Source organism: Phallusia mammillata, chromosome 6 (genome assembly GCF_965637545.1).
Source record: "Phallusia mammillata chromosome 6, kaPhaMamm4.hap1.1, whole genome shotgun sequence".
In the NCBI taxonomy this organism is placed as follows: domain Eukaryota; kingdom Metazoa; phylum Chordata; class Ascidiacea; order Phlebobranchia; family Ascidiidae; genus Phallusia; species Phallusia mammillata.
In genome coordinates this window covers 14,016,394-14,150,909 of record NC_137257.1, presented here as the reverse complement: position 1 = coordinate 14,150,909, position 134,516 = coordinate 14,016,394, and the positions used below count along the sequence as shown (strand labels likewise).

The 134,516-nt window shown below is 38.2% G+C and overlaps 8 protein-coding genes, 4 long non-coding RNA genes and 2 pseudogenes across 13 annotated transcripts; 8 read left to right on the top strand and 6 right to left on the bottom strand.

Moving 5' to 3' along the window:
- Nucleotides 1-31,672: 31,672 nt before the first annotated feature.
- LOC145233142 (uncharacterized) lies at nt 31,673-32,973 on the bottom strand. The gene is made up of 5 exons (XM_080097801.1): nt 32,611-32,973; nt 32,372-32,534; nt 32,233-32,303; nt 32,049-32,167; nt 31,673-31,978 (listed from the first exon to the last, which is right to left on the bottom strand). Exons 1-5 carry the CDS (start codon nt 32,744-32,746, stop codon nt 31,769-31,771), a joined length of 699 nt encoding a protein of 232 aa, XP_079953927.1. The 5' UTR covers nt 32,747-32,973; the 3' UTR covers nt 31,673-31,768.
- A 5,269-nt stretch (nt 32,974-38,242) lies between these two features.
- LOC145235280 (U5 spliceosomal RNA) lies at nt 38,243-38,347 on the bottom strand (annotated as a pseudogene).
- Nucleotides 38,348-59,241: 20,894 nt separating this feature from the next.
- Nucleotides 59,242-61,023, bottom strand: LOC145234333 (general transcription factor II-I repeat domain-containing protein 2B-like). Its single transcript, XM_080099072.1, has one exon. It carries the CDS (start codon nt 61,021-61,023, stop codon nt 59,242-59,244), a length of 1,782 nt encoding a protein of 593 aa, XP_079955198.1.
- A 4,322-nt stretch (nt 61,024-65,345) lies between these two features.
- Nucleotides 65,346-67,444, top strand: LOC145234332 (uncharacterized). The gene is made up of 2 exons (XM_080099071.1): nt 65,346-65,559; nt 65,698-67,444. Exons 1-2 carry the CDS (start codon nt 65,346-65,348, stop codon nt 67,086-67,088), a joined length of 1,605 nt encoding a protein of 534 aa, XP_079955197.1. The 3' UTR covers nt 67,089-67,444.
- A 3,992-nt stretch (nt 67,445-71,436) lies between these two features.
- On the top strand, nt 71,437-75,204 carry LOC145233812 (uncharacterized; annotated as a pseudogene).
- Nucleotides 75,205-75,266: 62 nt separating this feature from the next.
- On the top strand, nt 75,267-76,404 carry LOC145233813 (uncharacterized). Its single transcript, XR_013861183.1, has 2 exons — nt 75,267-75,792; nt 76,002-76,404. It is a non-coding gene; the product is annotated as an uncharacterized LOC145233813 (long non-coding RNA).
- Nucleotides 76,405-86,001: 9,597 nt separating this feature from the next.
- Nucleotides 86,002-88,891, top strand: LOC145233912 (uncharacterized). Of its 2 annotated transcripts, XM_080098682.1 has the most exons (7): nt 86,002-86,097; nt 86,391-86,459; nt 86,606-86,659; nt 87,112-87,275; nt 87,438-87,503; nt 87,871-87,965; nt 88,482-88,891. In XM_080098682.1, exons 1-6 carry the CDS (start codon nt 86,025-86,027, stop codon nt 87,883-87,885), a joined length of 441 nt encoding a protein of 146 aa, XP_079954808.1. In that variant the 5' UTR covers nt 86,002-86,024; the 3' UTR covers nt 87,886-87,965; nt 88,482-88,891. The 2 variants fall into 2 exon arrangements, with proteins under 2 accessions (XP_079954808.1, XP_079954807.1); XM_080098681.1 differs by lacking the exons at nt 87,871-87,965; nt 88,482-88,891 and having other exon boundaries at nt 87,112-87,475.
- A 7,806-nt stretch (nt 88,892-96,697) lies between these two features.
- Nucleotides 96,698-97,136, bottom strand: LOC145234331 (uncharacterized). The gene is made up of 2 exons (XM_080099070.1): nt 96,989-97,136; nt 96,698-96,903 (listed from the first exon to the last, which is right to left on the bottom strand). Exons 1-2 carry the CDS (start codon nt 97,134-97,136, stop codon nt 96,698-96,700), a joined length of 354 nt encoding a protein of 117 aa, XP_079955196.1.
- Nucleotides 97,137-98,528: 1,392 nt separating this feature from the next.
- LOC145233936 (uncharacterized) lies at nt 98,529-99,534 on the top strand. The gene is made up of 2 exons (XR_013861219.1): nt 98,529-98,587; nt 98,675-99,534. It is a non-coding gene; the product is annotated as an uncharacterized LOC145233936 (long non-coding RNA).
- Nucleotides 99,535-114,029: 14,495 nt separating this feature from the next.
- LOC145233328 (uncharacterized) lies at nt 114,030-114,512 on the top strand. The gene is made up of 3 exons (XR_013861064.1): nt 114,030-114,198; nt 114,310-114,387; nt 114,456-114,512. It is a non-coding gene; the product is annotated as an uncharacterized LOC145233328 (long non-coding RNA).
- Nucleotides 114,513-114,773: 261 nt separating this feature from the next.
- LOC145234330 (uncharacterized) lies at nt 114,774-115,643 on the top strand. Its single transcript, XM_080099069.1, has 4 exons — nt 114,774-114,917; nt 114,988-115,082; nt 115,139-115,258; nt 115,338-115,643. The coding sequence occupies exons 1-4, from the start codon at nt 114,774-114,776 to the stop codon at nt 115,621-115,623; spliced, it is 645 nt and encodes a 214-aa protein (XP_079955195.1). The 3' UTR covers nt 115,624-115,643.
- An 82-nt stretch (nt 115,644-115,725) lies between these two features.
- LOC145234329 (G2/M phase-specific E3 ubiquitin-protein ligase-like) lies at nt 115,726-116,731 on the top strand. The gene is made up of 4 exons (XM_080099068.1): nt 115,726-115,908; nt 115,974-116,143; nt 116,200-116,420; nt 116,502-116,731. Exons 1-4 carry the CDS (start codon nt 115,735-115,737, stop codon nt 116,729-116,731), a joined length of 795 nt encoding a protein of 264 aa, XP_079955194.1. The 5' UTR covers nt 115,726-115,734.
- Nucleotides 116,732-117,195: 464 nt separating this feature from the next.
- On the bottom strand, nt 117,196-118,986 carry LOC145234328 (uncharacterized). The gene is made up of 3 exons (XM_080099067.1): nt 118,879-118,986; nt 118,318-118,469; nt 117,196-118,260 (listed from the first exon to the last, which is right to left on the bottom strand). The coding sequence occupies exons 1-3, from the start codon at nt 118,984-118,986 to the stop codon at nt 117,297-117,299; spliced, it is 1,224 nt and encodes a 407-aa protein (XP_079955193.1). The 3' UTR covers nt 117,196-117,296.
- A 5,182-nt stretch (nt 118,987-124,168) lies between these two features.
- LOC145234582 (uncharacterized) lies at nt 124,169-124,685 on the bottom strand. Its single transcript, XR_013861297.1, has 3 exons — nt 124,616-124,685; nt 124,440-124,543; nt 124,169-124,325 (listed from the first exon to the last, which is right to left on the bottom strand). It is a non-coding gene; the product is annotated as an uncharacterized LOC145234582 (long non-coding RNA).
- Between the last annotated feature and the right edge of the window lie 9,831 nt (nt 124,686-134,516).

The window sequence follows — 134,516 nt, the reverse complement described above, 5'->3', positions numbered from 1 at the left end:
AAGCTCTGGTGGCTTAAGGCACACTAAGCTATAGGTAATCACTTTGGAGCATGGAAAAGTAAATTCTAATTGTTAAACAGCAAATATGATTATGCATCCATGCAGGTTCGCGGATAGCAAACAGCCCAACCTACAATCCAATAAATTAATCAAAAGCCAATTGCCCCAATCTACAAAGTTACAAACCAAAGTAGGTAATAATAGTAAGCAATATGATATCTACCAGCAGTAACAATTTTATCCAAGACCATTTAACAATTTATACAAAAATGCATGGAAAAGCTGCAGGAAAAAAAGTAAAACACAAAAGGAAATGAATTTTTGTACCAACCATACCAAGAAAATATATAATTTTAATGTCAGTACCAAAAAAACAATGTATTTTGCTCCAAGAATTGCGGCTGCCAATTGAGTTTCTTCCAAATGAATGAAGTGCTGATCTTATTTGTGCAACGAAATGACCAGAAGAGATACAGTTCTTAAACCTTTCTAATGCTTTTTTAGTTTCCTTTTAATTAAAGTCACGAGAGTGCTTGGTCTTTATAAACTCAGAACACTATTAAATTTAAGAAAAGTTCTCTGCAGTGTAGTCCGGACATTCAGTCACTGGTTTATGAAATGGTCCAGCAATGCTATCAGACAATGAAGCGGTTGGATTGATTTTCATGGCATTTGAACAGCCATCATGATCTAATGTAGATGTGTAGTGGCCAAATCACTGAAGAATTCCACAGATGGTGCCTGCTCCTGACCCAATGCAACGCCCGCATACATTTGCTTCTGAGGTGCTGATCCCTGATACATCCCCAATTGGACTACCACATAACAGGACTGCAAGTGAGGCATTAGTCTGGTCCAGATTGGTTGTAGAAGCCACAAACACTATCTCAGAAGATTGTAACATCATTTTGTGGATTCTTTCCATGATCGGCCTTAGGCACAAACATAACAAAGCGGATCTTAGCCTCAGATTCTTCAGCAAACTTCTGTATGGCACAAAACAAATTTATACCACTTATGCCCCAAAGTTACATTTATGCCACTGATCTCAGAGATAGTACACAGAGCAGGGTTTTGGATTATGGCAGTTGTTAGTGACTGCACTTATTCCATCTGTAACAAGCAACTTTAATTGGTCTCATGGGTTTGTAATGCTTGAGACACTGACAATCATTGCCAAAAATACATGAAGAAAATCTTTTTAGTAGATTCACTGATGTTTAGCTAACCAAGGTTTCCGGCAGCTTTAAGCAAGTGATTGTGGTTAATTGTCACACTTACTATACATGGATGAGTAGAAACCAACTTATGTGATGTTTAGTTGACTTGGTGTAAAGTTTGATCATAACATCCATAGACACAGGACACAAAGTGTTGAATTTGATACACCAGCTTCCTGTTGGCAAAACTGATTAAGATGGCATTTTAAAGGTTTCCCCAAAATATTTTAGGGTTGGAAAAAATTCCAGCTAGTAATAGAAAATACACAAAAAGCCACTCGTCCCATTCTTTTACTGATTGTAAGGTCAATCTAAAAACCATTTCTTCATTTCCTTTTGTTACTAATTTTTCTCCAAGTTCCACCATTTGCTGCAGGGAATCCACTTAACAATATCAGATGATTATTTACAAAAAAAGCTTATAAGTAATTATCAAAAAGCCTTTTAAAATGCTTATATTTTAGTAATACAATAATAAAACTACGCACAACCTTAACTTTCAAATATTGTGAGTTGTGACTCAAGGCAGATTGACTGGTTACTACGCAAGCTGTCGTCTGATTAGTTCAATGGGTCGACTAGGCTGATTGGTTAAAAAGTCACATGACCCGGGAAAACCCGCCTTTGTGATTGGCCTAAAAAGCCCTGTGGTTCGAATTCGGAAACATTTTGGAAATATGCGATCTGTTGATAGTTATAAAAAGCAGTTTTGGAAATGGCATTAGAAGAGGGTACATTAGATTCTGTGGGTATAAAACAGGACAGTGTTTTTAATGGTTTGCGTTATTATCATGTATGTGCCCCTGGATTACCACCATGTCCAGCACATGATTTGTTTGAAAGAGTCATTCAATGGGACATGATGTTGTATGTTAATTATTTCATTTCTAAGAAATGGTTTTCATTACGATATGTAAATTGTGTTCTTCAAAAGTTTAAATTCTCTCCTACTGACAAGCCTTCCAGGCCTCCACTTATAGTAAAAGGTGCAAAACGACTTTCTGGTAATGCAAGTCAGAACTGGTGTTTTGTAGTTTGTACGACTTTTTCCATTGTTTGTTTGGGGCAAAATTGTTAATTCAGATAATGATGTATCGAAACTTGTTTTAAAACTTCACCTTATTACTGAAATTTGTGTAGCCCCAAATCTAACTAAAAATGCTATTTTGCATTTGCAGTATCTTATTTCTTCGTATTCGTCTTTGCGATTTTCAAAGTTTAGTGATGTGCCGTTGCGACCAAAACACCACTATTTGAGTCACTTCCCTTGGCTATTTTGCAGTTTGGTCCTTGCATTCATACATCCACATTGAGATTTGAAAGTAAACATTTATACTTCAAAAGCGTAATTAGGAATTCAAAATTATGGGTCCCCTTCCCTGAAGGGGACACATCTTGTTTTCACTCTGTTTTTTTTCTGCCAAAGAGTTTCCATGCACTTTTGGCATGAAATCTTTGGTGGATTGGGATGAAACTTTCACAGATGGTAGATATAGTTATGTAGATGTGCCATCCGCTTCGTTTAAGTTAATAACCCCAGTATTTACCCCGCTAGCCCCCCAAAATGTAAAACGTTTTTGCATGTTGCTGCGCACCACAAACGAAAAAATTCTGTGGAGTAACAGTATAGTAAAGGTACCAGAGAATATGCTACTTGTGTTTGTGCATTACTTGGAGGGCGTTTTTGCACATGCCAGTCAGAGGGATGTTACCAGCCTTATGACGTCAGATGTGTTAACAAATGTTACTAAAACACCTCTAGTGGCCAGAAATTTAAACATTGGCCGATTTGAATAAAAATTTGCACGATTGTTGATTGGGTCATTGCAATTTCAGATTTTTTACTTTTGGGTGTAGAACCCCATCAGTTGCCCTACTAATCCCCTAAAATGGGTGAGTTTTTTAAATCATGTCGGAATTAGATGAAATTTGGACAGCTTGTAGAATTTGTCATTTATAGGTGTCAATTGTTGTGTTTAACCCCGTAGCCCCAATATTACCTCTCTAGCCCCCAAAAATGGGTGAATGTTTTAAACAATATCCGAATTGGATAAAATTTCAACAGTTTATAGAGTGTGCTATTTATAGTTGTCTATTGTTTTGTTCAACCCTTTGACCCCAACATTTACCCCACTAGCCTCCAAAATGGGTCAATTTTTCAAACAATGTCTGAATTGAATAAAATTTAGACAGCTTCTGGAGTGTGCCACTTATAGGTGTCGATTGTTGTTTTACCCTGTAGCACTATCATTTACCCCACTACCCCCTACAATCAGGTGCAATTCGCAATTAAAAGGAGCTGATTGTTGTGTTTAGCCTTTTTTTCTCAGACAGAGAAAAACTTGTATGAATGGAATGAATATTCATAACTGTGAGAAAGTTTGTTGTTGTCAGATAAAACAAAGTGGCCGGTACCGAGCGTAAATAAATATGCTATTTGGATGAATGGAATGAAATTTGAATAGTTTGTAGTCCATACAGCATATTTATTTATGCTCAGTACCAGTCACTGTGTTTTACCTTACAACAACAAACTTTCTCATAGTTATCTCTTGAAATGCATTATTTACAACTTTGCATGTGTGGGGACCCATGAGTTTCTGCCTGCAGAAACAACCGATGTTATAAAGACAGTAGATAATATGGGACCCATTATGAAATAAGTGTAGAAAATATAGTAATGTTTTAAAGTAGGTTATGGTGAATATGCAATGGCAATATGTGCTAAGCCACCCTTCTAGTTTTTTATTAATGTTGCATTAGTATTTGTTGTACCGCAGGGTCTTCAAGAAGAACATTTCAAAGGCGTCTTCGATCTGCAAGAAATACAGGTTTGTATGTGTTGTTGTATTAGCTGTTTGCTGTCAATTGTAAAATCGGACATATGAAGGCAAAAGTGTGTTTAAGCATTAAATATTTTGTAAATAGATTCAATTATATTGCTCCATATCTGTTGGTTTTAGATGTTAGAAATCAAGCAATGTTGGAGCACTTTCAAGCTGTAGAAGCTCGTTCTTCAGCACAAATGCAGCAGATGTTAGGAATTTTGGAAAGATTTGCAGATGCCATTTTTTCACAAAGATAATTGCTGTACTATGTCTGTGATATATTTTCAGTCCATTCTATACAAAGTTTGTAGTCATGAATTATTTTTTTATTACACATATAAAGAAACGAAAAAGTACAATGAAAAATTTAGTTTTCAAATAGATAGTCAGCAATTGCTGATCTCACAGTAGAATCAATGGCAGCATCAGTTAAATGAGCAGAAGGTACAGATAGCTGTTCTCCTGTATCCCTCTGAACTGGAGTTTGTGCATTTTCACATATATTATGTAAACTACAACAGGCCCCAACAACTAATGGTACTTTATCCATTTTAATGTATAAAGGTCGTTTCAAAATTCTCCATCGTGCTTTCAACCTTCCAAATGTGTGTTCAATCACAATGCGGGTGCTGCTGTGTTGGTGATTAAAAACTTCCTGCTTGTTGCTTAAGGTTGAGCCTGTATATGGCCTCATTAGCCAAGGAAGCATTGGGTAGGCAGCATCACCCAAAATCATCAGAGGAATAGCTGTCCCACCAATAATAATGTTACCCTAAAAACAAACAAAACTAAAATGTTGAAATTTGTATACTGCCAGTTTGCATACCATGCTGGATGATTTTTCACATTTGCTAATTACAATAACTGCAATATAGTTCTGTTGATTTGAATTGGTTCATACATACGCTTTTAATGTACATGTTTTATGCATTACCTTTGGCAAACTAGCAGGACGATGGTATAAGTTTGATTTTTTCAAAACGGATGCATCATGCTCACTTCCAGGACATTTTATTGAAACATCCCTAAAACTAAAGCACAAAAGTTGTGGTATAAATTCATAAAACGAGTTTTGAAAAATGCAATCAAGGCCAATACGGTACTTACCGGTATTGGTTGTCAGCCACAGCTTTAAGAACCATTGAATGAAAACTTTTTCTGTTCAAGAAGCCTCTTGAACCTTGACTTGGTGCTCTCACTGCAATATGACATCCGTCTATGGCACCATAGACTTGTGAAAATCCAGTCTTTTGGAAATTGCTTTCAGCAATGTTTTTAGCCTCTTCTTGTTTGGCATTTGTATGTATATATTTTTCATCTTTGCCAGATCTAGAGCTTGGCAGAACGTGTAGTTTTTTAGCATTACTGGAGGTTTCATTAATTTTTCTCTAACATTTGTTGCTTTACCTGTCTACAAATCTGTGGACAGAAGTTTTGTGCACTCCAAACAGAGATCCTATAACTCTGAATTCATATGCAGATGCCAATTTGTAAATAGCGATTGCCAATCTCATGTCCACAGGGATAGAGGTTTTCTTACCCAATTTTCATCTGCAGTGTTAAGAGGTATCACATAAAAGAAAACAACACAAGTTCGATTAAAACTTACCTGGTTCCAAATCATCCTTTACCAAGTTCACAATATTATCAAAGGTTGATTTTCTCATTCTGAAGTTTTCAATCCACTCATTATCTGACACACTTGTCAAAAAATGTGGTCACTATTCTGATGATCTGATGTTTTTAAATCATTACAAATATATTCCTGTAAAGCCTAAATAACATTTTAACACACCTGTTTCTCATCCAAAAACGACGTTGACTAGTCTGATCAACTTTTTCTAAAATGGCCAACATGTGCATTTTTCGTTGCTGAATTAAGTCCTTGTATACAGTATTAGCAATACTCCGACAACCACGACGTATACAATTAATTCTATCTCGTTTTCATCCATTGCGCTAGTAGAGTAAATGCTGCATGTGCAAAACCAGGCTACTGTTCACTGAAAATCTATGTAACGAAGAAAGGCAGTAAACAGGTCGTCGGTAGTAAAACAGCCTCTGTTGAAAACAAAATTTTCCACTTCAGCTCAAGGTACCGCGTACATAGTTCGGAAAAACAACTCACTACAAATACATGACCCAAAACATACATGGCCTAAACTGAGTTTGAACCACCCGAATTAGATGGCCCAAATTTTGGGCCAAGTAATTTTGCTGCTTCATTTTTTTCACTTCCAAATATGGTCACATGGCCCAAACTCGCGACATGAAAACGTAGTATAAGTTTATTGGACATCCCGACTAGTGGTGTCAACCGCGCCACGTGAGCGGTAAAGCTACTGACGGAGTGCCTCCTAGGAGATCCAAAAGTGCTTAATTTTCGATAGGTGGCGCAATGGAGCATTCGCGCCAAAATGATGCGAGTGATGAAAAGGAAGAAGTAAAGCTTCATTTTATGTTAAGATATATTTTGGGATGTTCGGTTTTTCAACCTAGATGATTGAAGATATTTTTTGAGGTTGCAGTCAATGGGTGTAGTGGAAAAAATGTTTAAAGTGCTAAAATAAGTTGTATAAAGGATACAAAATAAGTTGTATAAGAATTAATATCATAAGTAAAAGTTGTAAATTTGAAAAATAGAAGTTAAAAATGTATGCAACGAAACCACGTACGTTTCAGTGAAGGTGGAGGATGTAATCCAACCAGTTATGACTCCATGCAACGAAACTGCGTATGTTTTTGTTATTTTTTTGCTTTTCTAAGATCTAACTTTAAAATAACTTACATTGGTTGCAGAGAAAAGCATGAATTTGATTTTGCAACAACAAGTCAAATTGAAAAGGTATGTGATATTTTACTTTAAAAATGATTACGGTTTGACTTCGGCTTCTTTAATCGATTTTGTTGTTCACAATGGTTTCAATGTAAAAAAGATGCAGAGAAATCAATTTTGCAATTCCAAACTGTGTTTGCTTTAAAATTGGTTTTGTCACAAACAATGACATACGCATTTTTGTTGGCATAAGTCAGCAATAGTCCCATAAATGTTTTATATAATACAGAGATGTATAAAAATACATTTATATATAATTGCAGATAAAACAAAAGCAAAAGTGTGCTGGAACAATGACACTCCGTACATTGTTATTCACAGTGAACGCCGGAATAATTTCCGGCAGATGAAAGAGGTGGCCTCTCAGCATTCGTACATGCTAACCATGTTTGAAGTAATTATGTTTCCAGCCCACAAGGTATTAAACTTGAAATATAAATCTTCATAAAGTCAACAGAGCGCTCCTTTTTTAAACTGTCCAAACTATATAATATTAAAAACTACATGATATTTGTAACCCAATAAATTTGTAGTTATTAAAAAATGTTACTTTATTGACTTACATTCAACAATTTGACCAAGAGTGATTCTTTCTTGATGTAGAACAATTCACAATTCAGACGTAAGATAGCAAGCAAACATATTAAAGAAGCAATTTAAACCGGAAAGCTGTCCCAAAAGATTGCTTTTTTTATAAATTTTGAAAAAAGTCCAAGTGAAATGGTTTGACATATGTCCTTTGTATACTGTGAATAATTTTTAATTACCCTAAAATCCTTTAAATTTTGTGCCAGGTTAATCTGCCTGCAGAACAAGTATGCAAGCATACAAATTTGGAGGTTCATGTTTAATTTATTTTCAGGAAGTTTCATAAATTAATCATTACATTACTTACAGTGGGTTTCTACGTATGAAGAAGATGAAAAGACAGTTAAACAGTTTGAAATGTCAACAGTAACCAAATTTAATGTGTTGTGGTGACGACACGCATTACGTTTGCAAGAAACGCCTTTTTTCTCGTTTTGACTTTTTTCCTGCGTTGTGTTTACCTGTCTCGTTTGGGCGTGTCACGGCTCATTCTTAACCGGACACGCTTAATAAAAACAACTTCGCTACATATTGGTGACCGCCGACTACAAGTTAAGCCCAATGCACACCGCCGTCGTTATCGTGTCGTTAGCGCCTTCTGATCCGACGCCGACGGGTTGTTACGTATGCCAATGCACACCGCGTCGGAGCATACGTAGAGAAGCGATTTTTAGAGCCCGTCCCGACGGGAGAAGTACTTGCTACGACGGCCCGATCGAGTAGAAATCAATCCTACTTCGTCGGGACGTCGTAACCGCATCGGGACCTCGTGGTGAAATAAAACTTTGTTAAATTTATAATTTTTAGACTGTTGTCGAGTTTGTTTGTTTCAATTTAAGTTTTTTTCAATTGTGTACGCAAAATGTCGCTATATAACCAATGGCAGTTTAGACTGATATGTGAAAAACTGGTTTTATTGCAACAACAAGTGATGGTGTTATCATTCATGCACGAGAATAACTCAAGGTAATTATTACAAACACCTCAATGGTAAAATAATTTTTAGATAATAATTAAAACCACTGGCAGACGTGTATGGGTTGATGAGATGCTCAAAGAAAGAGACACAAAGTCTGAATTTATTTTGGTTGGTGAACTACTTGCCCGAAGTGATGAAGAAAAATTTCGACAATATGCTAGGATGACAGCAAAACAATTTTATGACATATTGCAGCAAGTAACGCCAGCTATAGAAAAACAGCATACAAATTTTCGGAAACCAATAAGTCCAAAGCAGAGATTGATTTTAACACTGAGGTAATTTTTGCTTTCTGCATGGTTTTTCATTACAATAATAATTGTTTGGTTTATTATCAGGTTTTTGGCAACTGGTTCATCACAAAAGCAGCTTTCATACTCATTTCGAGTTGGACATACAACTGTGGGAGTCATATTGCAAGAAACCTGTCAAGCTCTTTGGAATGTGCTGGGTCCAAAATACCTTGCTCCCCCAAGCACAGAAGACTGGCTAAAAATTGCCCAAGATTTGGAAACACTTTGGCACTTTCCTAATTGTCTTGGGTCATTGGATGGCAAATACATCAGAATCAAGTGCGCTCCAAACAGTGGCTATGAGTTTTACAATTACAAAGGATATTTTTCACTAGTTCTTTTGGCTTTGTGTGATATAGGTAACTCCGGACGCCACAGTGATGGAGGTGTATTTTTAAACTCTGAGATGGGAAAACAATTTGATAAAAATATGCTTGGTGTTCCTTTGCCCAGGAAGCTATCAAATTCATCTTTTATTAGTCCATTTGTAATTGTAGGGGATGATGCCTTCCCCCTGAAAAAATACCTGATGAAACCATACCCTGGAAAGTTTTTGTCAACAACCAAAAACATATATAATTATAGATTAAGTCGGGCTCGCAGGGTAGTTGAAAATGCCTTTGGCATCTTAGCTGTGCGTTGGCAAATTTTTTACAACATGATTAATTGCAACCCTAATCTAGCTGAAAAGGTTGTTCAAGCAATTGTTGTTCTGCATAACTATTTACAGAGTTCAACAACTGCAGCACATAGCTATGGGGATGTAAGCCTTAATTCTGGTGACTGCGTCCCCGGTTCTTGGAGGCAATCCATTCCAAACTCAGTAATTTTTTTAAGAATTAGGGATATGGGTTCAAATTTTTATGGCAATGATGCTAGATTTGTTAGAGATGAACTGTGTAAATATTTTAATACATCTGGTGCTGTTTCATGGCAATGGACAATTGGTCAACATAATTAAATGTTTTTATTCACAGAACAAATGTGAAGGTAATTTAAAATACAATTAGGAAAAATGGAAGATGAAAATTGGAATAGGCAATTAATTCATATCATTTCCAGCTTGCCACTGCTGTATAATCAGTATCATCCAGACAAAAAGAACAAGCACAAAACTGAAAGTGCATGGAAGGAAGTTGCAACAAAACTGAGTTCCACAGGTTATATAGCTAAAGAAAACTAATCTTTTCACTAAATTCACTAGTTTTATCCTTGTTTAGTTCAACACTGCCAAATGAAATGGAACAACCTGAGGAGTACCTATGCCCGAAAACACAAAAAAAGCACAGAAGTTCCCAGTGGGTCAGGTTCTCAACCACCAGAAACATGGCCTTATTTTCAGCAACTTAAATTTCTGGAGAGCTACATCAAGCACAGAAGGTATTATATCTTTTGTTCTAATTTGCAATAATAACAATGTTTTAATTACTAGCACCAAAGACAATTTTTCAATCAATAAAGAACCCCGTGGCAATAGACCTGATGTTTCTCAAGGTGAAAATTCCAGCACTACAATCGACAGTGCATTAAATTCTTCACTTGAATGTGAGCCACCTGCCAGTCCTGAATCTGTAGCTTCATCTGCAACAGAACCACATGCAAAAAGGGCCAAGAAATCATTAGCTAGTGGTGTGGAAATTCAGGTGGAGTAAATCAATTGCAAAGAAAACTGATAATGGTACTAAACCTGTTCTATTGCAGGGCCAAATGCTGAGTGTGATCCAGAGATCTAATGAAAGGTTGAACACTTTAAGTGCTCCATCATCATCAGATAAGTTTGACCATTATGCCGCATTTGTGGCAGCTGAATTAAGATCAAAATCACCAGATGTAGTTGGCTTGTACATACAACAAATTACAAATACATTGTATTCAGACATTTTAGTGCATTCCGAAAACTTGTAAATACCATGTGTTATGCACATTTTTTTCATTGTTATTCAGGGTTTCATTGCTGCCAAACACTTGTCATGTTTTAGCACTGTTCTGTAGTGTTTGTTCTTAAGTGTTAAGTTTTCTTCATGTTCCTTTCAGTGTTTCTACTTCTTTGATACTGCCCATTTACCTAATCATTGTCATATTTTGTAAGAAGCAATTGTAAATACAAGAGCAGTATTTTTCACTTGAATGTTTTCATTTTATTTTTTATTGAAAGAAGTTATTGGTTTAAGGTATGCTTGGAAAAAAGTCATGGATTAGTTTCAATTTATTACCTACAATTAAACAATTTAAGCCATGAGTGGTGTATTGATTGTAAACCGACAATCGTAACCAATGTGCATTGGGCATCGGTAGCAATCGTCGGTGTCGATTCAGATCATCAGGAGGCCGTCGTGCGACAGCTGGGTATTTCCCTATCGTTGTCGTGTCGTTTGGCAGTGTGCATAACACTATACGTTTTATCTTGCTTCAAAGATGACAAACCAAGAAAACGCTGTGTCTATTAAACTGCCCACTTTTTGGGTAGAACAGCCAAGGATTTGGTTTCAACAAACCGAAGCACAATTTGCCCTAAAGAAAATTACCTGCGATCAAACCAAGTACTATTATGTGGTTGCATCACTTGATCAGCAAACAGCAAGTAGGTTGATTGATTTACTAGAAAAACCACCAGAAGAAGAAAAATACACCACGATTAAGCAGCGACTTCTGAGTATATTCAGTCTTTCTGAATATGAAAGAGCTGCAAAATTATTTCGTATAAACGATCTCGGAGATAAGAAGCCTTCGCAACTTATGGATGAGATGCTGTCTCTGGTGTGTGGTCATGCTAACTGCTTTTTGTTTCGATATATATTCTTGCAAGCTTTGCCAGAAGATATACGTTTGATTCTAGCAAAAGAAAGCTTTGGTGATCCTCGGAAACTTGCTCTACGAGCTGATGTGCTTTGGCAGGCGAAAGGGCATGAATTGCAAATATCAAAAATCAACAAACGGGATGTAGAAGTGCCTAGAAACTACACGTTTAGGTCCAAAAAGCAGCCTGGACTATGCTTTTATCACGACCGTTTTGGTGAAAAGGCGGTCAAATGTCAGAAACCTTGCAGCTGGCAGGGAAACTTACCAGCCGGTCGCTTCTAACATCGTCAGCGACCGGCCAAATCAACAATTTATTTTATGTGTGGGATAAAAATACCTGTCAACGCTTTTTGGTTGACACAAGAGCGGAGATTAGTGTTTATCCTGCGTTTCAGCGTAGGAATTGCCCTCGTGGTAAAGAACTTCAAGCAGCCAATGGCACCCGCATCTACACATACGGCAAGAAGAAACTTCAGTTGGATTTAAAAATTGGAAGGTTTTCCTGGAATTTCACGTTGGCGCAAGTTTCTAGACCACTCCTTGGTGCTGATTTCTTGCGCGCACATTCCTTGATTGTCGACCTTAAGCACAATTGCCTGTTGAATGCTAAATTGTTCTCGAGCATTCCTTTGCATGCCGCCAAGCAAGCCGCCCCCAAGCTGAACAACATTGCCTTAAACACAGACGCATACACGAAGCTTCTTTCTAAATTCCCGGTGATTACAGCACCCAATCTACCTTCCACGCCGCCAAAACACAACGTCAAACATCACATCGTGACAACAGGACCACCGGTGCATTTAAGGGCTCGCCGCTTATCTCCTGAAAAACTGGTCATAGTCAAGCAAGAATTAAAAAAAAATGCTAGACATGGGAATAATTGGAAGATCAGCGAGTCCCTGGGCTTCGCCCTTACATATGGTCCCTAAAGATGGTACAGGTTGGCGCCCTTGTGGCGATTATCGCAGGTTAAATGCGATAACAGAACCAGACCGATACACACTGCCACACATTCAAGATTTTTCTGCAGGTCTGGCTGGCGCAAAGATATTTTCCAAAATAGACTTGGTCAAGGGTCACCACCAAGTACCAGTAGCACAAGAAGATATTCCAAAGACGGCAGTTATAACGCCTTTTGGTTTGTTCGAGTTTCTGCGAATGCCATTTGGTATGAAGAATTCCGCACAAGTTTTTCAGCGATTAATGGACAACATCTGCCAGACGCTCAATTTTGCATTCGTATACTTAGACGACATTCTGATAGCAAGTAAATCTAAGAAGCAACATCTTTCTCATCTTGAGCAGCTTTTTCAGCATTTGTCTGAAAATAGACTTGTAGTTAATTTAAATAAATGCTTATTTGGGAAAACTCACATTGAGTTTCTTGGTCATCACATTGATGCAAACGGAGCTAAACCTCTGACAAGCAAGGTAGCAGCCATTCAACGCTTTCAACGCCCAAACACAATTAAAGGTCTGCAGCAATGGTAAATTTCTACCACCGCATTATTCCTTCGGCCGCAAGCATTATGCTACCCATTTATAAAGCTCTATAAAAAAAGCCCAAACAAAAGAACTGCAGTCTAGTTTTGATGAGGCGAAAAATGCTTTAGCTAAAGCAGTGACACTTGTTCACCCGCAGCCACAAGCACCTGTGTCATTAACCACGGACGCATCCGATCATGCTGTAGGCGGGGTACTAGAACAAAAGGTTAATGGCTCCTGGGAGCCTCTTGCGTTTTTTAGTCGTCAATTAAGACAAGCTGAAAAGAAATACAGTACGTTCGACCGAGAACTACTTGCTTTGCATCTAGCAATTCGACACTTTCGCTATTTTTTGGAAGGAAGAGCATTCACAGCATACACCGACCACAAACCATTGACATTTGCTTTTAAAAAAGTCGCAGAACCTTGGTCAGCTCGACAGCAAAGGCATTTGACAAATATTTCTGAATATACAACTGATGTGCAGCACACAAAAGGCAAGAACAACGTCGTAGCAGATGCCCTTTCTCGGTCATACATGGCATCAGTCCGACAACAAACAATCGATTTGGATTACCATCAGTTAGCAGAAGCTCAACATTGTGACGAAGTTGAAGCATATCGCACAGCTGTGACATCGCTGGATTTAGAAGATGTTTCCATTGGTCCTTCGCAAACTATTGTATTATGTGACATATCCACCGGTTCTCCCCGACCAATAGTCCCCTCAAGCTGGAAGCGAAAGGTGTTTAATGCTATACACGGATTATGTCACCCATCTGTGCGTATTACACAGAAGATTATGTCCGACAAATTTGCATGGCATGGAATTAACAAAGAAGTTCGCTTATGGGCGCAGCAATGCATCGAATGCCAGAGGTCGAAAATTCATTGTCACATGAAGGCGCCACTGGAAGAGTTTGCTGTTCCAAATATACGATTCAGCCACATACATGTAGACATTGTCGGCCCTTTGCCTGAATCACGAGGTGCAAAGTATCTATTTACAATAGTCGATCGCTATACACGATGGCCGGAGGCAGTTCCAATGGCAGAAGCCACAACCGCTAGTTGTGCAAGGGCAATAGCTTTTCACTGGATCGCCAGATTTGGAGTTCCCAGTCTTATCACATCAGACAGAGGACCACAATTTACGTCCAATCTGTGGAAGGAAGTCTGTGGAAGCAAATGTTGGGCACCAAACATCAATGCACTACCGCATTTCACCCACAGGCGAATGGCCTGGTTGAACGCTTCCCCGGCACCTCAAGACTGCATTAGTTGCACGACTTAAGGACGTAAATTGGTGCGACGAGTTACCATGGGTGCTTTTGGGTATACGCACTTCACCCTAAGAAGATCTGAAGACCTCCAGTGCAGAATTGGTGTACGGCTCAACCATACCAATTCCAGAAGATTTCATTCCACCTACACACCAAGAACCCCTGCCGAACGAATATGTGCGAACGTTGCGCAAGGCACTGTCGAGATTGCTACCAGTGCCAACATCACGCCATTGTAACCCTAAACATTCTGTACCACAATTGTTATTCAGTGTCAACTTGTTTTCGTTCGTAAGGACTCTTACAAACCTCCACTAAATCCTCCTTATGAAGGTCCTTTTAAGGTTCGACAGCGCAATGAAAAATATTTTGTTTTAGATGTCGGGGAAAGCAACAAACTGTGTCTATTGACCGTTTAAAGCCAGCAATAATTGATATTTCGCAGCCTTTGCCAACCCCAAATATAAAAAAACGGGGACGTCCTCGTAAAATTTAAAAGTCGTTTCTGGGGGGAGCTGTGTGGTGACGACACGCATTACGTTTGCAAGAAACGCCTTTTTTCTCGTTTTGCCTTTTTCCTGCGTTGTGTTTACCTGTCTCGTTTGGGCGTGTCACGGCTCATTCTTAACCGGACACGCTTAATACTCAAAAAAGTTCCATGGTATGTTTATTGTTGATAATTTTGTCAACAGATTAAGTATGAAATGCAGTAGTACAGGGGTGGCCAACCGGTCAAAGCCGAAGAGCCATATTTTTTATTGTGTTACCACAAAGAGCCACATTATACACATAAGCACATTTGTTAAATGACTCGTCCCTTCCTCACACACGGAGACCTGTGCTTAGCCAGATCTATTCTAAATGTCGCACACCAACATAATAATGACACAATTTGACTTGTACAGACCACGGGCCAGTCATTTTCAACAATAAATGGTCAGTGCAAACACTGTCTCTCACTCAAAACTCTCATTTCAAAGAATCCATCAAACAAAAACATATGAATTAAAATACCCCTTTTTTCATTTGAGATTCATTTCTGGTGAATTGCTAAAATATTTTTTCATTGCCAATTTGAAGGCTAACTTGACCAAAATTGTTTATTTAAAAGATTTTCCCTGCTGAAAAAACTTGCGGTATTTTCATCTAACGCGCACGCGCCCCAAACACCTAACGCGCATGTGCCCCAAGTGCAAAGTGGCGAAACTAAATTCATTGCGACGTCATTAATGCATTCACCACCCACAATCGCTCAATTCAAACCCAACACAAACTACCGATAAAATATAACATTCGTCATAACCCGAAAAACAACGGATTGAAGCATTTACTTTGGAACACATTTGTTGTAAATATCGCTGTTGCTTCGTGTCTCATTCGCATTGTACGCAACAATGAGCAACCATTCATTGTTCACAATTAAATATATGCCATCATAATCAAGCCGTTTGCCACATAAAGTTACAGTTTTAAGGCAAGGTTTGTGTCCATGCCGATAATAAGTTTGTTCAAAAGCAAAATTGTTAAAGCTTTACTTTAAATTTAACGATTTTTGTACCAGATCGCCACATACTTACCCAAATATACACAATGGCTCCAAACTTCGACAAAAACTTAAGAGCCGCATAAAACCAGGCGAAGAGCCGCATGCGGCTCGCGAGCCGCGGGTTGGCCACCCCTGCAGTAGTAAATATTTATATGTATAAAAGTGGTAATGTTTCATTTTTATGCACAGATATCTCAAAAGGTAATGTACACTGGGGAAAAGATTTAGTCCCATATGTTATTGTACAAAGTGTGTGGCTGGAGTGCCAACATGGCAAAGATTACAACAAAGAAGGAAATGATAAACGCAAGCCATGCATTCCCAATCCGGTATAATGGTGTCTCATGGCTCAATCTACAAGCAAGGTTTTTAAAATAGCATTGTCGCCATTTATAGTTACTTGACCATCCTAATCCTGCCAAAAAAAGATGTGTATTCAAGGTACAAAAAAATGCAATTGCGAAGCAAAAATATTTATACAGGAAGTGCTGAGATTTCCCCAATTTTGTGTAAGTATATTAATGCTTTATCAGTATGACAAATTTTATTTTTTGCTTTGTTTAATATCAGGAAGTCACCAGATCAGAACACCAAAGGAAAAAATCAGCTAAATTTATTCGCAAGGCTTTAAAAGATAGTGATGAGTCTCTGTTGAAGGAACGTGCCTGTAGTATTGCCTTTCCAAGCAGCGACGGTCATGTTGGCCATGTTATTGGAGAAGTATGTTTTCCAAACACAAAAATCAAAATTAAACAAAAAAAACTTGCAATTTGTTGGATATCGTATTGCAGGGGTCGGCATCCTTTTAGGCGACGCGTGCCAATTTACTTGTTATTTCCATGTGTTAATGACCTCGCGTGCCAACGTTTTTCTAAATTATAGTGATTCGTGCCAACAAATATTGATGATAAAGAGAAAGCAGTGTGTTTTGTGCATGTAAGGATGAATTTTAAGACAATGGCATGATAAAAACTGAAAACAAGCAGTGTAACCGGATAAATTGTTACTTTAATATAAACGCGCAAATTGGTTGGCGTGCCATGAAAAAAACCACAGTGCCAGGGGTTAGTCAGCAGGATTTCTTCAAATGGTTGACAAACGAATCATTACAAAAATTGATGAAATGGTGAATGAAGGTGTGTGTAATATTGGGGAGATTATGAGAGGCTTAAAATCATTTGTGATACATGAGCTGTTTAAAAATGATGATGTACCATCAAGCACAAACCGGAGATTTTTTCCAACAAGAAAGGATGTTGAGAGTCACTTCTACAGGTCATTTTTAAAACGTAAGCTTGCAAAAATGGATCAGACAAATGTCCAATGTTTGGTTGATGAGTGGGTCAAGGCTGGTGATCCAGAAGACAAAATCTTTTCTCGGCCATTTTCCAGTTCTACCAAAACACTTCTTGAGATCTTACCGATGAAATAACAGCTCCTGTAATTGCTTCCGAACAAACCATGCTATTTGTCCATTAATTTCATTGGCAGCGCAAACTTCTACTTCGTTATGGGCAAGACATTTCGTTACTTGATGCCACTTATAAAACATCGGAAGTATGCTCTGCCCTTATTTTTTTTGTGTGTTAAGACAAACGTAAACTACCAGGTTGTTGCAAGTTTTATCACTTAAAATGAAAGGCAAATCAATATTGAAGAAGCTCTTTCAATTTTTTAAAAATGGACACTTGCCTGGAAACCTTCATTTTTCATGACAGACAAATGTGATGCTGAAATACATGCCATTGAAAGTGTATTTTCAGGTAAGCACAATTATATGTCTTTCTATTGCTGAACATGGGGGTATATACATTTTTAGTGACAAGAATAAGGTATTAATTTAATACTTTTGTAAATTGCAATGTATTAATTTGCGACTTTCATCGTGAGCAAGTATGGGAGCGCTGGGTGAAAAAGTCAGAAAATGGAGTTCGAGATAACAAAGATGAAGTTTTAGCATTTATGAGAGCTATAGCAAGTGCTGAAAGCGAGCAAAGTTATCAAACAGCATTAACAAATTTTCAGTGCAGTGTATTTTGGTTAGATAATGTTAAACTTCAGAAGTACTTTATCAAAAAAGTTAAAAGTGATTCTACTAACCAAATATACACCGTTCAATTTGGATCAAGGGATGAATTTCCCAAATGCACATGTGCAGATTTTACACGACACTTCTTGCCATGCAAGCACATGTTTGCTGTGTTTAACAAGTATGATGATGTTGATTGGTCCAGCTTACCAGAATGGTATCACAACTCTGTTCACATGGTGTTGGATCCAAATGTTGTGAACTATATAAGTGCAACAAAATCAGATGAAGAAGCTATAGCAAGTAATTGCATCTCTGATGTTCCTGAAACTTATTTACTGTCTTCAGAGACATTTAAAAAGTCACCCACAAATACTTTTATGATTTGTAATTTAAAAAAAAAAGAAATTTAATGATTTGTTAAGTGACATTAAAAACATGTAAGAATTTCCCAAATTTCAGAACAAAAGTTTGGTGCAACAAAAAGAAAGATGCCTTTGTCTAATAGTGGTGATGAGCTTCCCCGTAAACGACCAAAGACAAACCCATTTACATCAAGAGTGGGAGCTTTTGCAAATACTATGCAGCAACTGCACCAAGTGACTACTTTGCCGTCCCCAGTATACAACGAAACTTCTGGAACGGTCAATTTGTCAACAGGGTCAAAATGTTTTACACCTAGTTTGGACAGCCTTAACAGGTACAAAGTCAATGAAAAGATTTTAGTAAATGGACATCATTCGCTTTCAATTTTGGAGTTAAAGTCACTGGAACAAACTTTACCAAAACTTGAAGAACAACTTTTAAAAATATTTGACAAACACTTTGTAGTTGGATGGCTGTTTGGCGATGTAATTGACAGCTATTTGTGGCAAATAGTGTCTGCCAACAACCATACATTGTATGTTTGTACTATGATGGCACAACTCCTGGAAAATATGAGACCTATTGGAAAGCTTTGGCATGATATGTCTCTAATCGATAAAAAGCTTATTTTTATTCCATGGAACCCTTCACACCGCCATTGGATTCTTTTGGCAGTTGACATTCAAAACCAATTGGTGATTGGTGTGTGATATTAACCTTATATCTGGTAACTGCCTTCAAGGCAAACTAGAGAGAGATCAATGTAAAATGTGTGGGACTGACAAACATGTAAAAACTATCGGCATGGCGAAAAGTGACTGGATTACATGTATGAGATGTAAACAAGGTTTTCACACCAGTTGCTTTGACATTTCGCAGTGTCCTATTTCAGACAAAAGGTTCATTTGTCCCTAATTGCCATGTCACCCGGTTGCGCAAAAATTAGTGCAATTTGTGTTATTTATTTTTTTGGCTTTCAATAAGAAAGAGATGGTAATATTCCTTCCAATGTCCGAAAAGCTCATTTGTTTATGAACAGCTTTTTTTTGCTTGAACGCCTGAGTGTGGTTAACCAATAAGCATTTTTGCTTAAACGCCTAACTGGTTGTGGTTAACCAATCTGTCTTCTGCAGACTTGAACGCTCAAAAGATGTGGTTAACCGAAAGCCTAGGACGGTTGCTAAAACTAAAGGCTCGAACGCTCAAATGGTGTGGTTCTAAGAACCCCCAGTTTCATATGGCTACTGGCGAGGCGTCTGGGTAAACAAAAATGCCAACGACCACGAATGAGAGCCTCATGGGTGTGGTTGGAATTCTCACAATTTTTTTAAACACCTTGCAAAAAAATTTCACCATTTCTGTCCTAAACTGTCATCAAATATCATACAGCCACAAACTGCTAATAAACTTTTATTCCTTGTTTTCTGCAAAGCACACAAACAGTTTAGTATAAGAATATTTTTTGAAAGATGTTTGTACCCATACTTACATTCAAACCACTTTTTCTTCTTGTGTCTAAAAAAGCATAGTGTGCCATTAGTAGTACTGTTACAACATTTGCAAGTTAAAAAGTCTACAATACAAACTTACAGTTTGAGTTTCTTTTGTTTGTTCTCCCTGTGTGTAAAAAAGCATAGTGTGTCGTTAGTAGTACTGTTACAACATTTGCAAGTTAAAAAGTCTACAATACAAACTTACAGTTTGAGTTTCTTTTATTTGTTCTCCCCGTGTGTAAAAAAGCATAGTGTGTCATTAGTAGTACTGTTACAACATTTGCAAGTTAAAAAGTCTACAATACAAACTTACAGTTTGAGTTTCTTTTATTTGTTCTCCCTGTGTGTAAAAAAGCATAGTGTGTCATTAGTTGTACTGTTACAACATTTGCAAGTTAAAAAGTCTACAATACAAACTTACAGTTTGAGTTACTTTTATTGTTCTCCCTGTGTGTAAAAAAACATAGTGTGCCATTAGTAGTACTGTTACAACTTTCTATTCATCAAATATTACAAAAATCAACCTTACTTCAAACAATAAACCTTAAAAAAAATAAATGCCTGGATAGCCATCTGCAAACAATATAATTTGTCATATAGGCAAGAAAAAATTTATGCAATGTTGTAGCTTACCTTGAATGTCGAGGAATTATATTTTGCCTACAAATAAATGTTTTATGTGTAAAATTATTTTCTCATCAAAATTTGAATTCATTTAAGATAGTTCACTTACTTTTGCAGGCGTACAATTTTTTTGTACGGTATGAATCTGAAAAATAATGAATACATTAACCATGAAATACACACAAAACATTTCATCATAAAATCTCACCGTTTTTGTCTGCCAGTATTAATTGGTTTTTTCGTCTGCAACAAACACAACAATTTAATTTTATGTTCAACTGTTCAAACTATCTAACACTTACTTTTTTCCAACTCTGTCTTTTAATTCCCCTACCCCCCCCTTTCACTTCCCCCATCCCCCATACAAATTTTCCCCACATTACAGTTTGTTAACTTTATGTCAATTTTTACCTGAAATGCATTATTGTAATGCAGACAGTCAAAACACATAAAAATATACTAAATCAAACCAGATAGTTTAAAAACAGATAAAAAAAATATACTAAATCAAACCCTTCTATAAAATAATTTTTGTTTGGCGCGAATTTTTTTTTTTTTTCATTTTGGCGTGAATGCTCCATTGCGCCACCTATCGAAAATTAAGCACTTTTGGATCTCCCCATTGGTTCTCAAAGTATGGGTAGCGCAGGGTAAAAAAATGGGTCGCGCTATGGTGATTCAATTTCTGCCTAAATGAACTTTTTCATTTCAAGTATTTCCAATTCCTAGTCATGACTGAATTATTGTAACTAACGCATTTTATGTGGCTTTATCTTCGTAACCTTGGAGTATTGCATCATAAGTAAGTGGTTTTCTGAGAGTTTAGATGGCACCCAGCTACTGTACTACCATAGCGAAATACAGCCTCACTCGACCACGTTGTTCGGCAAAATGAACCAATCATTACAACATACAGACAATAGCCTTCCAACATTCGGTTACGCACACGGCGATTGTAACGTGTTAGCACGGGGAATGATACGAGGTTAATCATGCGAAACTGAACTTGAGATGTAACAGTTAGCATTCAAGGACAAGTAGGTATTCGTAAGTTACAAGAAATAAAAAACACATATTTTGATGTTTGAGGCTTGGGTCGCAACAAGTTCATAAAGCTCAGATTTGGGTCGCGCACAAAAAAGTTTGAGAACCACTGTCCAAGGAGGCACTCCGTTAGTAGCTCTACCGTGACGGCCGCGCAATTTTTTGAGGTATTTTTTTATGCGCGGCCGCGGCATTAATAAATTTTTATGCAGCGTCAATGCCGCACGCCGTGCAACTTGTGTAATTACTTTTGCTTTAAAGAAGTTCTCAACTTTTATGTACACAGGTTTGATACGTTTTTCTGTCATGATTAAGCAGAGCTATTGTGAAATAACAATTGGTTGTATGCCTTTAGAATTTTAGAGTACACGTAAACGTTAAATTAGGGTTATTCGATTTTTTTGTTATCAATTTTTTTTTTTTTTTTGGTATTTTTGCTAAGTCAAAAAAAGTTTGGAGGCAGGCGAGCTCTGTATTATAAAAAAAATGCGGAAAATCTAGCATTTGGAACACTTTTGGCATAGTGGCAGAGAAGGCAGGAGCAGAATCTTCGGCTTCCAAACAACTTCCGATGTTAGCATGCAGACAGTGCTTGAAGTGTTTCAAGTATATTAGCCACACGACAGGCACAACCCACTTAGCCAGACATGTGGAACAAGAATGAAGTGGAATGAAGAACTTTGCACAGACTTTAATCAATGTAGGCGCAAAATATGGACAGGTGAATGTTTCAGGTGTTTTGCCTTCAAGAAATACCATCAGCAAGTATGTAAGAGTCAGCAGCAGAGGAAAGAGGTAATTTGATTGCAAAATTAAATCAGGCTATACATTGCAATGGAGGAGTCGGCATGACTGTTGATTTATGGACAGATAGCCATAAAAAACAAAGCTATATGTCATGTACTGCACAGTGGATCGAAGAAAGTGCCATATTTTGTGAGCAATTTTCTCCATCTGTTAAATCTGCAGATTATATTACAAACGAATTGGTAAGAAGCTTAATAAAGTATGGTTTTACAATGGAGTTGATGAAATCAGTTACTTTTGTGTCTGATAGAGGAGCAAATGTAAAAAAAGCATTAGAGGTTTTTAACTGGCTACCATATTTTAAACACTGTATTGTATCATGTCTTTAGAATAAAACGTGCAAGTATTCAGTGCAATGATAAAGAGGAGAATGAAGAAACTTTACTGTATGATGAAACCTATTATAGTGTGGGATTGTGATCAGAACAAACGTATTTGACAAGTAAAACAATCAACACATCAAGCATTTAATTCCTTTTGTTGACTGTTTGTCTTTGACAGTTGTACGTATATATACATGTTGTTTCAAGCGATACGATATCACTTTAATATCACTATAATATCATCACTATAACTCAACTCTACTTTTGTACCAATACAAAGTCACTACGGATTTAATTGTGCACAAAACGGACTTTCAATTAAGGATTAGATCTAGCAATTAAGGATTAGATCTAGTTGACTGTTTGTCGTTGACAGTTGTACGCATATATACATGTTGTTTCAAGCGATACGATATCACTATAACTCAACTCTACTTTTGTACCAATACAAAGTCACTACGGATTTAATTGTGCACAAAACGGACTTTCAATTAAGGATTAGATCCAGCAAGCGTCGGGGTCGCTACGTAAATGGTGATACCCCGACGTGATCAGAACCAGCAACACCTTCTAACTTCAACCAACCAAGCAGCGACGTGACCTAAAGTAGCAAAAATCGATATGGAAATGGAAAACAAGCAAAAAGAAGGGAACAAAGCAAAATGGACCACAACTTCGATGACAATGTTGTTTGTTAAAAACGATGAAAGTTAAGTTTGCATTTTGATGAATGTTGTATTACCAAGCTACGCCTAACATTATGTTATGTTATATTTATTTACACTTTTAAGATCTAACGCCTAGCCCAAACTTGGGATATGTCAAAATTTAATGTATTGCGTATTGTCTGAAGCCGTAATAACTGTTTAGTGTATGGTAGTTGTAAGATGTCAACTTAACTATAACTTGTACCGAGAAATATGTAACCTGTGTGTTTGATACGGAGGAATAACAATCTACTTAATGTGCTGTTTATGAGCAAAAAGCACACACCGAGCGATCAATGAAACTCGCCGGCATGTCATCGTTAGAAACCCTCGACTCACTGAGGTTGCGATTATGTGGGAAATCGTTCTGAGAAGGTCGCAAGGCTGCCATATTGTATTGCATTCATTCATTTTTATTGTCTGATCCCACGGTCTGCAAATCCTTGCATTAGGGAATGTCAGCTCCTCGCAAAGCAAATCCGTGATGCCTCAAAGTTAGCGAGTTGAGCTTAGTATTAGGGTGTAGAGAACTTTGCAAACCGTTATTAACGTACACACGCATAATTTCTTGTTTGGACCGATTACCGATTTTGTGACATAACCCTTCACCTACACTTAATAGTTATCACAATATGTTTGCCGCAATTTTGCTGTTTATATTTTTGTTTTTGAAGTTTTTCATCCGGACAAGACCAAGTAACATTCACCAATACACAAGCAAGCACCGCTGAAGAAATGACCGCGCTGAGAAAACAAACAATCATGTCGACCTCTGTACACCAACGTAGACACTGACCAAGCATATGTACATGTCGTGGAACAATTTAAAAGACTATGTCCGAAGAACGAAGAGCGCGCAATGGTCATTGGAAAGAACTGTTTGGTGGCGGTCGCTTATGTGTTTGGTGATGTGAAAAGTCGAACTTTTATCAAATTTACCCTAATCGTAATTTGTATCATTATACAGAAAACACTTGTCAGGGGGGATACCTATGTGGGATTGTGATCAGAACAAACGTATTTGACAAGTAAAACAATCAACACCTCAAGCATTTAATTCCACACAGCTGTATATCATATGTTGTCACCTTTTGTTGACTGTTTGTCTTTGACAGTTGTACGTATATATACATGTTGTTTCAAGCGATACGATATCACTATAATATCATCACTATAACTCAACTCTACTTTTGTACCAATACAAAGTCACTACGGATTTAATTGTGCAAAAAACGGACTTTCAATTAAGGAATAGATCTAGCAAGTGATCAGTCGCTACAATAGTCAAATAAGTTCTGTTGTGAAACTGCTTTCAGAAGTGAAAGATTTAGTTACTTACTTAAAACGGAGCGGCCTTGCTTGTCTGCTGACTAGTTCAGTTATACAGGAATGTGAAACAAGATGGAACACAAAACTTGCAGTTCTAATCAGTGTAAACAAGGTGTTTGATGAAATAGAAACTCTTTTGATTGAGAAAGGCCAACAATCTCGACTTGAAAATATTGACATTGTATTAATGAATGAACTTATTAATTTTCTTTTGCCTTTCAAACAAGTATCGGAAGCAATGGAAGGTGACAAGTATCCTACCATTCATGGTGTGCTTTTGTGGAAAAAAAATTACAGGACCACTGTAAAACACTGCCAACGAATACTATAGTGTTGAAAATGTTAAAATTAAAATGCACTCAATTGATTAAGAGCAAATGGCCAAGTCTTGACACCTACAAGATTGCCCTTTTTCTATTTCCTAAGTTTAAAAGTTTGTCAGTTCTACCTGCAGAATGTGCAGTGGAAGTCCCAAATTTAGTAAGGGGAAAAATTGGATGTGAATCAATCTTCTTCTAATAGTGATTTTCAACCCATGCTGTCGACTGACCATATGTACCAAAATGTTACACAAAAAAAGAGAAAGTGTGACTTTGCATTAGATTTTAATGACTATGCTGATACTCCAAATACTGAACAAACTTATGATGAGGTTACAAAATATATCCATGCTGACTTTTCTTCTGAGTGCACAACATAGGCGCCCACTTGCTATAATCGGCGGGGAGGCAGAATTTTATAACTCGGTAAAGACGGAAATATTTTCAGCCCGGATGTCACCTAACGTCACAAGTTACACCCTTTGCATTAGCAGCTGATGCCGACCCAACTATACAGTAATACATTTTTCTTTCCCCGCAACAATTATTACAAAGCATGTTTTATTTTTCCGCAACAAGGCGCACATGCGTCTAAAAAGCCATTATAATAATCGTTTCTTACGTTTCTAGGTCGTTTGGTTGGTTTCAACCATGTTTTTTATTTACACAGCAAATTGCGGCGCCTCCCCGCCTCCCCATAAGTGGGCGCCAGCGGTGCACAACATATGCAAATCATTTAGGAGGTTTTGATGTAATTAAATTTTGGAACCAGCAAAGTTCATTGTTTCCTAAGCTTGCAAAGTTTGCAAAAAGTGTTCTTTCAACACCTTGCTCATCTGCTTCTTCAGAAAGGGTGTTTTCATGTGCTGCGAGAGTGTATGAAGAAAGGTGGAATCAGTTGCACCCAGATTCAATTAATGCAATTGTGTTTTTGAATAGTTTTTTTAAAGGAGTAGTGGTTTATTTTAAGATTGTTGGTTTGTTATTTGTTGTTTAAAGAATTTATGACTTTGTTATGCTGTTGCTGTTTGACTATTTCATGCAAACTAGTTGATTTTTAAGATAACATTAATACATGTTTAATGTTGCATGTTTTGCATTACAGGTTTAGGAACTGATGTAGGGGTTTATGGTACAATATTATATGCGGTGCGGAGCAGTGTCAACAAAACTTTTGATAAGTTTTGCAGCTTCGGTGCGGTTTGCGAACAGCTTGGAATTTTGCGGTGCGAACAAAATTTTAAAAAACTCTGTCCGCGACATCACTAATCCCGACATAAACATTGCAGCGATAACCGCTGTGGCGGAGTCAAACATCAAATGATTTTTCCACTTGACTGCATCGATGCCCAAGGGAGCTGGAACAAAAGGCTTCATGGAATATTTTTGCGATGTGAAGAAAAAATGTTTCTTGTTGCAGAAAATCCATTTAACTTGCACTCTAAAGTACAGTGTTTTTGAAATCGCAAAGAAAGGTTTGTTGAAAAACATCGTTGTCACGACACAACTTTATGCCAAGTTTTCAATGTTCTCGGACTCAAATCACATAAACATTTTTACCTTTATTGGATGTACTCCAAATTACCAAAAAATGACGTCGAAAATCAGTTACAATTTCTACGTTCAAGGACGTCGATGGACGATAACCAGTTCATAAGTGACCGACGTAAAATTTTGACGTCCAAACAAATGACATGTGACTTGGCCCGTATTTCGACCAAATATGTAAGTCGACAAGACGTCCAAACTTTGACCCTCTGGTTTGGTCTGATATTTACCAAAACTGGACGTCTAATAGACGTAGTTATAACGGACAGACAACGACGGAACGGCGAAATTCGTCAATTCGACGTCGCGATATCTATAGGACGTCGTGTGTCTGCTGGGTCTACATTTTCCTTTAACACTCCAGCTATAAGATGGACGTGTCAAAATTGGTTGTTTTTTATTGATACAACAGTTATGTTGTGTTAAGTTTATAAGATTGCCATGTGTTTGTTCTATTTTTCAAAATACTTGTCCGTTTTGTAATGTGTCCCAAATCCCTGCCTGCAGTACTGCCATTAAAGAACCTCCACAATAAATGTACTGATCTGCACAATATTGGATACTGAAGTGATTCAATTTCAATACATGATTATTTAAACAGCATGTACCTGTGTTTATTAGAAACAAAAAGTGACAGTGTAGCATTACATAAATAAAATTGAAATATAAGAGGCAAAAAAAAAAAAAATCAAACATTGTACAAATTGACAATTGGGTCGTTTTAAACTAGCATGTGGGGTGGGTAATAGACAGAAACACTAATAAACATAATGCAAACGCAATACAGTACTAACACTGCATAAAAGCGTAATTTTTATGAACTGCCTGGGCCTGGTTGTCATTTTTTTCAGCTTTACAAGAGTCAAATTTGACCTGTAATTTAGGTCACAATGCAATGATCATTTGCATCCAATTTGCTGTTTTAGCACATATTTGGGTCTTTTTTGTGTGTCCTGCAAGTCTCTTTATGCATCATGGTTTTGGTCTGTCTCTTTGTAATGAGAATGCTGGTTCTTATTTTGTTTTAAAAACCTGTAATTGAAAAAAGAAAATGTAATACTGGGATGGTTTAGAACAGTGGTTCCCAACCTTTCGTGGACCGTGGCCCCCTAAAAGTTACTTTTGGGCTTCATGGCCCCCCTCAAGTAACCCTACAGGACCTGTGGCCCCCCTAAAAATGTAAATGGAAATCTCGTGTTGAAATTTGGTACTAATTTCGGCTTTAAACAGGTTCAGTAGCGTAAATAAGAATCTGTATTTGTAAAAAACCTCACTATAGACAAATAGTATGTGAAATAGTCGATTAAATTGGGGAATGATGTTAAAAAGAAAATGGTTTTTAGTGGGTGTTTCTGGTGAATCTACGCCCGTGGCCCCCCGGACCACAGCTCGTGGCCCCCTTGGGGGGCCAAGGGCCCTGGTTGGGAACCACTGGTTTAGAACCTTATAAAATGAGTGGTACAATACATGTGTTAAGTATTACAAAGTGGTCATTGTTTATTATGTCACCAGTTAGAAATTGTGAAGCATTTTATTCAGTGCAAACCTACGTTAATCACAGATCTTATCGTAATGTTATGAAGCTCCGACGTTTTCTTTTCATGAAAATTATACCAAAATATGTTTTGCACTTTTTTGAGGATATGAAACCTCCATTTGAACTCTTGTCTACTTTGCTTTTGTGCTACTTTACCAAGTAACAAATTCCAAACTGTCTGTAGGAAGTCCAAACATTTTGAGGTTATATCGCAAAATGCTTTAAAAACAGCCCAAATAACAGGCGCAACATGTTTGTCGCAAAGCGCGACTTACCGGTTTTGCTGAGTCGGGCGTCTTTGACGCATTCTCTCGTATTTGCGTCAGGTTTTAGCGAGGCGTGTGCGAGGACACTTCGCAAATACGTTACCGAGTTGCTGGAGATTTTTTTTTTTTTTTTTACCGAGCTCGTTAAGCGAGCGAGTGTTCATAATGTCGCTCAGAACTACACAGTACCTTTTCTGACAATAGTTTTTTTTATGCTTCTTTTTCTGTTGACATTTTTGAATCTGTCAACTTCGTATACCTGGCTCTGCAAGGAAAAGAAACAAACGCTCTTCACTCCCATGAAAAGTTTCAATACGAAAATAGTGCCGTGGCTTCCAAATTGGAAAAGAAAAACTTTGCTCCCTTTTCAGAGCTTAAATCAATTTTTGGATAACCACGAACTTGAAGCAAAGGATGATATTATTAAGTGGTGAAACGACACATGTCTATTCGCAGTGAGAAATCTTACATTATTTTCCAAATTTACAGGAATTGGACAAATTGCACCGTTTCATTAACACCCTATTTGCACTCAAGTTAAACGATTTACCTTCAGAATCGAATGAAATTCAAGAAGAGTTTATTGATATGATTAACGATGGTGGCGCAAAACTTCTTCACCGAGATATGTGCTGCAGTGACTTTTGGATAGAAATGGGACAATCTTTCCAAGATGACTCTAAAAGCCCTCGTTCCTTTTGTAACCACCAATGAGTGTTAGGCAGCCTTTTCCACTCTACTCAATTTGTATTCAACCTGTTTAAAGTCTAAATTAGTAACGAATTCCAACATGTGTTGCCATTTAAATTTTTTAAAAGGGTCACATGACCTACAGGGTTACTTGAAAGGGGCCATGAGGCCAAAAAGTTAGTTTTAGTGAGCCACCATCCACGAAAGGTTGAGATCCATTGGGTTAGAGCACGGGTCTCCGACTCAAAAGTTTGTCCAGGGCCAATTTTTGATCTGCCTTGAAGCCGCGGGCCACATGCGCCCTGAGATTTAAAACTTTCAAAGGCCTTGATACTGCATGCTACACCATTCTATTAACACTTTACGCCTGCTCTTTCCAAACCAAAGTTTTGGGTTCTTGAATGATTGAAGGCGCTATTTTCGTTGACCTTCAGGAGGTTATGTCTTTAAAATCTTTTTTGCGTGTTCAAGGCTTTTTATTTCACCACAATCATCAGTGAAAGCAATTGTTTGCGCATAATTCATAACTCAGTTTTGTCTGTGATGTCACAAACCGCTTTTAGATCATTGATATGCGTTACCAAGCAAATAATATCCAGGTGGAATGAATCTTAAATGCTGCAGTGGTAAAACTGAAAATTACTTTCAGCAGGTTAAGATTTAGTTTTGCAAAAGCGTTTAATTGACTTTAGCATTGGATTTATCTTTGACCGCGAGTTCAATTTGTTTCTTATGAAAATCACCGTCCTGGGCAGGCCCCACGAGAGGGGGGTGCAGCCGGTGCGCCGCACCGGGGCCCATAATTATTAAGTTGAAGATTACAGGGTGAAATGTGTACTTTTAAAATTGTTTTAAAACTGAAAAATGTTGATGCTAATTGCCGAATGTGGAGTTTGATTTGTTTGTAGTGCATCTCTATGCAACAAGTTTTATGATTGTTACGTTGGTGCATGCACGAATTTTAGCAAGATCTCTTTTTTTGATGTTTCTGCTTTTTTGTGCCACAGTTGCGTCCGTTGTTTGGTAAGAATTAAGGGCTATGCAGACATACGCGTTAAACGTCAAGCGTCTGGCGTTGGCGATGTGACACTCGCGTCAACCGATAAACGTCACGTCTAGCGTCAAGCGACAAGGGGTTACACACACACTACGCGGTAGGCGTCAAAGCGGACGACGGTACATGCTGCAAAAAGGTATTGTTGTGATGCAAAATCAGCCTTTATCTTCACTGAACAGTTAAAATGGATAGAATTGACCTACTGCTTTTATTGTTGCTGGAACAGCAATTGATTCTTATCATGATACTTGTTCGCAACATTATTTACCCAAGAAGGTAAGACATATTTCACTATCAAAGTGCCTAAATCAATTTGTTGAGGATTTTAGTTTATATGCAGAGTATGGGTTCGTCCAATCTTTCAGGACAGAGAAGAAATGGGTGAGTTTAACTTGGTGAAAAACATGCAGAATGACCATCAAAGCTTTCACAAGTACTTTAGAATGGATGTGCAAACTTTCTATGAACTACTCCAGAAAGTAGAACCTTTGATCAGCAAAAAGGATACCCACTGGAGAAAATCAATTTCATCTGCACAAAGACTCGCAATTACGCTAAGGTGGGTTTTACTTGTTTGTTGATTAATGTGCAAGTTCATTATTTTAATATGACCACATTTATTACAGGTTTTTGGCCACCGGGGACTCTCAAGCAACCATTTCCTTGAGTTACAGAGTTGGCCATTCAACTGTGTGCCAAATCATCAATGAAACTTGTGAAGCAATATGGTCTGTATTGCAGCCAGAATACCTTAAACCCCCACAAAGTTCAGAAGAATGGAAAATAATTGCAAAGGAATTTGATGATTTATGGGATTTTCCAATGTGTTTAGGTGCCATAGATGGCAAGCATGTGGTCATTCAGGCCCCCAAAAATGCTGGATCTGAATATTTTAACTACAAGGGAACACATAGCATTGTATTAATGGCTGTATGTGATGCACATTATTGCTTTACTTTGTTAGATATTGGTGATTCGGGCAGACACAGTGATGGGGGTGTTTTTGCCAATTCTGAATACGGTAAAAAATTTATGAATGATGATTTAAATATGCCTGCTGCTGAATGTATTCCAAAAACCAATATAACTGTCCCTTACTGTATTGTGGGTGATGCTGCTTTTCCTCTAAGACCCAACCTAATGAGACCCTACCCAGGAAAGAGACTTCCTTTTGATAAAAGTGTTTTTAACTACCGTCTATCACGTGCCAGAAGGGTCATTGAAAATACCTTTGGTATTTTAGCCACTCGCTGGCGAATATTCAGAAGATCTATTATAGCTGAGCCCCAAAAAGCAATTGCCATAACAAAAGCTGCCTGTTGTTTACATAACTTTTTACAGATAAAAAGTAGGCAATCTTTGGAAAATGAAAGAATGTATTGTGCACCAACATATGTTGACCGGGAAGACAGAATGGGAAATATGATATTTGGAGAATGGCGATATGAAATTCAAAACTCCTCAAACTTCCAACCCATAGGTAGAATGGGTACAAATATGTATGCTCATGAAGCTGCTCTAATTAGGGATACATTTAAGGATTATTTCTTGTCAGAAAATGGCAAACTTTCATGGCAAAATAATGTAGTTAATCGACTGTAAGTGTATACATGCTTGTACTTTTTAGCTTCATGTGTATGTTTTATGTTCTTCAATACACCATTTCATGTTTATGTTCTTCAATAAACCATTTTCATGTATGCTACATTACCAATTGTGGAATGTAAGTTTGCACAGAAAGAAGTGATAATGAACAAAAAAAAACAGCAAATTAATCAGTGGAAGGTTTAAATTTCTGTGACAAATACTGCATTATGTCACTCATAGCCTCATATGCTATGTCTGTTGTCATGCTTTTCAAACTGTTGGCAACAACATTTCCAAAGTTGATGAATTGACCATCTTTTGATGGGTTTGGTTTCAAGCCTTTAATTTCTTCTACTGATGTTCTATTTTCATGTAACATTTTTAAAATGCCTTCCTACAACATAATATGGGAAGATCAATAATGACAACAATACAACATATATCAGTGGTTTAATTTTGCTAACCTCAAACTCTATGCGATCTGAACATTTTCGTTTCTTAGCTGGTCTAGATGAAGTACTTGGTGTAGAGGTAGATATGTTAGGGACAGGGGGATCATCTACAACTTCAAGTGTAATCATTTCTAAACATAAAATCAAAAACACACACATAAGTCATAAAAAGTACATGTTTAATGATTATTCATACCATCAGTTGTGTCTGCATCATCTTGTGTAATATCAAGAACTGCAGGGCTTGAAGGCACATTACCAACTGTCCTACAAAGTATGCAAAATTATTTAGCAGGTTACAGTAATCAGTTAAATAATGTCATTAATTGACATACAACTTGTGCCTTAAATGGTCATTCAAAAATGTAAGTGCATCATAGTGTTCCCAAGTTGATGTGGCTGAAGCTCCTGCACCACTTTTTTTGGCACTCTCTTGTTTCTTTTTTTCTTTCAAAAATCGGTCTCTTAGGCCCTTCCAACGTTTCATACAAACATCCACTGTAACATATGTATATGTAGAGTGAATTTGTAGAGTTATGTGCATGCTCTGTAAAGAGTAATTGAACTAACTTACTTGATTGACCAGTGCATTGACTGATGTTCTTCCAAATGTTTTCCTTTCGCTTGCTGTCCTTATAGTTACAATGCTGAGCATCGTACATACACGGAGAATCGTGTACCATTTGAATGAGCATTTCGTTAAACTCCATTTTCAGTGACTATACTGCTTATAACCAAGGTTTCTGCTGTTCCAAGATACTTTAAATGTGAAGCGTCAAGCGGAAAAGTTAAATCTGATTTAACTCCGACGCTTGACGCTTCAACTGAGAAAATCGTGCCGTCACGACAAGCGTGTCGTCGTGTGTGAATGGTACGTCGCTTGACGCCTAACGCAAAATCGCGACGCTTGTCGCTTAACGCGTCTGGTGTGAATCCCGCTTTATGCACATTTGCGCATTATGTGCTGGTGAGTTTTCTGGACGTTATAAAAGCATTTGTTACACGTATTTGATTTGGTCACAGCTTTGGCAGTAAGCGAAGTACTTTATTGGACCATATTTGTTAAAGTACACAAGCGATAAAGCGACAGTTATGTGTGTGTGCGTGTGTGTGTGTGTGTGTGTGTTTTTAGCAGTAATGGGGTCTCATGTCCGACTTAAGTCACATTTTTCGAAAGCTTGACTTGACTTGAGTCTTCTCAGCTGTGAAAAGTCTTGGCTTGACTCGGTATACCAACAAAAACAGGAAATCTTTTACCAGATAACCTGTTCAGTTGGCTTTAACCAAACAATAGCAGAACTTTACTGTGCGATTTGTAGGTATTTTTTTGGTATACCAAGTATATATATTTTATATTTTTGAGGTCATTTCATCCGGCCCTCGACCATATTTTTTGGTTTGCGAAATCGTATTGATAACTTTGTAACATTCAAAAATTAAACTACTCCCTACGAAAGTTTTCCTGTCGCGATATGTGGAATTGATATTACCTGGTTTCATAGGATTAGAACGCCTATGATTGATTCAGAGCCAGTTTGTTACGTCACAGACAAGACTACAAGTGTTGATTGTGTGCAAACAATTGCCTTCCTAGGTTACTTGTGACGTAATATACAAGCATTGCTCATAAGATGAGACTAACTATACCGGGGGGCGGCAACCCCTGGCACGTGGCACGCGAGGTGGTTTTTCATGGCACGCCAACCGATTTGTGTGTTTATATTGAAGTAACAATGTAACCTGTTACACTGCTTGTTTATAGTTTTTATCATGCCATGGTCTTAAAATTCAGCCTTTGGCACGCGTCGCCTAAAACGTAGCCGACCCTTTAACTATAGTCGCATTACCAGATTTTGGGATTTTAGAAATACCATGTCTTGGCGCTGAAAAAAGTTTGTGGTGACCCCTGGTTTAAGCGAACACAGTACAAGTCAAGACCAATATTTGCTTTTGAGCGTTTACTTTGCTGTACGAACGCTATAGTGCATGCAGTAAAAATATAGGAATTTTAGGTTTTTAAAACTCTAAAGGTTTGACGTTATTGTCCAAGCTGTTTAATGAGTGCGGCTAGCTTGCTTTTGTTTGTTCTTTTGGCGAATAAACGTATTAAACGCTTGATCATCAGCACACAAATAGTGTTCAAAGGGGGGCCCAGAAATTGACTTGTACCAGCATATTTTTTTTCTCTCCAGGGCCCTGGTCCTGGGCACCTAAAATAGTCCATTCGGCCTACTCAATATAATGAAATGTTGGTTGGTCTTCATAAGCGTAAACGTTCCTCATACGTAAAATAAAATTACACAGTAAACAAAAACTAAACGGTTTTCTGAGTTTACACTTGATGACCAGACTAAGATCGCATTATTTCATCATAGTTATGTATCACAAAGGTTCAATTTCTTTAACGTAGTGAGGATATATGGTTGTGAGTTAAAGTTTCATTACATTTTCTTTCTTGAACACTCCACGGTTGAGTAAAACAAACAAAGTTGGTCATATTTAACGAAACAATACTATTTTTTCATTTGCTAATAACGTCACGGGCCACGGAAAATTGCCACATCTGGCCCGCGGGCCGCGTGTTGGAGACCCCTGGGTTAGAGACAGGTAGAAACATAGGATCGAAGTAAAAAAAACAGGTGAAACAAAATGGCGGATATGACGAGCATAACACTAGAAGGCCAGGATTACTTCACCTTGTGGTTTCCCAACCTGGGGTTTGTACAGAACTTTATTGAGATTAAAGGACTGTGAAGGTTGAATAAAATTCTGCCCCAAAAGGCGAAAGTATAATAACGTATAATGCAGGAAACGAAAAACATAACAAGACCAAATTACGTTTGGGGTCTGCGGAACTATAAAATTTATAACAGGGGTTCGTGTCTACAAAACGGTTTGGAACCACTGCCTTAAATCGACACACGCATATAAACGCAAAAAAAACGATAAATGCACATGCGAGGCAAACCCCTGTGTGATTATAGGCCATTTTGCGCCAATCCCCGTGGACGCTGAATACCACCAAAGAACACTATACAGAGGAAGGCTAACTCATTGTGACGTTTCAATTCGTCACGCTTACCGAGGCTGGATAGAAACCGGGAAAATGGCTGGCGTAGGTAGCGAAGACTACATTTTTTCACAAAAATTTGGGTCATAGACATCGAAAACAATGGAAAAAAATCATAAATTTACTCGAGAAAGTTATAAGGGACCTACTGTTCGAAAATATGGACGGTGAAATTGATGTTCTAGCTGACGCCGGCTTTTCTGTACAGCAAAGTGTATTGAGCACTGAGACATCTACATTTCCAGCTCAATTCATAACAGAAATGAATCTAAAATTGAAGTTGTCGAACGCAGGTTTGGAGTTGGTGGGTAGTTTGCTTAAAACATTTGCACAACCAACAACAAAGATGAAATTGTAGGCAAGTTTCCTTTATTGTGCATTTGTGCCTCAACGCAAAACAGTACAAAAATTGTTCATCAAACCAAAGAACCAGTCACAATGTGCTCATATGGACAAATAAAGGCATTTGAAAACGACACCATTGAATATATTGGAGGGTTTTTAATTCGGAAGACATTGGCAAAATTCCCAGCCTTGTCTGAAGCCGTAGGGCAGGGGTGTCCAACCCGTGGCCCGCACGAAGGTTGTGAGTGGCCCGCGTGGTATTTTTTTGAAATGACTCATATTGGCAACTTAATCTCCTTCGTAATTTATGGCGAAATTTCATTCCGAAAAATTGGCATTGATTGTTTGTTAATTGAGTAATAATACACAACTTCAAGTTACTTTTATTGTGTCACAATGCACATTGTTACGCATCACAATTTCTACATTGTTACGTCACAATCTGACTCGTGCTTCAAGAGTCAGTCAGTAATGTTTCTTGGTTCTCGCGCAAAACGCATTTAGCAGTAAAACATCTTCCGCACTCTGCAGTGATATAAATTATGCCAAACAGGAAACAAAAAGCAAGTATAACGCTAACAGAACTTTCCAAGAAAGGTTGACATGTGACTTTAAATCCCCCGTAAGATCAGTAATTTCTGACAGCCATATGAAAAAATCGCTTCGTATTGCTACATCTCACCGAATATTGCCAAACTTGTCGGAGAAAAACAGTGCCAAACTTCACATTGAAATGTCGACGTGTGGGAAAAACTTTGTTGACTTAACTATATCTTGGTGTGTTTATTGTTTTTATAACTGTAAACGAGGATACTACACATTTCTAAGATTAGAATTTCGATGTGAGGATTTTGATTAGAAATTATAAGACAGCTATTTCTACGATTCCAAATTAGCAGTAACACTCAAGTGGCTCGCGCAATCGTTCGTAAACCGCGTGTGGCCCTTTGGCCAAAAAGGTTGGACACCCCTGGTCTAAGTTCTCTAAAAGAGGTGGTTTATGATCCGGAATTTAATCATCATTTTCCTCACAAATATTATGCAATACTACACATGCTGCTATTATGATTGTGGCATTGCGTGGACCTGCATCGCATCGTTTCAGCAAACACCTCCATCTTTGTTTTAAGCGACTAAATGCTTGCCCAACCACTCTTCTAGCAATGGACAATTTCTAAAATGTAATTATGTACAACTTTACTTCATTATTTCTACACAATGCTGCAAAATATCAATTAACCCCACCCATTACAAATGTGGCCTAGCCACTGCAGCTTATGCCTGCTAGGCCTGTCAGTTGTAGCATACATCCTGGGAAATAACTGCTAACTTTGTACCAAAGTACATTACTTGCTTTTCAAAAAAATCCTTGGTAACTAGCACCTTAATTTACCATAAACTTATTTTCACCCTGTTGAAATCAACCTGACTGTTATTTTGTGTGTTGGCATATGGACTCATTAACCATTTTTTTAATGGGTAGGCCCCATCTCCAATAATATAGTATGGAATATGTTTGTCTTCAATTATCATATTGCTCTGGAAAGCAAAGTATTGTAAAAATTTACCAAATTTTCACTCATTTCACACCACATGTAGCTTACCTGTGGAAACATGCTTCCAGATTCTGCTTTTGTGTCAAGTGGAAAGTTAGCTAACATTCGAGCATCATGCACCTTGCCAGGCCACCCAATCACAACATCAACAAATCTAAAAATAACACGACATACATAATAAAACACATAACAATCAATTGTAACAGGACAAGGATGCAATTAGGAGAATACCTGGTAGTTAACAAGCTTTATTGTATTTGTCATGGCATACCAAAAACATTTTTACCTTCCTTCCTTTATAGTCTGAACTGCCTGCATGCTTCGTAAGTAAAACATTTTTAAGTTGGAGTAATCAGGTCCATTTTCTGCTGGTTGTGAGATTGCAAGATGACACCCATCCACTGCACCAACACAATTGGGCATTCCTTTTTCAATGAAGAAAGGTATTGCAGTTTGTAGCAATGTTCTGCTGGTACCTCATAACGTCCATGAAGAGCGTTTTCACAATTACTTTTGTAGTTTGCACACTTCAATAGTAACCTTTTTTCAAAAAAAAAAAAAAATTCTATTAGTATGATAAGCCATGCGAGTGTGTCCATTTTACCTGCTGTTTTTAATACATATGTACCTCAAAGACTGTTGACTTTCCCAAACCAAAATGTTCACCGAGTGAGCGGTTTGGATAACGTTTTATAATAGAAAATCATTAAAAATAATTCCCCCGGATACATTCCGCGACCGAGGGAAACATTAAGCGGCCGAGGGAGACTTCCCGCCCAAGCATTTTTTCTGAATGTCAGGAAACAGCTGAATAAGTTTTAGGCAGGGACATTTTTTGATTCATATACTATTGTAAAACCTCAACCCAACCCTTATAGCACTAACCGTCAGCAATTTACCCGATATTTAGCGGTTTTCGCGACGTCCCGCCACCCATCTCCCGCCCATTCAGCGTTTTAGTGTCACCCATAAACACCCTAACACCACATCTTTTCCGACACGTGCAAGTTTGGAACCACGGGCAATGAACGGTCGACGTTTTGGCAAAATCGTGCAAATCGTGGCTATTCAACCATAAGATTACGTCATGTTCCCAAACCTCCTTCGCGTTCACGCGAATGGTTTTGACGAAAAAGTATCAAAACATATTCTGTTCCTATAGTTGTTATGAAACCAAGTTTCCGTTCGTATTCACGTGTTTTCGTGCCAAAAGTGTCATAACATTTTGCGAAAACTTGTGTTGGAACGAACAAATAGCAAAGACTCTTGAAAATACCCCACTCCACGGAAATCTTTAGTAAAAGGCGAAAGATTTGCTCGTGTTGAAGTGAGCTGTGTTTGAACGATTTTTTTGTATTGCGAAAAACAACACACGAAACAACCAAAGGGAAAAAACTGATTGAAAACAAAAGAGTACAAAACATAAAGGTTATAAAGCACAGCAGCGTATAATTTTTTCCTTTAAGTTAAGTCTTTTGGTTATGAGGTGGTGCAAAAGTAGGAAAATTGGACATATAACATGGAAGGAAACAAAAGGAAGCAAGATACGAACGGTGGGTAAAACAAAACTTTTGTTTAGTTGTCTAATTTATAACTTTCAACAACTGCAGATCGCATAAATGAAGCACAACCAAAAGAATGCAACAACACCATCATATTTTAGGAGGTTTTGTTGTAGCAGAATTTAGTAGGTACATGTGGTAAACAAAAGCGAAAAAGCGCTAGGAAATACTCGCCGCGAGATGTCGCAATTAAGTAATGGAAATTGGGTTTGCGTAGTTTTCTTTTCATCTTGTTGTTATGTTTGCACCATTCTATGAGGCCATAGAAAACAATAAAAAGGGGGGGGGGGGGCAAGAAAAATAAAATTGATTAGGCGGAATATGGCTGGCTATCCCATAGCCTCCCTCAATCCCTGGAATACTGGTAAAAAGGTTTGATCCATACGTTTTTGTTTTTTTCAAAAGAAAGTCGAGAAAAAATGCTCCGTCTAAATGTTTGTGTTATGCCATTAACTTGTGGTGGAATATTTTCAAAATGAAAATTGTTTCGGCCGCATGTTTGGCTATAGTAATTAAGTAAATAATAATTTCTGACCAGTATTCCAGGGAAGCCGTAATTTTTATGTCAATTATCAAATTTATGTCAAATTGTATTGTTTTGCCACTAATTTTGTTCATAATTTTTTGAATGTTTTGCCAATTGGGTTTGATGAATTTACATTCTGCAAATATATGCCAAATGGTTTCAGTTTGCTTTCGACAGAAAGGACACTGCGTGTCGTTATCAAGGGAAATATAGGTAAATTTGGTTAAGACTGGCAAGCAGTCGTGAAATATTCGATAATTCAAAGTTTGAGAGGATAGGGTTGAATTATCCGGATATCGGATAACCGATTAACCGAAGGTTTTTTGTTATCCGATATCCGTATATTTTCTTGTCGGTTAACCGGTTAACAAGAGATAGTGCTGCGCAAGCATTTGATCCGTTTTTAAGCATTTTTGCAAATCAAAAGTCTGTTTGCAGTTATAAAAATCGCTAACAACGTCCTGTTTATCTTATGGTAAGTGTTTACAGCGCGTCTTTATATTGCCCTTTCTCTACAATTGACAAAATCAACGAATCAATTGAAGTATTATTATGTCACAAAATATAACAAAGCTTATTGAAGTTATCACTGGAGATTCATGTATCGTAAGATGTGAACTAGACAGTGTATTCTTTGCAAGTGATTGAGTAAAGGAGGAAATTAAAATGGAATTCAAGCGTTTGAAAAGCGAAAACCCTGTATTCCTGTAATACTGTTTCCTGTAAAGGTGGATCGACAGGAGCTATGAGGAATCACTTGCAGTTAAAACATAAGATTAAAGTAGATGCAAAAAAGATTAAAACACAACTGAATTCTTTAACGGAAACAGCCGGTAATTCTTCAGGAACCAGCATGATTGACCACTTTTTTAAACCAACCAAAGATACGCTAGAGAAAGTTGTTGCAGAGCTGGCAGCTATTGACAGAATTTCTTTCAAAACAATTGCTACCAATAAGCAAATGAGGCAGGCATTCTTCGCAAGAGGATACAACCTGCCACAGACAGCACAAAGTGTCAGAAATCTTGTGATGAGATTTTACCAAATACTCAAAAGCGAAAAACGTAAGCAGATTGAAACGGAAAAACTGACGGGAAAATTGTTTTCTATTACACTTAAAGAGTACACAAGCACAAGAAGCAGAAGATACATGATCTTAAACTTGCATTACGATTCTGGCCACATTAATTTGGGAATGGCAAGAATAAAAGGCCGTTTGCCAGCTAAAAAAGTGCAAGAATTGGTAATGGAAAGATTAGATGAGTTTGGTCTGAAAATGAAAGATATTGTTGCAACTACGACAGATGGAGCTAGTGTAATGAAGAGTTTTGGAAGAATGGTTCCTTGCATGCATCAGTTATGTTTTGCGCATGGTTATCATCTAGCAGTAGTTGAAGAAACATTGGTCTTGTTCATTTGATTGAATACTTGTTCGATTCCAATTACGGTGGAGAGCAAACTCGACACGTTTGGCGAATACGGAAACAGAACAAACGTGATCATTCTTACGGCAACCCTGATGCAAAGGTTGCTGGGAGTTGGAGCAACGGAAACTGCCGCAGAAATTGTTGATGGCGACCAGTTGGAATCAATGGCTTCTACTGTGCGTGAGGAAATATCGGCGAGGTCTCTAAAAGAAGAACTTGATAGAGCAATCAGGTCAACATGCCTCCCTGCAACTCGGCCTTCAAATATCGTAAATATCAACAGATTAACAGTCCAAAAAGAATGTGAAGTTTTTGAAGCTTCAGGAAAAAGGCCAGCTAATCTCCAAGCTTTATATGAAGCCCTTCTTACTATTCAGCCCACTTCTGTGGAAGCTGAAAGGGCATTTAGTGCATGTGGACTCTTTGCTACAAAACTCCGTTCCCGTTTAAACGACTCTACAATCGATGCGTTGTGCTTCATTAGAAACGCACTGCAACAGTAACGTGTAAAATTGTTTTGTGCAGGACATCGCAAACATTTAAAAATAAACTTTTCATTATAAGATAACTTTGTAATAGACTTATCAAGCAAATTTAGAAAAGTGGTTTGTCACGCAACTACCGTTAACCGGATAGCAAAAATACAAATATCCGTTGTCCGGATATGAAAAATTATTGAACGAAAAGTCATGGTTGCAAAGTTAAAATTTTCCATTACTTAATGCTTAGCCAAACCAAAGTGCCAAAATGATGGTTTGAAAGCACCTGACCGCTACAAATACTCCGGCGCTAGAGGGTTTAACTGTGTTCTATATATGAATACAGGGTAGGAGTAAAGAGTCATGGCGGCAAAGACGTACTGTACGATACGAAATTACACACGATACAATCACATTGCAAATATAGCGAAAAATGGTTCCTGCCCTCCATGGGCTTTGTGAGAAAAACATATAAAATACAATTGTGTACTGGATGATAAACAAGAACGATTGACAAACATACGATGCAATTAAAAAACACGAAAATTAACTCGTGCTCTGCCGTAAATTGATTCACTTCCCAATTTAATTATCGCAATTGTTTTAAAAAAATGTTTTTAATTTTCGGCAATATCTCCATACTTGACAATTGTGCAAAGGGTGCATGAAAATACAACAACATGCAAATTTAACTTGCAAACAGAACAACATGCAAACTTAATTTTCAAACACAACAACATGCAAATTTAACTTAACTTGCAAGCACGTAACATGTATAGTTGTGTTGTGATTTTGTGCTTTGAACTGAGCGAGGATTGTGCACTTTAACTCGGCACGCTCGCTTTTGCAGTCGATGAACATTCCACGTGCCTTGCGATGTGAACATCGGTGTTGTAGAGGCACCGATTGCCGTACTGAATAGCAGTTGTAGAAGCAGCGATTGCCGTACATGCTTTTACTCTTGCGGGAGAGCGAGGGTGTTAATTACGATTGGCATATGTTGAAAATGTTCACCCATATATTATTTGATCAGACGTTTAAGACATGATAGGGACAGTAGTTTCGGAACACTTGCTTGTCTGCAACCTGGCCACGATCGACTTGACAAAAAAATGACTTTTTGCACACACGTCGAGAATGCTCGGTGTGATCAGTTGCGGTTCGTCTATTTACCCATATGTAAGGGTATTGTTGCAAAAGGCTCGACGCGACTTATAGTACACAGAAAATGACTTATTCGTGCGAGCCATTGTACTCAAGATACAAAGCAGATAGTTTCTACTCAGCTAATTGCCTTTGGTCGACATTAAAGTAGATTGTTTCTACTGAACTATAGTTCTTTTGTTTAATCTTCAATGGAGCAGACAGTTTCTACTCGTTAGCTGCTTTGTACTTATCGACGTGTTAGATAGTTTCTACAGAAAATTCGTCGGTAGAGCAGATAGTTGATACTCGAGGTTTTTTTGGACGTAAGGATTCCACTTTCGTATATCTTCATTAAAAGGGACTTGTCCGCATAAAACGGATGCGCATTGATAGACGTCGTAATATTTGGAAAGCAGATAGAAAAAGGACTGGTTGTCCGAAACGAAGTTGGCATTTGTGAAAAAGCACATTAGCATGTTTAGTTGTTGCGGACGATGTTTTTGTCCGGATGGATATTGCAATAAGGAAGCGATTGCAGGCGAATGGACGTCAAAAGTTCATCGTATGTTGTATCACCATAAAGTATGTACAGTAATATACAAGGGTCGTGACGAGTTTCATCAACAATCCAGATTTTGTTAATAAACAACTTCATCTAGTGGACTAATTGCTGGCATGCAGAAACTCTTCAGGGGTGGAGTTATGCAGGTTGTAAAGGGAACAAGACGGCCCTTCACACTTTATTGCTTGATCGCCCAGCGTTGATGAAAACGGCACATATTGTCGGGGAAGTTATTATTTATCCCAAGAGAAGGCCTCGTTGCTGGTTGTGCATTTCTTGACATGGTAGAAATAACCTCATCAAATTTTGCTGATAGTTGGTCAACTTTTGAGTTTTGTCGCTTATTTGACGGACCTTGATATTGTTCTGGATCGTGATAGCGATCACAAAACTTTCCCATTCCCTCCAAGGAATTAAAAGACAATGCCTTCACGATAGGTTGAACGTGTTGTGGCAAGAGAGACATGAATTTGTCTTCAAAAATGTCCTTAAATAAAGGATCGTTGTTGGGATTGCGGGGACAGGCAGCTAAGTCGCCTCATTAATCCACTGGGAGCTTCTTTGGAATCCAGAAATGTCATGTTGTTGAACGTTTTGAACCAAGATAACTTATTGCGCCCATACACTTGCTCTGCCATGGCATCTTTAAGAGCAGAATAAGGCGTTTCCGAATCCGACGACCGAGTTAAAGCTGCTCTGAGCTTGATGTAAAGTAGCAACGAACAAGGAATGTCGCAAAGTTTCATCGAAAATCTTGCTTGCGCAAAAGAAACTATCCAACACCTTAAAGTAGCTCGAAATCTCATTGTCCTCGTTCCGTAGAAGAGGTAATTTTAGAAACGAATACCGCATGGCGTTAAATTCGTTTTCAAGGGAATTTTGTAAGGTATCATTTACATGTTGTGACAGCGTGGTCGACATGTTGTGTTTAACCTCGTTAATTTCCTTATTTAAATATTGCGTCGAGCTACTTGGTGCAGTTGGACGAAACTCCTCGGAATTTGACTCATCAGTGGCGAACAAAATGACATCTGTGGTCTTGGTTTTTGTAGCGTCTTCGGCTGAACGAGCCATTCTACTTTTGCTGCAGGACCACTACTAAGTGTGTCTTTCTTTTGCGACACACTTTTGCTTTTCCTGAGCGACCAAATGTCACTGACTGTATAAACTGATCCACGGTGGTATGTGTGTATATGTTTGTTTCTTTCAAAATTTCAGTGCATGCACATGCAGCACATAAATTAGCATGCAACAACATATTATGATAAACAATTATTTAACATGCACACTTTATTTCACAAACTTGCTTGTGTTTTCTTATGTTACAAAATTATTTAGTGAAATTACTTCAACACACTAACGTTTAATAATTACAATGCACCGTTTATGTTACAAACTTGCTTGTCTTTTCCAATGATACAAAGTCAATCAAAATTTAGTTTACACAATAGCGTTTAGTAAAAAACATGCACACAGGGGAAATTTGCCAAGTATAGAAATATATCAAGTACGCTTACACTGTTAAATTTTTACTGGGAAAACTTCTGGCAGCTTTTTTTACGGCACTTTTGTAGATTTTACTGTGGAAACCCAAGTAAATATATACGTGCATTCCCCTGTTATTTTCTTCTGTTTTACATGTCTGTACACGTAATTTTTACGGAACCTGGCCAGTTAAATTCACTGAATAACCTGCTGTTAAATCTACAGGGAAAAGTCCTGGCAGTTTTTTTTACTGACAAGTTTGTCAATTCTACTGCATTGCAATACAACACGCTTTCAAGAACTGTGTTTTATTGTTGCAAAAATCCAGAATATTATTGCTTGTATGCCTGCATAATGTTGCTTAATTGCAAAACTTTTGGATGTGTGGGATTATGATCTGTACAAACGTATTTGACAAGTAAATCAATCAACACCTCAAGCATGTAATTCCACACAGCTGTATACCATATGTTGTCACCTTTTGTTGACTGTTTGTCGTTGACAATTGTACGTATATACACATGTTGTTTCGAAAGATACCATATCACATTAATATCACTATAACTCAATGAAGAATTAGACCTAGCAAGCGTTGGGGGCGCTACATAACTGGTGATACCCCGACGTGATCAGAACCCGCAACACCTTCTGATACTTCAACCAACCAAGCAGCGACGTGACTGAAAGTAGCAAAAGTCGATATGGAAATGGAAAACAAGCACAAAGAAGCGGACAAAGCAGAATGGACCACAACGTCGATGACGATGTTGTTTGTTAAAAACGATCAAAGTTAAGTTTGCATTTTGATGAATGTTGTATTACCAAGCTACGCCTAACTCTATGTTATGTTGCATTTATTTACACTTTTCAGATCCAACGCCTAGCCCAAACTTGGGATATGTCAAAATTTAATTTATTGCGTAATTGTCTAAAGCTTTGATAACTTTTTGGTGTACGGTAGTTGTAAAATGTCAACTTAACTATAACTTGCATGAAGAAATATGTAACGTTTGTGTTTGATACGGTGGAATAACAATCTACTTAATGTGCTGTTTATGAGCAAAACGCACACACCGAGCGATCAATGAAACTCGCCGGCATGTCATCTTTAGAAACCCTCGACTCACTGAGGTTGCGATTATGTGGGAAATCGTATTAAGCAGGTCGCAAGGCTGCCACATTGCATTCATTCATTCATTTTTACTGTCTGATCCCACGGTCTGTAAATCCTTGCATTAGGGATCGTCAGCTCCTCGCAAAGCAAATTCGTGATGCCTCAAAGCTAGCGAGTTGAGCTTAGTATTAGGGTGTAGAGAACTTTGCAAACTGTTATCAACGTACAAACACATAATTTCTTGTTTGGCCGGATTACCAATATTTTGACGTAACCCTTCGCCTACACTAAATAGTTATCACAATACGTTTGCCGCAATTTTGCTGTTTATGTTTTTGTTTTTGAAGTTTTTCATCCGGACAAGACCAAGTAACATGCACCAATACACAAGCAAGCACCGCTGAAGAAATGACCACGCTGAAGAAAACAAACAATCATGTCGACCTCTGTACACCAATGAAGACACTGACCAAGCATGTACAAGTCGTTGAACAATTTAAAAGACATATCCGAAGAACAAAAGAGCGCGCAATGGTCATAGGAAAGAACTGTTTGGCGGCGGTCGCTTACGTGTTTGGTGATGTGAAAAGTCGAACTTTTACCAAATTTACCCCAATCGTAATTTGTACCATTATACAGAAAACACTTGTCCGGGGGGATACCTATGTGGGATTATGATCTGTACAAACGTATTTGACAAGTAAATCAATCAACACCTCAAGCATGTAATTCCACACAGCTGTATACCATATGTTGTCACCTTTTGTTGACTGTTTGTCGTTGACAATTGTACGTATATATATACATGTTGTTTCGAAAGATACCATATCACTTTAATATCACTATAACTCAATAAAGAATTAGACCTAGCAAGCGTTGGGGTCGCTACAGATGTATCCCACAACTTTTCCTTTTTTTGAAGTTTTGCTTCCGGGTGCATTGATTTCCACAAAATACCTATACATACAAAAAAACATAACAGTCATTATAATTTTATTTGAATAAACAATAGATTTTACACATAAAATCAAACTATGCAATGTTTTTTCTTCAATTAACATAAAAAATTACAACTAAAAACATAATAAATCACAATTAAATCAAAACCTGTGGTTAAAACCAACATGCCCTTAAGTTTAAAAAGAAAAAAATACACTACCTGACCCAACAGACTTATGGCTTTTGTACTTCATGTTTGCATGAACTCCAAAGTTGCCAATGCACTTTTTGGATACTCAATATTGAATATGAAGTAGGTGGCAATACAGCATGACAATGCAAGAAACAGGTCACTGCAAGAAGTTACTATGTTTTTTTCAACAATGACCTTAAAATGTTTGGCAATTGCTGGCATGTCCCCTAGAATAAAAATGTTTGTACTTAAAACATACACATACATACAAGAATGTATATTGCAAACTCATCAATTGCTATAACATAAGGAGTAGTTTCGCTTTCTTCTATAATAGTGCTTAACTGATACTCATCCTAGACACAAAGTGCATTTTTGTTAGAAGTGAACTGTGCACTGTCATCAAAAAATGCAGCACTTACCTTGAAATATTTGAGAATGGTCTTGCCTTCTTCCTTAAAAAAAGCAGCCAGAAGGCTTACCACTTCAGATGACTTTGCATCGTTATTTTCAAATTGGGAGCATTGGTGCTTAATGGATTTTAGCACTGTTTCCACACTTGGTCGAGCATTTAATTTTAGTGACCTGAAGCAAGATTCAACAAAGTAGATGAGAAACCAAAAGTGCAATAATTCCACTTTGCTCACCTATACACCTCCATGCTGCGATGAGCAATGGTTGATGGCAGATGTTCTGCGTGGTCTTTTTCCAATAGCTTCCCAAAATGGAAAAGTAAAAACTCGGCCTCTGTCAAAAATGGCCATTGTGTCAGCACCATTTGGACAGGGGAGTTTTTATTAATTAATTCCCGTTGCATGAAGTAAGTTTGCTTCATGAGGTTTTTGGTATGTTGCATATCCCATTCAGATTTTGCTCTTTTAAACTCTTCCAATAACCAATTTTGCAAAGAAGTTCGGTTTTGGGTTTTGTTTGGAACCAACCAATTTTTGACACCATACGGAGTTTTTTTACTTGCAGAACTTTGGACATCAGATAAATGCTGCAGTTTTCTTTTTTTGCGTATCACGTTTTCCCATCTGTAGTACAGCTGGTTTGCAATTGAGTTGTGGCCATCACCCATAGGAATGCCTCCAATAACATCTCTGAATGATGTTGGATATTTGGAAACAACCAAATAAGCAATGCGCTCAAGGTTTTTTCTTCCTGGCCTCTCCGTAAACTGAAATGTTTGCACAAATGTCAACAAATACACATATGGAAAAAACTAAACTGCGCTGTTTGGACTGCATGAAAAGTAGACTTATTTTGTATCATTTGCAGGGGCGGCTCGTGCTAGGGTGCTGCGGAGCTGCAGCACCCCCTAGATATTTTCACCTATTATTCCTACCACAACAATACAGATAACCTAAGTATAATTTCCGCCTTGATCGGCATTGTTTTCATTTTTTAAAAAAAATTATGGCATTAATATGTTATCTATGGTGGAACTGCAGCTCCAGTTTCATGACGAATCGTGACGTTTTGCACTTGTGCGCATGCGCACTTGGAAAAGCTACATGCCGGGCGAAATAGGCGACTTGGTGCTGCGGCTCGCGCAGCTCCACCAATCACGCAGCGTGTGAACCGGCCGCTGTAGTTGTGTTATCTGTTCCGGGTCTATATTGTGCTCCAAAACCAAACCCGTTTGCTATATTCTAGGTTTGACGGTCAGTACAGTTAAACAATTTTTTTACCTTTTTTAATTTATTTGTTTGAAGGTTAGTCGTGAATTTTTAAGATGACTGTAAGTGGGCTTCAGTTTTTGCAGTTATCATTGAATTAGAAAGTGTTGAAAAAGGTCATCTAACCAAAGAGTATTAAAAACATGAGATGAAACTTCGGCAAGTCACGTGACTATTTGCATTGTTAAGCGTAATTTAGTTTCGTACGCCGTTCCGCTTCAGTGCATAGAAGTTTTGCATGTTTTTCGCTGAAATTGTATGTACAGGATAGCAGACTGCAAGCTAGTTCAAAACGAGATATTCGGTCGTCAGGCGTTAGGATTTAATTGTTGGCTGAAAAATGATGTTACGTTTTGTCTTATGGTTGTAGTATTTTTGTAAAACCTATAAAAACTGCGATATAAGATGGCTATATATAGTATAATGTGAAACGAGTAAGTCAAAGTTTCAAGACAGTCACTGGGTTGGTTTTCTACAATAAAGCATCTCAGGTATTATGACAAAGTTTTTCAGTTGAGATATGTACTTAGAGTGGTTTATTACCCCAATAAAGTGACATGAATTTGGCAAAATTCACATGTGGTACTCTCAAATGAGAGAAAATGAAGTTATCTTGCAATGTACGGTAATTTGTACGTTTTTTAACTTCCTTTAGGATGGCTTGTTTCACATGATATTTAACTGAAAGATGGATTTAACATATGTTCAGTACGGACAAAGCCATGTACTTTCCCACTGTAGAACTTATGTTATTTTTATGACTAATAAATAAATAGTTTGTCAGGCATGTAAGTATATGAGGGGTTATATTTTTAAAACTTACAAACTTTCCATTAGCAAACAGTTTTGATTATGAAAACAAAATAATATGACAAGAGTGCATGATAACTTGTTTTTTAATGCTACATTTTGTAACAGATTTATACTATGAATACTGTGTTATTTTTTATTATTTTACAGATACTTCTGTTTCTTGTTGTTGTATCAATCCGATCTAAATATTGAATATGAACAGTTGGAATATTGTGTGGAGCCAGTATCAAAAATGAAATACAAAGCCATGAACTGTATGATACATACAATATAAGCTCAAGGCATGTTTGAAATGTTTTGTGTAAAACAGAACACCGAACTTTATCAGTTTACAATCATTTCCAGACAGACTATCAAGCTTTCACTCAGTGGCTCACTCATGTTGGTAGTGTAAGAAGGCTGCTAACCATTGTGCTTCATGGACTAAGTGCCTTATGGTGATATCCCTGACATGCAACTTCTCAGTATTGCTGATTTTTCCTCTGGCGTTCACTGCAATTTCAGAATAAACAACAAACAAACACTTGAAAAAAAGCTGAACTTCGTCGTCAAATTAACTTTGAACTTCTGTTATGCTCATTTAGGCCTGTAAAAGAGCTCAAAAGCTTTTAAAGTACAAGTTTAAATCACTTTCTTTTGTGCTGGTAGTTGCCTAAAACTTACTTAACGTTGATGGGTATTCAATCTTTGGTTGTTTGCTGCTGTCTTCCAAGAAATAAAACAACTTGTAACAGTGTCCGACAGCTGTGAAAATTTATCTTTTGCAAGTAACATTAAATCTAATTAATTATGGCATCCAGATATCACAATGTGTAAACAAAAGAGCTTAGACATGTTTATTAAAAAAATAAGTAATTGAACTTTTTTGCCCTGTTAGAGCTTATCAGACTGCATGCCTGGCAAGTAATGAAAGTTCAAGAACGTTAAAAAATCGCACTTATCTTTGCTGGTTGCAGAATTTAAAGATTATAACAGAAGCTTTATGAAAGTCATTTTGCAAGAAAGGTTTATCAAGTTTAAAGAGCTCTTCTGGCAAATGTGATTTTATTCCGACGTTTCGACGTCCTATCAGGTTCACCCTGATGAAGACGACCTGTATAGGACGTCGAAACGTCGGAATAAAATCACATTTGCCAGAAGAGCTCTTTAAACTTGATACTATGCCTGGCAGCAATAGCTTATATAAGAAAGGTTTATTTTTGCACGAAATTTTACATTTTTTCGTAAAAACTTTAAGCATGTAAACGCAAAACTTAAGCAAAGACCTAATTTGCTTGATGTTCATAAAGCATTTTTTTACAGTTTTGTAAGATGGAATTAGTCCCTTTGCTTCTTTGTATATCAGCAGTGGCTGACTAAATGAAACCAAGGTCTCTTGCCATCCCGTCCGTAGAAGAGTGCGAATAAACGAAAATAAACAACATTTAGTACCACCATACTGCTATAGGCGATTTTTTTTGCCTTTCGCACTAAATTCGCAACATGCGATGTTAATTACAAACACATACGGCTCGTTTTGCAAACGACACACAAAATGTTGAACAAACTTCTATGCACTGAACCGTGACGGAGGACGAAGGAAAAGTCCATTGTTACGTCAGAGGTTCCACTCATGTTTTATAATCTCTTTGATCTAACACTTTGAAAAGTCACGATTAACCTTTATAATAAAAACCTGAATAAAAAGTTAAGAAAACTGGGATAAAACATCGCAACCACAAGAACTACTTACACTGTGAAGTTAAATGCCTCACTGAAATTCAGGCAATATTAAATGCAGAACAAACAATTGCACAAGCAACAGGAAGTTTGAAATACCTTAGTGATGACAATTTCAAGTTTTGGTTTCTTAACACACCATGTGGACAGTATTTGCAACCAAGTGCAATCATGTGTATTGATATAATGGACATGTTATGTTTCTTTAAACAGTAGCTGCTAAATTGCTTCACAGAAAATGTTTCTGAAGAGTGAACATTCTACAGGGGAGATAGTAGTGACCACCAAACATATCCTGTTGTTAGAAAAGTTACTGAAACTTTAAAAGGAAAAGCCAGTTAGCCAGCCATTTCCATGAGTCTCTCAAAGGCAAAACGGTTCTTGAAAAGGATGTCAACACTGAAAAGGATGCAAACTTTTCTAAGGAACACCATTATTTCCAAAAAGAATTGCACTTGCAGTGATAGCACTAAATAGAAAAAAAACAGTTTCTTGGTTGTCATTTGGAAATCAAGGAAGAAGCTATCAATTATTTTGCTTAAACTATAGCTTTATGATTCATTTTGGTTGTAAAATAGAAGCACAAGGTTTAATAATATGGTTTAAATTTAAGTGAGAGTGTTGTAATTTTCAAACCTTGCAGAGTTTTGTACTTCAAAAAAGGAATTATAAGCTATTTGCCACCAAATAAAGCAGCAAGTTTAGCAGTTAAGAAACTTACAAACAATTAATAGTTGTACACAAGAAATTAGAAAAGATGTTGAATAAACAAGTTCTGACGCAAATGTAATGTGGTTGTTGAATTTGTCAGTTATGATACAAGGAAAAAGCTTTATGGCTATTTTTTGTGTGGCAATTACAATCTGTGACGTGTAATGGAATATGTTGAAAATGCTGACTGTGGCTATAAGGTACTTAAATGATACATGACCATATTAATGACTGAATAGCAAGTGTGTTAGTTAGTAGTCATTGTTATAACCAGTTTTACTTAAATGTTGTCCAAATGAAATACTTCGACCTTTTTCGACTCATTTATTAATAATTTTTTTCTACATACTGTTGTTGTGTTTTACTTTTCTCAAAAATTTTTTTTTCTTTTCTCAAAATGGCATTGGGTACTCGATTTTCTTGAAGAACATTCATTAAAGCCCCGGAACCTTTTTCCCAAGGTACTGTGTACTCATGTATCCACTGAACACCATCTATTTAATCATTAAACAAATTAGCTTTAGGAACCATTTTTACTTACCCTGATTCACCAAGGAAGTTTTAAGCAATTTTCTTGCTTGCACCAGTGTAAACTGGACAAGCAAATCATCCAGTTCCAAATGCTGAAAATCATCAGTGGTAATAACACCCAGGTTGCTTAAATGGTTCAAACATAATTTAAGTTTTGTTTCATTGGTTTACAGTTCTGGCAATGTTTTTTTAAGTATTCCTCCATTTTCTGTTAGAAACAAAAGTTTAAAACCCTGATCATATCAAACGTTGACAAAAACACTCATAACTTCAATGTTGTACACAGTTTAAGGAATTCTCAAAAATAAACTATCAATACAAACACATAATAAACCAAAACGTTGAAAATGATCCAATTTGTAAACATCATAATGTGGATAAGCATGAGCAATTTGATTAATTATAACAAAATGAATTTGACTGCCAGAGCTTGAATCATTGAGACTTGTATCATGGCGGCCAATACAATGCAAGTTGCTATGACAGCGAGACAAGCGTGATGTAAAAGAGGATATGATACTGTACGTCTTTGAGCATTTATCGACAGGACATTGAATTTCATAACCTTGTCGTATATAATGCTTTGTATGTTTTATAAGTTATTTCAGGCAATCAAAACCTTTCCCACATATTTCTACACTACACACTAAACTTAAGTCCATTACAGAAGTTTTTAGCTTTAATCAAAAAAGATTTACCGTTTTGTAAAAAAAAAATCTGCACCTCTCTCTGTATACAGCAACTGTAAACACCGTACAAAATAAAACCTAACATTAACTCTAAAAAAGTAACACTATCTGCATCTGCCAGCAGCAACCTACGCTCACACAGAACCTCCGCGGTCGCGCATAAATGCAGTCTGCATTTTGAGCGATTCTGATTGGATAACGCATTCATCCATATCAGAACATGCTTGAATTACGGTCACGTGGACGTAAAAAAAACTTACGTATCGAGTCCGTAAAAGATTACGTATGTTTTTCCAGTAAAATTTACGAGTTTTTTTTTACAGTGTACTTTACAAGGCGGTCAATGTATGTGCCAGCTTGATCTTGGCGACGTGATTCCTGTAGATCTCCGAGTAGAATGCAATGTTCTTGGTGGTGTCTTGGTTGCAGTTTCTTCAAATGCGTGGCCGAACCACAATCGGATGGCACCAATTTGCAGGGACGAGGGTGCGCGCGTGCTGTGTTATTGTTTACTCGAAAGCTCGTTAATTCTTCTGCGTCTCGTGGCTCGTATCGGTCGTCTGCAGTAGCGAGTAAGTTCATTATTACGATTGTTAACGCTTGCTGCATAGAGCCGACATGGTCCACAAAAGATCAATTTAGTTCTTGTATTTTATTCTGGTTACGCAACACACATCAAGTCTCATTTATCTCAATGAAAGGATACGATGGAAAAAGAGAGATCAACGATAAACATTGGCTTTTAAACTGAAACTCGTTTTTCGTGCCATCATTCCAGAACAGTACCTTCTTTTACTCACATCAGTTATTAGTTTGTTTTAAGTTAAACGTTTGCAAAGATATGCAGCACTGCAATGGATTGCACAACTATTTCGAAACACTCTGTTTACGCATCAGCCTGTCTTATGGTCAGGCTGTTGGAACATATGAGTAAGACGGGAACATGTAACAACGACACTGAATATGTGCTTCCAATAGTTACTGAATCGTGAGAACCGATGGAACAGTAAAGTTACACCGCTCGATACCATATGTCGCAAAAGCAGCATATGAATTCCATGGAACGAAAAGTCATGGTTGCAAAGTTAAAATTTTCCATTACTTAATGCTTAGCCAAACCAAAGTACCAAAATGATGGTTTGAAAGCACGTGACCGCTACACTTGATAATTTAACCACTTTTTTGTAAAAGTAATCGCTGTGAAATTTGGAACACACACTTACGCTTTTTTCCCCTTTTACGTGGAGTGTCGGAATCACTGCTATCTGTAATCACATACAATTAATTAAACAAAATTACACCAGATAATGCTAATCATTTGTTTGTCAAACATACCTTCTGGTGACTGAGAAATCAAAAGTCAAGGGGCTGTAAGTGGGGAATCTCTCAATATTTTATCCCCCGATTTTGGGTAATGTTTAGCAATGGCACTTGGAATAACTGGCTCACCACCCTGCCCACTTCTTGTTGACATATCTTTAAACTTTCTATACTCTCTCTTTAAACCCTGCATCTTTTTAATGCAACTGTGGCAATCTCTCTGATACCCTTTTGAACTCATCTGCTCTGCAATGAGCATAAATATTTCTCTGTTGCTTTTGTCCTCTTTTATCATACTTTAAACTGACTCATCTGCCCACAGGTCAATCAGGAAGTCAATTTCCTCTACCGACCATTAAACACCTCGCGTTTTTACACTTAAAGCTGCTGAATCCATTGCTATATTTGTCAAAACCTTCAAATACAAATGAACTGAAAGTTTTAAAAGTCGCTTGCGTTTGCATGCACAAGTAACGTCCGTCTGATGTCGGGGCAAAAAGCCGGTACAACAACTTCAAACTGTTGTGACAACGAAGCGTTCATATTGCGCCTTTTGTAACGAAAAATGCCAAACTTGAAAGCGATACGCGCTGTTGGTGAACGCAAAAGTTAGAAACCACGCGGCCAATTTGGACGCTCTGGTTTGGACGGCAGTTTTCAAAACAAATTTGGGACTTCTATGTTTGAACGCTGTGGTTTCATCGCTAGTTACCAGACCGAACCCTATTGTGAACTTCAAGTTACGAAACTAAGTTTTGGATACCAGTTACCAAATCTGTATTTGAACGAACCCTTAGAGGGGTGTTAACAGCCTCATGACGTCAGAGGCATCAACGGTTGTTGCTTAAAAGCCCCCCAGTGGTCAAAATTTTAAACATTGGCCGACTTGGACAAAATTTACAGGACTGTTGATTGGGTTATTGTGGTTTGATATTTTTTAGCTTAGGATTAGAGACCAATTAGTTACCCCACTAGCCCCCTAAAAAGGGTGACTTGTTTAAGAAGTGTTCGAATGGGATGAAATTTGGCCAGTTTGTTCATTGTACCACTGTTAGGTGTTGATTGTTGTTTTCCAACCTGTAGCCCCAACATTTACCCGCTAAATTTTTTAAACAATGTCTGAATTGGATAAAACTGGAAAGCGTGTAGAGTATGCCATTTATAGGTGCTGGTTCTTGTGTTCGACCCTGCAGCCATATCATTTACCCCACTAGCCCCCTACAATAGGTGAGTTTTTTAACAAAGTCTGAATTGAATGAATTTAGGACAGCTTGTGCAATTTGCCGGTAATAGCAGCTGATTGTTGTTTTAGCCTAATTTTTTGCTATTATACCCCTAGCCTATTTTCACTTTTTTCGGATGGAACATACAATAGAAAAACCTTGAAAATGTCCGAATGGAATGAATTTTAGATAGTTTGTACTCCACATAGCATGTTTTGTTTATGCTCAGTACCAATCACTGTGTTTGACCTTATAATTAGGGATGGCCCGATAGTACTGTATCGGCGCCGATACCCGATGCTTCGAGCAGTATCGGTACTCGTCCGATACTTTAGCGGTATCAGTACAAGTACCGATACTTTTTTTGAGACTTTATTATGTGTAAAATTGAAAATGAAAGGAGGCAAAAAAAACAACCATCGGCTGTGATAAAATATTTATGGGACTACATTTAAAAAACGCGTTCGTTTTGGATTTAATGAAATAAGATGACCTTATTCGCTACAGCGACTTAATGCCGCAACACGTTTTTTAGGCCCGCGTTAATTGCGAGCAAGCGTCACAACGCACTAAGTTTAGTGTATTTACACATTTCCATCCAAGTGTATTTAGACATTTCCAGTGTTATCAGTGACATGTTATTTTCTATGCCTTTAGGTGAACTTGTAAAAATGGCTTGCAAAAATCAAAGTGCTGTGTGGGATCATTTTATGAAGTCCGAAACTGATTTGTCTAAATGCACATGCAATCATTGTGGTGCAATTCTTGCCCGTGGTGGTAATAGTTCTAGGTCATGGTCCACTTCCAACCAGCTAAAACATCTTCAGTGTAGGCATAGAGACATTTTTCTGTCTATGAGAGCAGCAGAAGTCAGTCAGGTTGGAAACCAAACAGTTGGGAATAAAAATCAAGCAGACATAAGATGTTCTCTTTCGAAACTTGGAAGGCTGGCCAAAGACAGCCCAAAACACCAACAGTTAGAAAGAAGTTTGTGCACAATGATATGCAAGGATATGCAACCATTCAGCATAGTTGAACATGAAGGTTTCAAAAAATTTTGTCAAGTTGCTTGTCCACGTTTTCAACTGCCAAAGCGCCAAGATTTCCTTTGTTTTGGTGCCTGGTTTATACACAGAAATTAAAACAAAAATTGAGAAAAGTTTATTTAATGTACATAGTGTGTCTGTGACCACAGATATTTGGAGTTCATGTCAAGTAAGCATACCTTTGAGTTAGTTTATTTGATATGGATTTAATTCTTGTTACATCAAATTTTTTAGACAGAAGGCTATCTTGGTGTAACATTGCATTGGATTGATGAGGATTTTGTGAGACAAAACAAAGTTATTGGTGCTGTAGGTTTTCCAGGCAGTCACACAGGAGAGGCGATTTCCAATGCCTTAAAAGATATTTTTGTTGAATGGAAAATTGATGGAAAAGTTTGTGCGATATTAAGAGATGGTGCCAGTAATATGGTGTCTGCAGCTAAGTAGGGAAGACTAGACTATGTTATTGGGTTTATAAGGCCTTAACAATCAGTTTTTATTTAGAAAATTGGAAATTGCAAACTTCAGTTGCTCAGCCCATGTATTAAATCTAATTGTATCAAAAGGGTTGGACTCCCAGAAAGTAGTTAAGGATTTATTGGCGAAATTACGTCGGATAAGTGGGCACTTCCACCATTCCACATTGGCAAGTTCCAATTTCAAAAAGTTTCAAGAGTGCAGTGGAACAATTCCACTCAAACTTGTGATTGACAATAATACACGCTGGAATTCCACTCTGGCAATGTTGGAGGTAAGACGTTTTGCAGCATGTAAAAGTTGTGACCAAGTGTCGAAATCTTTTCAGCGCTTCCAGAGACTCAAAGTTTCTTTGGTTCAGTATGCATCTGAATTTGACCTGCCTTGTGACATAAGAGCTGGTGATTGGGTACAAATCACAAAGTTAATAGAACTTCTTGGGCCATTCAAAACTGCAACTGAGCAAGTGAGCAAAGAAGATGGTTTTGCCTCTGAAATTTTTCCAACAGTGATGGCTGTTTCAAAACAACTGGAAATGCTTAGCATGCCAGGAATTGAAACGATGAAGAGGACAATATTAGCGGTAGGTTTGTGGTAGCAGTTAAGTATGTGTATTGAACTCATGTTATGTTTGTTCACAGGACATTGAACGTAGAATTCAGGGATTTGATAAACAGCTAATTATGGTCACATTTTTGGACCCTCGGTATGTTTTTGCATTAAACTTTTGATTAAAAGTTTTCTCACACTGTTTGTTTGTTTAGATTTAAGGATAGACCTTTCAATGATTTGATGAAAGATGTTGGTAGAACACTGCTTCAACAAGCAATCAAAAGGAGGAAAAGGGGCCAAGCAATATTTACATGTACAGAAATAAATGAGGACCAGTCATCTTCTGATGAGGAACCTGCCCAGCAAAAAGAAAATTCAAATGTCCACAAAAGCAACATAACTAGTTTGTGGAGTAACCTTAACTTGTCAAACACAGAGGACAGGGACAGTAGCAATGAAGTTTATATTCCTACCTTCGGTCTCCAGTTGTGGATACTGGGGAAAGTGTTTGTGAATTTTGGAAGCTTAACAAAGCAAATTTTCCTGCATTATTTGATTTAGCAAAATGTTTTTTAGGCCTGCCATCCAGTAGTGTTGCTTGTGAGCGATTATTTTCTGTTGCTGGTAATATTGTGTCTCCTTTAAGAAACCGTTTGTCACCAGAAAATGTAAACAAACTTATTGTCATCAAGCACAATGTGTGAAATGATAACAGATTACTCATTTCAATTTCTGATTACTGTAAAAAAATGTTTAGTGCCAGTAGTTTAGTGTTGTTTCTTGGTGCTAAGACTAAAATGGTGTGTTTTGTTTAAGTGATTTATTAGACTGAGTGTGTTGTTAAATTAACTGTGATGGGAAAACACATTACAAATACATCAGTTTGAAAATGTTTTTGCTTGTTTGTAAAGTATCGGGTATCGGATCGCAGTACTTTTGGGGTAAAATATCGGGTATCGGTATCGGTTCAAAATATTGGTATCGGGCCAACCCTACTTATAATACCAAACTTTTACATGGTTATTTCTTGAAATGCATTATTGCGGCCCTCCAAGGGTTTTTGTGCGGCCCGCGAACCAACTTTTAAAATATAAGTGTTTAACTCAGGTGGCCATTGTTTTCGCGTATAGTTAGAGTAAAGTATAGTTGGTTCTTTCACTTTGCTACACTGTTTGTCACATAAAAATGTTTTCAAGCACATAATATTTTTGTTGTTATTACTCGAACAAACGTTCCAAAAGTGCGGCCCTCGACTAACTTAAAAAAAATTTTTGACCCTCAAGGAAGTTTGAGACCCCTGATTTACAACTTTGTATCTATGGGGACCCATGAGTTTCTGCCTACTGAACAACTAATGTTATAAAAGACAGTGTGTGTGATATGGGACCCAATATGAAATAATATATTACTTTTTTCAAATAGTTTACAGTGTACATGCAAGGGCAATATGTGCTAAGCCACCCTTCTAGGTTTTTGCACAAACATATCACAATATGTATACACAATAAAATAACAATATATACATATCGCAACTTGACCCTGAACTTGTTTACAGTATTTGTGGCTTGTTTTAAACTGAAGGACACCAAAACTGGCTTCCAAAAATGGAAAGCAACTGTTTGCTTCCATCTTAGAGTTGCGGCCATTATATGGACATTTAATTTCAACAATGCTAATCATAACCTAAACCAGGGTTGTCCAAACTTTATGGGACGCGGGACGCATTCGGCAAGGAAATTAGATCGCGGGCCGCAGTTGACATTTTTCCTCTTATACACTGTCTCACCGTACCAGATGTAAAGTAAAACACGTACATGTGTAAATGAATCTTTATATTTATCATAAAAACATATTGGGGAATAGATTAAAGAAGCTAAGATGTGAATACTACGAATAAGAGAGTTTTGGAAATTTTGAGCAACGTCAGTAGACCAGGAAACCTTAAAAATAACTGACAAGTATGAATAAGAATAAACCATAAATTTATTCGTAAAAAATATTTAAGGAAGTACGTAAAACGGTACAGTTTACTTAAAATTCAGTGAGATGGGTGTGCCTGTATTTTGGAAGCCAGCTCAACTGAGGTTAAGGCTAAACGAAGGGAGGCTTCGAGAGATGTTTGTTTAAGTAGATTCCTCTCTTTGGATTTAATCGACTTCATTGCGGAAAATGCTGCTTCACAAAGGTAGGTACTGCCAAACATTGACAGCAAGTGCAATCCAAAACGGCGTAAATTAGGATAATGCTCTTCAGAAAGAAGAGGCCAAAATTGAGTGATTGGCAGTGTAGCTTTGCTTAATAAAAACTGGTCACTTTGCAAGTCACACAATTCAAGCTGCAAATCGTCATCGGCTTCTGATATAGTTATAGTCAGCGGAGCATTGAATACATTGAAGTTTTTCTCAAGGTGCCGGAAATCTTGAAATCGCTTGTTGAAGTCTTCAATCAGGGTATCAAGAGTTTCAACAAAGCAGCAGAAGTTATTGTCCTCTATTTCTTTAGAAATAACGTCACAACTTGGAAAGTGAATCAGAATGTTACTTTGCAGATTACTTTTGAAGAGACATAATTTTTTGCGGAAGCCATCTATGAAACCATACAGAGAAGCAATTGTTTGATTCCTACCCTGTAAACTTAAATTGAGCTTATTCAGATGCTGAGTAATATCCGTGAAAAATGCTAGACCTTTCAGAAAGTTGACGTCTTGCAATAAACCTTTAAACCCATCAGTGTCTGCATTCAGTTCTTCTAAAAAGTTTAGAATCTCATTACGCAGACTGAAGAACTGCTGCAAACATTTCCCAGCACTAAGCCAACGAACAGTAGAATGGAGTGAAACGTCAGAAAATTCTGTATCCAAATCTTTCAAGAAATCAACAAATAGACGATGTCTCAGCGCTTTATTACCGCCTCTAATGAAATTAATAATTTTCATTACATGCTGCATCACATCAGATAAACGTATACAGCGACTAGATAACGATTCTTGATGAATAATGCAATGAAGCATTGGGCAGTCGACTCCAGCATCTCTCAAGTACCCTATAACCCCTCTTTTAGCTCCAGTCATTGATTTGGCACCATCTGTAACGATGCAAGAGCATTTCTGAAATCCACCATACTTGCTCACTAAAGAATTCAGCGCTTCATAAATATCAGATCCTTTCGTAGTGGTAAAAAGTGGGAGTAAGCCGAGTAACTCCTCACTGACATTAAACTGTGAGTCAATACTTCTAATAAAGACAAGCAACTGGCTGACATCCCTTATATCTGTGCTTTCATCAAGAGCGAGAGAAAAATAAACACACTGCTGAATTTGATTCATGACCTTCTCCTGAACGAAATTGCTAAGCTCTTCAACACGTCTAGCAACAGTTTGATGCGAGAGTGGAATTTTTTCAAACCCACGAGCTGCATCGTTAAAGCCCATGGCCTTTCCCATAGGTATTGCACATCGCTTAATGAGATCACCGTCAGAGAATGCCTTTTTGGATTTAGCCATCAAAAGTGATACATCATAAGAAGCAATGGTTGTAGAAGACAAAGGCTTCACTAATTGAAACATGTTTTCTTGGCGCTTACGCAGGTTTGATTTGAGATCATTGAGTAGGGCTCGCCGCGCCTCACCAGTGTATTTATCATAGCCAGTGACATGAAGAGTGCTGTAGTGTCGTTGTACATTGTACTCTTTCATAACAGATATCATTTCATTACAAATTAAACATAAAACTCGACCACTTTGTTCTTTCACCAGGAATCTCAATTCCCAACTATCCTTGAATTTACGTTTTTCATCAGAGATTTTTCTTTTCTGAGCCATCGTAAAAAATGTGGCACTAAGTCTGAAAAGAAAGAATAAAACAGAATGTAATGGAGGATTAAGTAAAACTGAAATTATAAAGAATATTCTCAGCATAAAGCACACAGCCAATATTGCAGAAAACATTTTATTTAGAAATGCCTGACGTTTCGAGATAAACTTTTCTCATTTTCAAAGGCTACATTGTACCGGTTAGGGTTGGGCTAAACCAGGGGTGGGCAACATACGGCCCGCGGGCCGGATCCGGCCCGCGACGGGATTTTGAGCGGCCCGCGGACAGTTTCCGGTCTTACATGATAATGTGGCCCGCGGCCACAGTCTGCCGCAATCCCCCATTACTTGCTTACTACGTCAAATTACAGTTGTAACGCACAGTAACGCTCCCCAATAGCAAAAAAATTTCCCGCCGTTGTTACCATTGCACCATACGTCCATTGTTACGACATAACTACCAACCGTGTGTGTCCTACTTTAACGGTTTTCTTTGTTTCCACACGTATAGCCTAGTTCAGGCAGGGGTGGGGGACCTGCGGCCTAAAGGCCACATGCGGTCTTTCAGGGCACTAAGTGCGGCCTTCGATGGCAAAATACATTTTTAAGATGTTGATATAACCGACTGCACCAGGCGCTGAAAAAAATAGACAGAAACGTATTTTTGACTTTATTGCAGATTATTTTTTGATTAGTTCCAGGGCAAAACCCATGTGTTCAAACAAGACCCATGTGGTCCCATAGTGGTACATAAAGCGATTTCCATAGTTAGGACTACCAAAAACTCCAGGTTCAGCAATTTCTAGGTTAAATAAATCCTGAATGTTGTAGTGAAGATGAAAATGTAGTGAGGAATTTTAATTAGCTGGGACCGTAAGTCCTACAAACTACGAGGAAATAGCAAAACGACCATTGTGTAAGTCAAAAAGTTTGAACATCACTGCCCTTGGCCTGGGAAATAGTCTATGCGGCCTACACGAGTGTCGATAAATCGTTAGGTAGCTTTTATAAACGAAAAGGTTCCCCACCCCTGGTTTAGGTGGTCAAAAATCCGTTTTAAATCACTGGATAAATACGCGATTAATGTATCGCTTCAGGGATCCGGCCCGCCAAGTACTTCATTTTCCCATATCAGGCCCGCCGACTGGAGAAGTTGCCCGCCCCTGGGCTAAACTGTTGAAAACTAGCATAAGACGTACGAGGCAGAAATTTAAGTTACGTAATAAACAATAACAATGCCTCTTTACCATTGTCTTCATACTTGGTTGTTATGTCACTTATATGCGGATTTTTATAAATTTACCATTTTAAGGTTGTTTTTCTAGGGTCGGCTTATATGCGAGGATATACGGTAATTTTTAAAAGTTTTCTAGAAGAGGCGGCGGGCCGCATTGAAGGAGGTCGCGGGCCAGGCTTTGGACAACCCTGACCTAAACCATCAGGTGTTGCAGCTAAATAGGGATAAGACAAGACCACAAGGAAGAACTGCAATTCCTGAATCTTCAGAAAACTTTGATAAACCAATGGACTTATTGGTCTTTCCATGAATAATGGCATTTGATTGAATGTTTGCAGTGGAATACATTGAAGTGCAGAGCTTGCTCATATCCCTTCAAACAGTTGAATTAATTTAATCTCCAAATCGTGAAGCTGTTAGCCGCCACTCACGTTGAATGTGACACTTTGCATGACAGTCCCTCCTTTCAATTAACTTTGCCTCAGTTTTAGATACCTGATAAATAAATGATAAGTATGAGATAGACACATAACACAGCTATTTTTTGGAGTGAGGGTTGTGACCAAAAATTGACTCTTGACAGTTGACAGTGACTTGACACCGCTTGACACTGACTTGACACTGCTTGTCACGGTTGACACTGCTTGTCACGGTTGACACTGCTTAACATTGACTTGACACTGCTTAAGATCGTCTTGACACGGTTGACGCTACATCAAAACTATAACTTGCTTTGCTGAACAGGGCAGAAAATGCAAACAGCAGAAATCTTCTGCCTTTTTTCCGTCGTGTGTTACACTGCATTGTGGTAGAACCCCATGATTGTTTTTTCGTTTGACACTGTATTAGATTTCTATGAAGATAAGTGTTCTTAAATAGGATAAGACTTGACACGGTTGACACTACGTCATAATTATAACTTGACACTGAGGTTGTCAAGCGATTCTTTGGAAAAGGTGTTTTTGATTAATGAGGTCTTTTGTTTGTTTGTTTGTGTATTTTCAAAATTAGCAATTAAAGAGAGAAAAACTCGCATGCCTGTGATGGCTGACTGAACTTATAAAAGCAGATTTGCAGATAGCAACAGATATAAACATCAGAGAATTTGTTTTGTTTTTCATTTGGCTAAAACAAACAGGTGAGGAATGGCTTTTTAGCCTGTTACTCCCAAGCTGTGTGCCGTTAGGCTGTCTTGTCACCAGCTGCACTTATAAAACCCTAATAGGTTGAAACAGTGCACACTGTCTGCAGCTTATTATTTATGAGCTTGATGCCTTTACATATAACTATTTCCTAATGATAAAACCAATATGAAAATGTTAATCTCAGGAACATTCAACACATTTAGCACTTTGGTCAGTGGTTCTCAAATCTCAACCTTTCATGCACTGTGATCCCCTACCAAAACATGTTTGTAGCAAACTTAACTCTATCTGGATAAATTTTTGGTGCTAAAAATAAACCTCATTATGGACAAAAAGAGTAAATTAAGAAATTAAATCATTTGCAGCACACACCTAATTCTAAGCACTATAAAGAAAATGGCTCACTCACTTTGGTAAATTAATAAACTATTCTTAATGAATCAATACATTACCTGTTTATCAATTCAGCCTTTTTACCCGTTGCTTTTGCACCTCTTTTGTACAACTCAAGTTTTAGTTTGGCAACAGTCCATGCCGAATACATGATGCTACGATTTGCTAGCAATAGCGTGCGACGCTTGAATCAACTCTTCTAGACAAGTTCGACCTTTTGCGCAGCGCACACTTGTGAAAAAATGTGCCCCAATGAACAAACAACAACTCCGAATCAAATATTTACGTTCTAAAATCTGCATCTAACTGGAAAAGCAAATCGTTTCCAGATCTAATCAATATCATCACAAATTTTGTAACAAATCAGCGCGAAGAGGAAAAATGTATTCGTGAGAAATGTGAGAATACTTGTTCTTTAGTCAATGGAAACGTTATGCTATGCCTATGGCACAGTGGGCGAAGTTGTCGTTACAGTCAATTGACCAAGAAAAAGGCCTACTCAGATGCCGACCAAATAAAAATATATTTCATAACAACTACTGTATTGAGTTTTTATTTTAAAAAAAGATTTTCAAAAATTTTATAGCAAAAATTAAGAGGCGAAGGCCAAGTTTTCAAAAGTGTATTAAGGTCAAGTCTTCAAAAGAGTAAATAAAGACAGTCAGTTTGATTTGATTCCCGAGAAATGTCTAAACTTAGTGCATTCGGAAACAATAGAACGGCACAAACAAGAAATGAAAATTTTACACACGAAAAACTGTCCAACATCAAATCAAATGCCTACAATGCCATACTACAATAAAAAAAGCATTGGATTTTTACCCTCAAAGGTATGTGTCGCACCACAAACTAAAAGTGGCGTGGTTACCCCGCCTTTTAATGTCGAGGGTCATATTTTGATTACAACATGGGGTATGCCCCTGCGGGCTTCTCCATGAGTCTCCCTGGGCAGCAGGCCACAGGCGGCTCTCCTCCTCTGGCATCGGTGGCGTCTTCTTCTGCTGTCAGTGCAAGACAGGGCTCGCTCCCGTGAAGCGTGGGAGGAACAGAGTTGTGGGCGGAGACACAGCAGGGCCCACTGCATCCTTTTCACGGGAAACAGAAGTTAGGGTGAAATTTCCCGCCAGGAAAACCCGGATGCTTATTTACATATGGTTAGAGAAGATAATGTTCCCTCTGCAATCAATAGAAGGTATCGTCGAGAGGTTTTATGGCCGAACCGATTATTACCTGTGTACATCAAAAGAGAAAGCACTTGCTGAAAGAATAAATACCATAAAAGAAGTAGAATATGCCAAACTGCATGACCCGGAGTTTACCGATGTTCTGATCGAGCACGTACCAAACAGGCTTGAGTGGGAACCAATATTATACCAACTCGAGCGACGACACAGGGAGGTACGAAAATATTATAAATCGCGGGATCCGTAATATAAAAAAATTAATGGCAAAAGAATCTTCGAAGTAAGAACAAGCGACCTCGGGGAAAACCCGATACCGAAGAATGTCAGAGCAAGGGCCTGAAATTCTTAGTGCAATGGCAATCACCCCATACAATGTTTTCTCTGCCGAAAGTTGCCCACAGAGACCGTGACTGCCCCCAAGAGGACATTGAAGTAGAGGAATTCCCCACTCTTACCATTACCCCAAAAGAATCCACAGTCGCAACGCAGCGGACAAAAGTTTGCAAGGCACGTTCCTCCACAGACTCCATGACCATGTTGGCAACGGCCACTGACACAGGAGAGCCCATGGCCGTGCCATACATTTGTTTGTAAATGGAACCTCTGAATCTAACGTATGTTTGTTCCAAACAAATCTTAAGCCCCTATGTATTTCTTCATGAGTCCATGTGATCCTGTCTTTAACGCTGTAATCATCGAGTAAACGAGACTCCGTTATAACAAGCTCTAACAGCCCTATATCCAAACCTTCGCCGCGAATTGGTAAAGCAAGCGTTATCTTCAGCTTTGAGCACACATACCAATTTTAGCGTCAAAGGAAGAAATCTACTCACTCAACTTGTTATGTTCTGCTTGAGTAATGTAGTGACTGAGTTCAAGGATGCTTACTATAGGCAAACTAGCGGCATTGTCACAGGCGTCAACCATTCAGTTTCGGTTGCAAACATTGCCGTCCACTACATCGTTCAGTCACTCAGGGATGTGATATGTGGTGTTCATCTTTTCAAAAGGTACATAGATGACATATTATGGATATCATCCGGGAGCGAAAATACGAAACAAGTACAAACTTCACTTAAAAAGGGTTTTGAAAACTACGGGCTGACACTTACGTTCAGGGCAGTGTCAACTGAGGAGGAAGGCAAGGCTTTGGAGTTTCTTGACGTAAACCACATCACAACAAAAAGTTCACCTAAAGGTTTCATAACAAGGGACTACATCAAACCAACTGCAAAAGGACGTAGTTTTCTAAACGGTCATTCCCACCACCCGCCGTCGGTTTTTAAATCGATAGTTTTTGGCGAAGCGATTCGCATGCGTCGATTAAACGAACTAGACCAAGATTACCGTAACAGTCTTAACAGACTCAGGGAGAAGTGCTTGCTCTCTGGTTTTCATCAAGGAATGACGGAAGACATGCTACACATCGCAGAGGGTTGGAAAGAAAGGTTTGGGCCGGAAGACAAAAATAGACCTCAAAATCGAATTGTTTGGGCTACGGCATTCCCTGCTTGTGTTTTATTAACTCAAAAAGAGAAAGCTATGGAACCTTTGGCTTCCATTACATACAAAAGGCCACCCACACTGGCACACTTTCTATCCAACTTCAAAGTTTTGTCCATCGGTAAGGCAGGCAAAGACAACGGCACAGGCTCTTCAAGTCCATGCGGAAAATGCGCACTATGTGGTAATTTTGGTAGTCACCAAACTATGGTGTACCATACCACCGTTTTAAAAACGCCCACAGGCAGTATCCAACTTTGCCAAAATCTAACATGTCGCAACTACGGCATTTATGTGGCCACTTGCCGCAAGTGTGGCAAGCAATATGTTGGTCAAACCAAGAACAAGTTCTCCACACGGTGGAATACCCATCGCGCCACTTGGAAAACGTTCGATTGCTCGGCAAACAATGACCGAGCTGCGCTACTGCGCCACTACGCGGAGAACCATAGTGCGATATTAAAGCGTAAACCGCACATCCACCTGTGTTTTTTTGTTGTGTTTGTGCAAATGCCTTCACCCAATCTTTTAGATATTTTTGAAGATAAATGGCTGAACAAAATCAAGGCCGAAATTAACATACAAAAAATGATTCTGCCGCGCGTGAGGTAATCCCATCTTTGTGTTTCTACCCCTTAATGTTTTGTTTCTTCACGCCTAGAGGTTTATTTACTTCCCACCGTGTTCTGTAATGGCTTATCAGTTTATCACGTCTCTTTTTTCTTGCCTTTTCTCGTGTCGCTTGTGGCCACTCGCTAGTCGTGGTTTGCCTCTGTGCTTCGCAGTTGTTTAATTTGTACAGTTTAAAATTTTAAAAAAATTTATAAGTGTTTTAACTATTTTATTTATTTTTTACTACTTTTACCGACAGCCCCTTACATGTTTGCTTTTTTGCAGAAACTGACGATGCCTATTTATTAAGGCGAAATATATATTTCTGTTATTAAAAGAAACGATTTATGCTTTTATCTGTTTTTATGAAACAGTCCAATACTACACTATGGAAATGGAAAGCAACAACAGTCTACCATTTCTAGATCAGTACAACGCGCTATTTACACTTTAAATCTCATCATCCATTATACCAGAAAAGGGCTGTTGTCAAAGCAAAGACCAGGCCGTACGCTTGACGACAGACCCTGCATTGCTCCAATCGGAATTACACAGGGTAAATGAGGCCCTGCGGTTAAATGGCTACCCGAAGTGGATTCTCCGTGATCATAAAAAGGTTTCACGGAAACAGATCCAGTACAAAGAACGTGCCTTCGTCACCTTACCTTACATACCAGGGTTAACAGATATAATCCGTCGTATGTTGACCGATTTCGGTGTATCGGTTGGGGTTGTTAAAGAGCCCCGGCACCGGAAAATTATTTTTTAATATATTATTTATCGCAGTGCTTCCCAACCTTTTCCAGCTCGCGGCCAATTTAAAAAAAATTTTTTTTTGGCGGACCACCGTTTAATATTGCGAAAAATACCACAATGGAAAAGAACTAAAATTGACAGAAAAGAATAACCGCACAAGCAATACTTCTGTTAATGTGAAGTCTGAGCTTGCTGATTTGATATGATTTATGAGATCACTACTACTTTCTGGGAAAAATAAACTATTCATTTTGTAGCCACGCAAAGACCAAATAAAGCTAACAAAGACAGTTACAGCTTCAAGATTTTACAACAAGTACTGTTGTGACGCGACAATTGCAGTTTGTTTGTGTAATAAAGCTTTGTTTAACGCAGTGGCGTAGGCAGTCAAAAATTTTGGGAGGGGCCAAATAATTTGTTATTCGATACCACTTTTTGCTAACGCTTGGCGTGATTTTACCAAACACGTGTCTTGCCAAACTGTGGTTTGACTGATTTATTCAATGTCTGCATAAATATAAAAAAACATGGATTTCGGCTTACAACTTCGCACAGGATGTACCCGCAAAAATCTTTGCATCTTCCAGCAGTGGGGATGAGCGCCCGACAAAAAATGTCATCTCAAACAGGACTCTCAAACCAGCACAAGCGAAAGTACAGCGAAAAATTTATAAACGTTGGTTTCACGTGTATTCTTATAAATGATGAGCCACGTCCTCAATGCGTTGTTTGCTCCGGGGTTCTTGCCAACGAAAGTCTGAAAGCAGGGAAATTGGAACGCCATATTACAACGAAGCATCCGAATTTAATTGACAAACCAACAGCTTTTTTTCGCCCATTAGAAAAGGAATTGTTAAGTCAAAGGAAAACCATAATAAATCACCTCACAATCTTGGAAAAATCTCAAAAGGCATCGTATGAATTAGCATATTTAATCGCAAAAGATAAAAAACCTCACACCATCGGAGAAACACTCATCAAACCTGCTGTTATTGCAATCTGTCAAATTATGAATCGACAAAAGAAGCTTGAAGAAGAATTACTGACGTGCGTGGCAATGTCTGGAACATGCACAGGAAAAGACATATTCTTAGCAGTGGATACAAGACTACAAAGTTATGAATTTTCATGGGAGTGAAAGGGTTGAAACTGGAAGACTTGATATGTTTTCGGAGCTGAACGACTTTATAGAAGAAAATAACTTTTGCGAAAACATTGTGAAGCAATTTTTTTTTAATTAGTCATCTTAATAATCTTTGTCAATGGTTTGAGAAATATTTTCCCGAAGACACCACACCACAACAATCTGACTGGATAGTATCACCATTCACAGTATCAAATACTCACCATCTAGCATCAGATATGATTGAAGCATTGGATGACCTGTCAAGTGATCGCAGTTTAAATATTGCCTTTGATACTAAAAGGACTTTGGCTGAATTTTGGATTTCAGTCGCAAAAGAATATCCGCAGTTATCAGCGGCTGCAATGAATGTTCTTTTGCCATTTGGAACTACATACTTATGTGAAAGGACGTTTTCTGCATTAACTTTATTAAAAGCAAATACAGATCAAGACTAGAAGCAGAGAACGATCTTCGGCTTGCCGTCTCTTGAATTAAACCTCGAATTGATTTGTTGTGTTCTCAACACAGAGCCCACAGTTCTCATTAGTTGGAATAAATACCTTCGTTTACCTCCTGTTGTATGTGCTGAGTTTCGCTTTATTTTGTGCGAGAAAATAGCAACTTACAATAGCATTATAGCAGTCTTAGTATTGATATCTAGTTGCTTAGTATTTTCGACAAACTTACATGCTAACAAAATGCTTGGGTCGCGAGAATTTAGAGCATTTTTTTAGGGTCGCGCCAAAAAGTATTTGCGGAATCCTGCCATAGACTGCCTGTTGTCCAATTATGTTAATGATTTGGTAATGAACATCTGAAGGTGGTATAGCTTTGTTGACACCACCGCCTGTTTTAGTTGATTCTTTTTTCCATTCCGACACTGATTTTTTTTGCAACACTTTTTAAATCCCACCACTTATGTTCCACTTGCTCAATTGTGCGATTAACACCACTGATATTAAATGAATTGACCTGTAAAATATCATAATCTATGTACAGCAGTAAAAAAATATTGTGCAGAAATCTTATCATGCCAAGCTTGTTGTTTTGAAACAACTGTAATTTCTGGTGAAAATGAACCCAGAATGCATTTCGAATGTTTTTCCACTGCATTAACTAATGCTTCTACTTCAACGGCTGTCTATCTTGGAGATCGCCTTTTTACAATTTTACTGCTTTTTGTATCCATAAAGAAATTTCTACTGAAAGTTTACACAATGACTAAACACAAGAAATAAAATTATTTGGCGTAAAACTTGAAAAATAATGCCACGTGAAGCTCAACAACCAACACAAAAAGTCTTTCACAAGATGTCGCATAGCGCGACTTCGTGTTCACTGATCTAGAAAAAAGCCTGGATAGCGCATTCAAGCGGAAAAGTGAAGCCTACATGGAGGGTACGGCGGCCATATTGGCGTTAGGCGGTGGCAGCCATCAGAACGTTATTTGGACTAAATGCAGTGTTAGTGCGAAGTTATTATGTTGTGTTTCATATTTTTATGTTGATTTCAGGTTGTATTAAATATATTGCTCTTAATATATACGCATATTACGCGCTTCTGTGGAGAGAAATTGCTGATGTCGTCGGATTTACATTTTTGCTAATTTACCTACGTAGGTATTTAGCAGCGAAGATACATGTATTTATGCAATTGTTGATGCTTATTTTATCTAAAAAGAGACAATTTGACAAAGATGGAACATGCATTAAACCCAAAAAATAACTTTTATTGCATGTTTCAAATCGTAACTGAGGAATAAAAAAAACTACTTTGTTCTACTTTTTCTGATATTGTCTCCATTGATTTTTCTGACATTTGCGGTTCCTTGAGCAAGATGGTGAAGTCTAACTTTTGTGTAGCATTTGGATATCATTTTAATTAGCTCAAATTTATAATTGTCCATAACAGGGCAATCAAATGAATGATCAGTCCCTGGAACACTTTGGAATGAGGAACATCCATCAACACTGGCAATGCTATTGCTTCTAATATTCCTTTGCCTTTTGGTAATTTGCTATCTGTAGTGACATGCATTTAAATCTTTTTTCTGTTTCGTGGCAAAGTGTAGTTACGCTGGTGAACCGAGTGCTTCAATGCAAATCAAACAGGTTTGTTTTTTGTTTATCTTTCCTGTTTTATAGACAGATAATGTTTGTGTTGCTGGAACATCTGCATAATCATGATCATTTTGGATTCTGGTTTTCGTAATTATACTTTCTAATAACTGCAAAATATGAAATTCTCTTATTTTTAGGCCTGCGAATATTATTTATCACTTTTAAAATATTGGTAGGATCTTGGTTTTGGCAATTGCCATTTTTTGTGATACTGCTTCTCCATAGAAGGCGATTGCATGCCTCTTTAAGTAGCTGAGTTGTTTGTTGAAGCCCCCAACTTTTCGGTCCATTGTACGGGGTGACGCGATTCGGCTAAGATATCTTAACCAGTTGTATGCAGATTACACAAACAGCCTGAAAAGGTTGCAGTTAAAGGCGAGCTGCTCGGGTTTTTCCAAAAGAATGACTGCTGCTGTAGTTGAAGAGGCAAAAGCTTGGAAAGATCAGCGTTATGAATACAGAAGGCACTCCAAGAACAGTACGTGTGTACAGGGCCCTGGAGAGAAAAAAAATATGCTGGTGCAAGTCAATTTCTGGGCCCCCCTTTGAACACTATTTGTGTGCTGATGATCAAGCGTTTAATACGTTTATTCGCCAAAAGAACAAACAAAAGCAAGCTAGCCGCACTCATTAAACAGCTTGGACAATAACGTCAAACCTTTACAGTTTTAAAAACCTAAAATTATTTTTACTGCATGCACTATAGCGTTCGTACAACAAAGTAAACGCTCAAAAGCAAATATTGGTCTTGACATGTACTGTGTTCGCTTAAACCAGGGGTCACCACAAACTTTTTTCAGCGCCAAGACATGGTATTTCTACAATCCCAAAATCTGGTAATGCGACTGTTAAACTGTACAGTTCAAGGGTCGGCAACCATCTTTTAGGCGACGCGTGCCAAAGGCTGAATTTTAAGACCATGGCATGATAAAAACTATAAACAAGCAGTGTAACAGGTTAAATTGTTACTTCAATGTAAACACACAAATCGGTTGGCGTGCCATAAAATACCTCCTAGCGTGCCAACCTTGACACGCGTGCCAGTGGTTGCCGTCCCCTGATATAGTTAGTCTCATCTTACGAGCAATGCTTGTATATTACGTCACAAGTAACCTAGGAAGGCAATTGTTTGCGCACAATGAGCACTTGTAGTCTTGTCTGTGATGTAACAAACTGGCTTTGAATCAATCATAGGCGTTGTAATCTTATGAAACAAGGTAATATCAATTCCACATATCGCGACAGGAAAACTTTCGTAGGGAGTAGTTTAATTTTTGAATGTTACAAAGTTACCAATACGATTTCGCAAACCAAAAAATATGGTCGAGGGCCGGATGAAATGACCACAAAAATATAAAATATATATACTCGGTATACCAACAAAAATACCTACAAATCGCACAGTAAAGTTCTGCTATTGTTTGGTTAAAGCCAACTGAACAGGTTATCAGGTAAAAGATTTCCTGTTTTTGTTGGTATACCGAGTCAAGCCAAGACTTTTCACAGCTGAGAAGACTCAAGTCAAGTCAAGCTTTCGAAAAATGTGACTTAAGTCGGACATGAGACCCCATTACTGCTAATTTGTTTAAAATAATAACTGCTTTGACGGTAATTTTCACAGGTACGTACAGACCAATTAAAAATGTTAATACGAAGGGTCGAAGGCAGAGAGCAAAGTAAACGTCTTCACACACACACACACATAACTGTCGCTTTATCGTTTATGTACGTTAACAAATATGATCCAATAAAGTACCTCGCTTACTACCAAAGCTGTGACCAAATCAAATACGTGTAACAAATGCTACGTCCAGAAAACTCACCAGCACTATGTAGTCAGCGCAAATGTGCATAATTCTTACCAAACAACGGACACAACTGTGGCACAATAAAGTAGAAACATCAATAAGAGATCTCGCTAAAATTCGCGCACATTTCATCACCCTGTAATCTTCAACTTAATAATTATGGGCCCCCTAGACTCTCATGGGCCCCGGTGCGGCGCACCGGCTGCACCCCCCTCTCGTGGGGCCTGCGTGTGTAAAGGAAAGACCAAAGAAACTCGTTTGGGCTCCGAATTTCCAGCGCTACTGCACCTTACAGATAAAGAAAGGGCACTTAAACCCAACTGTATGGTGACATATAAACGACCACCCTCCCTACAACAACTGTTTTTACGCCCTAGGAAACTTGCTTTAGGGCAACTAAACCATTGCGCTCCATTAGGATGCTATCCCTGCGGGCATTGTGCTCTATGTGGCAACCATGGAAACCACAAAACCGGCATGGTTAAAAATACCGCATTTCTGCAAACCCCGATGCGCAGATTTAAGATCTTGCAACATCTGACATGTAGGAGTTATGGCATTTACGTCGCCACTTGCAACTTATGCCAAGAACAATATGTAGGCCAGACAAAAAATCGGTTTGCAACTCGGTGGTGGGGTCACCGCGCCATTTGGGCGAAGTTTGACACTTCGCAGCGCGATGATGGGACGGCGCTTTTAAACCATTATAAAGAACGACACCCAAACGAGTTTGCGAAAAAGCCATCAATTGAAAGTTGCTATTGTGCCGTGTTTGTTGAACAGCCACGTACTGCTGACCTGGATTTAGCCGAAGACAAATGGCTAAACAAAATCAATGCAAAAATAAACATTAAAAAAATGGTTTTACCGAGGTGTAAGTGACGCGTGTTTTTTCCTTCGCCTTTTACGCTTTTACGTCTTTATCTTTCGTGCGTTTTCTTATCTTTCGTTGCGTGTCCAGTCAGTTTAGTCTGTTGGGCTTTCAGTTGAGGATTGATTGTGTGTGCAAAGGAAACTTTAGATTTTTCTATTTTCAATGCCTTTTCTATTTTTAATCGCTTTTATTGCTTTCTAGACACTGAAGATGTTTTTTAGCGAAATTAATTTGTTTTTTCAACACTGATTTTGGCCTGGAAATAAACATTTCCCGAACTTGTGAATCTCAGTTGTTGCTTAAATATATTTTCATTCATTTATGTATTACATTTAATGTTTCAATTCATCATTTCAATAAATACAATTTAATTATCACTTGCTGTAGATGTATGGGTAAATTCTTGAATCTTGTGGAAACTGCATCCTCTCTTAGAGTGATAATTTGGCCAGCATGGTTTATATATTTCTGTAAAAAAACGGTTTGAGCAAACAAGTAAGTGTTTGCTTGGAATTCAGGTTTGCCTACCAATGTGCAGACTTTTCGACAGTCAGATTAAGATGGAAATCTAGACAAATGTATTCTACCTCAAATGAAAATGTGTGTAAAATAGTTATAAAAAACTGGAGTTCTTGCGAGTTTAGAATTAAGAATAAATTACCAATTGGACAACATTAAATAGAGCACATAACCAAGTGATTGTATACTCAATAATCCTGCCTGGAATCGGACCAGGGTCCTTTGCCGTGAAGCAAATGTGATAAACCACTACACCACAGGATTTGACAAAATGTATACATCATTTGGATAAATAGGTAATACTACACCACAATGTATGACTGTGAAGAAGGTCTGCTTGTCTTGTACAAATATAATGGTAAAAAAACTTGTAGTTATATAACAAACACTAACATCATACAACTAAAATCAGCTTCGCCTATGGCCTCAGTTGCCACCCCAATTTTCAAAAAAATGTCAAAAATATATCCTACTTGTGAAATGTACGAGATATCTGCGCTTTGTACATCTCTATTCATCATCACTGCCTTCGCCGTCACTTTACTTCTTCCTTTTTAGCTATTCTTTTGTTGCAACCGAATGCACAACATCGTGTACCTGCTTTGCCCATTGTACCAGGCGATCCTTCCAATATGGCGGCAAAGCCTACGCACAGGCTTCAAAAATCCCCTAATCGTAACGCCTGGTTGCGCTATCCAGGCTTTTTTCTAGATCAGTGCTAATGTTACTGAGTCAGACGTCTTTTTTCTCACGATTTTGACGCATTCTCTCGTTTTTGCGTCAGGCTTTAGCGAGGCGTTTGCGAGGACACTTCGTAATACCAACTACGTTAGCGAGTTTCTCGCTCTTTAAGTCCTCGCTAAAAATTATTTTAGCGAGGAAGTGTTCATAATGCCGCCCCAGAACTGATAAATCTTTATCTGGACTGATTACAGTTTTACACAAAGATTTTCTCCCAGAAGGGAAAATCAAGTAAGCTGCTACAAAAATAATCTGTTACATATCTGTTTCCACAGTACTGGGGCGGCATTATGAACACTTCCTCGCTCGCTTACTTACCGAGCTCGGTAAAAAAATCTTTAGCGAGGAGTTAACGAGCGAGGAACTCGGTAAAGTATTTGATATTACGAAGTGTCCTCGCTAAAGCCTGACGCAAATACGAGAGAATGCGTCAAAATCGTAAGAAAAAAGACGTCTGACTCAGCAAAATCGTCACGCCGCGCTATGCGACACCTTGCGACAAACAATTTTCGCCTGTCATTTATGCTGTTTTTAATGTAAATTTGCAATATAACCTCAAAATGTTTGGATTTCCTAATTTACGGACAGTTTGGAATTTGTTTATTTGATAAAGTAGCATAACAACATCAAGAAACATTGCAAGAATTTATTGAAACGTGGACAACAGTTGAAATGGAAGTTTCATATCTTAGAAAAGGTGCAAAACATTTTTTGATATGATTTTTATGAAAAGAAAACGTTGGAGCTTCATAAAAATACGGTAAGATCTGTGATTAACGTAGGTTTACACTTTATAAAATAATTTATAATTTCTAACTGGTGACATTAGGGTGATTTTCATTTATGTTTAAAACAATGACAACTTTATTGTACCTAAACACATGTTTTGTACAACTCATTTTGTAAGGTTTTATGGTTTGCATCTTCAATTAACCATCCCAATATTACATATTCATTTTTCAATTACAGATTTAAAACAAAATAAGAACCAGTGTCCTCATTACAAAGCGACAGACCAAAACCATGATGCAGAAAGGAGGCTTGCTGGACACACAAAATAAGTCCAAATTGGAGCATTGTGACCAAAATTACAGGTCAAATTTGACTGCTGTAAAGCTGAAAAAGGTACAATCAGCCTTAGGCACTTAACAATTACATTTTTATTCAGTGTTAAAACTGTACATGGTGTTTGTATTATGTGCATTAGTGTTTCTGTCTATTACCCACCTCACATGGTTATTTAGAACAACTCAATTGTAAATTTGTTCAACGTTTTTGTGTTTTATTTGTTTTCTCGATTCTTTCATTTCAATTTTATTCATGTAATGCTACACTGTCACTTTTTGTTTCTAATAAACACAAGTACATGCTGTTCAAACAATCATGTTATTGACCTGGAATCACTTCAGTATCAGGCAATATTGCCATGCAGATCATTACATTTATTGTGTTTGTGGAGGTTCCTCAATGGCAGTATTGCAGGCAGAGATTGACTGGATGCGTAAAGAAGTTTTTTAACTTTATTTTAAAAAACTGAAACAGATTTTATCGATCGGATTTCTTCTGGAAGATCATTCCATAAGCGGATAGTTTTGGGTACACGCAATGGGTTGGATTTTGAGGGGGTTACGCAAGTCATATTTAACTAAGTTTTTAATGTATTCAGGAATGCAGCTTTGTAAATATGATGGTCCAATGCTATTTATAACTTTGTGAAATTGAACGAGAGAGTGAACGTTGCGACGAACGTTGAACACGCTTACAGGGACTTTTTGTGAACAGTTGGCAAAATAATACTAGTTTGTTGATTTGCGCGCCTAATAACCAGGATACTTTTAGTACGCTTTGTAGTCGGAGTGGTGTAAAAGTACACAAAATACTCGTTTTGGGGTGAATAACTTTACTAATTTTTTGGAGGTTATCTTTAAGTTTATGGTAATATTGCATAATGTCCGCCAGAAATAGAGCAGAAGGTATCGTCAAAAATTGATGGCAAATCACAAAGGAATCATCCAGATTTTTATGAACCTGCAAAAAACTCTGGCAAAGACACAATATAGAGTTTAGCTGGTTTGTAATCTGACAACTGTAGCAAGTTAAATATTGTTTGTTAATTGATTTTATCTGGTGCAGTTTAATTGTTTAAACCATTTAATGTACAGCGCTGCATTTTGAGTATCTTTTACAAATGTGATGTGTTTGTAGGTCACGAATAAGAACCAAGTGGAAAAATCTAGTATCGTATTGCAAAGACAAAAGAGGTCTTTCAAAATCAGGCAGTAGGGCCTTTTTACGATCATTTGGGCAAATTACTTGGGAGAACGACCAAGAGCTATGGTATCTTATGGTAAGAATGCAATATATGTTTGGTGTATTGAAATAATGAAAGTCACGTTGAGTTGTTTAAAGTCACTATGTAATATGTTGTGTTAAGTTTTATTTTAACTTGTTTCCAGGCCTTGAGTGGACTATCTCTCACAAGGGGTAGATACTAATCTAATTTTAGATCAATTTGGTAAGTCATTTTTTTAGCTTGCCCGACTGTTAGTATTTTGGTGTGTATAGTTATAGGAAGTAGAAGTGGTTGAGTGCAAATAATAAATGTACCAGCGTTTGGTTTCAGTTTTTGAAAGTAACATTTCAGTCAAAATTATGTCTAAAATAGCAGCTGACATGCAGAAGAGAGCGACGTGGTGTGCGAGTCATATTCATTTACTGTTGGATTTGGTTTTAGAGAAGATTGATGGCAGGATACAATGCAATAACACATTTTTTTCAGGAAATAGCACACTTAATGCACCAGTGTAAAGCTGAATATACATGGTTTGTATTTGATGAAGTCATTTAAGCAAATAGTGTTGTTGGGTTTCTCAAAAATGTGTAAAGTTTACCTAAAAAAATAATAATTGTCAGCAATGGTTTTTCTATGTTTGGGGAACTGAATAAATTGGGGGCTCGAAAATGCTTGTACAAATATAAATTAAAGTTATTAGCTCTTTTAACGTTGGTGCAAAGCTAAAAAATGTAGAAATGTTAGGGTGCATCCACTCCTACAAAAACGCAAACAAGACGGTAAGTAGTTTTAAATGTTATGAAACCAAACAGATATATGATACAGTTTTTAAAATCCACAGGTGAATATCATAAACTTCTCAGAGAAATGTGCATACTTCATAAACCTTTTTTTTACATACTTTCGAATGACAGCTGTGGTGTTTGATGAACTTTTGGCCAAAGTAGCCCTGGAAATAACAAAGCTCATTAGGAGAGCCTATTTCACCAGGAGAAAGATTGGTAATAACTTTAAGGTATGTATTCTGGACTGTAGTTATTATGCTTGCTATAGTTTAAAACAGGGGTGGGGAACCTGTGGCCCGCTTGCCTTTTTAATGTGGCCCGCGTCACAATTTTGTTAAAGTACAGCATAAAACATAGCATAAAAAAACAATAAAATGTTTATGTACAAATATTTACTTGCAAGGCTTCGACATTTCCACATTTGACGCCAAACTTATTAAAATTGCCACACATTCAACCACTTGCTGTATTTGTGACGTAACAGTCACTCGATTGTCTCTCCTTGCAGTAACAAATCATTTGCCATGTGGTGTTAGTTTTGAATTGATTTTAGAGCTAAAAGCGTGGATCCTTATATTGTTACATAAAATATATTCGGTATAATGGAGCTCTAGGGCAGGGGTGGCCAACCCGCAGCTTCCGACCCGCATGCGGCTCTTCGCCTGGTTATATGCGGCTCTTACGTCGTTGTCGAAGTTTGGGGCCTACTGTGTATATTTTGGTTAGTATGTGGCGATCTGGTACAAAAATCGTTGAATTTAAAGTAAAGTTTCAACAATTTTGCTTTTAAACCAACTTACTATCGGTATGGCCACAAACCTTGCCTTATTGTTGCGAACAATGCGAATGAGACACAAAGCAACAGCAATATTTACAACAAAGTGTTCCAAGTAAAATAATAGTGCTTCAATCCGTTGGTTTTCGGGTTACGACGAATGTTGTATTTTATGGGAAGTTTGTCTTGGGTTTGATTTGAGCAACTGTTGGTGGTAAATGCATCGCAATGATTTGAGCATCTGTTGGTGGTAAATGCGTCGCAATGAATTTAGTTTCGCCACTTTGCATTTTTGTTAAACTCGGCGCCTACGTTTGGGGCGCATGCGCATTAGATGAAAATACCGCAAAGTTTTTCACCAGGGAAAATCTTTTGAGTCAACAATTTTTGTCAAGTTAGCCTTCAAAATGCCAAAAAAGAAAAAAAAGATTTTAGCAATTCACCAGACATGAATCTCACCGCACGTTATTAATTTTAATTTATTTGAATTTGTTTGTGAGATTCGTTGCAATGAGAGTTTTGTGTGAGAGACAGTGATGAAAATGACCGGCCGTGGTCTGTACAAGTCCAATTGTGTCATTATTATGTTGGTGTGCGACATTTGGAATAAATCTGGCTAAGCACAGGTCTCTGTGTGTGAGGAAGGTACAAGGCATTGAACATATCTGCTTATGTGTATAATGTGGCTCTTTGTGTTTAACGCAATAAAAAATTAGGCTCTTAGGCTTCGACCGGTTGGCCACCCCTGAGCTAGGGGCCACAAAGAATGAACAGATTTTAGTCGAATTAAGTGATAAACCTGTATGCCTTGTTTGATGCAAACAAGCAACAGCAAAGAAAAAATCACATCTGGAGCGATGAAATATAAAATCACTTGTGTGCTTAGGGCAGGGGTGGCCAACCGGCGGGCCGCATGCGGCCCTTCATTAAAGCTTGTGAGACCCGCAGATACGCTTGGATTTCAAAAGTACTGGCAAACGAGTCCAATTATTACATATTTTTGAGCTGATTAATGCGCCTGATGATAGTTTTCTGCGATCTGGCAAAATTTGGCTAGAATCAAATACGAATTATACTTGTAGTTAAGCATATTTGGTAAGAAACAAAGCAAAATCACTTTGTGTGATGCACATGGGCGGCCCTCCATCCAATTTTGACATTTATAATTGGCCCTACAGTAACAAAGGTTGCCCTCCCCTGGCTTAGGGTATTATTACACGGATTTTGAAAATAAAAAAAATATTTAGCCCGCCCTAAAATGTTGTGCAATTCATGCGGTACTATGCAGGTTCCCCACCCCTGGTTTAAAACATTTTGTACATATGTTACATAATTAATGCGTCACATGTGCTCTGTGGCGCCCCCAGTGCTCCTGGACGTGGCAGGGAATGCACGTGTTAGTCGTGGTTGGTGGTGTTGACGGTGAGAGGTGTTTTACCCGTCGACTTTTATATGCCCGATTTTATACTGTGCATAAACTTTGCAACAACTGTTAACTGCAGGTCTAGACCGAACTGAAAAGGCGTGTTACAAAATTGGCAAGCACGCCAGGACCTGCTTCAGTTGTTGCAGAAGGAGAAATTTTTATACCTTTTTTAAACATTTTAATCTGTCAGAATGAATTTTTATTATCCCCCACCGCGCTTTGACGAAGGGGGCAACTTTTTACATTTTCTGGCAAGTTTTGAAAGCTTCTGCCAAAGCGTGGATGCAAACGACGCGGCAAAGCGCCACGCACTTTTGGCAAGCTTGCCAGAAGAGGTAATTTTTGATATGAAGCAAGCCAACGGCAGTGACCTGTACAGTGCTGATTATAAGGACTTGAAGGCACTTGCAACTAAAGTGACCAGAGGCACTGCTGTCAGAAACAAGGCGAAGCAAGACTTGCTGGTAAGAACGCAGACGTTCGATGAAACCGACAGAAGGTTTGTTATGGAACTTTTTAGGCTGGGTCAAGCAGCATGTCCGGATAATGACGATTTGAGAGATGAACTTTGTTACTTGGCACTCACCCGAGGTTTAAAAAATCGCCTTTTAGCTGACAAAATTATGAGGGAAAACCTCTGCAAAGAGAAACCATCTTTTTCAGCAGCCTACAAAATTGTTTTAGATCAATCCGATTATTTTCCAGAAGGTCCCAAGAATACAGGTGTATGTGCGGCTGTGTCCAATGAACAGTCTTCATCAAACCAAACTGCGTTGCTGAAGCTGATTGGTGAATTGCGCCTTGAGCTTCAAGACCTCAAGCAACAGGTTGGTTCTATTGTCAGTACGAACCGTACAAACAACAAACCTGTATGGTTCCAATGTGGCAAGCCAGGTCATATTCGGGCAAATTGCCGAGAAAGGCACTATACCGGTCAAGCCTATTATTTCCAGAGACAGAGTACCGACGAGCCAATTTCTAATCAACCTAGATTCTCACCAGACGTGTACCGAATTGACACGTTATCACAAGAACTACCCCAGTGGGCACCCAACGCTTATTCAACGTCACAGTAACGTTAAAATGTGGTTGCGACGTCACGCAACCAAAACGCAACAAACCATAATCCTATTGGTCATAATTCGACAAAATAAACACGTCCCACTGACGTCAAGAATAATTTTTAAACTTGGCAACCAAATTTCAACTTTAGTAGGACGTTAAAAACATACACCAAGTTTGTTCAAAACCAAATTACACCTTCGTCGTGGCGTAGTATTTGAATCATTAAACTTACGTTCGAAACCGACGTGAAGAAGACGTCAGTAATACTACTAGGTATTTAAGCAACTAGTTTTCAACGTTGTATCTACATGACAATATTAACCTGAGAATTACGTTAGAAATCTACGTTAAAAGAAGACGTCAGTAATACTACTAGGCATTTAAGCAACTAGTTTTCAACGTTGTATCTACATGAGAATAATAACCTTAGAATTACGTTAGAAATCTACGTAAAGAAGACGTCAGTAATACTACTAGGTATTTAAGCAGCCAGTTTTCAACGTTGTATCGACATGAGAATAACAACCTTACAATTACGTTCGAAACCGACCTAAAAAAGACATCAGTAAAACTACTAGGTATTTAGGCAACTAGTTTTCAACGTTGTATCTACATGACAATAATAACATGAGAATTACGTTAGAAATCTACATAAAGAAGACGTCAGTAATACTACCAGGTATTTTAGCAACCACTTCTCAACATTGTATCTACATGACAATAATAACCTTCGAAACCTATGTAAAGAAGACGTCATTAATTTTAACATTCGTGCCCTGCGAATAATGACTATGTGTGCTTCTCATTTTCGATTTGCTTATTGGACTGACCTGAAACTTTGCATGCTGTATCTGAAAGCAGTTTAGAGTTGGCCAGTGAAAACCGTTTGAATTTATGTCAAACCGTTCGTGTTTTATGACCTACATGTCTTTCTCTGGAAATCAGCGCGCCTAAATTTTAACGCTCGTGCCCTGCGAATAATGACGATGTGCGTTTCTCATTTTCGATTTGCTTATTGGAATGACCTGAAACTTTGCATGATCTATCTGACAGAAGTTTGGAGTTGGCCAGTGCAAACCGTTTAAATTTATGTCAAACCGTTCGTGTTTTATGACCGACATGTCTTACTCTGGACTTTAGCGCGCCTTAATTTGAATGGTCGTGCCCTGCAAATAATGACGATGTGCGCTTCTCATTTTCGGTTTGCTTATTGGAATGACCTGAAACTTTGAATGCTGTATCTGAAAGCAGTTTAGAGTTGGCCGGTGAAAACCGTTTAAATTTATGTCAAACCGTTCGTGTTTTATGACCGACATGTCTTTCTCTGGACTTTAGCGCGCCTTAATTTGAATGGTCGTGCCCTGCAAATAATGACGTGGTGCGCTTCCATTTTCGATTTGCTAATTGGAATGACCTGAAACTGTGCATGCTGTATCCAGTGGTGAGATTCAGCCGGTTCGCACCGGTTATGTGGAACCGTCTCACGTTACTGTTAAACTTTTTGTAACACAACCAGCTGAAAAACTCGACTTTTGTGATAGAATCGGCTGACAAAAAATTTAAATTCAGCCATTGGCTGTATCTGAGAGAAATTTGGAGTTGGCCAGTGAAAAAATTTGAATTTATGTCAAACCGTTTATGTTTTACTGCCGACTGTCCAGCATGGGAGATACTTAAACACCAAAAACTAGCGGCACTGGAGGTCAAATATCAAATAGTTTAATTTTTGTATCTTTTTTTTGCAGACTTGTAAAAATGCCGGCGGTTAGGGCTATTAGGGTCAGGTGAAGGTTTAAAATCATAAATAACGTTAAAAACAAGCATTTTCCAAACATTTGACCTGACGTTACCTTCTTGACCTCAAGTAAACTTTTTGGTGTTTAAGTATCTACCGTCCAGGATGGGTCGGTCATGCGACTTGAAAGGTTAAAAAAGGACTAACACGTATTGATGCTAATGGAATGTGGTCGATAAGCCCAAAACTACGTTGTTTTCACCAACCGTTGTGGTGCTTATTTGTTTTCCCCGGCAATTTTAGAATTTGTCTGAAACGTCACAATTGACAAAACAATTACAATTTCATCATGTGATGAACCACCAATTGGTTGCTTCATGTGTCGCAATAATTTGTGGGCAGTTTCACACGTGGTTTGCTAATTCACAAGTATGTTCCGCTGATGTTTGTTTAACCTTCGTTTGTCCAGTAATAGTTTCATTATGGAACTTTCGTATTTAAAACGATGGCGCAAACGTCATTTGGAAATTAGGAATTGTCTGAATAATGAGTCTAAGAGTGAAGATGAAGACATACAAGTGAAAGAAAGTAATTTATGTGACGTATCGCTTTCGCTGTCACAATCAGAAAACGACTCAAGTGATTTTGTTGAAAATGAATGCACTAGTGAGGAATCAGAACCTGAAATACCTTTATCTGTCATTAAAAGTAGTAACAGTGGCAATTCTGCCGTTGAAGCAACAGCGGAAAAAAATATTCAAAAAGACTTGGCTGAGTGGGCTACACGCAACTACCTGAGTGGGCTACACGCAACTACTGCACGCGAAGATCCTTAAACGAACTTTTGGGTATTTTGCAATGTCATGGTCTTAGTGTTCCAAATGATGCAAGAACATTACTTCAGACTCCAAAACAAGTGGAAGTCATCAAAAAGTGTGGCGGAGATTATGTTTATCTGGGTTTGGAAAAAGGTATTTTGTTGACTCTAAGATCATGTGACATGCTTGACTTGACTGACATTGAACTTGTAATAAATGTAGATGGATTACCACTTTTTAAATCAACTTCAACTCAGCTATGGCCCTTGATGTGCCAATTTAACCTGTGTCAGCCATTTGTAGTTGCTCTTTTTGTGGAACTAAAAAACCAAACAATGTAGATATATCTGGATGATTTTTTGAATGAGTATAGTGCTTTAAAAAGTAAATCGGTCATTCATTGTGGTAAAGTGTTTCCAGTCTCAATCAAAGCATTTGTATGTGATGCACCTGCAAGAGCATTTTTGAAGTGCATAAAACCACACAACTCTTATTATGGTTGTGAAAGGTGTACAATTAAAGGGGGCTGGGAAAAGCGAGTTGTGTACAACCAAACTGATGCAACAGTTCAAGTACGCTCTGATGATAAGTTTGCAAGAGGCGAGTACATCAACCACCAGGTGTGTGTATCACCCTTAATCAATGCAGGCATAAACTGTATTCAATCATTTTCGCTTGACTACATGCATTTAGTTTGCTTGGGTGTGGTAAAGCGCATGTTGCTTTTTCTCAAAAAAGGTCCTCGGGTATGTCGGTTGTCAGCAAATCAGTTAGACTTTCCTTCTGCAAATATGACCTCATTGCGACTGCCGAAGGAATTTGTTAGGCAACCTAGGTCGATGGATGATGTTGAGCGATGGAAAGCAACTGAACTTAATTTTTCTTGCTTTATACAGGCCCTGTTGTACTACGGGATGTACTTAAAAAGAGAGCTTACATACATTTTCTATCACTGCATATTTCCATGAGTGTTTTGCTTGATGATAACCCAGCTACACAAGAAAAATATGCAAATTATGCTTCTTCACTTTTAAAGTTTTTTGTTGAAAATTGTGAAACATTTTATGGAAAAAGTTTTTGTGTTTATAACGTCCACAATTTGTTACCTTTCCTTTTGAGAATTATATGAAAACACTCAAGCGACTTGTGCGAAACTCTTGCAATCCAGGTGCCCAAATTGTTAAAAGATTAAAAGAGTATGAGCTTTCAAGAAATGCACACTGCACCCAAAAGTCCACACTAAAAGTTGCTCCCGATTTTATTAATGGGTGCTTTTTGTTAACGAGCAACAATTATGCTTTTGTAAAAGATCTTGATGGTAATAACTTTGTTTGTTACATTGTGTCCAAATGTGATGTGTCTGATTTTTATGTAAGGCCATGCAATTCCACCTTGTTTGCCATAGGCTGTGTTCAGCCCAGTGTGCTGAAAAGAAAAATTACAACTGTAACAAAACAGCAGCTGTCAAAAAAAGCTGTTTGTTTTAAATATAAAACTGGATTTGTTTGCTTTCCTCTTAGACATGATTTTTAAAAAGTTTTTGTATTTTATCTTTTAGAAGATTTCATTGTTTTAAGTTCCTTAAAAATGTGGTGCAAATGTGTATGGACTGAAAATGGAAGAGAAGTGGAGGGCACCATTCCGTTGTGCTGGACAACTGAAAAAGAAGTGCTGTGGCCAAAAAAATCAGGCTGAGCGTGCAGCAAAACTTATGATTAAACCGACCCAAGAATGGACAACATTTCCCATAAAAAAAATCAAATTTTAACATGGTGGGTTTTTAAAGAAACTAGACGTAATTATAAGTTTAGGGCAGGCAATACCCATCTAACTTAAGTTACAGTGGCTGTGGCACTAACTATTTAAAGGTATTTTTGTGATTGTAAGATTGATTTTTGTGTTTAATCATTTGGTGTGTTTTCTTCAAGAGTCCCGAAAAAAATGTGACATGTACGATTTAACATCCGAAAGTGAAGAAGAAAGTGAGAAAAGAAGTTGTCGACTATGTTTCTGGTAAAACAATCTTAAAATGTTTGTAAAAAATATTACATAACATTTTACAACCATTTTGTCATAGAATTTGTCACAGATTCAGATGATGAAATTAATTTTTTTGCTTCCTGATCCACCTAAAGAATCAAGCTGTCTTTCAGAATGTAGTAACAAGTGTAAGATCCACAGTTATGTATTTATATGCAAACTTGTTGAGCCTTGTACTTAAAAACAAAAACAATATGCAGCAACCTTAATGTAATTAGGATGTAAAAATTTACTGTTGTAAAGCAAAATAGACAGGTTGAGATATTTTTTTACAGAAAACAATCAGTATCATTCAGACTTTGGCTTTTTACAGATGAAATAAGTGTTATTTATAATCTTTTCATTTTTTGTTTATTTATTTATTGTGCATCGCCACATTTTATGCTTACACAAGGATGTGTTGTTTTCGTTTTACATTTAGATGATGTTCCCCCACTCAGCAGAACACTATCCTTTACCCCAAACTCCCTCAGAAAAGAAGTAGAGAAAGGTAAATAAAACATGGTGCAAATTGTTGATTCCTGGTGTGTGAAGAAAACAAAGATTTATTACCAAGTATAAAGTGAATGTAACACATTGAGTCTGTTGAAATTTAATGCATTGCCCAATCTTTTCTAATTTTGTCATATTGTTTAGGTTTTGAAAGTCCCTCGGGTTCCAGTTGCAGCAATTCTACTCACTCTGATAAAGGTAAAGCTGTGTTTAAATACTTATCCTAGTTTAATGTCATGCAATGCTCCCTTTTTTGCAGACCAAGGTTATGGGATTTTTCCTATTTCAAACAAAAGTAGGTACATTCTTGTTAGATTAAAGGGTTGAAAATTTTTTTGGGAAATCTGAAAAAATGTCTCATAACTGTAACACCCTTATGTTTCACATTAAGTGTATAGCAACAAGTTTTTTTTTATAGTTTATGATGTGCAAAAAACCATAGGTCTGTGATCAACAAAATGTATTGCTTTGTATGTTCAAGTTTGAAAAATAATTGAATTGTGGGGTTGTGCTGAGTGTATGTTATGGCACACTGTTCGAAAAAACACTTTAAAATGAAACAGATGGACGTATATCACCTCGTACACTCTCAATAGTTTTGGTAATAATCACAAAAAACGCTTTTTTGCCTATGTTTTATCTTTCTTTAGACTTTCAAAGGAAGGTTCTCTTCTACTTAGTAGAAGTAAATGAGAAGCTGGAGAAGGCCCTTGCGCAAAACATTCCCGAGTTTAAAATAATAAAACTCAACAATGAAGAGGAGTTCAAACAGCTTGAAGTTGACTTGATAGACAGTGAAAAATACAATGAAACGGTTTGTAAACTTGTGAAAAATACAATGAAACGGTTTGTAAAAAAAATTATATTAAGCTTCTTAACATTTTTCATTGTGTTGGAAGTGAACATTTATGGGTCTTAACACCAAAAATTGTCATATAAAGCTGTAATGTAAACATGTCAAAATGACTGTTTTTAGGTTTCACAGCTGAAACGCATAGGTGGAAGTAACACAAGAGATTGTGTACATAGAGTGCATGAAGAGGTCAATGTTTTCATGTTCGTTGTTGCTTGGTTTTGACAGCATAACTTCAGGGAAAAAAAAATTTGCCTTTGTTTGCGAACATGTTTTGAACACCCACATATACATTGCATGAATGTGAATTATGAACAAAATGTATGTTTACTATCTGATTATATATATTATGGGTGATCCAGACTATTTGTCAGTCTTGATTACATAAGCATTAGACCAGTGTTTTCCAAAATTTGCTGAAAATTCCAAGCATAATTTTTACTTTACAAAAACAAAACTTGTTGGTTTGATGCAAACCATGTTTTTTTTCGTGGAGTGGTGACTGTGCAAGAGATACTTACAAATACAACAAGCATTTTAATATTATTATTTACAGAGTGATGGCAAATGACCTGATGGCTGTGTTTAATATGAAAGGAAACCGAGGGAAAAAGGCTTTCACAGAAACCCGTCTTTATAAAGCAGTACTAGGTAGGTTTCATATTTTTGTTTAAAAAAAAACATTTTTTAGCCGAAAACGTTTCCTTTAAAAAAGTTCCATACAATGGAGGTACCACCATAAGTTAATATCAATGTCTAGAACAGTGCTCTTCAACCTGTTTTGGTTTGGTAAACCCTTAAAGTTGTTGTGGCAAACTCATGCACCCTGTTTACTTAAAAAAAATGTGATATGAAAATTTATTATGCATATCATCATCAACCGCACTGAAAGTGTTAGACATCAACATTTAAAAAAATACAGAGGTTCATTTATACATCAGTTGGTACCTACATCTTTTTTTTCTAATACCCTGCAAGTCAAATATGAATGGTTCATTAAAAGTTTATGATACACCTTTGTATACCTTTTTGTACTGGTCCACCATGCACACCGATTGAAGAGCACTGGCCTAGAAGCATGTTTGTCTTCAAATGTAGCCTAGTCGCACTTTAAATGTGTTCAATTTTGTGGGGATATCTTGCATTGAGTAATATTTACAATTTCAGATGCTGTTTTAAACACCCAATCAACCACTGAAAAGGAGATATGTGACGCTGTTGGCACCTGCCTTAAGTATGCCCCAGACAGAAGAGGTGGGGGCGGAAGAAAAAGCATATGGTTTGCCATATCAGCATCTTGTTGTCTGCTACTTTCGTTTTTTTATTTTTCCCTGTTATTAAAATCGCATTTACATGCTGGTTTATTATGGTTTTGTTGTTACGTAATTGAGACGTAGATTTTGTATCCTAAATTGAAACCCAACTTTTAAAAACAACCAGCAGATATCGTTTGACCAACGTCATGTACGGACGCCAATTAAATGTCGTTGTACGACGTCATTGCAATGTCATAGTAAAGACGTTGAAACTACAGTTACATAATCACATCGAAAAAACTTTCAAAAACAACCACCAGATATCGTTCGACCAACGTCATGTACGGACGTCACTTGAATGTCATTGTTCGACGTCATTGCAATGTCATAGTAAAGACGTTGAAACGACAGTTACATAATCACATCGAAAAAACTTTCAAAATCAACCAGCAGATATCGTTTGACCAATGTCATGTAAGGACGTCACTTAAATGCCGTTGTTCGACGTCAGTGCAATGTCATAGTAAAGACGTTGAAACGACAGTTACATATTCACATCGAAAAAACTTTCAAAATCAACAGCAGAAACCGAAATTTCAACCAATGGTCGCAACCAATTTATAAAGTTAAAATGACGTCGCAGTGCCCACTGGGACGTCGCTATTCTGTGATTAGCCTAAATTCCCACCCAGTGTATGCCCTAATAGACACTGGCGCTGCAGTGACGGTAATTTCGCGTTCCTTGTTTAACCGCTTGTCTGGTTGCACGCTGTCATCTTGTCCAAGCAATTGTGGGGGCCAATGGTAAACCGATCGACCTAGATGGGATCACAACTCTTCGAATGAATGTAGCGGGGGTTGAAGCAGCGTTTCGGGTGCTGGTATCTCCACAGTTGGCAGACTCATGTATACTTGGTCTGGATTACTTGCAAGAACATCGCTGTATAGTCAATTACGAACACATGACCCTGACTGCGGGCACTGGTACGCTTCCATTATTACCGAGACCAGGTTTGTCTCATGTATGTGATGTTAAAATAACAGAACCGTTAAAAATACCTCCATTCACTGACGTTGAAGTTACAGGTTCTGTTCAGTAGAAAGCGGAGCTTGCTCGGTGTGACGTGTTCGCCGAATTGTTGCCGCGTGGTGTTAATGTGGCTAAGCTTTTTCCCATCTTCGGAGAGGGAGATTTGACTTATTGTAATGGCTTTACTATTTGTAGCTCATCCAAAACCGAAGAACAGACGATGAATGTCCATGACAACGATGTCGTGAAGCTGTTACAGGAATTGCAAGTTTAAAACCTTGGACTTAACGCGACTGAACTAAAGAGATTATCTGAGGTAATATCGAAGCGATTTTCTGCGTTTTCTATGTTCGCAAATCATATTGGCCGAACGAATCGCGTTAGTCATAAGATTGACACTGGAACAGCAGCAGCCAAGGCGCATTTCAGAAACTCATAAACGTAAAGTAAATGATTTAATTGACGAAATGCAAGAGCGTGGTGTAATCAGTCACTCCGACTCTCCTTGGTCAAGTCCAATGGTTTTGGTAAAAAAGAAAGAGGGAAGCACACGATTTTGCATTGATTATCGTGTTGTTAACAGCTGCACTAGAAAATGTAGCTACCCTTTACCGCGTGTGGATGACAGCATAGACCAATTATCGGGGTGTCAATATTTTTCCACTTAAGATTTGAACTCCGGATACTGGCAAATTGCAGTCGACGATCAAGATAAAGAAAATACTGCGTTTACATGTCATCGTGGCTTATTCCATTTCAACGTTATGCCATTTGGTTTGTCTAACGCGCCTGCAACGTTTCAGCACCTTTGCGCATCGTCTTACACGGTATCGAATGGAATGGGGCATTAGCTTATTTGGACGATATCATAATTTATGCTAAAACCTTCGATGAGCACTTATCCCGACTTGACAATGTTTTAGGGCGTCTAATTACAAGTGGACTGACTCTCAAACCTAATAAATGTCAAATCTGTAAACAGGAAGTAAAATTCTTGGGACACTTGGTTTCCAAAGATGGTGTAAAATATGACCCTAATCACGTTAAGGCAGTGACCCCAACCTCGGACGGTTAGAGAAGTCCGACAATTCTTAGGCCTAGCATCATACTACCGAAAGTTCGTGCAGGATTTTGCTAAACTGGCATCTCCACTATACGAGTTAACCAAGCAAAATAACCGGAAGTTTGTTTGGTCTGAAGTATGTCAGGCTGCTTTTTGTAGCCTCAAGTCTAAGTTGGTTTCCAACCCTATTTTGTGCTATCCGGATTATAACAAAAAGTTTAGACTTGATACCGATGCCTCAAATTTAGCCGTTGGTTGTGTTTTATCGCAGATTGTAAACGGAAGCGAACATCCGGTTGGGTTTGGCGCGAAAGCTGGGACGCAATCTTCTACCTAAAGGGGGCAAGACGTAGCCGGAAAGGGGGCAAAAGAAAAGGGGCAAGAGATTGCGGCGCAAAGGAGCGCCGGCAAGGCCGGAACACGAAGTTTTAAGCGTATTCGGGGTTGATATCTTGCAGCCTTGTGCTAATAACTTCCTCCGCTTGATGCTCTTAATTAATTTAAATTTGAAATTTAAATTAACTTAAACACGCCAATTTTAATTTGGTTTTTGATTCTATTTGTATATTTGTTGGCCTACGGCTGGACCCCTTTCTCTGCATATTTGCTTACTGCGGCCCACTAGCGTGACAATTTCCTTTTGCATTTCTATGTGACAATAGCCTAAGTTTTATGTTATTTTTGTCACTTACGTCGACCCGCTTTTAGCCCACAACGAACACAAGTTTTTTTTTTATTCATATGTGACTTTGTCTTATTAAATGTTCCCTGTAACCAATCACCAAACGCATTTGCAAATGTGTCACTGCATATTGTTCACAAAAGCAAACTGCAATCGTTTGACAAGCACCCAAAAATTGCACTTAATACAAATATTATGCGACAACCAATACGAGAACACAGTGCACAAAATATAACGCATAACAATTTAAAAAACAACTATAGATGGACCTAAATAGGCTCCCGTTCGCCAGGTCTTTAACCTGAACTTGACGACGCTGCTTGGGCGCCTTAGCACGTCTCTCTGCGCGTTGCTGGTTGGTGCCTTGACAGTATAACCTTCCTTACTACTAAATAACTGTCGTTTCGTTAACTGGAGGCAGTTGTATATCAGCTTGGTCGCGGACCTGACTCACGCAGGTTCCTTGCACGGCCCTTTCACCTAGAGGCGCTGTCGTGGCGCCGACAGTCAGTCTTTTTAAGCCACACCTAGCTGTGCAGTTCGGTCAGTAGGTGCTGGATTGTAAGGGGGTTGTTGCCGGTCGTTCTGACACGACCCTGTCATGGCCCGATGTGTAAAAATATATGCAATTAGTATGTGTGTAAAGAAAACAAAAAACATGGAATAATACAGTACATGGGTTTAAATTTAAACTATCATAGATATATCAATTGAAGGTAACTAGGTCCTGGTTGGTTCTGCTGGCACCTCTACTGGGTCAGCAGCAACACTTCAAGCAGTTACAGTTTTAAAATCTGAGGTACATTAAAAGCATTCATGCTTGCTTGCAACAGCTTTTGATGGGCACTTCAGCGCACTCTATTATCAGCCAGGAACAGTAGCTATATCTAGAATGATAGGTTTAAACAACCGCCAACTTTAATTAACAAAAAGCATACCTGCTGATGATAGCCACAACTGCACTTCACCAAATTGCCAAAGACATTACTGCCTATGATATTGCCATGTCTTGCAAATTCTTTCCCCTCTGTCCATTGTAAGTCATGTGTAGACTGTGAGCCCATCTTGTATCACATCTTGTCATATCCCTGCAGCCTTTCATTCCAATCTTGGCAGTAAGACCTGATTCAGGCACATTTAATGTTAGATTTCAAAAATGTTCTGAATTATATATATAGTGAACTAATTGTGAGCAACATAAAAATCATTACAACTTAGTGTAGGTATAAGTTACAGTGCAAAGCATAGTTTTGAAATGTCTCACAAACAACTGATAAACAACTCTTACAATCTCATACTGTGACTAGTCTATGGGTGTTTGCAAAACAACTGCCTATGTTAGCCTCTCATCCATCCGCATACATTATTGTTGCAACATATTCTACAACAAGAGCTTGCAACTTAAATTAAACAGCAAAAACTTGACTGGCCAAACAAGTCAAACAAATAGTGAGCATAAACCAAGTTACACCTGTGTATGAATGTAGAGTCTTGCTTTAAAATGTCTCTAAAATAAGTGACCCTATGATCATTCATATTGGCGAGTAATAGTTACTGTCCTTAGTAATGAAGTTGACAGGAAAAACCTTAACTGGCTGAACAGAGCTTGTAAAAACAGTTCTACCAAAGCTAAACTTACAGTCATACAGCAAACATGCTTTCAACCGAGTTTCCAAACAGACTGTTGCAACATACCTTTTTGGTGCAGTGTCCATAGTGACATGATGAAGTCTTTCCTGATTGACAACTTAAGAAGCATCAGTGGCCACGACTAACTGATTGTTACCGTCTGGCGGTAATTACCCGACACCTGCTGAAACTTGGGACAAAACTCAATGCAAAGTTTCCCGTCTGCAGTAATCTCGGCAAAATCAAGGTTTTCTTGAGCATTGGCCATTTGAATTAAACAGTTTACTACAAAACACAACTACTACGGCTTAGGAAAGCCAAAAAACGCATAAAAACCTGTTCATTGACATATAGGTACCTGGATTTTGAGTTTCGGAAGAGCTATTAACACCATAACGCACACGACACCCAAAGTAGATTAGGGGGCGTAAAGAGCTGATTTTTTTATTTAGCGGCTATAAATGGGTTAGGTTGGGAAATAAGTTTTAAAATTTTTTGGGTTAGTTTTATTGAATTTTAAGTGCTAATACCTTACCCCGACCCTAATAGCCCTAACCGTAAGCATTTTTGGAAATATAACCAAATCGACTTTGGGTGTCGTGTGCGTTATGGTGTTAGTAGCTCTACCTTGAGTTTCGCGCAAGTGTCGGTCACGGTCGAGCGAGCACGGGACAAATGAACCAATAGGAATCCCTAAAATCCCAAATGTTCCAAATTTTAAAGTCGGAACGGGAAGTTTTAAGCATATTCGGGGTGGATATCTTCCGCGTTGTGATAATAACTTCTCCGTTTTTCAGGTTTACTCATAATTGCCGATAATTATCAAAGAGAAAGGTGTCCTGCTGAAAAAATTGCTGAAATACGTCAATTTAAATTTGCTATTTGATTTCATTTGCATCTTTGTTGGCCCTCTGCTGGACACCTTTCTCCGCACATTTGCTGTCTGTGCACCACTTGCGTGACAATTTTCTATGACATTTACATCTACCGATAAACTAAATTGTCTTTTGTTTTACTAACTCTACCCCAAAACGAACACAATACGTTTTTTCTATTTATGTCTGACCACCTGACTTTTTTGCTCGCTTACCCAGCAATTTTGCCTCATAATAAGTTTGATAGCACTTGCTGCTTTGCTGAACACCAACGTAGTAGCAAAATTGTCACGGTATATTGTTCATAACAGCGAACTACAATCACGTCAAAATTGCACTCGCTAAATACATGTACCTTAAAACAGATACAAAATTGCACCAAATATGCCGTAAAACACGTAGAAATCGCTCTCATTTAATACAAATAATATAACTATTACTAAAATACAGTGCACAAATACAACTCAAATTGTTACAAAAAACAAACAAACAATTGGATGGCCCTGGAATGGGCCGTTCGCCAGGTATTTAACCTGATGTTGAATATTTCAAACAAATTCTCTAATTAACAATTCAATAATAGTCCTAATCTAGGATTTAAATTTTTATCATCGTTGTGTGTGTTCTTCCTTCCGGCGCTTGAAACTATCCGACAGGGTTTCTTTCGGTGGTTTCTTTTCCTGTCGAACCCCACCCTCTTTCCTAACACGGGTGGTTAGTTTATAGGGCCCCCTCGACTGGTCCCACCAACGTTCCCTCCCCAGTCGTGTTAACCATCACTGCGCCAACCTCACTTTCTTGTGAGCCCCAGTCACATAACGCTTTATAATACGGTGTAGCTGCAGCGCGTTCTGGTATCATCCACCAATTGTGCCCTTTACTGTTTTGCGCTTAATAACGTTTTAACGTTGCGCAGCTATTTCCGGCTTGGTGATTGTTTTTAGTGCTATTGTGTCGCTATGTTGTCTTTCACCAAGCGAAATAAACTCAACAACAACAACAAATCTAATCAAACAACGGCAAGATGGGGAAAATGCATGTGCAACATTTAAAGAGCCGCATGTGGCTCGGGAGCCGTAGTTTGGCCACCCCTGCCATATTCGATTTAGTAAACGGACGTAAAACAAGGCGTGCCAAGGCGTTGTTGTAGAAAACGGCTGTATGGCAACAGAGCAGGTTCGTTAAGTTTGAGGGTTCGTGAAGAGGAGAAACAAATCCTATTGCAGCTGAAATGTTCGGAAACAGCTGTATTATAATTGTAAAACTTAAATATCACTAAGCTAAAAAAGACCCAAATCAAATCATACATAACTTACCATGGATAATTATCACACCATACCAAAACCCATATAACAAACCCATACCAAAACCCATATAACAAACCCATACCAAATGTTATGGTCATGGATGAGTACTTCTGATTGTTTTTTGAGAACTGCGCACTGTTATTGCTAGCAGGGTTCTCATTGTGTAAAACACTTTACGTATTTTGGCTACGTCTAGTAATGCTCGCGTTATTGTTTTTTAGAAACATCAGACTTATAAAAAATGTAATGGCACTCCAACTGAGTCACTGCATACAATGTCAACCATGTTGCAGAAGTTATACATCTGGAACAGCTACTTGTGTCAGTAAGTTGCCATGTACGTGCCGAACCCTTTTGTCAACACCCAAAAGTGTAGATGTCCAAATTAAGTCTGGAATACAATATTACTACTTTGGATTGAGAAAGTAGCTACATTTTATATTGCAGGTTGTGAAAAATCATTTGTTACTTGGGGGCTTGACATTAATGTTGATGGGCTACCATTGTTCAAGAGCTCAAAATTTTGCTTTTCGCCAGTGCTTGGCAGTGTTGTCGAACTTGGACGTGTATTCCCTGATGTACTAACATACGGAACATCCGAACCTTCCAATTTTTTTTGACTGATTTCATATGTGAATTTAACGAAAGTGTAAAACGTCGACTAGAAGTTGGTAATTGTATATTTAAATTCAGTATTAAGTGCATCATATGTGATGCACCAGCCAGGGCAATGGCTATATGCACAAAACTATACTCAGAATTGTATGGATGTGACAAATGCTCCTAAAAAACATATGCAGCGTACATGGGACAGATAAGCTATTACTGCCAGGCACAATATCAAGTTTGTAGAGCTCTTTTGGCAAATGTAATTTTGTTTCGACGTCCTTTACAGGTCGTCTTCATCAGGGTAAATAACACTGAATGCGACTAGTACAGTGCACGATAAACAAAGGCAAAAAATAATGGAACGCAACAAAAACACCGCGCGATAATGAAAGATTGGGTCTATAATCTTTAAGCAGGTGCCTGTAACACGCTGGAAGCATCACGTCTGTTTTGATGTTCATTGTGTTGCCCCGTTGGTGAATATTCCATGACTCAAGAAATAGTCTTTTCCTGTAGTCAGGCTCCCGGGCCACAACAAACGCCGCATTGAAATCAATACGGCGGCCTTGTGATTGGAAAGGGCCGACTTCTTCGCGTCGCTGCTGGCAACATCCCGTTGATATTCTTTTCGGCGGGTTGAGTGACCTTCCAGTCTCCCAATATATATTAACGGACACTCGGCGCAGGGAATAGAATATACAAAACCACGTTGTTCAAAGGTGTCGATTAGATCTTTCGGGTGGCTCAGTAGCTTGCGGAGAGTATTGGCAGGTTGGACGCCAACGGCTACGTCGAAGTCACCTAACATACGCCGTAGAACATCCGTCAGTTTCGGTATGTACGGAAGTGCCACAAAACCCTCTGTTTTTGGATGGGTCACCTGTTTGGGACACGCTGCCCGTCGATCACAGAGAATCCAGTTGGGGTAGCCGTTATAAGGCTTTGCGAACCTTTGTCAGTTCCGCCTCGCAGTCGTCGCTATGAGTGCACAAGCGTCGTGCCTGATCTTTTAGGGAACGAACCACCTCTCTTTTCTGGTATGTGGGAGATCGAAAATTGAGATACATGTCGGTACTCGTTGGCTTGTGGTACACTCTCGAGTACAAGACACCGTCATCGGTTCTTGTGACTCGAACATCTAAAAATGGAAGACATTTTACCGATTGGAGTTCCGTGGTAAACCGAATGCCTGGTTGCGCCTCGTTGAGATGCCGTAGAAATGCCTTTCAACCTTGTTCTTAGCAATGACACAAAAATGTCGTCAACATATCGCCGCCAGAATCTTGATGGGTTGGCAAATGTTGATGAGGCTTTTTCCTCAAGCGCTTCCATTGTCATGTTTGCCACAACCACAGATACCGGGGAACCCATCGCTGTGCCTTGAACCCGCTGGTAAAATTCCCCTGAATGTTAAAAAGGACTGCTCCAAGCATATCCACAACCAGGGCTGCCAATGAGAGTTTCAACAAAACCCAAGACTCACAGCAAAATAACCCAAGAATTTAAATGAGTCAATGCAAGCATTATGTTCAATAAAATATGCAGCAATTGCCAGTTCACTCTTGGCTGTTTAATGATGATCATCATCTGTTTTCTTTTTCATAAAATTAGTAATATCTACAGTATATTTAGCAGCTTTAAAACTTCTGTGATGGTTAGCAGAGTTTTTATGTTTAACGAGCATTGATTTATTTGCATTTTTAATTACAGCACCTACAATAGCTTGAAACGCTATCTTTAGAATCTTGAATCAGCCATTCTTAAATTCTACTTCTTTCAACCATTCTTCTTAAAAACTCATAGCATACCATTTACCATTTTTTCGCTTATATTGATGGGGTATGAGTTATTTTATAATGAAATGTCAAATTTATGCATTGATTGCTATCACTGTATACTTATCTAGAAAGAATTAAGATGTAGAAAAGAGAGAAAATAAAAGTGAGGCCTAAACAGTGCAGCTACTCGAAACACTTTTTTTGTTAAAAATAGTTCTTACATATATTTATTTTATCAATAGGACTCAAAACCCAAGAATTGCTATAATTTTCAAAATAAAACCCAAGAACCCAAGACGACAAGTAAAAACCCAAGCTTTGGCAGCCCTGTCCACAACGGGACCCATGGTGTTCTGTCTTTAAGGCTAGGTGGCCAGACCCGCTTCATGCTCGAGTCGCACATCACAAAACTTAGTTTTAAAAGAGCCGCAACACACAAATCAAAAACGAATTTATTCACTCACAACGAAATGTACACTATTAAATAACGAATATTGTTGTGTGGTGATATTGTGAGTCTCTACCTGGGCTGCAAGGGGTTTGAAATTTGGCTGATATGACGTTAAAGCAGTGCGGAGCAGTTCCTTCAAGTGTTGGTTTGTCAAACCTGAACGATGTTTTGACTTCACAAATTTCATCGCGTAATAAAATGACTTACAACAGTATGTTGTGCTGAAAATAGAAATCAGCCGGATACCGGCTTTCTTCAGGTTCAGGTATTTTGCTTCTGGGATTTGTTTCCAGAACTAAACTGTAGTCAGAGATTTGTGTACCATTTTTAAGGCGACATCTTCCTGTAGTTCTAACAGTTCCATCATAGAGCACTAATACTAGAGAGGTAACTGATTGTTCTGATATATAAGGTCTTGTATCCATTCCAGCTGAGGATAAGGTTTGTTTCTTGTATTAAGAAAAATAATAACAGATTCCAACAAATCTACTCAAAACGTTACTCGTGAACTACCAACTTACATTGCAGTAAAATGAGACATCGTCACGTTTATCTTCAAGATTCAAATCTTCAATGAAGTTTCTGAATTGTCGGTGGGTCTTGGCATTTTTGCGTATGAAATTTACAATTACAAGAACATTTTTCATAACGTCTTCATATTTAAAATATTTTGCTGCTAGGTGCTCACGATGAATTATACAGTGAACAGGAAGGAAAGCAGGAAAGTTACCATCCTTCTTCAAGAGTCCAATTAAACCTACTTTTCTTCCTACCATTGCAGGTGCTCCTTCTGTTGCAACACTAACAAGTCTATTTAGCGGAACGTCTTTTTTAATATCTACACCGCGAGTTGTTTCCTTTAATACAATTAAGTTCAACAACTCTTCTTTTACAGTAACGTAACGAACATATACAGCCAATTGCGGGCTGTTTTGCACATCTGTTGGCTCATCTCAAGCTAAACTGAACGCAGTACACTTTTTCAAAACATTCTGCACTTAGTCTTCGACATTAACATTTATCAGAGATACCCGTCTTTCAACTGTCTGCCTTAAAACTGGAGTTTGCGATATAAGCTGCTGAAGTTTTGTGTTTTTAGGACCTAACATTGCAATCACCTCAGATATATTCTTCTCAACAAATTTACCATCTGAATATGGATGTATGGACCGGGCAATATTCCATGATACAATAAGTTGTGTCAACTTCCTTGCAGAAAGTTGTCAGCACTTTTCATTTAGGGACAATTTTACCTCATTAAGCTTATTCCTGATCCGTAACTCCGACTTGGTGGGTTATTGGAAATGTTTTGTGTTTAGCTTCGTAATGACGTTTCAAGTTACTCATTTTATAATGATTAAGCGAAGCTTGACAGAAAAGACACACAGGTTTGCCTCCATTATCAGTGAATGCAAACTCCTCTTCCCATTCTGTTTTAAAAGTTATATTTTTCTGTTCATACTTTCTTTTTTGGCAATGAGTTTTTAACGACATTTTCTTGCTAAACTTCGCAGTTATTGCTAGTATAAGCCGCAAAATGCCTTTAAAATGTCAGCCCGAACTCACAACTTAATTTTGATAATTGAATTAACTTGCAATGCACAAGCTAGGTACACTTTTGTACAATTACGTTCTTTCGGTTTTCGGAATGTACATTGGGTATTACAAACAATCAGTCGTCTATTGTTAATACGTGATAGAATGCATTGTTTTGTAAGCAAGTTAATAACTCAGGAAGCTGGGGATGGAGGAAATACATGCGCAACATTAAAGAGTCGCGATCAAAGGCCCAAGGAGCCGGAGTTTGGCCACCCCTGCTGTAGTCGCTTAAAATCCTGGATGACGACGGGATGTCCATCGCCAATTCCACAGGAACACTTGTAAAAAGTGGCACGACGTCATACGACACCGTTACCTCTTTGTTGGACTGGGGCGGCAACTGTGCTATCTCTTGAACAAACTTGGACGAGTTCGAAATATGGAGAAATAACTTTCGCTAGGTACTTCGCAAGATTGTAAGTTGGAGTACCAACAAACGAAACGATTGGTCGCAAAGGGATGCCTTCCTTGTGGATTTTTGGTAAGTCGTAGATGCCGTGCTATGCAGTTGATGGAATATGGCTTCAGAAATGCATCGTCTCTCTGTGTGCAATTTTTTTGCATGTTAGATGAGATCACGCTTTAAATGCTTGTAAGTCGAAGCATCCAGTAATAAGTCAGACATTATCTTGTCGTAATCTAGGCGGTTCAATATGACAGTACAGTTACCTTTGTCTGCGGATAAGATCGAGATGTCTTCATTTGACCTCAAACTTCGGATCGCTTGGTGCGCTCGGTGTTACTGAGGTTGCTTTGACCCATTCTGTGTGTGCGAAGGCAGTTTGCCTTGAATGATTGTTTTAATGTGCGCGGGTTGCTGACTAAATTCCTTTCTCGACTGCAGCAATAATTTGTTCCTTCGGTACCACCCGTGGTGCAGTGGCAAAATTAAGACCAAGTTGCAAAACTTTGGTTTCATCAACCGTCGGTTGATAACCAGACAAGTTCATGACCAAACTCCGAGACAAGAGTTTGTGCTGTCGTCAAAGCCTGTTGATCCGGCAACGGGTAACATTCAGTCCATTTAGTAAAATAGTCCGAGTCTACTAATATATACTGGTTTCCTAACTCGGTCATTGGAATATTATTGCCCACCCTCTCCATCGGATAAGTTGCTATGTTTTGTTTTAGCAGTCCTCGATGGCGGCCATGCGTAGGTTTTCTGCGTGCGCAAATTAGACACCATTTGTACCATAGAGTTACATCTCGTCGCAGACCAGGCCAAAAAAACCTCCTTCGAATTTGTGCTATGATTCGCTTAATGTCAAGATGACCAGCAGTTCTTAATTCGTGCAAGTGATACAATATTTCTTTGCGCAACGTTTTGAGCCCACAATGAGTTTTTGTTCTTCGTCTTCTAATTCTAACAGATCCCACTGATGCCCTCCGCTATCTAAAAACTGGGATTGCGATGAATCATGCTGACTAATTCCCTTAAACCTTGCCACGGCACTCAGTTCCCCGTCTTGACTTTGCCAATCCTGAGTATTCCATTGAGAAAGCCAATTTGATTCAGCATGAGACGTATTTCTAACCGCTGCAGTGACTTGATTCGGCGTATTTCCTTCTAGTAGCATGCAATCAGGACACTGCTCCTGGCGGCAACGCTGTCGAGATAATCCATCCGCATTTAAATGTTGTTTACTAGCCCTGTGCACAACTGAAAAGTGGTACGTCTCCAGCACCGAAAGCCACCGGGCAAGCATTCCTTCAGTCTCCTTGAAATTGAAAAGCCATTGCAACGATGCATGATCGGTTCGCAACACAAATAGCCTTCCCCACAAATAATGGCGAAAATAATGAACAAAATGAACTACTGCTAATAGTTCACGATACGTTGCGCAATAGTGACGTTCCGATTTGCTTAGGGCACGACTTGCATACGAAACAACATATTCACAGTGTCCGTCTGATTGGGACAATACAGCCTCAAGACCGGTTGCACTAGCATCTGTGTCAAGGATCTGACATGGGATAGGACAGAACTGGTGCAGAAGTTAAACATTTCCTTATTTTATCAAATGCTCGTTGGCACTGTGCTCCACAAAAACTTCGAGGTTTTTCTAGTGAGACTGGTTAGGGGTTCAGCGATGCCTGCAAAGTTGCGAAAAAAACGTCGCTAAAAAGCTTCTCACCTCACTAGTGTTACTATGCCGGACCGCTTTAAGCTCAGCGAGATCACATTGCACTCCAGCTTCAGACACGATGTAACCCAGGAACGATGCCTGACGAGAAAATAAACGGCACTTTTGAGGTTTCAACTTTAATCCGGCATCTCGTAGACAAGAAAATACAGCACGCAGATTGTTTAGGCCACTGGAAAAATCCTCCGAAAACGTAACAATGCCGTCAATGTATACGAGGCAAATTTTCCAAAGCAGTTCTTTAAGTACACTCTACATTAACCTTTCTGATTTCTTATGAATTAAGATGACTGTGCCACGTTTCATCTCGTCCGGGACGGTTCCGTCGAGTGCATCGTGTTAATGACGTCGGTTAAATCCTGGCCAATGACACGCCAGCAGGAGCAGTAAAACTTGACGCTGACGCCATCGGGCCCAGGGGATTTCCCCAACTTCATTTGCATAATTATAAACGTGTGGACGATGTTAAGCATCTCCTTAGTGTTTTCCGTGTGGCGACCGGAATCATCACACAATTTAACAATACCAGTATTAGCTGTGTGTTCTGTAAAACGCTGAAAAAACTCCTTGGTACCCCGATCCCCACTGTCATAACAGGAAGCTTGGGACTTCAGAATTTTGGGCGCGAGCAGATTGTCGCTGGGTTTTGGCCGAAAGGCGTTTTGAAGAGAGGTATTCAGGGAGAAGGGAGGGGTCCCTTGCTAATTGCCTCCAAATAGCCGTAACCCTTTCCTCGAGCTGCTTGGCTTCCGTGTTTGCCTGTTGTGCGTTGTGTTGTGAGTGTTCTATGTTCATTAATTTAATGCGTTGTTTCATGTTGAGCCACCCGGAGATTTTGTCCTAGAAGCAAGTGGGATGTAGCGTTCGCCACAAAGTCCACCTGCGTTCAAGTGCCTCCTGGAAGGCGTCTGTTGTGTTTGTGTTGTTCTTCCAGAGCCCCTTCCCCCTGGATGGTTGAGGTTCTGTCCGAATTTGTAATGTGACAATATCGTGGTCTGAGATTGAATTTTGTGTGCCGTATTCCGAAATGGGGTGTACATGATGTGAAACGTAGAATCTGTTTAGACGTGGCTGGGTGTTATGTTCTCTACGTGTGTTAAAAAAAATTGTTACCGCACAACTTTCGGAAGGAATCCGACAAATGGAGGTTCTCAACAAGGGCAATAAGACCGGACTTCTTCGTTACTACCACGGAAAGGGGAGAAACGCTCAAGTATCGGGTCCTGCACACCGTTGAAATCACCGGCCAAGAGAGTGGGATGCTTCGAGTGGGTGTAGGTATGGAGAGAGTCAAAGAAAGCGTTCCTTGAGGGAGCGCTTTCGTCACGGATAGGGGCATACACGTTTTTTTTATTGTATTTTTCGACAATCCGGCGACAGTCCGAAAACTGAAAATTGCCCTTTGTCGTGTCGTTATGCAACAAGACGAAACGCATTAATGGAAAACAGGGTCATTAGTAATAAAATAAAGTAGTGGAAAGAAGCAAACAGAAGCAGTATAGTAAAAAAAAGTACAGTACACAAATCAAAATCGTTTACAAGCAGACAGGTAAACTTGAACAGCATTGAAAAACAACAAAAGATTCGCTTTGTTTAAACCAGGATGTCCGAACAAAATATAACGAAGGATAATTTTAGGAGCAACATTGTGAAAAGAGGATACACTAAGCTCGGTGTCTGCAGACAAAATTTTCTGCATGGTGATAGCAAAGTGATTCGGGGACGAACTGATAATGGGCATTGAAGGAATAGGTGTTTTGTTGTTTCTAAACCATTACAAGCACAGCGGCGATAATATTCAGGGTTTATGTTCAGTGGGCTGTGACCAAGTCTTAGCATGCAATGAACTGCGGTGAATTTGGGTTGAGATCCATGTAGGTGCAAAGTATTAGTTGCCGGGTGTAAAGAAGTGTCTTTTAAGTTTAAATTTAAAAGCTGAAAATGACTTCAGGCAGCGAATTTCTTCTGGAAGCTCGTTCCACAAGCGAGTGGACTTGCAAAAAAAACGAGTTAAATTTTTGATTGCTGTGACAATGAATGGAGTTAAGTTTAAGTGGATGACGAAGGTCGTAAGAAACCATCCAAGCAAATAAGAAGGCCCGATGCGATATAAAACTGAAGCAGGGCGTGGACATTTCTGCGAACGTAAAGCGATGTTAGGCCGAGATCAGGTAATATTTTATTGTGCGACGTGGTTTTCATACATCCTAGGATTAGTTTTACCGAGTCGTATTGCACGTTTTCTATTAATTGTTTGTCCGAGGTATTGCAATTGTCAAATAAAATATCGCCATATTCAAGTATAGGAAGGACGTAGGACTTGTAAAGAGTAAGAATAATGTGACGGGAAACAATTCCAGAAATTTTACGTAGGCGAGTTAGTTGCACTCGTGCTTTGTGGCATATGGAACAAATGTGGCTGTGCCAGGATAAATTTGGTGTGAACTAAAGCCCCAAGTATTTGTGGGAAGAAGACTCCGGCAAAGCGCAGCCTTTAAAATGAATCTTGGGATTTGTGGATTTTTTGGATAAGGATACTTTACATTTAGAAAGGTTAAATGTAATTGCCCAGTTGGAGGCCCATTTGTCAAGTAGATTAAGATCTTGCTGTAACGTTTCGCAAAGTTTATTTGGACATTTATCGGAGAAGTAGAGTGCTGTGTCATCAGCAGAAAGCGAGGTGTTACAAGTTATGTTGTTGGAAATGTCATTGATATAAATTAAAAAAAGCAATGGACCCAAGATTGAACCTTGTGGGACACCAGCATTGGTAGGCATGAAATTAGAAAAAACATTGTTAAAGCGCACCCTTTGCAAACGATCACGTTTACGACATGTATGGTTGAATGGTATTATAGGCTAATGTCGGCAGCCAAAATTCTACCCTTCTCATCCCCAGAGTGAGAAACAAAGATAAGGGCGTTATGCTTTAGCAAGATTCCGACTCCGTTCTCCGACCTGGCCCCCGAATAGGATTTTGGTTTGAATAGAACAAGGCTCTGGAAGGCCCAAATCGACGAGTCTATGCCGTGAGTTTCTTGCAGGTGCGACATGGACTTCCAACTGCCGAAGACTCTCGAAGACGGCCAGTCTCCTGGCGTCATCCGCGAGTCCTCGGCAGTTGAGGGTTGCTACTTTTAAGTAGTCAGCCATTAAAAAAGGTTAAACAATGTAAATAAAGGGTACGAAAACACAATAAATTACGTCTGACCACCCGGGCCACTAGCGTGGTGTGTGTGAGGATGATACGTCCTCTTACAACTTGGGCACGTAGATGCACGTCCGGGTTGGACTGCAAGAACTGAACCGCAAGCACAACCAAAAGTGATGCCCTCGCAGACCTTCTGCAAGACCGGATTCTCCCACAAAGCGCCCACACGGACACTTGGATATTTTTTGTTAATGTTATTGTTAGGGGATGGAGTAGACCTCCCTCGCCTCTTTCTGCTGACCTTTGTAAAACGGTTGTCCTCCGAGGTCTCCTCCTCCTTCGAGGTCTCCTCTTCTTCTACTTCGCCGCTGGAATCGGTGTTTAATATTGAGGAGGAGTCGCAACGGACCTCCTCCTCCTGGGCCACATCAGGTGGTATATCCATTGAATCGTGTGAGGGGGAGGCAGGGTTCCCCTCGTTGGTATCAAGCGAATCTTTGGCCGTACTGATTTTCGGATCAGCAATTGCAGCCGTCCTCTAACTCTTCAAATGCCTCTTTAATGACCTTCGCGTTATCCGCCGCGTTGATGACCGTGGCATGGCGACTGTGCGTTCTTTTACTTTCCTTCGGCGTTATTGATTTTCAACTTCGATTTGCTCCTGTGGGCAGTTGCGATCCCCGTGGCTAAATTTCTGGCAATGGAAGCATTGCACCGGCTGGTTGTCGTAGTCCACTGACTCGTACGTTTTTTGGTGTGGGGTTTTCTTTTAGGTCAGAAGTGCGAAGATCGAAGATTCTTTTCCCGTTGAATTTTTTGAATTGAGGATCTCGTAACTTGTAATATTTCCTGACCTCCCCAGGTCTTCTTTCCAGTTGATATAAGATGGGTTTCCAATCGAACCTGTTTGGGATGTGTTCAATTACGACATCAGTAAACTCAGGGTCGTGCATTTTGGCGTATTCTATTTCTTGCAGTGCATTGAACCGTTCGCACAACACCTTGGCTTTTTCTTTTGATGTGCAAGTTATCTCAGCGCACCTTTGGACGTGCCGTCTTGATGTGCTCCTCCAGGAGTTTGGACCTGAGGCGCAGAGGGAGGGCGAGCAGCATTGCTTCCTCCTGTGGAAGACTCTTTGGAGGGGCATCCTCCATGTTTACAAACAATATGGCCCTCGACCTTAATAGGCGGGGTCGCCACGCCCACTCTTCAATTTGTGGTGCGTTGCAGAGCTTCTATCGTTGTAAATAATCCAATGAGTGCAATGACAAAACAGCAGTATATCCAATGAGGTAATCCAAAGGGGTCTCTGGCGACCCGGTGTCAAACAAATTCCGGCAGAAACTGACTACAATCCTTTGCCACCATTTTTGTTTATTGACATAAGTCCAAAAATTTTGCACAACCGAAAAACAACAACACAGTATGTTACGAACACAAAGCAGCGAATTTAACTGATAGAAATACACGCAAAAATAACATTACATAAACAAAATAAACACAGCAACATGAATACGCATCAATAAACAAAAAAGACATATATATAAATTGATGTATGGAAAAGAAAAGAATATCAACCCTGGTTGTATCGTGTATATATACTACTAATGCAGAAACAAAACAACAAAACATATATATAATGAAACATAAATTTTATCATGGTATGGTGTTTAGATATATAAGTGGTAATCGAGATATTAATAATAAAGTAAATAAAAAAAAATGCCAAAATAAAGTCGTTGGATACATCGATATACGTCATAAGTACATACGTATACAATTATATGTCGATACATATCTATAAATACGTGTATGCGTACCCTTTTTTCTTTTTTGTCCAGTTTGGGAAATACGAATGGTAAAACATATAAAGGTGGGTAAATAATGATCAGAAAACACAGACGGAATAAAAGAAGTCAAATGATAACAACAAAAGTAAATAGCTGACTACCTTAGAGCTTCCCTCAGCCCCTGGAGTACTGACAAAAAGGTAGAATCGTGACGGTTAGTTTCAAAATAAAGTCTGCGAATGATGGATATTTTGACAGAAAAAAAGATTTTGTTGGTTGAGGGTTTAATATTATCATATTTTATTTTATTGCGATGCTGCCAAACACATTGTTTTGTAATAGAAATAACGTAAATCAAAATATCGGACCAGTACTCCAGGAGCGATGGTATTTCCATATTGATAACCAGATTAATTGTAAATTTTAGCGAGGTGCACCCAGTGGCACGAGTGATGAGTTGGTGCACCTCGCGCCAAGCCAGTGGAATTTGGGAACATTCTTTGAAAAGGTGCCAGGTTGTTTCGGCGGATTTTTGACAGAAGGGGCACAATGTGTCATTGTCAAGAAGGAAATCGGAAAACTTTGTAGAGGGGAAGGCAATTCCATGTTATGTGATATTAGTATAGGGTGGTGAATGCTCCTCCAGTGGTGACTCTGTGGAGGGTGCCACTAGGGGAGCAGCAATTAAGGGAACGATATAGGTTACGAATCTTGTCATTGAGGAGGGTTTCTAGATTTAATTTGTATTTATCATATTTTAGAGAATGGGTATAGAGGGTGATGGAACATCAGCATGGGGAGTGCTGTTTATTAAACGAAAGCCAAATTGACGGGAAAGCTGATGCCCGATGTTGTATTCCGTCAAGGCAAGGCCGGGTGTGGTTGTTAAATTATTTTCTCTGTGTTTACAATATTGATAAATGTTACGAAGATAAAGCAGGTCACAGTATAGAGGGATGTTTGCCACATTGTACCCACCTCTGTCAAATGGTTTGCTTAGTGTTTTAATCGGCAGAGCAACTCTCCGACTCCCGCACACGTACTTTTCCACCATGACGTTCACCTTCTCCACGATGTCGCCAGGGAGGGGATAAAGGTTAGCGGTATAGGATTGACTTGGCATTCCAGGTGCAGGGGTAACGCTTTAAGAGCGAGATTTCTTGTTTTAATTTTTGGGTATTTGCTTCCCACAGGTTTTAATTTTTTTTTTGAGGGCCAATCGAAATTCCTAAAATATCCAATTTAGATTCAGACCAATTGATATCGGGGAGTTGGGTAATTTAGGTTGCTTAACCTTTTGTTTTTTCAGGATTCATTTTTAAGCCCGACGCCAAATAAAAATGTCAAAAATGCGGAAAGCTTTATAACAGAAAAAAAAATGAGTGAGGGTCAGTGTGACGTCATCCGCATAGCTGGGGCACTTAATCAAGTGCATAAATTTTGTCCCGATGGTTCCCCAATTGAGTTTATAAAATTCAAAGGAGAGACCACCGGGTCCGGGAGATTTCCCAGCTTTTGACGTAGCGAGAGCGCGTTCAATTTCTTCTTTACTAATCTCGCTCAATTTGGGGTGTATATTAGACCGGCAGCCCAGCGACATTTGGGTATACGAATTAGATACCAATATCTGACTATACAAGTGTGTAGAGGGTCACCAGACGTCAATGAAAATGGAAGTCTGCCGGGTCCCACCCACTGGGTATTCCCCCGGGGGACCCCGAAAGGTGCTAAAAAATGGGTACAAAACAAACGGGAGAAATACCACTTGATTCCACCGCCATGGGATGCCCATTGAGATCCTCATACAAATTCCACAAACGACAGACATTTTTCCCGCCTCATTTGGCCCGCCAGACCCCCCACAAAGGGCCCCAATAAGGGGGCAGCATATACGAGTGAGATACCTCTAGCAGCTAATGCCAAAAGAACAAGTTGAGTTTATACAATGCCAATTGGAATACGACAGACTAATGTTCCGCTGCATCGCTAGTATCAGACTCCCTAAAGTTCTACTGTGTCATTGACGTGACAATACTGTTATGACGTCAAATCCATTGTGGTGCAATTACCTTGTGCTGTGCTTGACCGCATGATGTGCATTATAGTCTTTGCTACTTGTAATTAGTGAAGAAACAATGTATGTGGAATTAGATAGGTTGTTTCAAATAGATCAGTGTGATTATTTAATCATATTAGTGTACAACTAAAGACTAAACCAGAACGCACGTTATTTAATAAGAGCGTATTAAACGGATAACATTCATATGACTCATTTCCCATACAGTATATCTCAGTGTGAAAAGGTCGGTGGCCCTTTAATTGCCAAAACATGACAAGTTAGGGGTCGGCAACCTTTTAGGCGACTCGTGCCAATTTACTTGTTATTTCCAAGTGTTAATGACCTCGCGTGCCGACGTTTTTCTGAATAATAGTGGTTCGTGCCAGCAGATATCAATAATATAGAGAAAGCAGAGTGTTTTTTGCATGTAAGGCTGAATTTCACGACACTCACAAGATAAAAACGGACAACAAGCAGGTTGACAGGTTAAATTGTTACTTCAATATGAACACGCAATTCGGTTGGCGTGCCATGAAAAACCACCTCGCGTGCCAAACTTGCCACGCGTTGCCGACCCCTGGTGTAGCTTAACAACTGGTGTTTATCACACTGAAATGGCAGGTGAAATTTCGGATTCGCAAAGGCAAATGGTTAGTTCTATCCACTGCTTTGACTGATTTCAAGATATTTTTACAAAAAAAGTCTGAATCTACTTTGTGTGGTAATATTGTAGGTGCCATATTAATCAGAATGCTAAGAACAAAATGTATTTCAAATTTGGTAATTGTGTTAAATTTTCCAATACAATATAGCCTATCTTGTGTACTTTCTTATTTAATGTGTGTTTGCGCGTGTTTTTTTTTATTTAGGTAACTGTTCCACAACAACAACCCCGAAGCTTTTGCATTTTATGCAAAACATCAGATGAAAGTAACTCGCGAGAGTTTCATGATAAAACTTGGAAAACTTTCAAAAAAGCAGCTGAGGCCAGACTGCAATTGCAGACTGACAAATATAGAGATGTAACGACAGACGTTAATTTGCAGTCAGGCAGATACAACGCATTTTATCATACAAAACCATGCTACAAAAATTTCACTGACCAGCTTGTCAAGTACAGACGAGCCACGTACCAAAAAGCCAGAGACAAGAGAACGAAGCTCTCTTCGGTTGCTGTTAATTACACGAAGCAAAGAACTCGTACGCATTTTTGGCTGTGGATAATTTGTCTTGTATTCCTGTCCATATTTAGTCCAGGACTGTTTCTCTGTCTGGTTTGTCAGGTGTGTATGTTTCCCAAGTTGTTGGAATTGCCGCAATAAGGCACCGGTAGTTTGCATGGTTTTGATTGTTGTCTATCAGTTTGTAATTTTCGCAAACGCTTTCGAAGCTGCGATAGTCTAAGTTGTTGTCTATAATTTTTTGGTACTATATAATCCCAGCGTTTATAAAAATTTCGAAGGCGATGGGTTTCCGTTTGAATATTACTTCGTTGTTTAACCAGATAGCGTAGTTATAAACCGTGTTCTGCTGCCAAAGTTGGGTTACACATTCTTTCCATTGGTCAATCGATGACCAGAATGTCGAGAGGGGAGTTAATTTAGTGACCTCTCTGTGCGAGAGTTTTAAATTGGTGATTTCTATGTTTCTCTGTGAACCAATCAGACATTGAGTTTTCACTATGCGCCGCTAGTGGTAGCGGTACATTTGTCGAGATTTTGCAGACAGCTTAGTGTAGGTTAAGTTGAATAATGTTTGTTTCAGTCAAATTTTATGCTTATGGGGTTGTTCATCCACTAGGTGCCGCCACATTTCACCTATATGAAGACCTCGGCGCGCATTAGTAAACAACGTAAAGTGGCTCTTTGTCTCGAGCTTTTTTACGTTCAATTCAAAATATTTTCGCAGTAGTAAAGCAGTAATGTTGTAGAATTTTTCAACTATTTTCGAAAACTGCAAAAAAGAATGCAAAAAATTGGTTAGAAAAGGAGTTATTGTGTGAGGCGTATGCGCATGTCCTGGCAGTTTCTTAAGTTGGGGATATTCAGAAACAAGTTTTTGATGGTATTAAGTGTGACAATGGGCGATATTTTCTCTTGTTAGTTTGAAATATGTTTGCATTAGTAAAACTAATAGTTGGTTTAGAAACTTTAGATGGTTTATCCGAATTTTATCGGTTTTGATCCATGTTTTTTAGTTGTAGTTGTGAATAAGTGATTAGGTTAGGAGTTAAGACAATGTATGCAGCCTAGCATAGGGTTGCCATATTTTATGAAACACAATCCCTGACAAAATGTATCTCGGTTGCGTGAACCCAGTTTTTCTCAAACTTTAAGTCTAAATGTGTTGACGTAAGTCTGAGTGTGTATTTCAGAAAAACGAAAGTTGATTGCAGGATTTTAGCTAGTTATGCAAAATTGCGCATAACAATGATCCAAATCTGACATCACAGACAGGACAAAAACATTACAATTGTGCGCGAACAATTGCATTTTTGTTAGTTGTCATGCAATAAAGCCTATTGTTTAACAATGGAGACGGTCGATTCTCACTTGAACTTTGATTTCAACTTATCCAGTTGCACAAACTGGATAAAATAAGGATATATAATTACTTCCACCTTTTCGAGGTCCCCGCAAAATGCCCTAAAGGACCGCGGACCCCAGTCTGAGAACCGCTGCGTTGACCATTTTTGCGATCCAAACACTTCTATTCCGGAATAAATTAGAATATTGGGAAGTCACACGGACAGCGACACGAGAAAACGTTACATACGATACTCTGATCCTTGTCAATTAACTTTCTGCGCACGCTTCTGTTCAGTTAAGTTTTTTTTTACCAAAAAAATTAAACGATGGGAGTCACAAGGACCTTTTTAAATTTGAAGAAAAATGCCACTGTAAAAATGTTCTGATGTCTCACGCATTCGACTTTTAGTTGTGAGTTAGTTCCCTGCATAATAGGTACACAGTTAAATGAAAGTTCCCACGTTCTCATGTAGCTTCGAATGCTGTGTTTTCTTGAGACGCGGATTTTTATTTGTGTATTTAACGCATATTGTTAAACATCTAGTAACAAACAGGTATTGTTACGCGCGCACACACATCAAACAGTAACAGGTACGTTAACCTGCGCGCCGCCAGTTTACCTCTTATCGTTTCATGGTATAGACGCGGTTGTAGCTATCTACTAGAAACTTTCTCCGTTGGTACATTAATTTTATAATATATACAAATAATTTTTCTTGAATTCCGGACTTTTAGGTACATTTTAACATTTCTCCCTGACGCAGATTTAAACACTAAATTCCTGCCTAGCACGAATATACAACATGTGTATATACCCTTATGGTTTGCAAATTTGCAAGCTACTTTTTGTATATTTACAGCTTAATTATTTCATGGTGATGTCAAGTCTATTAAAAAAGGGAAACTGTTACTTGATGCAAAAACCACATTCAGGCATGCAGTGAGCTTTTGCCCAACAATGTGACATGTATTATTGGAATTGTAAAGGCCTCTATGAAGAAGCATGTTTGCTACATCAATCTTAGTTTAAGTGCTGAAGGAGAAATATTAAATACAACATGTGAATGCCCAGCAGGAAAAGGACCTCATGGGTCATGCAAGCACTTAGCTGCGGCTGCTTTCATGTTAGCAGATTTTGTAAAAAGTAATGTGGTACAAGTAAGACCATCATGTACAGAACAATTACAGTCATTTCATCAGCCCAGCACATCAAAGCGTAAAAGACTGTCTTGAAAACGTAATCTATAGAATCAGGCACCATTCAGCACAAGTTCTGCCTGAGCACTGTTTTGGTATGAATTACATGGTTATCACTAAGGGTCATGCATTATATTTCATATAATTCTGGCTTACAGAATTTCATCAATGCATGTTATGTTGTTTGTTGTTCATTTGTGTTTGGTATGCTGAATATCATGCTGTTATGTTCATAAACTAGCTTTGTACGTTTAGAAGAGAGAGCAGTTTCAGCTTCTTTGTTTAACTCAAGCACCTGCAATGAAGATCCAAAGCCATCAAAATATCGGAATATGCCTGGATATTGTGACTATGTACGGAACACGATCCGCAATTCACAAAAAGATTTATCCATAAGGCACATTTATGAGCGAGCAGATTTAAGAGTGGCTGCAGATGACCATGATTATTGTCTCTTACCATTCTTGGAACACTGGGTAGATAGAGTAGGTTCTTTATTGTAAAAGAAATACAAGATGTCATAATGCTATACTCATGTAATTTTGTAGGTTTCTCAGGAGAAGGCATCAGACATTGAGATGAACACCTTATCACAAAGTGATCGCAGAGCAAAGCATGATGAAAGAAAATGGAGGATCACATTATCAAAATTTGGAGAAATAGTTCATGCAACCCACAGGAGAGACATGGAAAAGCTTTGCAAAGCTATATATTCCAACAAAGAAATCCATTTCTCTGCTGTAAATCATGGAGAAATGTATGAATTAATAGCTTTGCAGGAATCTTCTTTGCTTACTGGTTTTGATAAGTGTAGATGAACCCTATTTGGCTGCCACTCCTGATGCTATAGTTGGAGTTAATGCAATAGCAGAAGTTAAATGCCCTTATAATGGTAGAAATTCTAAAATAGCAGTTGGCAAAGAATTTCCATTTCTTCAATTAGTAGATGGAAAACTTTTCCTTAAAAACAACCACAATTATTATTTTCACATTCAAGGTCAACTTGCAATAACTAAAAAATCACAATGTTATTTTATTGTGTATACATTTTGTGACTTTTACATGGAAATAATAAATCCAGATCCTCAATTTTATGCCACATGTGTGCTTCCCCAGTTAAAAACCTTTGATGAAACAAACTGGCGACCATTTCTCGCTAAAAGCATTTGCAATATTGTTTAGGTTTTGTTTATTATGTATTGTATAGGTTTCGTTTCCTATGTAATCTGTTCTGTTATGCATGCTTTTTCAGTGTTCCATTCAAAAGCAATAAAATGTTTTTATTATGCAAGTTCATTCACTACACTTCGACGAAAATTTGTCAACACAAAACAGACAAAAACTATTTTAGATACAAGAGGAAGCAAGCCGTGTAGAATTGTTGACTGCAGAATTTTGTAAGTTTTTGCCTGGCCTTATGCTAAAGTTACCCGGTGCATTGTGGGAAACCGAAGCTGGTTCCGGTAACGTGGTTGTAATACCCGCGAAATATGATGTTTAATCCTTTTGCTCATTTATATCGTTTCATTGCACTTGAGTGCGTATGTATTCTGCTATAAGTAAATACGTGCAATTAGACTTGCAAGAAGTTGTAAATCAGTTGACTTCAGTTGTTACTACACTATCAAGGCAACAAACCGGACGCGTCAGTGCTAATACTTGTAGAACTCTTACTGGACAATCAACTTCCAGGAGTGGACAGGTACATCACCAGGGGACAAGGCAGACAAATAATGTATGTAAAATCACATGCTATAGATTGCTAAGCATGTTTGTATCTGTTTATACCCGGGGTTACTACGCCAAAATGCTTTTGCTTTATATGATATTTGTGATGTATTGACAGAATCCAACTTTTGATAATGACAAAAATGAACCAAGTCATTCCACTCTAGCAGATAGTGATGATGATGACTTTCAACCTGTAAGCTTGCATGTTTATATTTGTATACATGTAAAAATATTATACATGGTTTTTGTCTGTTTTAATAGGAGCGAAAGAAAGTTTTCCGTCCATTTAATTCATACACAGGAAATAGATACACACCAACTGCAATCAAAGGGGGTCGTAAACTACCTCTTAAAAATAAACAAAAACAACGGTACTGTTCAAGGACTGTGGTGTGCATACCGCTTCAAGAGTTTTCCCAAACAATACAAATAATGAATGGTGAATGGTTTATGGCTATACCAAGATGCCAAAACAATGGGTTTGCACCATGTTTTGCAAATTAACAATGCGTGGAACATGACTGAAATGAAAACAGCAATCATCAACGCTTTTCACATTTTTCTGCTTTGGACTTCTTGATGCACAAACCAGGCCTTAATTTACTGACAAAAGCAGCAGTGGATGATAACTTTATGTGGAATGCCAGAGCAGTGCTTGCATTAAATACTAAAAAAATACATATCTGCACAAAGGATCATCTTGCAATTAACCATTGTGACATGGTATGTTAGTTTTACAATTGCCATTTATTCTTTTGTACATTAACCTAATAAATTAAACTTCATTCTTTAGGAATGCAATGATACTCCCAACAGTTCAAAAGGCAATGTTTTAGAAGATACATCAAATGAATGTTCTGAAACCATTGCAGAATCTTCAATTTACAAGTAGAAAACATACAGAAATACATAACAAATTTGCAAGTTAAATCTTTTTTATGTAGTGAGTATGTCAATCTCATTGCGAGTTGCAATGAAGAATTTAATTGTTCAAGTGATGACAGTGATGGGGACATCCAGCAGGACATTCAAGAATCTTTGCTTGGAGAACCATCCATATCAGAGTCAGTTATATATGTATTTATATTTCCTTTAATTTTTGTCAATAATGTACACTGTCACCAACGAATATTTACATTGCAGGAAATCCCAAAACAATGTCACCGCAGAACAGTGCCTACAAACTTTGCAAGAACAAATTGATGAAACAGCTGTCAATAAGTTTCATGTTATTAGGTCAAACATATTAGATGGGGCTGTGCGAACTGTCAAACGCAAATTTGTTAAACCAATGGCCAGTATTAGTGTTGAGTTCAGTGATGAAAATGGCCAATTTGAAGGAGCAGTGGATGCTGGAGGTCCAACTAGAGAATTTTTGCGCCTGGTAATGCATGCAATCATGAACAGTATAATTTTCGAAGGAAAATAAAATAAAAGATTTCTTACTCACAATCCAATAGGTAATACTTTAAATACCTAAACATTTTTTTACAACATAGCATTTTCATATGTATTCTTTTATCTAGCTGTTGCTGAAGATATGTATTACATCTACGGAATTCTCATATCTCTCACACTACTGCATGGTGGCCCAGGTCCAAAATGTTTTTCTAAGCTTTTGTACAGTCAAATTCTAAATCTCCCGAGGGACTATATGGAGGCTCTAACGGATATGACTGATATTGGTTGTGAATATATTTCTCAGCTTCAGAAGGTAAAGCAATTTTCATCATTTCCTGTTTGTATTTGTTACATAGTTAACTTGTTTTGCTTATGCAGATACATGATGCAGTATCCCTTGATGAACTGAATGGTTGCTTGATGGATTCATTTAACTTTTTGAAATTAGCTGGTTGCCACACACATTGCACAAATTTAACGGGTAAAAATGAAATTATAAAGACTGCATTGAAGTTTTACACAGAAGGCAAGTCAGAACCACTTCACAGGTTTGTTATAATCAAAATTGTCATTTGCAAGTTCAACAAGGTTTGTTTATTTTTAGGTTCAGTTTAGGCTTAAACCAAACTGGCCTCTTGGAGCAAATGAAAAATGCACCAAATGCATTTAAAATGCTTTTTATTGCAAGTGACTGCAGTGATCCGCTTTCAGGAAATAAAATTATAGCAATGTTTTCCCCAAAATTATCTGAATCTGGAAGCAACAAAAGACATAGGGAAAACCTGGTGCTAAGCTGGTGGAGACACTTTGTAGATGAAGTGGGAGGTACTTTGACTAATATTTTGTTATATTGATTGTTGTGTGTATTATCTTAAAAAAATTTTTTTAAATGATTTTTCATTACAGAAAAAGATTCTGAATGCTCGATCCTAATTTTTGCCACTGGGGCAGATGAAATACCCCCATTAGGATTTTCACCACCACCTTCTCTTCAATTTACTGAATTGTCTCATTTTCCCCTTGCAAATACATGTTCCAATATTTTAAGCATTCCATTGCAGCATGATGATTATGAAGCTTTTAGAAGTAAAATGGAATTTGGCATATGCAATTCACCCGGGTTTGGCCGAGTTTAAAGCATGAAAAAAAAATTTATACCATTGTACTGAACCATATATTGTATCTCATATGTGTCAATGCAAATGTATATGACCAAGCAATTTTAAAATTCTGCTACATTTATTTTTATATGAAGTTGCTTTACCTCTTGATTGTGATTATTTTAGCTACATATAAGTGACTGTCCTTTTTCTATCCACTACAAAACATATATACATAACTTATTTTAATTGGATGTTGTATTAATATTTCATTGTGAATTTCATGTCCTTTTGAATAACCAGGTTTTTAGTTTATTGCTGTTAAAAGTCACTGTAAAAAATCATGGCATTAGTATTTGTGCATCCTTAAACAAATGTATAATATACCTCTTCACTGTTCTGCTTGCAATGCCACACACTGTCACCTCATGTGCCACTGTCCCTATTGTCATATTGCTTGCCACTCTCATATTCCACCTGCTGCAGTATCAGTTCCAAGCTCAAAGTATTAACCGATTTATTTCTTTTCACATTGCCATAATAAAAGCATTAAAAATCAGCACATGTGATACAAAAATAAGCAGAAAAGAAAAAGCAGCATTTATTGTTCTGCAAGATAGTTGTTGACAAATCGAACAGCACATTTGTATTTATTAATGTTGTCACTTTCTTGGGTTATTGCTTCACTCAGGTTTTGTTTCACATCTTCTGGCAACTGTAACCAATCAGTATCCACATCAACATTGTTAGTACTGGGATATGTTGTGTGATCAACTTCAATCTCATCACATGGGTTTAAGGCTTGAAGCTGCAATAGGTGACGGTTCATGCAAAAAAGTTGTGAAGGTGAATAATAGTTCTCAGTGGAGAGTAAATGATGGTTGGCACCTTCTACAAACTCTGCCAGCCTTTTATTTATGACATGTTTATATACAAAATGAACACAAAATAGCTCTATCAAACTTGTAACATCCAAAAAGTTTGAATCCTCAAGGTATGTAAATTCATTGTGAAATCGATTTACAACTTGTGAATTGATGTCTCTGTTAAGTCTTTCAATTCGTTGGTTATGCACTGAACTTCCTGCAATCACACATTTACTGTTAAGTCTTCTTTTATACATATACCTCCAGACTTGAACATTTTCACCACCATAATCACTTCTTACTTTTAGTGGCAGGCCAAATTTTGCCACAGCATCTTCAAACAAATTCAATACAGTCCTTGACCTATTATTGTCAGCGCAGTGACAGTATGTAATTAACCTACTGTACCCATCAATTGCAGCATGAATCACAAACTTCCATCGAATCAACTTGTGGGTACCATCTATATGCCAAATGTAATTCGGACAGGGAACAGTATATTTCCTTCTAGCAATTGTAGTCAGTTGCCGCGCTCTTATTCCCTCTTCATCAACTCTGTGCAAACTTTGCCGAAGCCTTCTTCTTTGAATGAAAATGCCCTGTGCTTTAAGATGTCCATTTACCATCACTTCACCAGATGAGGGATGTTTTTCTTTTGAATTTCTTAGTGTAGTGTCAAGTTCTTGATCCGAAATTGAGCTGGAAAAAAATAGATATAAGTAGTCCTTTGCATACTTATGTTTAAAAAAACAATACCTGTAAGTAGGTATGGACAGATTAGATTCATTTATCACTTTTTTCAGTGTTGGTCTTGAAATGTCAAGCAAGCGACAAATCACACTGGGTTTTATTCTCAGAGTTAAAAATTCTCTTAGGTGTTCCACATCAACATTATTACGATGGCGTCCCTATAAGCATAAAAAGTAAATAATTTAAAAAGTTAATAAATTAAAATAGTTTAAAAACTACAAACAAATGCCTACCATTTCAGTCTTCATACCAGCCAAAAATGTGTGGGTATCGAAATTCCATAAAGCAGTCCATCGTATGACCACATGTACATGTGTTGCTGGAAATGATGTGCAACCACAATGCACCGGGTAACTTGCGACGCTAACTTGCGGCAAGTTAGCTAACTTGCAACGCTAAGTTGCCGCAACTTAGCTATCTTGCAAGTTTTTTTTTGTTTTCAAAATGGCCTTAAGGCGCCGTTGTCGAAAAAATTAAGTTGCGGCAACTTAATTTTTTCGACAACGGCGCCCCATATATCACACGCTCGACATGAATCATTTTTGATGCAATACGTCGATCTTTTACCACATCTTTTGATGCTAGTTGTGACTGCCCACGAAGCATTGTAGGCGTGTTAACAAACACATCATGCATGGCAAAAACATCTTGCAGCATCATTCCACGATCTGCCATTATGCTTTTTTTTGGTTCAAACCGGGTTTCAGCTTCTAAGTACAATTCACAATCTTCGATAATCTGTCTATCGCTTGCTGCTCCCCCAAAGCTATCACTCACAAATGAAACTGTTCCTCTTGGCCTCTTGGGTTAAAAACTACATTATTGCCATCACCACCACTACTTGGAGGTGTTACAAGTACAATGTAATGATCTTAAAAATATTACAAACTGTCAGTAAGCAGACATTATTATTATCAGTTCCCTGGGATAGGGTACTGGATATATATGTAACCAGCAATGTACATATTTACGAAATTATAGTAAGCGTATACCGCTTTTTGCAGTGTAGCTGTGACAGATGCTGGAGATGGTATCATACAAGTTACATCGGGATCCCAACAATTTTTGCTGCTTCTGTATGCTGGCCGTATCCTCTATCCTGTTCGAATTTAAGAGGTTTTTTATTGTTTACTTTCATTTCTCATTCTGTGAAATAAACAAAATTACTGTTTTGATCACACATAGGTTAACATGCAGAAGCGGTAAGCAAAAATGACTAAAAACTAATTTTAATAAATTTGTTTAGCATTAGTAAGGATAGATTAATTTTGTGTGTTTAAATGGAATGCTAAGCATGCTAAAGCGTGGGGGTGGTTTTGTTGTTAAGCTGTATATTTCACAAAAGTTGCACTGTCAATGTGTACCTATTTTTTGTCAATTTCCACCCTGCTCTGAGTTGCTGTGTCTTCAAGCTCTGAAATGAATAGTTTTCCAACACAAAGATTGATTTCCTTAGATATTGCGGTAAAAAAATAAATATAAAACAAAAATTTCCAGCAGGTCCAGTAATATCCAGTTTTGTTGTGTCTTGCTGATCTGTCATAAAATGTAAAACTTTTTTCCATGCCGTTCAGATACTAATCAAAACTTGACTAAGGATAACAGGAAACACCAGCAAATATATTTTTACCAAGTGTGCAGCTGTGATTCTTGATTAAGATAAAAATCAGTTCATTTTTTGGGTGATTACTTTCTCAAGTATTACTTATTTAAAATATAAAACACGACTTTAATACTTCTGTTTTATTCTTCAAGTTGTCGTATTCACGACACCAAGTAAACCGAAGTAAAATAGAATCATTTAACATAACATGCGCTGCATTATATAGGCAACGATTATCCATTTACATTCCACGGAAAACACGCCACATTAGGAATAGTGTGCTTGCGGATCATACTTGAAATGTAAGGGATGCTGCACTGCTCTAAAGGCATACAAGGCTCGAAATGAGATGCTAATTAAAACACAACGTTGGAAATTACAACGCAACAATAGCATCCAGAGGTCATCAGATTGGCATCCAGAGGTCATTACTTTCTACATCGCGTTTCCACCAAAAGAGCGCAAAATACTATATCATACGCTAGTTCCAAAATGTGGGACACTCTGCCAAACGCCATTAAACATCATTTTAGCTTGTTTACTTCTGAAAAGAAAGTCAAACGCTTTATTGAAGCCAGATATGTCCCATCCTGAACGTTTGGTAAACTGAATTGGTAATGATATGCAGCTTCGCCCACGACATAAACATGCCTCGCATTGATTTTCCACTAATTGATCACACCCCAAATTCCCAATCCAGCAATTATACGCATTTGCCCTCGAGCTTATATTACTCACATCGCCACACTCCACAACGATTCGTGTAATTTGTTTTAAGGTGGCTGGACACAGACTGCGTATTCCGTTAACGTGCGTAAACGCCAGGGCTGCCAATGAGAATTTTAAGAAAACCCAAGACTCACAGCAAAATAACCCAAGAATTTAAATGAAAACCCAAGATTGCAAAATGTGGTTAGAAATGCAATTAATTAGTAAATTTACTCGTTTCATTGACAATTTACAGTCCGGAAATGCAACTTTACAAACTGGTAGGAAATGGTCAATGCAAGCAAAGGGAATATTATGTTCAATAAAATATGCAGCAATCGCCAGTTTACTCTTGGCTGTTTGACGATCATCATCTGTTTTCTTTTTCATAAAATTAGTAATGTCTAGTCTACAGTATATTTTGCAGCATTAAAACTTCTTTGATGGTTAGCAGTTTTTATGTTTAGCATTGGTTTATTTGCATTTTTAAGTGTAACGATGCTTTCACTGTATACTATCTAGAAAGAATTAAGGTCTAGAAAAGAGAGAAAATAAATGATAAAATGACCTAGTGCAACTACCCGAAAAACTTTTCTCGTTAAAATAGTTCTTACATATATTTATTTCATCAATAGGACTCAAAACCCAAGAATTGCTATAATTTTCAAAATAAAACCCAAGAACCCAAGACGTCAAGTAAAAACCCAAGATCTTGGGGCAAAACCCAAGCATTGGCAGCCCTGGTAAACGCATGCGAAAAACGCTCCGTAATCTGACGTGCGTAAACGGACCGAATTTACGGTCCGAAAGTGGCTGCGTTTGCTGGTATACACAGGACCCGAACGATGCGACGTTTCGCTTGAATGCGTGCATCGACTGGAAGCCAGCTTTGTGACTGCGCGCTTGTGAAGGCTGAGTGGTGTAAACAAAGAAAGAATTCAGTTCCTTTTTCAAGAGAAGTTATTTCTCTGCTTTGAAACTGTGACGTTTCTTGTTTCCAGAAACATATTATTTTGCGTTGAGATGGATAACGATCAGTTCTTTACGGTTTTGTGCATTCAAACAGTTGTGTTGTGTGGTTTAATCCACCATGAGCAGCAAAAAAACGGAGGTAAGTAAGGCATAATATATTTGCAGTAAAGTGCAACAAAAATTCCATGTTTTTATTTACTTTACAACTGATTTTTTTCAATTGTGAAGATTGTGGGTGCGTGAGATTTTTGCAAACCGCCATAGGGGACAGTGGCATTCTTTGGTTCCTGAATTAGAAAGGGATCCTGAATTTTACTTCAAGTATTTTCGAATGGACAAGGCTGATTTTGAACAACTTCTACATATGATTCAATCATTGATTGTGAAAAGGCATACCAATTGGGGCACTCCTGTGTCAGCAGGCCACAGATTGGCAATAACTTTGAGGTGACCATACTGTAAATATATATTGTTGGATGTATTGAGACAAATTTAGTTGATGTTTTTTCTGCAGGTATTTAGCAAGTGGAAATTCATTTTCTGACCTCGCTTTTCAGTTTCGTGTCAGTGAATCTTTAATATGCCGTATCATTCCTGAAACTTGTGCTGCTATCTGGAATATATTGCAGCCACAAGTACTGGTGCCACCTTCAAGCCACAAACATTGGAGGGATATTGCAAAAGAATTTGAACGCAAATGGCAATTTCCAATGTGCATTGGCAGCAAAGCATGTGGCTATTCAGAAACCAGCTAAACAAGGAAGTGAATTTTATAACTACAAGCATTATCACAGCATTGTGCTTATGGGTGTTTGTGATGCCAATTACATTTTTACAATGGTAGACATTGTTGACTCTGGTCATCACAGTGATGGTGGGATTTTCGCAAATTCTTCCATATCCAAATTTTTGCAAGAAGATTCTAATATTCCACCAGTATGTACTCTTCCATTAAGTAGTGTTGAAGTCCCATACTGTATTGTTGGAGACAACGCTTTCCAACTAAAGCCATGGTTGTTAAGGCCCTATCCAGATAGAGCAGGGGCGGGCAACTTCTCCAGTCGACGGGCCTGATATGGGAAAATAAAGTACTTGGCGGGCCGGGTTCCTGAATCGATATATTAATCGCGTATACATCCAGTGATTTAAAACGGAGTTTTGACCACCTAAACCAGTGGTTCCCAACCGCCGGTCCGCGTAAAAATTTTGCCGGTCCGCAAATTATCTTACTTTATGCCAAGCTACTTTTTAAAATGGAATGATAAATAGGCAAGTTGTTGGTATCTGTGAAACCCATTTTACGCTTGGCTGTAAAACTGGGGAGCTCTCCACCGTTGATGCACGCAAAATTGTTTAATAAAGCTTTTGTGACGACGTTTATGATTGTTTTGTCATAAACTGTGTCTAGCATTCAACATTTGTTTGTAAAACAAAGTTATTCTTCACTTTTGAGATGATTTGAGACCAGATTCATACTGGAAGCGAAACAACATCAAGCATCGCACTAGCATTGATTTTGTATGTAAATGGATTGGCGTTTTGTTGTTTGATTTGAGTTGATTTCCGTTTGGTTGTAATTTTTCGTCCTAAATGCATAGCCTATGACTAAATCTTGCCTTATGTTGCGCAACGACAACTTTGGTGAACAAAAAGCTTTCAAATATCTGTTGCATTCACTACGACCTTTTGTTGCCGGTCCGTGGATTTTTTTTACATTTTTACCGGTCCCACGGTGTAGAAAGGTTGGGAACCACCATGGGCGCCGCCACGTAGGGGCAAGAGGGGGCACTTGCCTCCCTTGGAATTTCATATTTAGCAGCAAACCTAATTAAAGTGGCAGCGTAAGGATTTGTGACATCGTTCAATGCTTTAACTTTTAGGCAACTCAATTGTGAAGTACACGATTTATGGCTTCATATGTAACAAATTCTTGATGCGGAAAAGTATCAGCCAAAATTTGCCCCCTCTTGCAAAATTTTCTGCCGGCGCCCATGGGAACCACTGACCTAAACTAAATACAATCAAGAACGTCACAATTGCAATACAGTCCAAACAATCTAACTGATATAACATAAAATTATCCACCACAGAAAATTTAATGCGTATACCACAGACTTAGATACTGCTGAAACACTAACTTAGCTACACGTGTGGAAACAAAGGAAACCATAAAAGCAGGCCACACACAAAGTTGGCAGTTATGTCGTAACAATGGACGTATGGTGCAATGGTAACAACGGCGGGAAAGTTTTTTTTGCTATTGGGGAGCGTTACTGTCCGTTACAACTATAATTTGACGTAGTTAGTAAGCAAGTAGTGGGGGATTGCGGCAGACTGTGGCCGCGGGCTACATTATCATGTAAGACCAGAAACTGTCTGCGGGCCGCTCAAAATCCCGTCGCGGGCCGTATGTTGCCCGCCCCTGAGATAGAGGATTGTCTGATGACAAACGCATTTTTAACTACAGATTGAGCAGAGCCCGTCGCTGTATAGGGTAGTATTACAACACATAAATGCATTATATTTTATTAATTTTTAACTTTTGTTTAGAAAATGCATTTGGCTCACTGAAAAGTCATTGTTGGCTGGGTTTTTTCTGCGTTTTCTGTTCACTGTGTTAGATGATCTGCCAGTAAAAACTTGCGGCCTTTTTTTGGAGTCTGTGCTTTATCTGCTGTTAAATCTAAAAGAGGAGTTTCATCTCCTTCTTTTGCTTTATCAGGTTTGTTCACTGAAAAAATACAAAACATCACTTAAATAATTATCAGAAGAATGTAAAAACTGAAACAAGTACAAACCATTACTCAAACAACCAACATAACAATGTAAAAAAATCTTTACATACCTTGTATGTCAGCAGACGAACAAAATGCTGAATACACTTTGTGCTGTTCAGGCGTCATAATCTCTTCACTCAAATCATTTGACAACAAAATGTTTGTGTCTGTCCTTTAAAAAACAAACAGAATGTATACAATTGGTTTGTGATGATAATGATGCATAAACATGTAGTTTACATACCTGCGGTGTTGTGTGTAATTATCCAAAAATGACATGCTTGAAAAAAAGGGCCATGTTGGTGGTGGCACAAATCCTGTTTGTTCAATGTGACGTCTCCATATAGGTCCTCGGGGAATAACTCGTACTTCAACGCTGCGACTTCCATGTCGCTTGATAATTTTTGCTGCCACCCAGCGTGGTTGACTTTTGAAGGAGCGTTCTGGTATACTGCACACGTATTACACTTTAGGCAGAGATCAACGATGTCCCTGTCGATGTTTTACCAGTAGACTGCTGTACGAGCCAACTGCTTCATACGCTGCATACCGAAGTGTCCTTCGTGTAGTAGTATAAGAACTTTTGGTCGAATACTTTCAGGAATCACCGCTCGTGAGCCGTATAATAGACATCCGTAGCATGTGCTCAGTGATTCTTTAATTTTTCGAAAACTCTCTGCTAGATCATTTATTTCCTATATATATCCTCAACGTGAAATTTCGCCGGCCATCCTTCTCGAGTATAACGCATCACCTTGGTCAGTGTAGGATCTTTGGCAGTCTCTTTCTGCAAAGAATACGAATCTGACGATTGAACTTGTAAACTCAAAGTCCGAATATTGCAAACGGTATCTACATCGACAGCACTTTCTTTTCCTTCAAAAACTGGATCTTGACCTACAGGTAAGCGGCTTAGTACATCAGCATTTTGATGCTGTGACGTTTTGCGGTAAATGTCGTATGAAAATTGATTTAAGAATAATGCCCATCGAGCTAAACGATTGGCTGCAAGGGTTGGAGTAGCCTTGTTTGGTCCAAACAGCAACAGCAGAGGCTTGTGATCGGTCACAAGGATAAACTTTCTCCCAAACAAGTATTGATAGAACTTCTTTGGAGCGTAAACAATTGCTAGAGCTTCTTTTTGTATTTGAATGTAATTTCATTGACTGTCGGTCAATGTCTTCGATGAATTGGTTATCGGCCGCTCGCTACCATCTGGATAACGGTGAAACAATACAGCTCCGATACCAACGTTAGAGGCGTCACACGCAATTCCAACAGGCAACGTCTGGTCAAAATGCGCGGGCACGTTGTTGGCTGACAACATACGTTTCAGTTGTTCAAATGCGTCTGGTTCTGTTTCTTGCCACTTCCACTCGACGCCTTTTCTTGTAAGTCGAAGTAACGGCTCTGACACAGTTGAAAAATTCGGAGCTTGCCGTAAAACTGCACAGAACCAAGAAACGAACGAAGTGTTGAGACGTTGTGCGGCGGAGGCATTTTAATGACGTCATTGACTTTGGCACCTTTTTCTACTCCGTCCTTTGATAATATGTGGCCTAAATACTCCACCTTGTTTTGGGCAAATTTGCATTTTTCCATGCGACAACGAAGACCCTTCTTGTATAATCGTTTAAAAAGACGTCGCAGATTTTTGAGATGATCAGAGGCAGCAGAACCACTCACGAGGATATCATCTAAATATACTGCAACTCCTGGTAAATCACAGGTAAGGTCATCCATGATTTTCTGAAAATAACTTGAGAGCAGAAGATATACCAAACGGTAAAACGTTTTGCAGCAACACACCACGGTGCGTGCTAAGTGCCAACCTCTTTCTGCTTTCGGGGCCTAGCATGGTTTGATTGTACGCATCCGCGAGATCTATCTTTGTAAAGCCATGTCCACCCCCAAGTCTTCGTATTAATTCGTCTGGTAGAGGTAATGGATGGCGATGCGTTTTAAGTTTGGGATTAACGGTAACGCAATAATCTCCACAAACTTCCAGATTTCCTGGCTGCAAAAAACATGCCCCAACCCCGAAACACTACCTTTAATATTAAGTGCCATGGCAGTAACATTCGAATACAGGAGAATGGACATAACACATGATCACCTGACTATATCTTCTGTGCTACAAAAATACCCCAGATTTATTGATGTTGACCAGGCGTGTCCAACAGGAGGCACGCGTGCCAAAAGTGGCACGCAGAGCATTTGAAAATGACACACAAGCTGTTGTACATTTACATGGTAAACATAAGAATTTGTCACGCAAATTAAATTCGTTTCTTCTTGGCCTTTATACTAAAAGAGAGTAAAGACTATCAGTGGTAAAGTTACACAACCCACTAATTAAATTGTTCGTTTTTAACAAAACTTTATCCCCTCTGCAAACTATTTGTATCTAGCGTCGCATAAACAGAATAAAAGGTTTCTGGAGTATCACAAACCTAACCATTTAATAGGGTTCTACATATTGGCCGAATATTCGGATTGAAGCCTTAGCCTGTACCGTTGAGACGTTTAAGACATGGTTTGGAAAAAGTACCAAACATTGGCACGCGAATATATTTTAAAACCAAAATTGGCACGGCGGTGTGTACGAGTTGAACACCCCTGATGTTGACAATGGGGATCTGGTAAGAGTTATTATTACAGGCTTGCCTTATTCGTGATGTTTGTTTTAGCTGCTCAAAGAATATATTCGCATTAAAACCAATGCTAAGCGGATGCATGAGGTCTTCTTACCTGCTTTATCCGATAAGATACTGGTGTATGCAGGTTAAAAAAATGCAATAAGAAACCACTTTACTGATAGTAAGTATTTTTTACATGTAATCTATATGTATATGTGATAAAACAGTAAACAAATATCATTTTACAGAACATCTTGCTGCAATGTCCTTGCAAAGACTTCTTCCATCTTTAAACATGAAAGGAGACAAAGGGGCGCGCACTCAGTTGTGGAGTTTAAAGGGGTGAGCTTAGTTCCATCAGAATTATGAAATTTATATACATAATTTGTTGGCTGGATTTAGTGTTTTAGTTTGTTCACTCAACCCTTTCTTATTGCCACTGGTCCACAAAATGATCCAGACTAGTTCTTTTTAATTGTAGACAACACTTCAATACTTGTGGGAACCGATTTTCTTTCTGCCTTTGAAAAATTATTTGCATCTTTTTGGATATTTGATGTGAATTATTTCCCAAAATTGGTTCCATTTTACAATTTTTTTGAGGTCCATTGCTTGAACTTAAAGGCCATGTGTTCAATGCATGCCCTTTCAACTGTACTTTAGTGCTGTTATTCGTTTTTCTTTTCTGTGCCATTTTGCTAGTTTGTAAACTGACAACATGCTGCACCTGTGTCCTGTTTTCGTTGTTTTTCATGAGTGAAAAATAAATTTTTGAAAGGTCAAAAGGAATGAATATTTGAAAGGTTTAATTTCATTCAATGATACAAAGACGGAACTTGCATGACTTTCAATCTTTGATTCATTCAAAAAAATGAATGAAGTGAAATACACAAATCATTTCACTCTTTACTTGACGAGAATTATTTTTCATTCAAACTTCACACAAATTTTTGTGTACATTTCGAGGATTGGCATTTATTGTTTGCTTTATTTCTTTCTTAATGTTCAAGTTACTTTTATTGCATCACAATTTCTGCATTGTTACATCCACTCTTGCTTCAAAAGTCGGTCAGTAATATTTCTTGCTTCATTGCAGGGCTGCCACTGAGAATTTTGCAATATCCCAAGATCCACTACCAAAAAATCCCAAGATTTTTTCAAAAATCCCCAGGTCATAAAAAGTGGTGAAATTGTACACATTTTCGTTTCCTAACACGTTCTTTGCAACTTTATTATAATCTTTGCTGTTAGAACATTGATTTGCTTTAATCTCAAAACAATTTTAAATACAAAGATTTATTCGAAAACGTTTGTTTTGTTTAGAATGAAAACTTAATTTTTCGGTTGTCCTTATTTTCGGCTTCGCGTCGATGGCAACCCTGCCTATAGGAAACGTGAAAGCGAAACACGTGTGAGGTAAAGCTCGTTACCGATGTATTTAAAGTATGGCCTGTCACCGTACAAAGCCTCAATAAAGTGTCCCCTGTGGCTAATTAAATGCCCAACCTTGCTTTCGAGATCAAAAAAATACAAACAATCCCCAGTAAACACAATGTATTCAGTTAGCAGCATGTATATACCGATGCGTCCTTTGTCCCTGGTGTTTGTTTGCAAGACGAATTATATCTGCTTGTAAGTTAAAGTTAGCTCGCAGTTCTTCTACACATTTATACAATCAGTAATGTTGAAATCGCCCCCTTTCGAAGTCAAATCGCCCCCAACTTCCAAAAGTTTCACCATCGCCCCCTTGGTAGACGAAATCGCCCCCTGGGGGGCGATATCGCCCCCGTTGAATAACCCTGAACTAAACCTACAACAAGCTGTCTGCAAAATCTCGACAACCGCTACCACTAGCGGCGCATAGTGACAACTTGATGTCTGATTGGTTCACAGGGAAACATAAAAATCTGCTTTATATCTTGTGTAGTATCTATGAAAAAACGTATTAGTGCCTGCTGGGAAGGTAATTTTTTATTATGGCATGCAAATAAAATGTTTGAATTTAAAGTCAAAAGTCCGATACATGTGCAAGTTAGGGTACGTGGTGGAGATAACAAGAATAAAGCCCTTTGTGGTACAAAACTACATTTGCAACATGACAGGAGTGGTGGACAAAAGTGATCAACTTTTGGCATATTATGGAATATCAAGAAAAAGTATGAAGTGGTACATCAGATTTCGTTTCCATTTCATTAATTTTGCGTGTGTGAACTCTCACATAGTATATAAGATGGTAATGAAACAAAAATGAGACAAAGTCATGATCCTGCGGAAGTGTCAGAAAAAAATGTTTGTGCAAGGTAGTTCGTTCAATATCACGCCGCCCTGTTGTTTCTCCTATATCAGAAACAGATTGACAGGTCGCCACTTTATGCACAAAATTGTGCAAAGAGTACGTAAAAGTGTGAGCAAAACAGTTGGACGAGTCCACTTTGCCAGGAAATGAGTCACTACTACTTGGATATGTTCGCTTTGTTGACGATGGAGCTTTACACGAGGAATTAGCAATAGCAAAACTGCTAGATACCGATACGCGAGATGTAACTATATTTCAAGCAGTAAAGATTTTTTTTTGAAAACAACCAAATTCCTATCACAAATATAATAGCATGTGCGCCGCCACAAAGGTTTCAACGCATTCTTGAAAGATGCAAATCCCCATGCACTTATGGTACACTGTGTCATTCATCGGAAGCATTTGGTGGCCAAAAATCTACTAAGTGTTCGACTTAACACATCTTGGTTGTTTAAACAGAATTCACAGTTGTTTTAACAGCTCTGCCACGAGAACGATGAGGAGTTTGAGCGCCTATTACTTCGAACCGAAGTTAGATGCCTTTCCAAAGGAAACTGTCTTACACGTTTTTACTCACTTTTTGATACCGTGTTGGAGTTTCTTTTAGGTTGCAACACTGGACTTGTACACACCAAAAAAATCGGTTCGCTATCGAGCCAAAATAGCCAGTTTTGGCTCAATCTGAGACTATTTTTTGATATTTAGCTAAAAAAAGATAGATTTTGTATTTAATTGGCTCACACAAGAGCCAATAGAATAACAGAAAACGTTTTGCGACTCAACATAAGCCAGTGCAAAAGTTTTCTATGGCTTGTTGTGAGCCATGTTAGAATTTGGCTTTAAATAAGACAAAAAACTTAGGCCCAGCACGACATGGCTCAAATTCAGCTGTATAAGTTTTTTGTCTTGGCTCACCTTCAGCCAAATCATATTTTTGGCTCAAGGTGAGTCAGTAAAAAAGTTTTGTGACTTGTTCTGAGCCATGTTTGAGTTTTGGCTTAAATTCAGCCATCCCATGAGATGTTTGTATTGGCTCATTTTCAGCCAATCCCAAGTAGTTAGGAAGTGAGCCACAAATGCAGGTCATTATCACCCAAAGTTGTCTTTCTTAGCACGCAACATGCTGACTCAGAGTAAGTGGACAAATGGGTTTATTAGCCATAGTAAATAACAAGAAAACATTATTACCAATGCAAGTTTGTTTTAATAGGTAGCAACAAATGTTTTCCTACAGGGTAGGCTGAAAGGGGTTCATGGTGTTGTAGGTTGGAAAAAGAAACCAGGTCAAACATGTTCAAAGATGTAATCACGTAAGCATTAAATGATTCATCAACACCATTTGTATGAAAGCATTCTACAAATGCAAAGCACTGATTTCCGCTTAAAACAATTTCAACTACTCTTCCTAAAGTAGGTAGTTCATTTTTTGTTCCGATATGATAAAAGCAATTCTTCATGAATTTTTGACCATGTTTGACCATGACCATATTATTCAATTACATTGCTTTATTGAATCCAAGTTTCTGTTGCATACTGCTTTGATTTGATAAAGCAAACTGTCCTTGTTGTTGTGCACTGGTCCATATTTCAGTTCCTCATGAAAGATGTTTTTTCCAAAAGCTCCAAACAAAAATGCCTTTGATGGCAACTGGCCATATACTTGGCAACATTTTTGTAGTTTGCAGTTGGGGCAAGTTTTTTTTAAAAGTAGGAGTGTTTTGCTTCAAATCTCATTGTCCAAAAATAAACATTAGGACCCAATTGCAAAATACTTCTTGGCAGATGCAACAGGTAATGTTGTTTGGGAATAATGTTCTTTTCAGGAAACATGGTAAGGCAGTGACCAATTTGTAGGGTGAGCAATGAAACAGCTTGTTTGGTTATCACAGGTGACAGCACGGAGCTAGTAATCTCCGCAAACATGGTAAGGCAGTGACCAATTTGTAGGGTGAGCAATGAAACAGCTTGTTTGGTTATCACAGGTGACAACACGGAGCTAGTAATCTCCAGCAGTGTCATGAAGCATTTCCATACATTATCAAAAACATCTATGTGAGAGCATAAAAATAAAGGAAGGAGTCTTGACAGTGTCCACATTTGTGAAGCAGATTGCCGAAGCTTTCTAATTCCAGACAATTGATTCTTAGTAATTATGGATGGTTTAGTTGCTTGGTCCAGCTATGGATAATCATAGTGCTCAATACTTTGATTAAGAGTATGAAGAGTGAAGTTTTTAAGGTTTAGGAAATATGTGAGGACTTCCCGAATTGTGTATGGTAAACAACCTTCTAACAAAATATGCATTAGATCATGGGGTGTTCCAGAAAAAATATCAAATTCCTGTACACTTAGAATAGCAGCCTTCCTGTTTACACCGGTAGCAACAGATGTTTCTTGTATATTTTTGCAGCAAACTTCAACATGAGACGTCATGTTTCTGAGAATGTATTGACTTTCATCAAATTTACGATTCATGTCATTAAAAGTACACATGCATGTTCTGCATGTTTGATGGGAAAAACCCACACCCTCCTTGAAGCCAGTGAGTTGATGGCTGCAAGAGTATCAGCGACCACATCGACCAAACCACCTTTGATTTGACTGCTTGTGTTGTTAATTGTAAAGTCAACACCAATTAAACTTAAATTATTAAGTTCCTTAGCTATTGGTTCCACAATTTTGTCAATTCCAAACTTCTTTATATCTGAAGTGTGTGCAACAGCAAGAATAGTTTACTGTAGAACATGGATAGGTTGTGCCTAAATTCCTTGCATAAGCAGTTCATTATGATATTTAACGCAATGGGGGTAATACGTGTCGTATCTTTCAAACTCGTAAAGACATTTGTTGACCACGCAACATGTTGGCCGGACATCGTGACATTCGGATCTAATATGATTTAAAAATAAGTTCAGGTTGAAATCAGTCTTGTTACATTTGGAGCAAATCTAACGGGTAAAGGCATCCATGAAGAATGTTTACTTACTGCACAGACAAGATAAGTGATTGTTTAAAATTCAACGTCAAAATGAAAGACAATGATATTGGAATAGCATTCATGTAGTTGTATATGACGTAACAATTACCCTTGCAACTAAAACCAGTTTTTCACTGAAACGTTCTTTTCTGAGGTGATGTTGATGGAGGTAGCAGCGTTATGGACGAGCTATATTTAGCCCGTTTACATGGCCATTTTAAAAGTGGCCTTTTCAAAGAGGGCCGACCGGAAAAAGTGGCCAATTTTCGGCCGCTTTCGTGGCCAGTTTACATGGCCACTTCAAATGTGGCTAAAAAGGTGGCCAGGCCCTCTTTTTAGCCATTGTGGCCGAATTTTCGCCAAAAAGGTGGCTTTTTTTCGGACCTTCTCGCGAGGTGGTCTAATCAAAAAGGGATTTTTGCGGGAGTGCGTCGCCTGGTACATGTGTCAACAGCTGTGTTTGCCTCTGCTTCCTGGTTCTGGAGTCGTAAACTGCTGGGGTGGACAGATAACAGCCATTAATTAGACAGTTTGAGGGAGGCAGACGCATATTTCAGACAGACAGGTTTCATTTATGTGCCAAACAGGAAATAAATTAAACCTGTGTACTAGACTACTGGTTAGCTGAAAGTTTGTTTTAAATTCAGTTTCTACTAACTGTAACTGACAGAAAAGCTATGATTTGCCTGAAGTTATTTCATATTACTTTATAATCATGTTTAGAGTAGACATGAATAAAATTAGTTTCTAAAATAAGTTACTTGCTAGTAATGATTTTTGTTTTAGATTATATTACAACATTAGTATTCTTAAGATTGATTGAGGATTTTAGAGCTAAATGGACAGAAAAAGCGACAAAAGACCTAATTTGTTGCATTGAAGAAAAAAAGTTGGTGCAGCGAATGGATTCCAAGAATGTCAGAATAAATGTTTTGTTTGATGGAATAGTTAATGAAATGACATCATAAGGCTAAAATGTGCAAGATTTTAATTGAAGAAGGGGAAAAGGACAGAGCTCTGATAAAAGAAGAAAACGAAAAACTAAATGAAACTATTGTTAGGGAAAATGAAAAATTTATTGATGCTCTTAAGAAAAATTAAGTAGTGACAGTGCCTTGTTTTATTTTACATTCCACTTTCCATTCAACCTTTTTTATTTTCAACATGTTCACTGTTCTAAACTGCCTCAATATTCTTGTGCTGTTAAATTTATTCATTCTTTTTTATTGAATAGAACACGCATAATAAAAAACATGTTCAAAAGCGACTACTTGTTCTAAGAGGAAAGTTATTTGCAAGAAATTGGCAAATAGTGTCTCTCACAACACTCCTTTTCCCCACGTTTAAACCACCTTGCACTGGGGATGGTGGTATTTCAACAAAATCTGGAGGGTCAGGAGTTTGCTGATTTTCACATATGTTGTGGAGAATGCAGCATGTGGCTATAAGCATAGGTGCATGTGCTACAGGCATAGCAATTCGCTTTTGGAGAATTCTCCATCTTGCCTTTAAGCGGCCGAAAGCATTTTCAACCACTATTCTTGAACTGCTATGGTAAAAGTTAAAGGAAACTTGTTCTGGTGATATGCTAGACCCAGTATATGGTTTAATAAGCCATGGCAAAAGAGGATAGGCTGCATCTCCAGCAATCATCAATGGTACTTTCACACCATCAATCATAATGTCCCCCTACAACAAAAACACAATTTTTAAACATTTTTTATCACAACACAACAGCACAACTATTACCTTGGGCAAAATATGGTCAGCCATTTTATAGAGCCTTGATTTTTTATAAAACTGCAGCATCATGACTAGATCCAGGCATTTTTTTGCTTATATCCAAAAACCTGAAAGGTTTTCTTTATTAAAAATAAAGTTAAATAGTGAATGAAACATAAAAACTTACTGGTACTGTCTGTCAACAACTGCTTGAAGTACCATTGATGAAAACATTTTTCGGTTTATGTAATCTGAAGATCCTTGCTGAGGTGGCGACACATGTGACAACCATCTAAGGAGCCGGGGAAACTTATTGCACCTCTGGTTGGCTTGTGCTAACTCTTTTGCTTTATTGCTAGTTGGTATTTTAATGTATTTGTCAATGTTTTTCACCATTGCTCTACAAAACCTATGCATAAATCATACATTTTAGGGTTTTGAATTGCAACACAACCAGCATTTTTTTACCTATGCACACAGTTGTGAACGGAAGATTTAGAAACACCAAAAA

Coding starts and splice junctions, on each gene's coding strand:
- LOC145233142 (XM_080097801.1), bottom strand. CDS start 32,746: ATGGAGTTTAACGAAATGCTCATTCAAATGGTACACGATTCTCCGTGT. Junction 32,304..32,371: donor GACCATTTAAGGCACAAGTT/GTATGTCAATTA, acceptor CATACTTTGTAG/GACAGTTGGTAATGTGCCTT. Junction 32,168..32,232: donor TGATGCAGACACAACTGATG/GTATGAATAATC, acceptor TTTTATGTTTAG/AAATGATTACACTTGAAGTT.
- LOC145234333 (XM_080099072.1), bottom strand. CDS start 61,023: ATGGCTCAGAAAAGAAAAATCTCTGATGAAAAACGTAAATTCAAGGAT.
- LOC145234332 (XM_080099071.1), top strand. CDS start 65,346: ATGTTTTCTCTGCCGAAAGTTGCCCACAGAGACCGTGACTGCCCCCAA. Junction 65,560..65,697: donor CATGGCCGTGCCATACATTT/GTTTGTAAATGG, acceptor CGTTATAACAAG/CTCTAACAGCCCTATATCCA.
- LOC145233912 (XM_080098681.1), top strand. CDS start 86,025: ATGATGAAATTAATTTTTTTGCTTCCTGATCCACCTAAAGAATCAAGC. Junction 86,098..86,390: donor TTCAGAATGTAGTAACAAGT/GTAAGATCCACA, acceptor TTTTACATTTAG/ATGATGTTCCCCCACTCAGC. Junction 86,460..86,605: donor CAGAAAAGAAGTAGAGAAAG/GTAAATAAAACA, acceptor CATATTGTTTAG/GTTTTGAAAGTCCCTCGGGT.
- LOC145234331 (XM_080099070.1), bottom strand. CDS start 97,136: ATGGGTTCCCCGGTATCTGTGGTTGTGGCAAACATGACAATGGAAGCG. Junction 96,904..96,988: donor GCTAAGAACAAGGTTGAAAG/GCATTTCTACGG, acceptor TTCCATTTTTAG/ATGTTCGAGTCACAAGAACC.
- LOC145234330 (XM_080099069.1), top strand. CDS start 114,774: ATGCACAAACCAGGCCTTAATTTACTGACAAAAGCAGCAGTGGATGAT. Junction 114,918..114,987: donor CAATTAACCATTGTGACATG/GTATGTTAGTTT, acceptor TTCATTCTTTAG/GAATGCAATGATACTCCCAA. Junction 115,083..115,138: donor GCAGAATCTTCAATTTACAA/GTAGAAAACATA, acceptor TTTTTTATGTAG/TGAGTATGTCAATCTCATTG.
- LOC145234329 (XM_080099068.1), top strand. CDS start 115,735: ATGTATTACATCTACGGAATTCTCATATCTCTCACACTACTGCATGGT. Junction 115,909..115,973: donor ATATTTCTCAGCTTCAGAAG/GTAAAGCAATTT, acceptor TTGCTTATGCAG/ATACATGATGCAGTATCCCT. Junction 116,421..116,501: donor CTTTGTAGATGAAGTGGGAG/GTACTTTGACTA, acceptor TTTTCATTACAG/AAAAAGATTCTGAATGCTCG.
- LOC145234328 (XM_080099067.1), bottom strand. CDS start 118,986: ATGGCAGATCGTGGAATGATGCTGCAAGATGTTTTTGCCATGCATGAT. Junction 118,470..118,878: donor AACTAGCATCAAAAGATGTG/GTAAAAGATCGA, acceptor TTATGCTTATAG/GGACGCCATCGTAATAATGT. Junction 118,261..118,317: donor CTGTCCATACCTACTTACAG/GTATTGTTTTTT, acceptor ATTTTTTTCCAG/CTCAATTTCGGATCAAGAAC.